At 37.5% G+C, this 117,994-nt stretch overlaps 8 protein-coding genes, 3 long non-coding RNA genes and 1 pseudogene across 33 annotated transcripts; 7 read left to right on the top strand and 5 right to left on the bottom strand.

Annotated features, from left to right (window-relative positions):
• Positions 1-330: 330 nt before the first annotated feature.
• Positions 331-9,974, top strand: LOC133741234 (uncharacterized). Its single transcript, XR_009861735.1, has 5 exons — positions 331-675; positions 2,099-2,298; positions 2,376-2,489; positions 2,624-2,693; positions 9,916-9,974. It is a non-coding gene; the product is annotated as an uncharacterized LOC133741234 (long non-coding RNA).
• Positions 9,975-12,519: 2,545 nt separating this feature from the next.
• LOC133741227 (uncharacterized) lies at positions 12,520-18,268 on the top strand. 2 transcript variants are annotated; one of them, XM_062169161.1, is made up of 14 exons: positions 12,520-12,794; positions 12,888-12,969; positions 13,119-13,410; positions 13,702-13,804; positions 13,893-14,029; positions 14,270-14,428; positions 15,108-15,307; positions 15,425-15,568; positions 15,659-15,747; positions 16,029-16,176; positions 16,536-16,567; positions 17,061-17,116; positions 17,213-17,376; positions 17,844-18,268. In XM_062169161.1, exons 1-14 carry the CDS (start codon positions 12,623-12,625, stop codon positions 18,091-18,093), a joined length of 2,028 nt encoding a protein of 675 aa, XP_062025145.1. In that variant the 5' UTR covers positions 12,520-12,622; the 3' UTR covers positions 18,094-18,268. The 2 variants fall into 2 exon arrangements, with proteins under 2 accessions (XP_062025145.1, XP_062025146.1); XM_062169162.1 differs by having other exon boundaries at positions 17,853-18,267.
• An 803-nt stretch (positions 18,269-19,071) lies between these two features.
• On the bottom strand, positions 19,072-23,878 carry LOC133725469 (adenylosuccinate synthetase 2, chloroplastic-like). 2 transcript variants are annotated; one of them, XM_062152748.1, is made up of 5 exons: positions 23,735-23,878; positions 20,915-21,229; positions 20,149-20,841; positions 19,626-19,937; positions 19,072-19,451 (listed from the first exon to the last, which is right to left on the bottom strand). In XM_062152748.1, the coding sequence occupies exons 2-5, from the start codon at positions 21,218-21,220 to the stop codon at positions 19,281-19,283; spliced, it is 1,482 nt and encodes a 493-aa protein (XP_062008732.1). In that variant the 5' UTR covers positions 21,221-21,229; positions 23,735-23,878; the 3' UTR covers positions 19,072-19,280. The 2 variants fall into 2 exon arrangements, with proteins under 2 accessions (XP_062008732.1, XP_062008731.1); XM_062152747.1 differs by lacking the exon at positions 23,735-23,878 and adding an exon at positions 21,972-22,130.
• Positions 23,879-24,000: 122 nt separating this feature from the next.
• LOC133725470 (uncharacterized) lies at positions 24,001-26,982 on the top strand. 3 transcript variants are annotated; one of them, XR_009854470.1, is made up of 3 exons: positions 24,001-24,139; positions 24,452-26,353; positions 26,614-26,982. XR_009854470.1 is itself a non-coding variant. In XM_062152749.1 (2 exons), the coding sequence occupies exon 2, from the start codon at positions 25,289-25,291 to the stop codon at positions 26,294-26,296; it is 1,008 nt and encodes a 335-aa protein (XP_062008733.1). In that variant the 5' UTR covers positions 24,001-24,139; positions 24,452-25,288; the 3' UTR covers positions 26,297-26,574. The 3 variants fall into 3 exon arrangements, 2 of the variants coding, with proteins under 2 accessions (XP_062008733.1, XP_062008734.1); XM_062152749.1 differs by lacking the exon at positions 26,614-26,982 and having other exon boundaries at positions 24,452-26,574; XM_062152750.1 differs by lacking the exon at positions 26,614-26,982 and having other exon boundaries at positions 24,006-24,139; positions 24,442-26,574.
• Positions 26,983-27,553: 571 nt separating this feature from the next.
• LOC133725472 (uncharacterized) lies at positions 27,554-29,309 on the bottom strand. Its single transcript, XR_009854471.1, has 3 exons — positions 29,147-29,309; positions 28,482-28,530; positions 27,554-27,718 (listed from the first exon to the last, which is right to left on the bottom strand). It is a non-coding gene; the product is annotated as an uncharacterized LOC133725472 (long non-coding RNA).
• A 1,039-nt stretch (positions 29,310-30,348) lies between these two features.
• LOC133730595 (LL-diaminopimelate aminotransferase, chloroplastic-like) lies at positions 30,349-39,065 on the bottom strand. The gene is made up of 15 exons (XM_062158156.1): positions 38,967-39,065; positions 38,731-38,836; positions 38,555-38,622; positions 38,316-38,432; positions 36,357-36,419; positions 35,780-35,884; positions 35,608-35,658; positions 35,018-35,338; positions 34,580-34,786; positions 33,896-34,477; positions 33,730-33,785; positions 32,739-33,612; positions 32,401-32,489; positions 31,813-32,306; positions 30,349-30,424 (listed from the first exon to the last, which is right to left on the bottom strand). The coding sequence occupies exons 1-10, from the start codon at positions 39,063-39,065 to the stop codon at positions 34,205-34,207; spliced, it is 1,410 nt and encodes a 469-aa protein (XP_062014140.1). The 3' UTR covers positions 30,349-30,424; positions 31,813-32,306; positions 32,401-32,489; positions 32,739-33,612; positions 33,730-33,785; positions 33,896-34,204.
• Positions 38,996-41,853, top strand: LOC133725471 (uncharacterized). The gene is made up of 4 exons (XM_062152751.1): positions 38,996-39,280; positions 40,170-40,359; positions 40,674-40,947; positions 41,075-41,853. The coding sequence occupies exons 2-4, from the start codon at positions 40,191-40,193 to the stop codon at positions 41,367-41,369; spliced, it is 738 nt and encodes a 245-aa protein (XP_062008735.1). The 5' UTR covers positions 38,996-39,280; positions 40,170-40,190; the 3' UTR covers positions 41,370-41,853.
• Positions 41,854-45,777: 3,924 nt separating this feature from the next.
• On the bottom strand, positions 45,778-51,141 carry LOC133725468 (uncharacterized). Of its 19 annotated transcripts, none has more exons than XR_009854459.1 (8): positions 50,721-51,141; positions 50,193-50,307; positions 49,789-49,976; positions 49,201-49,269; positions 48,832-48,975; positions 48,667-48,754; positions 46,918-48,442; positions 45,778-46,167 (listed from the first exon to the last, which is right to left on the bottom strand). It is a non-coding gene; the product is annotated as an uncharacterized LOC133725468 (long non-coding RNA). The 19 variants fall into 19 exon arrangements; XR_009854464.1 differs by having other exon boundaries at positions 46,918-48,381; XR_009854465.1 differs by having other exon boundaries at positions 46,918-48,374.
• A 12,572-nt stretch (positions 51,142-63,713) lies between these two features.
• LOC133741217 (GDSL esterase/lipase 1-like) lies at positions 63,714-65,772 on the top strand (annotated as a pseudogene).
• Positions 65,773-77,389: 11,617 nt separating this feature from the next.
• On the top strand, positions 77,390-77,893 carry LOC133730581 (RING-H2 finger protein ATL2-like). Its single transcript, XM_062158145.1, has one exon. The coding sequence runs from the start codon at positions 77,390-77,392 to the stop codon at positions 77,891-77,893; it is 504 nt and encodes a 167-aa protein (XP_062014129.1).
• A 9,665-nt stretch (positions 77,894-87,558) lies between these two features.
• On the top strand, positions 87,559-95,780 carry LOC133725467 (GDSL esterase/lipase 1-like). Its single transcript, XM_062152746.1, has 5 exons — positions 87,559-87,897; positions 94,489-94,613; positions 94,703-94,927; positions 95,014-95,266; positions 95,412-95,780. The coding sequence occupies exons 1-5, from the start codon at positions 87,594-87,596 to the stop codon at positions 95,633-95,635; spliced, it is 1,131 nt and encodes a 376-aa protein (XP_062008730.1). The 5' UTR covers positions 87,559-87,593; the 3' UTR covers positions 95,636-95,780.
• Positions 95,781-107,344: 11,564 nt separating this feature from the next.
• On the bottom strand, positions 107,345-109,066 carry LOC133741207 (protein BIG GRAIN 1-like A). The gene has a single exon (XM_062169147.1). The coding sequence runs from the start codon at positions 108,643-108,645 to the stop codon at positions 107,467-107,469; it is 1,179 nt and encodes a 392-aa protein (XP_062025131.1). The 5' UTR covers positions 108,646-109,066; the 3' UTR covers positions 107,345-107,466.
• Positions 109,067-117,994: the final 8,928 nt, after the last annotated feature.

Here is a 117,994-nt window from a genome sequence, read left to right as displayed (position 1 = left end):
GTGACAATAGAATCCAAGTTCAAATCTTTCCTAACTAAAAACTTTATAATGATGGTTTTGTGTTCTAAAAAGGATTGGGTTTCTATTGGAATTGACACCTTTAAATCGTCCACAAGTGACTTAGTGACCTCATTTTCGTACTGTAGCTCATCCCACATAATCCAACGGTCCAACCCCTGTTTTAAAGAAAATTGGTTAAATAAACAAAGGGTAGGCGCGGTCATATTTTAATCCCGACGACAAGAAGAAACCCCACACGGTCACACACTCACACCTCCCATAGTCCCATATATATATAATTCAAGCTCCATAGCTTGCTTACCATAACTACAAGTCCTTTACATCTTCCAACTGAAAACTGAAATCACAAACAACAGCAGACCCAGAAAACTACATTCTCATTGTTCAGTCTTCATCAACTTTGTTTAAGATGGTTTCTTACGAGTATGTTCTTGGTGGGTTGTTCGCTTCATTGCTGGGCTCTGTTTTCTTCATGATCATATCAGTACCACACTCGGTGGAAACAAAAAGGTCAAGGCTTTAAGTGGGGGAGTCAAGAGTAATGCGTTTGGAGACGGTGCGTTTCTGCCGGAAATGGAGGAGGAGAAAAGTACCGACGTCGTTATTGTCGGTGCCGGAGTTGCTGGTGCAGCTCTTGCTTACACTCTTGCCAAGGTCAGATTCTTTTCATCTCTTTTAGAATTTGATTGGAAATCTGTTTACTGAGCAAGTAAAATATATGATTTCATTGTTTGATCATTGGAGGAATATAGTCAGTGTTGTTGTGTTTACTTTATCAACCCCGAACTCAAGCCGGCTTATTCCGACTCTTATTGTCTTTTGATTTTTTATTATTAACTTGGATCAACATTTTTTTGGGTACAAATGAGTCTTGTTTCGATGATCGATTGGATGAAAGTTACATTCTTTTTTCTCTTTTGATTTGTATCTGTTGGGTAATAATATGAGTAATGTAGTTCAAAATGTACTTGAAGTTTAATACTTTACAATCAGTAAGAAAAGAACCAGAGTAGTTTAGCTTTTGCTAAGATTGGTACCTGATTATATGTTGGTACAAGTTTTTTTGTCATATTGGCATTCCCATACAAAATGATATGTTGTTTTACAAATGTTGTTGAGGGAAAATATCTTGGTTCAATGCTTATTTATTTAGAAAAGATATTCCCTTGGTTGTTAACGTGGTGTATTGTAATCGTAATTAAGTCTTCTAGGATTTGATATTTTATTTGGTCAATGTTTAATCACCAAGATACTTTCCTAATAGAAGTCTATTAGAGTTGGCGTTGCTTCTTCACATATATATAGGATGCAAACTACACACGCAGCCAAGGAAGTGACGCAAGGATAATTGAGAGTCTTGCTTGAGATAGTGTAGGCCTAAACACTTGTTCCTTGTTTAAGTGTGATAGGTCAGTTGTTCATGTGCATGGAGCCGCTTGTGATCTGAAGAGTTGCTGTGTAGCAAGAAAAGGAAAAATCGAAGAACAATCAAGTGAAGAAGGAGTTCGAGATTGAAGACAAACTGCATTAGTTTTGTCTATTCATTGTAGCCGCGCTAGTGCTATTTGAAGTTGTAAAGAACATATCCTTCATCATAATTCAATTGTTCTTATTTTGGGTTCTCAAGAGTAAGAGCCCCGCAGTGTTTTTAATCTCATATTTGAGATTTTCACTGCGTAACCAAAATCCGGTGTTTTGTTTATTATTTTTGGTTTCTGCTGCACAGTAAGGATTGATCAGTGCACTGCAATCCCCATTTTCCAGAAAATCATATTCTGTCCTTGTATTTTCATTATAAGTGATATTTGAGAAGGCTTACGGAGAACAGTACATAGGCATGGCCTAAAGTTAGGGGTGGGCTCGCGAAACCGAAAACCGAAAAAAAACCGAGCCGAAAAGGGCCGAACCGAAAGAAAACCGAACCGGTTCCGGTTCGGTTTTCGGGTGTCAAAAAACCGAACCGAATTTCCTTAAACGACGTCGTTTTGGGTGTTTTAAGTCAGAAACCCTAGCGTTGCGATATAAATAGTCTCACTTCTGCGCCTCACGACATTTCATTTCGACCCTTTGCTTTCAGCGCCTCTCTTAGCCTCTTCTCCACCGCTCCGGTCATCAAGGCTCTGAAGAAGCCGGATCGCGACTGCAAGAAGGTTAAGAACATGAAGACCAGATCGATGGCCAAGAACTGAGCGGGATCGTGAAGCTGTGAAAGAGAATCTGTCGATTGGGTGCACGAGATTACCGATAGCGATGTTGAGGTGCTGGTATGAACCCAAGGTATTTCAGTTTCAATTATCTCTGCTTTTGATGATTTGGGTTCAATATTGTTCTGAGTTTGTCTTGATTTTGTGCAGGTATGAATTTAATGGCAGAGAATGGATGAGCTTGTTCCTGATCTGGTAGAGAAGGCTTAACATAGGAAGGATCAGATGATCATGATGTTTCCCGACACCAGCACCCTCGCCTTGGTAAATTTTATTTCTAGATCCACCTACTTTTTAGTTCAAATCTGGTTAAATGAAGAAGCTAGAGGAAGTATGTGTGAATTTCGAACCGATTTCTGAATTTTCAATGTAATTGTAATATTGGGTTCTGGAAATAGGCAGGTGGCTCGTGCTTCTGCATTCTCTCTTGGGCTCGTTTATGGAAGCATTAAGCTCAGGGTCCTCAAGGTACCCACTTTTGCCTTCTTGTATTTTGGGGTTTTTTTTAACTTCATTGATAGACATTGGTGTTGCTTTAAGATGTATTAAGGACACAGATTTCATATGAAAGTGAACTGAAAATCCCTAGTAAAAAGGTCTAAACTACTTCATGTTATTGACTGTTCTGTTGTGGTTAATGGGGTCAAAGGTCACATGAGTTTATGAAGAATTTAGTAGTACCAGACTATAACATAATAGAAATCTAACTTCAGAGTAACAATAATCAATAAATAGTTTTCTGTTAGATCAGCAAAGCTTTGTTATCTCTTGTCAATCAATATTTTTTCTTTATCACTCTACTGGTGTTACATGATGGTGTACCTATTTTGCCTTGTGCTATTTTAGTTATGGTTCATTTCCTTGTGTTATCATCTGACTTGGATACACATTTACGCAAGCGTACGTATCATTGTCAAGATAGGGAAATATTATGCCCAATGTTTATCGTACCACGGGGATTAGTGGCTAACCCACAATCCTTGCGTAATCGGAAATAAAGACACTTAGCAAACAAAGAAAAGAAAAAGAAAAGAAATAAAAATGTTAATCTAAGGCACCAAGCCCTAGCAATGCTCGGCTTTGGTTCTCACCAAAGCCTAATCAAAACTAAGAGCCTAGTGGTGGATATTTACAAATGAGTGGAAGAGTTCAATATTTTGAGAGAGGATTTTAGATTAACAAAATGTAATGAAATGTAAAGAAATAAAAATAAAAATGAAATGTAAACAATGGAAATGAGAATGTCGGGTGCTAGGGAAGTTCCTTCACCCAAATTCTATGTGTCGGAAGCTAATCTAATGTAGATGCAAATTCCTACTTTGGCGGTAGTCGTATCCAAGGCGGTTCAAGGCTCAAGGACCGAAATTCCCTTTCATGGTATTCCTACTCCGGTTCAAGGGCCGTAGGAACTCACTTGGCATGAATTAGAGCCGGTTCAAGGGTCACTAATTCACATCAAGAGGCGTAGAGATCGAGGAATTAGACTACTAAGCGACCCGCCCGCGCAATCACGCAACGGGTGTAAATCACCATGCTTATAACCCCTTGAATACGAAATTGAAGGTTTCTAGCTTAGGAATTAGAGGGGGTCAAGCCTCTAACTCCGTCCTAGACATCCTCAAAATACACACCCTAGAGTTAACTAGGCTCCTAGACATGCATTTTAACCCAACAAAAATAGATATAAGCATCCATCATATGAAAATTGCATCATTACATTAAATTAAACATCTTTTACACAAAATTTGGGTTAGGGATCTAACCCTAACCCCCAACAAGGGAATTACTCACAACTCATAATTATAGACATCAAGATTACAAAATTCAAAGAGTGAAGAGTATAGAAGTGTGGGAGAAAACATGGGTAGCCACAATTAGTTAGAAAGCTAGCATGACTTCCCTTGAATTACAACTCCCACAAATACCTAAAGCTTGAATCTTGTAGCTTTTGATGAATCCTTGAAGCTTGTGTGAGAAATTCTATGAATACCCAAAAGAAAACTAAAATTACTATGAAAAATGGAGGAGAAGAGGATGGGAGAAGAGAATGAGAGCAGCCCAAAGGGCTGCCCTGTTTTTGGGTGCGGCGCTGCTGTAGGTTATTCTTCTCCGTAGGGATATATTCATATGCTGTGCAGCTACTCAAAGAGAGGCTCATAATTAGTGGTGGCTTCCGTTTTGAAGAGAGAGGAGATTGAGAGGATAACGTCACGTGGGATGAGAAAGGGCAAGTAGGTTGTTGCCACGTGCTGGCATATAAGTGGTTGAAGTTAATTATACAAAGCTTTGATTAATGTTGCACGTGAATATGACCATGGCTGAACATGATTAATTAATCATGGTTTGATTAATTAATCAAACTCTCTCACTTCATTTTTTCTTCTTTTCCTTCCTTTTCTCTTCTCCATATTGTTTGGACTCAAAATGAGCATTTTGGCCTGACAAGGCACGTCTTGGAGAAATTGAGCCAATGTCAGTGGCTCAAGCTATATATTGTCGACAAGTTCGAAATATATATATATTTAGAGGCTAAATAAAGCCTACTATGGAAGCATGAAAAGTCAACTATAGCACATTTTCCTACTTCGGCTAGGAGAAACCGAGCTAAACAGAAGGAGCAGCCGCCTGACCAAACGAAATTCAAATGAGCTGAAACCTTCCAGATTAAATCTAGAAAGCCCAAGGATCATTTCTTATGAAGAGTGCCAGAGCTACAAGTGAGTGGAAAGCCTTCAAACAATCAGTCCAATTTCCTTGTCTAGAAAGGCTTGGAAACTGGACCTGTAAGAGGTCCAGCAGTGTTTTCGGCCCAACCACTATATGAAAAGCTCTGAAAATTGATCAGGGTGATCGATCTACACACATAGTGTAACATTTCTTATGAAGACGTCATGGTCAAAAACGGAGTGCTTGATGGAGATAAAATTGAAGGAATTTCCTTGTCTAGAAAGGCTTGGAAACTGGACCTGTAAGAGGTCCAGCAGCGTTTTCGGCCCAACCACTGTATGAAAAGCTCTGAATATTTATCAGGGTGATCTACACTCATAGTGGAACATTTCTTATGAAGAAGTCATGGTCAAAAACTGAGTGCTTGATGGAGATAAAAAGTGAAGGATAAGGGAGCAGAAAATGACTTAAACCTAACAAATTCCATTAAGTGTTTAAGTATTCAAACCTAACATTCCATTAAGTGTTTAAGTGCTCAAACCTAACCCATTATGATTTGTTTTTAAGGCCAAATAGTGTTGCTTGGTAGCCTATAAATAGAGGCTACAACATAGAACAATACACCAATTCATTCAACAAACATCTCTAAGATGATCTAAGTTCTCTCTAGAGCAACCTCTCTAAGAGCAACTCCTCTCCTTCTCTTTCTCTTACCGGTGATCACACTCCTAGTCCTAGTCTTCTCGGAAGCCGACTTTCAGTGCCACCAAACCCTCTGTCAAAGTGCTTCGGTCCTAGTCTCCTCAGGAGCCGACTGTAGTACCGCGACCACAACGGTTACGGAACCAGCCAAGCAAGGGTAACGCCCTCGCAAACCAGCTAAGCTAAAGTCACGCTTTAGCAAGATCTCAATGCTTCCCGGTGATTTTGCTCTGCTCAATCTGCAATATTGAGTATCGACTTGTGAACAAGAAGAAACTTCAGCAAAGTCCTCACCACGAGGCACAAAGAATCCCACGACGAGGTTGGTGCTCTCCTCGTCTACAATCGCTTGATAGAAGTCAGGTCAAGGGACACCCCCGACGACCGCACCCGAACGGTGCTGGCACGCCCGCGCAGAAAAGAGACTGTTGACCAGCTGCAGCAAAATTGGAGCCAAACATTTTGGCACGCCCAGTGGGACAACATCAGAAGAGTCTTTTCTCTTGAAGCACATTCAACCACCGGGCTTCAAAACAAACATTTTGGCACGCCCAGTGGGACAACACTAGAGTCTTTTTGTGTTCGCCATCATTGGGATGCCAGAGGAAAATCTTTACCAAAAGAAATTCCTAAAGTGACAAGATGGCCAATGTTGCCACCATTGGCAATATTGACATTGATGACGAGTTCGAACCACTCATCATTCCACCAGATGCTAGCCTGGATGAGAGGCTTCGCATCCTTACAGTGCATAGTGAAAATTATGGGAAGAATCTGGCAGCTTCGATCGCGAAAAGGGAACAACGAATTCGCGAGTTGGAGCAGCGAATGAATCAGAATGCTCAGAAAGCTAAAGAGCAGTCACAAAAGCTTTTCTCGAGCAGAGACAAACAGACTGCCCAACCTGCCGCGAACATCACATCTGAGTTCACGACCTTACGCGATGAAGGTTCTACCTTGGCTAATTCGCATCAAGGCGAATTCGAACGTCAAAAAACTGCACGCGAAGAGGTTGTTTCTGAGACTAACTTGCCTATAGGTGGCAATCAACCTAAGGGTCTCACTGGTGAGTCACAGCCTTACACAGAGGCTGTGCATGGAAAAGGTCATCAACAAGGTTGTTCTTCTGACAATACAATTGTCTTTGAACAAATATCTAATTTCTCCACTGATCAAGCCAAATACGTGGCTACTGATCAGATGCATGGGGGGCAAGATATGACCCATGATCATCCCTTTGATCAAGAGAAGATGGCGACAGTTGGCGACAAAGCCGATCTTGGGACACCGTCATCTCCCGAATTGCAAATGAAGATCATGCTTCGTCAACCAACAAAGATACTTGGGGGGCAAGATTACTCCTCCTACGAGCCAAATTGCTTCCAATTCTTCGACGCGAAGTATCTTTGTTCTTTTCCTACAAGCTCTCACAGGAGGGATTTTTACCCTACAAATTTTGATACATCGGAGCTTGGAGTGAAGCATAGATGGCCTCCCCCGTGGTCTTCTAGAAGTTAGCCAAACAAGGTGCTGCTAGCTCCTTTCTTTGTTTTTTAATTTCTTGTCAATTTTCAGTTTTTTACTTTTATTTTCGTCATTTATCAAAAAAAAAACAAAACAAAACAAAAAAAAAATAGAAAAAGAAAAATACAAAAAGAGTTTCAAATTTATGTGTCGCGGAGGATGCAAAAGTTGTGTTCTTGCCTAAACAGTGGCTTGAACTTTCTGATATACTTAGAGGGCATTGGTTTTGGCCTGGGCACATATACAAGAGGCATTTAATATGCCTAATATGGAATCAGTCAAGTAATTTCAGTCAAGCCAATAAAAGTGGCTTTTGGAGCAACAACATTATAAGAGCAGTGCTGATTCAAGACCTCTTCAGTCAAGACAGAGACCTTTGACTTCGAGGTCTGGGGGGTAATGTTTGGACCCAAAATGAGCATTTTGGCCTGACAAGGCACGTCTTGGAGAAATTGAGCCAATGTCAGTGGCTCAAGCTATATATTGTCGACAAGTTCGAAATATATATATATTTAGAGGCTAAATAAAGCCTACTATGGAAGCATGAAAAGTCAACTATAGCACATTTTCCTACTTCGGCTAGGAGAAACCGAGCTAAACAGAAGGAGCAGCCGCCTGACCAAACGAAATTCAAATGAGCTGAAACCTTCCAGATTAAATCTAGAAAGCCCAAGGATCATTTCTTATGAAGAGTGCCAGAGCTACAAGTAAGTGGAAGGCCTTCAAACAATCAGTCCAATTTCCTTGTCTAGAAAGGCTTGGAAACTGGACCTGTAAGAGGTCCAGCAGTGTTTTCGGCCCAACCACTATATGAAAAGCTCTGAAAATTGATCAGGGTGATCGATCTACACTCATAGTGGAACATTTCTTATGAAGACGTCATGGTCAAAAACGGAGTGCTTGATGGAGATAAAATTGAAGGAATTTCCTTGTCTAGAAAGGCTTGGAAACTGGACCTGTAAGAGGTCCAGCAGCGTTTTCGGCCCAACCACTATATGAAAAGATCTGAAAATTTATCAGGGTGATCTACACTCATAGTGGAACATTTCTTATGAAGAAGTTATGGTCAAAAACTGAGTGCTTGATGGAGATAAAAATTGAAGGATAAGGGAGCAGAAAATGACTTAAACCTAACAAATTCCATTAAGTGTTTAAGTATTCAAACCTAACATTCCATTAAGTGTTTAAGTGCTCAAACCTAACCCATTATGATTTGTTTTTAAGGCCAAATAGTGTTGCTTGGTAGCCTATAAATAGAGGCTACAACATAGAACAATTCACCAATTCATACATCAAAACATCTCTAAGATGATCTAAGTTCTCTCTAGAGCAAACCTCTCTAAGAGCAACTCCTCTCCTTCTCTTACTCTTATCGGTGATCACACTCCTAGTCCTAGTGTTGTAACATTTTAATATTTTATTTATTATTGAAATTAAATTTGGGTGAATTTATTTTGTGTTTAAATTCTGAATTTATTTGTGTGTTTAAATTCTGAATTTATTTTGAATTTTATTTTGTAACTCATGGTGTTTTATTTTGATTTATTTTGGGTTTTAATTTTTGTAACCTATGGCATTTGGTTACTACCCTATTAATTGTAGTAATTGTAGGGAGTGTCCTAAGAGCCTATAAATAACACCATTTGTTGCATGCTAAAAAAATCAAACTTTTACTCAACTATTCACCCATCAACTTTCTTTCCAAAATCCCCCAAAGAATCTTATGTATTTTTTTGGCCAGAGAAAGGTGTTCTTTTGGTGGAGCTTTGGGTTCCTCCAATTTGTGCAGATTGGTGTGAGCCATACAACTTGTTGTTGGGCTGTTGTATCCTGGAGGGGACATGTCAAGAGATTTCTGGTGCACCGGCATTGTTCCGCAGAGGGCTTGAATCGCCTTTTGTCAACGAGTTTCTCAAGAGAAATTATAATTTTTATTGTAATTTCACCAACACCTAGTCTTCTCAGAAGCCGACTTTCAGTGCCACCAAACCCTCTGTCAAAGTGCTTCGGTCCTAGTCTCCTCAGGAGCCGACTGTAGTACCGCGACCACAACGGTTACGGAACCAGCCAAGCAAGGGTAACGCCCTAGCAACCCAGCCAAGCTAAAGTCACGCTTTAGCAAGTTCTCTCTACTTCCCAGTGGTTCTCGCTCTGCTCGATCTACAACATCGAGTATCGATTGTGATTTTCAAGAAGCTCAGCAAAAGTCCTCGCCACGAGGCATAAAGAATCCCACGACGAGGTTGGTGCTCTCCTCGTCTACAATCGCTTGATAGAAGTCAGGTCAAGGGACACCCCCGACGACCGCACTCGAACGGTGCTGGCACGCCCGCGCATAAAAGAGACTGTTGACCAGCTGCAACAAAAACTGGAGCCAAACACATATACTTCCACTCATACTTTAAGGCACTTGGATTCCGCTTCCTTAATCGGCATTGATTACGGTTGACCCGCATTGATTATTTCGTCCTTTTGTTGAAAACTCCAATTAGCTCCAATTTCGCCTCATTTTCTCACGATTTCCGTAACTCCGCTTATTTTCTACAAAATAAATGAAAGTGGATTAATTACATAATAATTGACATGAGGATTAGCTTAATTCTAGTGTTTCAGATATAATTACATGCATAAAAATGCGTATAATCATCATCCCAGGCCCTCGAATTTGATAATATCAGCTTTCTAACATTAGTAATTGTATTTATGATTGCTATCATTTAGTGAGTATTCCTAGTTCCAGTACTTTTTCTTTTCTTAAACTCAGGCCATTTAGTATGTGTTTTTCGATCATGCACAGAAAAACTATTCGAGGAGCAGAACTGCAGAGAAGTTTTGATGCTGTGTTTGCTTTAGAGGTATGTTCTTGCATGTTCACACAATTAATAAAAAAATAAAACTGACCGTATGTTCTTGCTTTAGAAATTGAATGTAGGGCTAAATACTGGTTACTACCCTGTGGTTTGAGTTCAAAATCAATTCAGTCCTTGGACTTCCAATTTCATCAAAAACACCCTTGCACTATCATTTCTCGTCCAATAGGTCCTGCAATCCATCTTCCGTCAAATGGAACCGTTAAATTACTGACGTGACAAGCCAACTCAGCTCTGGTAGGCCCCACATGGAAAGTAAAATTACACAACTGTCCTTTCCTCTCTTCTAACCCAGATTTCAATATGATTCTCGATTATAAGACATTTCTCTCTAAACACATTGGTATTGTTAGTTTTCGGTTTAATCGAGTTTTGACCAAATTGGTGTTTTGGGTGAAGTCGGGCTTCGTCAGAGTTCATTGTTCTCGGCGACTTTTTTGCATCCTCCGACAATTCCGGTCATCGTTTGTGGTAAACAAGCTAAGCATCTTCGTCTGCTCAATAAGTCCTCTACGTTTCTGTGCTTAAACACGAATTTTAGTTGAGGATTAAAGATTTGAAATTCTGGGCAAATCCTGATTGCCACTGTTCATTTTTCTCAGTGACCATTTTTGGGATTTGGTTGGTCCTTGCTAACCTTGTTCATAGTCTATGAATGTAAACTGATGGCTGGTTTTGGTCAATAACAGAGGATTGCAGAATTGGAGAAATTCAAGGTTTGGTGACTGTGCTTAGGGAAAGAACTTCACCTCGTCTTCGTGTCAAAGTTGTCTGTTGTTAGAATGGTAACAGATTAGAAGCTTGTGAAGCTTGGGTCATAGAAGAGCTTTTTTGCAATTATTGTTCGTCTGATATGCCGGTTGCTCTAAGATGAGATTGTGGAGACTTGAATGAAGACAAGTTTTGACAAAGGCATAATTCTGAACCTTCGTTCTATAGTCCCCAATGCAAATCCTAACCCCAACAAACACTCATAATCAGATTAATCCAGAAACCATGATACAAAGAGTTTAATGAAGAGATATGGTGAAGTTTAGATACCATGTAGAAGACGACTTAGACTTGTTATATGGAGCAGAATCGGGTTGGGTCGAGGCCCAGACATCCTTCAATCACCTACCTTCTCTCTCCTCCGATCTCGTTCACATTCCCACCCCAGATACTCACTACAATAGTTCACTTTCTTCGCAAAATTGTATCAGCCTCTGTTTGGTAATCGTTGTTTGTAATTTGTTATATCCCAGTTTTACCCAATTCTGAAATTTTGAGGTTAGAGAGGGTTTGAGGAGAATCTTTAATCAGATTGAAATCTGTTGTGAGGAGTTGCAGAGTTGCCATCTTCCTTTGACTCTCTCTGTTCTCCATTTTCTCCAAAAATAAATCTGGGCCTGATAAGATTGGGCAATTGGAGGATAAGAGCTTTGGGGTGTCGGTGAATAGCTTCTATGAGTTAGAGTCAGGTTACGCTAATTATTTCAAGAACGAATTAGGGAAAAAGGCGTGAGGGATGGGCCAAGTTTTTCTATGCAACTGTGTTTATGGAGAAATGTGTTGTAATCGAGAATTAGATTGAAATCTGGGTTAGAAGAGAGGAAAGGACAATTGTGTAATTTTACTTTCCATGTGGGGCCTACAAGAGCTGAGTTGGCATGCCACGTCAGCAATTTAACGGTTCAATTTGACGGAAGATGGACGGAAGGACCTATTGGACGAGAAATGATAGTGCAGAGGTGTTTTTGATGAAATTGGAAGTTCAGGGACTGAATTGATTTTGAACCCAAACCACATGGTAGTAACCAGTATTTAGCCCTTGAATGTATTACTCACATTGTGACATTAAAGGGCTTGCACAATTGTTATACCTTCATTTGCAACGATTGGAGCCTTAAGGCACAACGTTTTTCCATCCAAAACTGTTGGATGCCTCTAACAAAAGGGCAATCATTCCATTCCACAAGCTGTTAATTAGGTAGTGAAATGAGAGAGTTCACCCCTCGTATCATATGGCTCAGAAGTAGATCTGCAGCATGTATCTACTACACACTTGTTGTGGTTAGATTTAACTGTCATTTTTTTTAGTAGAGGAGAAACAATAGCATTGTTTATTTTTTTATTTTTATTTTTTTGAGAGAAATGAATGAAGTTCATAGCCACTTAACCATCAATACAATCAAATTGAATAGCGTCTACCACACATGGAGGAGCTTCTGCTAAAAATAAAGACTGACTATCTATATTTCTAGCTAAATGTGCAAGTAGATGAGCCACCTGATTGACAGATCGTCTAACATGAACTAGAGAATTGATAATGTGGCAACCTCACAAAAGAACCTCTTATGTATCGACTCATCAAAATAAGTTTTCTACATATAACACTACACTTACACACAAGTCTAGCCGCTCATAAGAAAAATTAACAGAGCACATAAGCAAATTAAAATAAATCAATCCTAAAACTCGCTCAAACTTACCTGTATAGTTACTACAGTAAAACCTTTGAATCAACTTCCTCATCTGGTCTATCAAGTAGAATCTTCTTCAGGGTAGCACTCACAAGCAGAGCAACTATCACATTTGTAGCTGCCAATGGAGGAGATCCCCGAAAACTAAAGTAGAACCCACACACACTCAACTATGGTGGTTTTGAACTGGCTATTTCAGGACGGTTTTGTTTTCGAAGCTATTACCATGGCTCTGGTAAGAGTGATTTCGACGAAGGATGATCGGTTTGTTGTGCTTGGCTGGTGTACTTTTGTACGTGCTGTATTGGAGTATGAGAGCTCTATTACTCAATTTCCGATGAATGGTAACGAAACTTTTAAGTTTTTGAAGCAAAAAGAAGTTGATATTAGTGTGTTTTTAGTGATGGACTTTGATTTTTAGCTGCTTGAAATGACAGGGATAAAGGAGAGGTATCCTGATTTGTTGAAGATACTCGCTTCGTGCATTCCGCATCTCTCTGTTGTTCTGCACAAAGGAAGGTAATTGATCTCACTCGTTGCAATATTTGACTGTCCTGCAAACAAAATGAGGCACACAAGTGTTTTTTTTTTTTTTGCTATACTTGATGCATTGAGTGCTTATGTGTTGGTTTTAGTTGGTCTTATATTCGGCCCTTTCGTTTTGGTAGCACTTTGCAGGATGGATATGAACTGCCCTCTCGCCTTGCTGTGTGTGCTGCTGATTGTTTTCTGGCTCTCTCGGAAGCGTTGATCAGAAAAGCTAAAGTTCGAAGTAACAAGGCAAAGTTATCAGATTCAAAGGCACAAAAGCGGCTGGTTACTTTGGTGGCCCTTGATGATGGTGATAAAAAAGCAAAACCAGCTCCTGAATCTTTAGACGTTTCAAACATGGAATTGGACTATATACTTATTTGGGATCATTTAGAGGAAGTTCTTGGTCTAGTACAGAAACTCCTTGCTGTAAGTTTTATACTTTTACATTTTTTTTTTCACCTATCTTCTGCATTTTGAGTTTAGTAGCCGTTTTGGTTTAGTTACATTCATATATCTCAGCTCTCAAATTTTCGATTTGATGATGATGCTATTATGTTTAACTATATAATTTTAAATTTTGGAAAGAATACTTCCATAGTAACGGTTCATCTCGTTTTCACTAATTCTTTGGTGCAAGATCTTCAAACCAGAAACTTAGTACTTCTTGTGTGACCTACTTGAAATTTATAGCATGTTAATGTTTCTAAATCACTGCAGTGGAGCAGAAAAGGCCGACCCTTACATGCCAAAGGATTGGAGCAAGTGCTTAAGTGGTTGCACGAGATTAAAGGACATTATCGTAACGTGAAAGCTGAGGCAGGTCCTTTACCCATCTTTATATATATTACATATCTTATGGTGTCTAATTTGTGTGGGTTATGATGACTTGTTTGTAACATGAAAGACAGGCTCGAAGGTTATCAAAACTGGAATATTGCTACTGTCTTCTTGTTGGAAGCATTATGGCATGCTAATGCATTTGGAAGATCAGAAATTTTCCCAGCATTACAAAGAATTGTTGGATCAATACTTAGCAGGCATACAGGTTAGATATACTATATACTATAAGTTTTATTATGTTATGTAATCTAGGATTTTATGATTGTATTTTGGTTAGTTAAGATTGCAAGGTCTTTAGAATTCCCTGTTCTTAAGTTATATCTCTAAGTTTCTCATCTGGTCTTGATTTCTTCCACTTTCTGGGTGTATCAACAGTTTATTTGCATGACTTCGATTTAGTTTCACTTGATGGAATCACCAGCTTTCTGATTATATATATATGCAGTTTTATGCAGGTCACACTGAGAATAAGGATGGGAGTTCTGAGACCATAAAGGTTTTCCTGAATTGTTTATGCCTTCTACTGGGGCGATTTGATAGCAAGAAATTTGAGAGCGTAGTCTCAGAATACGGGATGAGGATATCTCAGGTTCTTGTACCACAGGTAATATTTGAGGTTTTGAAGAAAATTTCTATGGTTTATAGTCTAATTGGTTTGCATGTTCTTTTGCCTTGCTGCATTCTGCTAGGTGGTTTGCATGTTGTTATATACGCTCCCTTGATATGCTTTTAGACGTGAATTCCCAGAGTCTTAGCAAATTTTTGTGATTGGGAGCAACTTACCTGGAACTTTGATTGCATGTGAGCTTGTTAGTATGCTTGTCAACTATAGATCACTCGGTGCACATCAAATTTCAAAAGTTATTGGATTGTGGACAGTAATTTGAGCTCTGTTTCCCATGACTGATGTATTAGGGCAAGGAAATATATGAAGCTAGTATTTCCAAGTTTGATCATGATTCTACTTTCTTACTAACAACGTCTGCCTTATAATTGAGATCTAGGTTATGTAATTGGTCCTGGGAGGTTGCCTTGGTCTAGTTGGGACCTTTAATTACATTGGGTTGGTCATCTGTTGTGATAAAATAGTGTACCGTAATAGTTTAATGGATAGTTGACATAGATTCTATGAATGAATCCAATCTTTGCATCCTTTACCATTACGTGATCAGTTATCTTTTCATACTGTTCAAATTAACTATTTCTAGCACTTAGTATTAGAGTTACCTCTTAAAGGCTATTGTTTTCTGGTCTTCCTGCTGACATTTAATTTCATCTTGAAGCTTCATTCTGCTGCTGATGATGTTATAGACGGGGTTGTGTGCATATTCAAAGCATTAATATTTAAGCAAAAATCACCTGGAAGCAGTCTCACCGACACCGGAGAGGTGGATGCTGTGCTTCCATTGCTGATTCACCTTCTAGATGAACGGGATGGCACAGCTAGAGCTGTGGTTCTGCTTATAGCAGAATACTGCTTGATGTAGTTTTCTTTTTCTATTCTTTCTATACTTGTTGTACTTGGAATTATAAATCAAGTTGTGATCTCTCCTTCATTTCCTTGTAATTGATTGGCAATTTGGCATAAATGGTCCACCAGGAGCAGAGACAGTCAGTGCCTTAAAGAAGTTATTGAGCGCCTTGCTTCTGAAAATGTCCAACAGAGGAGGAATGCAGTTGATGTTATATCAGAAGTCATACATATGTCGTCAGATTCAAAATACGTACATACCCAGCTATCATGGTACAAAGAATGTTCTGTTATTGTTTTGTAATAGCATGATGCTTTTCATCATTCTGTCTTTCTTTACTTTTTTCTCTCTGATAATTGCAGGCACGATATAGCAAAGAACTTGATTGTGCTACTTGAAGATGAAGAAACTGCAATTCGGGAACAAGCATCCAGTTTGCTTCCATTAATTGGTTAGTTTAATATTTAAACTATGATTCATACCAAGTGTTATTTTACATTTTAAATGTACTTGCTTTCTGTGTATAGTTTGGTTTGTTTCACAATAAAATATAAAATTAAAAATTCTTAGGACCAGAATAGTATAAATATCTTTTATACTTGAACCATGTTCTATTTTGGGGGTAAAAGTGATGTTGTTTGAAACTTCTTTTAGCAGTACCATTATCAGTAAAGATACACATTTAGTTTCAGAACTTGTAGTGGATAATTAATCATACCTCTTTTCTTGCAGACCCTTCATTAGTTTTACCTGCTTTAGTTAATCTGATTTACTCCGGGGATGAAAGATTGCAATCAACTGCCAGTGATGCCTGTGTTGTGGTGCTCAAATATCATAGCGAGAATGCTGAAGTTATATGTATGCTGCTTGACTGTCTTGGGTATTTTGCCATTTCATTTCATAGTTGTTTTCTGCATTTCTCAAAGCTTAATATCTCCGTCTTGTTTATGAAATTTTTTTGAGACTATATATATTGGGTTTATGTTAAAAAATGTCTGTAGAGTCATAGCTGCTAAAGTTAATATTAGAGAATCTTGGTTTGCCCCGCTATGGTCTCAGGTTTGGGGTCAAACCCCCTTATGAGTTTCCTGCCTTCTAAAGATTGTAGGGTTCAGGGGGAGGCCATAGTTTCAAGATTGAGTTTGCAAAATGGGCTTGGGGGATTTCTGGATATAAAAATAAAAAAGGATGTATCTGACAGTGATCAACTTACCCATTTTTATTTGTTCTTCCTTGCAGCAACCTCAGCCAAAATGTAAATCAAGACACAGGTATGTAACTGTTTTAATTTAATGTTACCACATGCCATTGTGTTTTAAAGGGAGAAATATGTAAACTTGTTTTTAATATTCTTATCCATTTCTTTGGAGAACAACCAAACTGAACATTTAAGTACTGAAATTTGTATGTAACTTGAGGTGTCTAAATTCTGCAGCTTTAGAATATGCTATGTTTCTAGTTTCTACATCAAGCACTGTCCGTGTGTGTTTTTTTTTTTATATATTTTATATGGAAAGTCTTTTGTCTGTTTCTAGTGTTGTATATTCTTCCGTCAACAGATTACCTTTTTTCTTTTTTATATTATTTTGTCTTTAAATGGATCGGAAGTTTGGGAGAATATAATAGTAGGTATCAGTCTACAGGCAAATGTTAGTCCCCTTTTTTTTTTTTTTTACTTTTTTTTTTTTCGCTTCCAATACTCTGATTATTGCTTCTATAGTGTTAAGTACTATTCCGATATGGGCTCCTGTTTGAAACTTGCAGGATCAAAATTGGAGAGCGATCGAGTGCTTAGGCTAATCCCAGAGTGGTCTAAAAGTGTAAGATGATGGAAACTCAAATTTTGCGCAATTCCTTTTTACTTTTAAGAACATGTTACAGCTTGATGATCTTTGTTTCCTAATGATTTATCACAGGTCCAAAGCTGGAACTTCTTGATTGAACCGTTGATTGACAAGATGTTTGCAGAGCCATCCAACGCAAACATTGTGAGGTTTTTGAGTCATATAAGTGAGCACTTGGCAGAAGCTGCTGATGTGGTGCTCTCTTGTGTTCTAATGCATGCTAAACGATGTAAAGTGTAAGTACATAATGCTACATAACGTGCTAGTTTCTGAAATTGAATGTGTCAATAGAGGTCTAGAAGTTGGCACATCCTATGCCTGTGTGGCCATTTTGGGTCCATGTACTTGCTGTGCTGATGTTCTGCAAAGATGGGAAAATAAAAAAATTCAAAATGAAAAACTTGAGCTTGTGAAAACTACGTGCCTTATGTGGTGTTCTCTAAATATGAAAATTGCTACGATTCCTATAAAATTACTATAGTCTTGCTTCCCAATACAATTCTTATCCACATAAAATTACTCTTGGTGTTCAGTGTTTTCTGTTTAGCTTTTGCACATGGAGGAGCTTTCACCCTAAAGTAATGTGGTTGACAGAGTATAGAATAATCTGCTTGTGTACCTTCTTTTTGTTTTGCAGCTTTTCTAAGAATTCTGATCTTCTTTCTACTCTTATGTTTTTCTTGTTTAATGTATTTTTTCCTAGTCCTTGCAGGATGGATGACAGCAGCTTCTCTAGATTGGAGTGTCAGACTGATAAAAGTGAGGACTCCGAGAAAATGCAACAGACCCTTTTTGAACACCTTTGCCCATTGCTTGTAATTAAGATGCTTCCGCTGAGAGTATTTAATAATCTGGATTCAACTATCATGTATGGTCAACTTTCCAATCAAGGCATTGTTCATGGTATACACTCCTCTCTCCTCTTCTTCTGCCCGATGATATTAAAGCACTGATGGAGTTGTTATAATTCCTAATGTTTCTATTAGCTTCTTTTGTGAAGTTTTAACCTTGTATCTGCCTGCATAGATGTTCTGAGAGTGTTTCTCTTGTAACGCATGTTAGGACTTGCATGATCTGAAATGAGGAAATTTTTTTAAATATCAATTTCATACGTTTTTGTGTGGCTTTCAGTAGATTCAGCTAAAAGTAGTTTTGCTCCCACTCTTCACTTCTGTGTATTTAGTTGGGTTGCTTTTGTACATTACTGAACAATACTCTATTTGAATTCATGAACAATACTCTATTTAGTTTAGCTCGCTTAAAGCCCAACCACAAGAGACCGACTCAAAACCCTGACAACGAGCAAACATCAACGCCATTGCCGCACCACTGAAAGCCATAGAAGTCGCCGCTGGAATAGAAACCTGGTGACCACTTCACCAACAGACCACTGCCACCATCTCAGCCGTAACAGACTATGAGAACCTCGACCAGCTGCCATATCCAGTTCTCGCAGCCACTCTACCTGCATTAAGCCACATCATCATCTAGACCTAAACGTCACGATGGATTAGATAACTTTGCAATTTGTCCACAGTTCAGCCTTCTACGTAAAATACAAGGTTAACACCAACATGAGCTGCTCGCCTAGGCGATAATTTTTCAGGGACAAAATCAAGATTAAGGGTAGAGAAAGCCATTCACAAAGATTTTCAAGCCTTTTCCACTTATCCTCAAAATCATCGCATTCAGCAAATTAGTTAGAATCCAGCCATTGAATGGGCTTTTCAAGCAGATCTACAACTTTCTTCCCATCCGCTCTAATGACCTTGGAGAGACTAGAAACTGTATTCCTCATGTTGTTTGCCTTTGATCTGACAATGTTACATAATATAGCACTATGAGATGTAATTGTAATTCATGGGGTTTCTGCTAAATTTAATTTGTTGTCTGCTTTAGCACCCACTAATTTTGTTTAGCTGATAATATCATTCAAAGCAATCAGAAGTTTTTCAAAATAGAGAAATTCCCTCAAGCTCCAATTGTTGCAGATATTCCTACCTAGCAATTCATGCATTACAACAAGCAATGGTACTGAAACAAAATTTACCCAAGACCTAAAAAGAACAGAGTCAATGCTTGGGTGTGGTACATCAAAGTCATAGCCATGCGAAACATCTCCCAACATTTAATGTGATGACTATTTGTAAATGAGGGCATCACGTCCAGGCCCGACACCAATGTAATGGATAGGTACACCAACAAGTTCTTCTATTCTTTCCACGTACTGACGTGCAGCCTTTGGAAGTTCAGAGTAGCTTCTTACATTAGAGATGTCAGTATTCCATCCGGGCAATACTTCATATTCCACCTAAGCACAGAAAAACAACATCACTAATAGCTAACAATAAAATTTCATTGTTTAACATATAAAACCAGTGACCATATTGCTCAAGAGAAAAACTAGTACTAGTAATTATCTAACTGAAATTGAGTAACAAGAGAAACAATAAATCCCAAAAATAAGGGAGAGAAGAAAACTTGCCTTCACTTGCTCAAGAAGGCGAAGATCTCCAGGGAATGATTTGATTGGTGTGCCGTCACTAGTTTTGTAGGCAACACCCAACTGAATTGCGGGAAAATCAGACAAAACATCTAGTTTGGTGAGATTGACAGAAGAAAAGCCATTAATCTGGCAGCAGTATTTCAGTGCTACTATATCAAGCCAACCACAGCGACGAGGGCGACCAGTAGTTGTGCCAAACTCCTGACCTTGCAACCTAAGAAGGTCACCCTCTTTACCTAAGTTTTCTGTGGGGAAAGGACCAGAACCAACTCTTGTAGTGTATGCTTTCACCTGCAAAGACAAAGATCAAGTTAGCAACAGGACCTCTATACCAACACCTAAAAACAAAATTATAGAAGATGCAAATTTCTTAAGTTGTTGCTCGTATAAGTCTAAAACTGTAACAACAATGAAGAATTGGAGCAAGGATGCAATGATGATATCAAACAATTGAAAAACCAAATCCAAAATAAAAAAAAATAAAAAAAAACCACCTACTTACCACTCCAACGAGATCACCTAAAACTCTGGGAGCAATGCCAAGACCGGTACAAATCCCACCAGCTGAAGGACTTGAGGAAGTGACAAAGGGGTACGTTCCAAAGTCAATATCCAACATTGTTGCCTGACCCCCTTCAACTAAAATCTTTTTCTTCTCAGAGATGGCTTCATTCACAACAAGTACAGTATCAGCAATGAAGGGTTCCAATCTCTCAGCAAATCTCTTGTACTTTTCTACTTCTTCTCTAAGCATCTGGGGGCCATACTCAAAACCTTTGAATCTTGATGCAGCATCTGACAACAGAAGATCTAGCTTCTGAGGTAAAGTATCCATGTGCCTCAAGTCACCAACTCGAATGCCATTCCGGATAACCTTGCTAGAGTAACAAGGTCCAATGCCTCTCTTGGTAGTACCAATGAAAGATTTAGCAAGCTCGGATTCTCGAAGCCCATCCACTGCTTGGTGGAAATCAAATAAGAGGTGAGCACGATCAGAGACCAATATCCTTCCCTTGCAAGACACTCCATTAGATTCGAGGCCATCAATCTCTTTAAAGAGGCCCGGAAGATGCACCACAACACCATTCCCTATAACACAGAGAGTATCCTCATTGAGAATACCTGAGGGAACAAGGTGAAGTGCAAACTTCTTTCCTTCTGCATTGTAAATGGTGTGTCCAGCATTAGCTCCTCCCTGAAAGGAAACAAAAGAAAATCAAGAAACCAAAATAATCTGGCAATGCTATTAGAGTGTTTCTTTGTCTTACCTGACAACGAGCAACAATGTCAAAGTGCTCGGCCAAGATGTCAACGAGTTTGCCTTTACCTTCATCACCCCACTGGCACCCCAAAACTCCTGAGACCTGGGTTAGAGACTCAATTCGATTAGGCCCACTGTTGGGGGACCCAGCCACACTTAGCAATGAGGGGGAGGCAACTGAGGGCTTCACTGAGCATACAACAACATTTCTGGGGCGCTGGAGGAGATTAAACCTGTTGTGGTGGGTGCCCAAATAGCATGTTTTGGAGAGTGGGTTGGCATCAAGGGCTGCAAAGGCTGAGAGGTTGTTCATGGTGAAGCACTGAGTGAGAAAAACAGTGTCAAGTCAAAATTTTACGACCCAAAAAGACGGGGTTTCTGAGAAATTGAGCATAACCACAATTTTTCATGAAGACTACATCAAAAGTTTCTATTATCACTGATATTTCAATTACAATCGAGTTTAGAAAAGTAATGCACGACTGTAGTTCGAGTACACCCTAAAATAATACGCCTACATATAGAAGCACTACTTTATTAAAGATTTAAACCAAGACATTCTCTTCAGGCATCTACTGATATCCATAGAATTTCCCCATCTTCAAGCCCTATTACATTCCCCACACTACAATAAACTAATGGTTCACAAAACCAGACCCAAAACAGGACCAACAACAACACAAAAACTACGAACACTAACAAACTAGCAAAACTCAAATCAAAATATTCCTCCTTTTCGGGAGGTTACGAAGCACAAGAAGTTTGATAATCTACAAAACCATCTACACATAAAAAACAGGGTAAACGAAACAAGAAATCTGATCAGCCATAGCAGCCAGACTGCTCAATACTAACATTAATCAAAAACCCAAAAAAGCAGAAGCAAAAACTCATGCCAAAGATTACAAAAACTACACAAACAATAAGCAACCAATAATCAATAACCAAATTTATATTCAAAAATAAATAAATAAAATAAAAAACCATTATCAATTCACAACAAAACAGAGATGAAACCCTAAACATGCAAAGCGATTAAAACCCTAAAAGAGTAAAGACAGTACCTTTTGGGCAGCAATGACAAAACCCAGAACCAAAGAGAGGAGGAGAAGAAGAAGCAAAGAAGAAAAAGGAGGCGGAAGGCTGCTGAGACGACTGTGACAGAGCCACTCACTCTTGTCTTCCCCAAAACGCCCTTATATATTTTAATTCACAAAATCTGGTTTTCCTTTTAAAGACGATTTACTTTTAGAAAATACATAATCATCATTCCTTAAAGGCTTAAAATATTGTCCCTTGGGAAATTTGTCTTCAGTGAGGAAAAGGAATGTTTTACAAACCAAACATAGTTTCTAAAATTCAGAAAATAATATTTTAATTAGAGAACAAGCCAGTTTCTAACTTTTAGTAAGACTCATAATACAATTCAACATATAAAACGAATTCAATTCCAAAACACACAAATATCAAAAGAACTAAATATGACTATCTTCCTCAATGTCGAGTTGTCGACTATATAAAACATCTACCACTTTATTTTTTGAATTGAAAATGTCAGTCATGTATCGAAATTTAAGTAAGTAATACAAAATCAACACACCTTTAGAGGCGGTTAGAAATAGCTGATTTACAGAGTACAACCAAAAAGCTTATTCTAAAAAAAAATAAACACCCAACATACTCCCATTTTATTATAAGCACACCATATAATAGTCAAAAATTTTGATAGTAACACAAAAAAAAAAACCAATTCGGTGCAAGCCAAATGTGTTGCTACTCTCATAAACTAATGCAAATTTGGTAGAATTTCTTCTTTCGATTTTACAAGTCAAAAACTAAACAACTCATGAAATATTACTTTTTTTATTAAAATTTTAACCGTTTAATCCGAAATATGTAAGGGCAAAATAGGGAAGTTAGAAATTCCTATAAAATTCGTAGTCATCATCCATCAGTACTTTTCAAAGTTGTGGTTTTCTGATTTCCCATTTGTCATCAAAAGCTTTTTTTTTTTTTTTTTGTTATTAGAGCAGGAAAAAATTCCTAATGACGAAAATGCCCTCCTCAGGTGACTGACAATCCCAGACTGGCAACGTGCGGGTATAGTGCTGGTACGGTGCAGGTTCTTAACGGGCCGGGTTTTTAACGGACCGACTCGGTAAAAACCCGTTAACAAATTTTTTTTTTATATGCAGATACATCCTCCAACTATTAATTACAAGGATATTCATAAACATCAAAAGGCTTCCTTTGACTCTAGCAGAAAGAACGTAAATTATCAAAAAAGTAAAAATAAAAATACTTTTTTATCGAATAAAAGCTATATGCCCAGTAAAAGATATGACTGATTGAGCGAACATGTTTTTGTTAAATTTTTCCAAGTTCATGAGGATCAAAGCAATGGACTAAAAGAAAGTTGCAGACTTTGATGTACTCTGTTACCCTCAATCATTGAATTGGATTGTCCAGTACCCTTCCATAACACCATGTCTTTCTCGTCAATTTCCACACAAATCAGCCCATTGCAAGAACCCACAAAAACAACCATATAAACTTCATGCTACAACCATATTCAAATTCCATCTCTTTGTCAACTGGCATGGGTGTTCAATTAACTAAACCCAGAACACACTCAGATTTCAGAACAAAAACCCAGAAATCTATGACGTTAAACCCAGAACAAAAACCCAGAAATCTATCACAACAAAAACTCCATCATTCAAACCCAGAACACACTCAGATTTCAGATTATAAAATGCAATACCCAGATACAAAAACTGCAAGGAATCGAAGAAAACCCAAAGCAAAAGACAGATCCATGCAATACCTTGAGAAATTGGGCGCGCAGAGAGAGATGAGAGATATAGAGAGAGAGAGAGAGAGAGAGAGAGTTGGGAGGTTGCTGTGCTCAGATTGGGTTGCGTTCCAGGTTCCAGAGAGAGAGAGTAGCGTTTTTTGTGGTTGCTGAACGACGGAAACTCGGAAAGGGTCGAAGTGGGTTTGTTTGGAAGTAAACGGGTTCCGGTGGGTTTAGCACGCAAGGCCCGTTAATTTGCGTGCGGGCTTTTACCGTGCGGGTTTGCGGGTCACGGGCTCAAATGCCAGGTTCCCAGTGACCCAATCAACCCTAATCTTTTGTCAGAATACCCAAACTGTTCTCTCTCACTGCCTCGATTTCTCTCTCTCAGGCTCTGATCGCCATCATCGCCTGCTTCTTCTTCTTCTTCTACAGGTCAGTTATACCTACTTCTCAAGATTTATATAAGACCTTACTGTGTATTGCTCTCTTCTTGATTCAAATCTCAAGCTGTAGATCCTTAGATTCACACCCAAAGTTTGCTTCTTTATGTATAAATTGTTGTTATTATCTCAGTTTTAGGTTAATTACCAGCTCTAAATGCTTCAAATTTTCACTTATTTATCACACAGTGGTAAAAGCTGTCAGCTTTAAATTGTGTTAGAGTGCAATATGAAGATTGAATCATATCAGGTCACATTTGTATGAGCTTTAAATGGCATTACTTTGATTTTTAGTTTTTTACAGACTTTGTCATGAGAATGTTGATCATTACTTTCGAGATTGAACACGAAGAAGAAGAAGGGTGGTTGTGATTGTTTTGGTTTGGTTTGGTTTTTTCGGGTTTGTCACATGGAGGAGGAGACATTTTTTGTTGGTCAAGAGTTCCCTGATGTAAAAGCGTTTAGGAATGCGATTAAAGAAGCTGCAATTGCCCAACACTTTGAGCTTCGTATAATAAAAGGTGACCTTATCCGGTACTTTGCAAAGTGTGCAGCGGAGGCTTGTCCTTGACGTATTCGTGCTGTTAAGCTTCCTAATGCGCCGACATTTGCGATAAGAAGCCTTGAAGGGAAGCACACTTGCGGTAGAAATGCGCACAACGGGCACGATCAGGCGTCTATTGATTGGATTGTTAGTTTTATAGAACAACGCCTGCGGGATAACATTAATTACAAGCCGAAGGATATATTGCATGATATCCATCAGCAGTACGGGATTACCGTACCTTATAAGCAGGCTTGGCGTGCAAAGGAACGGGGACTTGCTGCGATATATGGATCTTCCGAGGAAGGGTATTGCCTTCTTCCTTCATACTGTGAAGAAATAAAGAAGACCAACCCTGGAAGCATTGCTGAGGTGTTTACTACTGGTCCAGATCACCGGTTCCAGCGGTTATTTGTTTCCTTTTATTCATCCATTTATGGTTTTCTAAATGGTTGCTTGCCTGTTATTGGGCTTGGTGGAATCCATCTTAAGAGCAAATATCTCGGCACCTTACTCTCTGCAACTTCTTTTGATGCTGAAGGGGGTTTATTTCCACTTGCATTTGGTGTTGTTGATGAAGAAAATGATGAGAGCTGGATGTGGTTCTTGTCAGAGTTGCACAAGGCACTAGAGATGAACACCCAAAATATGCCACAGCTCACATTTATATCTGATACACAGAAGGACATTGCAGACGCTGTGAGAAGGAAATTCCCAAATTCTGTACATGATATTTGCATTCGCCACTTGAGTGAAAGCATTGGAAAAGAATTCAAGAACCCAAGGCTTGTTCATCTGTTATGGAAAGCTGCACAAGCCACTACTACGAGTGGTTTCAAAGAAAAAATGGCTGAAATAGAGGAGGTTTCTTTAGATGCTGCAAAATGGCTGCAACAATTTCATCCTTCCCGCTGGGCATTTGTGTATTTTGAAGGAACACATTATGGTCATTTCTCATCAAATATTGAGGAGTTCAATAAATGGATTCTGGAAGCTCGTGAATTGCCCATAATCCAGGTGATTGAAAGGATTCATGGTAAATTGATGACGGAGTTTGAAGAACGGCGTAAGCAAAGTAATTCTTGGTTTTCCTTACTTGCTCCATCTGCTGAGAACTATATTTTAGAAGCCATCAGCCGTGCATCCACATATCAGGTCCTTAGATCTGATCAAGTTGAATTTGAGGTCCTCTCAGCTGATCGATCAGACATAGTGAATATTGGAACCCATTGTTGTTCCTGCCGCGAATGGCAGCTATATGGTTTACCATGTTCCCATGCTGTTGCTGCCCTCATCTCATGTCAGAAAGATGTATATGCCTTTACAGAGAAATGTTTTACTGCAGCAAGTTACCGTGAGACGTATGCTGGAGAGATATATCCCATTGAAGCAAAACCCCGATGGGTTAAGACAGAAGAGGCTGCAATGACTGATGATGATGATAATCGAGTTTTTGTGCGACCTCCTAAGATTCGTAGGCTGCCAGGGCGCCCCGAAAAGAAACGGGTTTGTGTAGAAGGCATTAATCCTGGCAAACATACTGTATGTTGCAGTCTCTGTAATCAGACCGGACATTATAAGACAACCTGCAAAGAGAGATTCTGAAGAGAATCAAACATTTCTAGGTGTCTTAACTTTAAATTCTAGAGATCATCTCAGCAGGTACTGTTACTTTAGTGTAGATATTGTTCCTGTGATTATGCCAAAACTAGTTATTCAGGTCATGTAAAATAGGAATTGCACCATTAGGTACTTTGTTGATTGCTAAACAGTAAGCTGTTTAGAAGCATCATATTCTCATTTGATTACTGTGATTCTGAAACTTCTCTTTTGTATTTATCGAGAGGCATTAGAAGCTACTCTCCTGATAGTATCTTCTCTCATGGAACTGAATGGGTTCACTACTTGATCACTTGATCCAGGGGTGTGCGATTCACGTCTGCAACATTTCCATTAGCAATCTTACAAAGTTCATTCTTTGTGCTGAGGAGAAATTCAAATGAAACTAGTGAAGTGAAACTGATGGAACAAGCTTTTGCCTTTCTGGTTGCCAAATTAACTGAAGACGGCACAATTGCTTTGTCAAACTTTTAAACCCACCATTTCGCAGCAAGAAAGATTTCACGGATAGCAGTGGCATATTGACCTATTTTTAACCTTTAGATTGGTCTATGCGCCCTGACGGCCCTGTGGAGTGTGCTTTACAATGATAGATGGGTCTGCAATATGTGTAAAACTGATGGAAATTCTGATATAGCATTGGCCTCGATGGGAAATAGCACAATATTTTGTGAAAAGACCAGCATTATTGAACAGGAATCAAATTCACAAGTCACAAGTCACAACTGATGTGCAGGCCAACCAAGATCAACCACTTTATTTAGGTGAATTCTACTATTCTAGCCAACAAAATCAAGCTTCTGGTCCTTGCAAACGTTACAGCAATAAAGCGTAACATCATAAAACAAGGCTGATCAAATCAATTTTACACTAGCTAAAATCTCTACAATTCAAAAACTGAAGTTGACAAACTAATTACGAAATTGGAACTTGCTCAAGTTTACAAACTAATTACGAAATTGGATCTTGCTCAAGTTTTTAGCATAGAACACAAATGGAGGCAAATGTTAACACCGTTGGTTCAACTAGTAGGCAGCAGATACCGGTCTGCAAAGTCAGATCCGCTGTCCTCACTTGTATAATTGCTTGAATCTCTTGCATGCTTCTAATACACTAGAAAATATGCCCGCGCTTTGCTGCAGAATTTATTGTTACGAATGTGGAAGAGAGTAATTGCTTGAATGGATGGTAATGTTGTTAATATTATAGAATTAGATACCAGAAATTTTTATGTAAGGCACGCAGGGAAAAATTCCAGAGGAATTGTTTTTATTGAAATTATGTTCGGAAGTGAGGTACATTTTGGCCAAAATTTTGTATTACAATGCACAAATTGAATTGAAGTATGCTCCTGAAATAGCTGTTGATGGAGTTTTGTCTTGAATGGATGGAGTTGTGTGTACAGTCCTGCAAAATATTTGAAGAATTAGTAAGAATAGCATTATTATATTTGAGGTTAACGTTTCTTATTCATAGAAGTAAAATAGTTTAGAGAAGAAGGTAAGGGGAACATGAATGGAATGACACGATTATATGTGGATTGAAAAGCAAATGCAGATAAACAACTAAAGTTCAATTAACCACAGTTCTGCAGAAGCTTCTGTATCAAGGAAAAGTAATTTGATTGAAAAAAGAAAAGGATCAGAGTTTATAGTCAGAAAAGCACCACATCCTTGGACATTTGTGCGATTGGTAATTAGAAACAGTGCAATGATAAAACACAACAGAACATTAGTTACTGGCAAATGAGGGGAGTATACTACTTTGCTGCAATTGAACACTATGCCTCTATTTTTACATTAGTTAGACGTTGAAGCACAATAATTAACAGTTTAATGGTAAGAAAGTAGCTGATCATTAAGGAAGAATCACGGGGACTTTTAATTTTAATTAAACTGAAGATGCATTCATACATGTATAGAGCTTTTAATTAGCCTAGGGATGCTTATGAATATTGTATATTAGACAGAAGATGGATTAGAGACGGTAGGTGTTCATCTTAAAGCACCGTTTATATAGAAACTGGTTCCGGATATCAAATTTGTGTGGAATCCAACGTGCAATCTACTGTCAACATGGTCTGTTTCAAGTTAATTGGCTTTAAATCCCAGACATATATTATATGGACAAAGAAAGCTGAAGCTGAAGTATAAGATATTTAGTCACTCACAGTGAGGTTTCCGGTTTCCGGTCAAAATCTAGCTAATTCATCTGTTCGTCTGCCACCAAACAATAACGGTAGTTTCATCAGTACACCACAAAATTGAGCATGACTAAGTCACTAAGGTGATCTGGCCAAAAAACCTCCACTTAATGCAAGTAGTATCATAAAGCATTGATATAATAACTAATCTTTTGATCACAAAAACCCAAATTTTACGTCAAATAAATACAGCAACAATGATACAGAAGCTTAATATCCCACCATATACAACTTTCCAGTCTAAACTACATAAAAACAATAAATTACATTTTTAATACCTAAAAACAAATAAAGAAAGAAAAAACGGTAAAAGCAATAATCTCCACTTCCATTTGCAAAGTCTAATCCTTGAGGACCAAATATGATCAATAAACTGTGTACTTTCTTTGTAGCTATCTTATTTCTCAAAACCCAACATACCAAAAATATGACATTATAAGAACGAAAGGTGATTCAACAGAGCAAAAACACCCAAATATTCCAATGAACAATATTTAGAACTGCGGAAGACAACCAAACAACAGATCAAACCAAAAACCCATAATAACACAATATTGAGATCCAAGTACAATTGACCGTGACAATCGCGCGACAAAATTATCAAATCAAAGCTTCAAATTCTGGAATCTTACCGATTTCAATCCTTATTCTTCTTTCCTAGATATTTAAGTGAACAATATTTAGAACTGCGAAAGACAACCAAACAACAAATCAAACCCAAAACCCAATTCCAGCAAAAAACAACAAAAACGCAACCCCCAAAATCTAACCAAATGAAAGCTTCAAACTTTAGAACCTTACCGATTTCAATCCCTCTTCTTCTCCTTTCTACTACAGCTTCAAACTTTCGAACCTTACTGATTTCAATCAAACTTTAGAACCTTACCGATTTCAATCCCTGTTCTTCTCTTTTCTACCACAGCTTCAAAAGAGGAAAAAAATTGTCATCACCAAAAGAGGTTAGACTTTCAGACCAAAAAAAAAAAAAAAAAGGAAAAAAAAGGAGGTTAAACTGAACAGAAAATGTGCAAGTGCTTTCATATGAGGATAAACTGACAATGCAGCATGTCATTTCGAACCAAGATATTGAGTCCTCTGTAAACAATCTATACATTTCTTCCATATTTCTTAGGCCAGAAAAATCAACAGTGTTTTAAATACTAACAACTAAATACAGACTTTAAATGGCAATCAATTAGAAGAAATTATAAAACAAAGACACAAATCAAACCTTGGAAGAACAAAAACTCGACTCATCCCAAAACCTTGGAAGAAAGTATCCCTAAATTGCCTAAATAACAGAGAACAATCCCAGATTTCCTACCATATTATAATCCAAAAAAAGAAAGAAAAAGAAAGGAGATTACCATATTACAAAACTTCCTTTCAATCACCATTTTTGGATTTATTTCCACAATCATATTAACAAATTTCATTTCCAACCAAGTGAATCCTGGATTACGTCTATATCAGTGGCATCAAACAAAGTTGTCTGTTAAACCAAGGATTTATCATTTTATAAACATGTACAACAATGATGATCATAATAAACATGATAAATATACCATCGATTTGAATACCAAATTTGACTTTTACCGAAACAAACAGTATCTTCCTTTACTTTGAGTATTGAGACCATCTATAGACATAAGCAGACTATTTATGTGTTGTTGAATTTAGGCAGCAAGGGCTTTAAAGTGTAAAAGCAAAGGAGGGACCCAAAACACGAAGAGGAATTTTAGATTCACTTCAAATCATAATAAACACTGCAATCTAAGTACATTAAGACTGTTATGAGGAATTTTCATCCAAACCTCTCAAATAAACAACTCACCTTCCAGACGGAGAAAGACAAAGGCAGGCAGGCACTACACTTCCAACACAGAAAAGAAGAAGAGAAAAACCTCTATCTGCAATCAATCAAAATACAAATTCCTCAGAAAAACCAAACTTTCGAATCAAATAGTGGACACCCAAAACCTAATCGAACCAATCAACCCCCACTCTGTGTCAAAATCAACCTTATTATTTTAAAACATATTGAAAGAGAAAAAGATTAATTACTAATCATAAAACTAAAATCTTTTCAGGAGAAACTGAAAATCCATAACACATGATAATAAGAAAGCAAAGACATATATATTCATAGCTCCAATTTTCACTAATCAAACAGAGAAGTTGAACCTTCGTAGCTCCAATTTTCAGAAGATTATAAATAGTTAAGAGTTAAGACTCAGAAAATCATTCGTACCCACCACCCAAACTCGTTCCCTTCCTCCCCATATCAGAACAACAATCAATCTTTATTAATATTAACAGTGAATATCTATACAACAATACCAACTTTATATCAATTCCAACCAAATTCAATAAAATGAACATACCTGAAGAAGAATACAATATAAATTCCTCATAACAGTCTAAATGTACTTAGATTGCAGGAACACAGAAAAAAAGAAAAAGAAATGCAAATTGATTCTGATGAAAACTGTTCTTTGCAATTGCGACGTCACCATTGGGAATGCAATGTGGGTTAACTGCAATTTCTATATTTCCTAGGCCAGAAAAAATCAACTGTGTCTTAAACACTAACAACTGAATACAAACTTTAAATGGCAATCAATCAGAAGAAAGCATAAAACAAAACACAAATCTAATCTCAGAAGAACAAAAACTGAATCCAGCCCAAAACCCTGGAAGAAAGTATGTGTAAATTGCCTAAATAAATATACCATTGAATCAAATACCAAATTTGACTTTTCGCAAAAGAAACAGTAGCTTCCTTTACTGTGAGTATTGAGACCATTTGCAGATTAAAGCAGACTATTTATGTGTTGTTGCATTTAGGCAGAAAAGGGTTTAAAGTGTAAAAACAAAACGACGAACTCAAAACATGAATAGCAATTAATCAAACAGAAAACAGGATAAGAGTTGATTCAACTGAGACCGGGAGGAAGGAAAGATCATAAACATTTCCTTCACTTTCAAGAAGGAAAAAATAAAAGATAAAAAAAAAAAACACCCTGGATCACACTGCTGCTACAATGCTACATTATATAATTTCATTAATAATAATAAAAAAAAAAACAAAGCCAGCCTTCAGTTTCTATGATCCGAATCCAGAAAACATGATCACAATACAAAAAACATACAAAGCAGTAACTATAAATGCATAACAACTCAGGTAAGATGGAATCTTGACAACAACAATCAATATTTATTAATATTAACAGTGAATATCTATACAACAATACCAACTTTATATCAATTCCAACCAAATTCAATAAAATGAACATACCTGAAGAAGAATACAATACTGAAATAATCCCAAACAATACGCAAAGGAACAGCGGCAGGAGAATCACGTGCACACCCTTGTGCATAAAATCTAACTTGAAGACAAACTGAATCTAATCAGAAACAAAAGCCAAAGAAGAAAGAGAAGTCAAAAAATAAAAAATAAAAATGTTTAGGAATATGAAAAGAACAGGACATAAAATTAAATCCCATTATAAAGTAGTCCTAACTGCCACGTAACTGCTACAACTACTTTAATACATGGATGCAGGCATTAAAATATATCTCCCTAAGTTCGGAAACAAATCTAAATCCCATTAAACAAATAAAGAGAAGAAAAAGTGAAGCCGTGAATCGCAATGTGTAAAAAGGAGAATGAGTGAGCTTCTACTTTCTGCAAGTCTCTTCCTTCTCGCTCTCTCTCTCTCTACCCCGCAATGTTTCTCTCTCAAATTGAGAAGTAAGAAGCTGATCGAAATGGGTGTGCTAGACTATCTATCAGACAATTTCACAATAAGCTCCAAATCCAAAAAAAAAAAAACACAAAGCAATACCGGTATCATCCAAACCTCTCAAATAAACAACTCACCTTCCAACACAAAAAAGAAGAGTAAAACCTCTATCTGCAATCAATCAGATACCCTTGCGCATAAAATCTAACTTGAAGACAAACTGAATCTAATCAGAAACAAAAGCCAAAGGAGAAAGAAAAGTCAAAAAATAAAAAACAAAAATGTCTAGGAACATGAAAAGAACAGGAAATAAAATGAATAAAGTAATAGTAACTGCCACATGACTCTGCTAGCACTACTTTAATACATGAATACAGGCATTAAAATATATCTAAATCTCATTAAGCAAATAAAGAGAACACAAAGTCAAGCCGTGAATCGCAAAGTATAAAAAGAAAAATGAGTGAAACTCTACTTTCTGCAAGTCTCTTCTTTTAAGCACTACTTGCTGTTCCAATCACTTTCCAACCCGGATTAAAGGAGATGGGAGCTCAATCCTGCTTGAAAGTTCTTATGCAAATCCTTTCACAGCTACCTAATTAGTGAATAGTGATGGCTGAGATCTGCTCTGTGCTCTAGCAAACTTTAAAATCCATTTCTTCAAATTCCCATCAATTCCCTCAATTTACATAAGAAAAGAATCAATCTTTATTCTTTCACAAACCCAAATCAAATTTCTCAAGCTATATTAAACCAAGCTAACCAAACAACGAAGTGGAGAAGCAAAAACAACCAAAACGTAGCAAGGAATTCATTACCTCACGCAGCTGCTGCTGTTCGGTTTAGGAGGCAGAGGGGGGAAGAGAGAGGAAAAAACTCGGTCTGGGAGGCAGAAGGGAGGAAGAGAGAAGAAAAAAGAGGCAGTGGCAGAGCCGTAAAAAAATGTCAAATGAGGCAAAATCGTCTTTTTCCCCATGAATGAACAGTAACTCGAATGGATCACAACAAATATAGGGCAAAATTACAACAGTAACTCAGACTGCACGAAAAAAACTCAGCTTCTAACCAAACCTCCGACAATCACAACAACGATAAAACACAAAATCCAATAGCTCAATATAACTGAAATACAGTGGCAGAGAATAAAAAACAAAGCTGAATTTCATCATAGCTTCAAATAGAGAGATATTGTTACAAAAGAGCACCACAATCCTATAAAGTTATTGTCCAGTTCTGGAAGAAGAGAAGGAAAAAAAAAAATCACACCCAATTAGATAAGTATAGTTGCTACCTGATCAAAACCTAGACCCAAATGTTACTCTTCCCGTGACTCCAATTCTGCTCCAATTCTGCATGGGCAGAAAGCAAAAAAAAAATTACTCATGACGGATTCATAGATACAGATCTATATATATGAAATATGAAATTCGGTGATCCTTTAACAAAAGAAAGAACGAAGAACACACCTACTTAAAAGCCTCCACCCACACCAAAAATCAGAGTTTTGCAATTCCGATACAATCTGAGAAACAAAGCTCATGCTGATGAAATTTTACACAAAACCCTTAATCGAATAATCCCAAAAAACCGTACCCAACAAAATTGACCCAAAAATTAACATCAAGCAGTCACCTTTTATGCCTCCAAGCTGGAAACAAACGAAAATTGAGACCTGTCTATGCCGATCAACAACCTCCCTCACTATCAATCTAAGCGAGACGAAGAACCACAGCAGAACTCTCTCTCTCTCTCTCTCTCTCTCTCTCACTCTCTTTCAGTCGGTGATTCTTTTTTTTGTTTTTGCGAAGGTTCCGGAATCCACTACCAAATCAGGGCGTTTTCTTTATTCACGGTTTATAGAAGACCAGCTTGATATTCTCCACGAACAGTAAGGGCAAAATCGCCTTTTCCACCCTTTGATGAACAGTAGTAACAGTAAACTCACCTTTCAATATATGTATAATTTTCCCTGTGACCAAAGGCACCAATCCTGATGAAACCTTCACCACCAGGTCCAAAGCCACTTCCAGGTGTGGTAACCACATGAGTCTTCTCAAGAATCTCAGCAAACACATCCCATGAGCTTTGTCCGGGGAAGTGGACCCACACGTATGGAGCATTCGTCCCTCCATATACATTGAAGCCAAGGGAGTTAAATGTCTCCATTATGATATTAGTATTTTCTTTGTAGAAATTTATCACCCCGTGCATAGCCTACAAAGAGTTGAAACAAATAATGTAACCAAAGCTTGTAACACACAACTGTGGATTTCAGATTCAAAACTGTTGGAAAACAATCAAGAGTCAGTAACAGACCTTAAGACCCTCTGGTTCAAGACAAGCCAGACCACCAGCTTGGGCAATAGTGGATGCACCATTGAAGCAAGTACAAACAATGCGGTTGAAGTCCTTGGCGACTTGAAAACCATCCGAATAGTGCAACTGCTTTGGAACCACAGTCCACCCCAAACGAACTCCAGTGAATCCAGCATACTTGCTAAATGATGATGTCTCAATTGCAACCTTGAATGTCCATACAGAAACATAAATATTAGATCTTGGATAGTCAAAAAGATGACATTGGAAAAGAAATTTCAAAAAAGGAGATATGACAGGCCAAAGCACATCCAAATGTACGACTCTCAATAAAACACCATTCTTTAACTAATTTATTATCAAGAAGGGTAAAGATGAAGTTCATAGAAAAGATGATCAAAGAGCCTTGCAGTAACAAATTATTGATTGCAGACTTACATCTTTAGCTCCAGGGATTTCAAAGATGGAGCGTGGATTATCATCCGACATATACATGGCATATGCAGAATCATAGACTATGATTGAGCCATTATCCTTGGCAAACTTTACAAGTTGTGTCAGTTGCTCCCTTGTTGCAGCAGAACCAGTAGGATTGTTTGGTGAACAGAAAAATATGATATCTGTTCGATTAGTAGAGGACAGATCAGGAAAAAATCCATTATCGGGAGTACACCTCATGTACTCAATGTTTGCGAACTTCTCAACAGATTTCTGGTACTGTCCTGTCTGGCCCATAATAACACTCGAGTCTACATAAGCCTGCATACACAAAAGGGAAATTTCTCTCAAAATTTTAACATACTTAAACAGTTGGCACACTTTTACTCAACGAGATATGTACTCGGTCTTTGTTTATTATCAATTTCTTCACAAACTTTCAATGAGAAAGTACTCCCGAGTCTTTCCAAATATTTTCATTTAGCAAAAAGAATACTAGTGTGTGTATCTGTGAGAGAGAGATAAAGAGTAGAGTAGAGATGGAGATGAGAGATAATATACAGATAATGAAGCACAAAAACAAAAGTTACCGGATATGATGGATCTTGCACTGCTATTGTTTTATCCTCCCCAAAAAGAACCTGCCACAAAATGAGGAAACAGCAAAGCCCACAAATTTTTATTTGTTCTTTATCAATCAATCCAATTAACAGAACAAAACGAAGCAAAACAAAAAACAAATTTTATAAAAGGTAAGCAAACCTGAAGGCGGGATATGTCACATTTTGCACCATCAGAAACAAATATATCATCTTCCTCTATGCCAAGGTTATCATAAAACGTTCTAGCAATTGCAGTTCTCAGTGGCTGCACATATTAATGACATGCGTTCAGTCTTGATTATCACAGAAGTTACTTAATCATGATCATTGTAGAATCTCTGCTCAAGGAAATGAGTGACAGATGCTAAAAAAGAAATATAAAAGAACAAAAAATCTGACAATTTAGTTTGGACTGAGAAAACAAGATTTATCTGAGTGGGTTAGAGGATGAATTGGGAATGACTGGTTATTTGAATTCTAACTTAATTAAAAATAGATCCATTTACATGTCGAAATTAGTAGCAGAAAGTAAATTTCTAAAGTCCCCATAAACAAATTTACTCTAAAAATTTAAATCCAAATCTCACATTCATTTTACCCCCAAGTGAAACCTCAAATCCCGATTTTCAAAAAAGATGAATGGTGGTACAGATAGAAGGACATATTTTGCACAGATGACTTAGAAAGCATCAATTAAAACATTGTGAATGGCAATTAAAGATAAGAAAGCCAAGTACCTTTTCACCTTGTTCAGGTCCATAACCACTGTAACCCTCTAGGGTGGACATGGCAAGTGCTCTCTGCCAATACAACAATATGTTAGTATAGGAACTTGTATGTTGGCATTCCCTTTATACAAAACTAGAGAGTTCTAGCTTAAGAGTGTGTTTGAGAAGAATGATCTTAACAATTGGAATTGAGGTTCATGGCTTGAAACACAAGACAAGATCCTGCTGACTCGTATGGAAGGTCTGGTAAGATTCATTCATTGCATTTTGCATATATAACTAAGTATTGGGATTGACAGCTGTGCGTCAATCCCTTAGTAGTCTGTATTGAGTCCATGCATGGTACGTTGTCTGTGTGTTCTGTTTTCCAAAGGAAGTTTTTTTTTAAGTGGTTATGTCAGTCATTAAGTCCTTGATGCGTTATTTATGCATATATCTTTTATCTTTATGATACAATATTCTTTGTTTATCATGCTATCTTTTTGAAAAGGTTGTTTCCTAATTGGTGTCAAACTGTTTAATACAATTGATGATACCCTAATTGTTTTAGGGGGAGTCTACTCTTGACGCATATATATGTCCTGCATAAGGGTTCTTTTGGGGAAGCTTTGCACGATAGAAAAGTTCTTTTGTTTCATAAGGCAAAGCTGTGTCTTGATCATTAATTCATTTGTTCCATGTCTAAGTGAGTTAGTAAGTCAAGAGTTCATTCATACATCATCCATATCATTCTCATGCTTGAAAGATCTACGAGTTCAGTTAGGAGTCAAGCATATTCAAGAATTGAAGATTGACGAGTCGATACGTGTGAAGTGCATCTAGAGGAAGGAAGCAAATTTGTGTGAAGTAGTTCAACCGGCTTGAATGAGTTTAGCTAGAGGTAACCGCGTTCAGAGTTATCCGAGAGGTTGTAAGTCTACTTTGTAATTTGATTACTATCTTATAGTGTGTGCTTGAGCACTTGGCCTTCAAGAGTTAAGGCCACGCAGTTGTTTACCTCACCTTGAGGATTTTTACTGCGCAAACATCTTCTGTGTTTCCTGGATTCTTATATGTGTGTTTGCTTGTTACGTTGATCTCTGCTTGTTCTATTTCTCATTGTCTTGGGATAGCAATCTTATTACAATCCTTAAGATCAGTTTCGATTTTGTGTGTACATTCCAGAGTGTTGCCTATTCACCCCCCCCCCCTCTAGGCCATTCTAGTACTTTCACAATACAAATCTTAAACAGCTAGATCAACAACAATGTGATACATATTCTCTTAACAAAAGGTAACATTCATGATCAGGTGGAATAGCGAATCTAAAATTTTTGGAGAATGTAAATTCATATAACAAAACATTTTTCAGGATAGAGAAGTTGTCAATCACAAGATTGGTTTCCTTTGAAAAAAGGGTGCCTATTTTCTTGTCTGCCTCAATAATTCCAATTCAACCAAAAGAGAAGAGACATTCCTAGAATCATATATAAAAACTGAAATTGGCTAGCAGAACCAAAATTAAGGAATCATGAAATATTAAGAGGTGAAGAATCTGCCAAGAAAAAGGGTGCCAAGTGCCAACTACTGTATAGGCAACCCATGTTTTCTCTGATTTTGTGATTTCCACATTACTGTTCAACTTGGGGTTCATGTTAGAAACACATCAATAAGCATGCAAGTGTTGCAGAAAAATACGAAAATAGGAATAGAAGTGTGGGAAACATAGTAAAATCAACGACCATTAAAGAGGAACTTTCTAATTCGGGGTTATATTGTTGCTTCATTCCTTGAACAGCCAAATCATATTTTATAATGTCACAAATAATTCCAGACAAGTAAAGTTTCACTCCTGTAAATGCAATTAACACAAAACAACTGGTTTTGCCTGTAAATATAGTTGCTTACGTTAATTTAAGGCCGCCATACGAAAATCGAAACAAACCGCATTCATGCTGGGCAGTAACAGAGCACATTAACCATGAGAGCCGTTGCCATTGCAGAGGTTTTATATTCTGGAATGGGCTCGGTAGTGTCACCAATTCCAAGGGGAATTATTTTCGCATCAGGGTACTTCTCCAAGTGCGCATTCCTCCTCCTAGCAATCTAAAACCCCCCACCAAAACAAACAAAAAAACGAAATCTTACATCAAAAATCAATCTAGTAAATTCAATGACAGTCTCTTTTTCTATAGTAAATGTTGTGCTAGTGAAACAAAATTACAGACCTCTGGAAAAAGATAACCAGCTTGAAGCTTCCCCATGTTCGCATTGCCACTCACCTGAGTCTTGAACTCTTCACATTACAAACACATATAATAATCACACTTCGTTTCTACCAAAAGAAAGAAAGATACAAAATCCACCGGAATAAAGAATAAAGACTGAAAAAGGCGGCACCGACCTGTCTTTTCAGGAGTGGCGACGCATTTAAAGACGCCGCCGATGGTTTTGGCGGGAACGGCGACGCTCTGACCTCTGTAAAACAGTGATAAATAAATGTTCAGCACCTCAAAAAACAGAGGAAAAAGGAAAAGAGAGAGTGGGAATGTACTACTCAAAACGGTGCGTTTCGTTAGGGGTTTCTGTGGGTGTATTTTGGTCGGAACATAATTTGGCTCGCATGACGTGGGGGGCTACCCCTTTTTGTTTTAGAAAAGGACTTGCTGTTTCGGTTGTGTATGAAATTTTGTAATTTTTGAAACATTTCTGAGGGAATTTGGTGGCGTGGTTGGGCATGATTTAGATGCTTGTGTGTTTTGATGTGTTCATTCATATGTGCTTGCATCTATTAAGATTTGGATTAAGATGCTGCTCTGTAGTTTTTAATTTTATTGATTAGTAGTGTTATATTGCTCTGTTGCACTAATGGAAGACTTTTGGAATCAGGTTGAGGACTAGGAAAGAAAGCTTGCGAAGCGAGTAGAGTATAGTAACTACTGGGATTATATAAGGTAATTTCTTTTGTTCTATGTCTTAAGTTTGGATCATAGAGATTACTTTTCGAAATATGACTAGTCTAGCGTGGTAGATTTTGATACATAGTTCCAGATCAATGCTTTATTTAGCTTCTTTAATAGCCTCTGCCAAGCTTCTCCTTATTCTGCCAAAAGTGCCTGATTTGCCTTCAGAAAATAAGAGTTTATAGCTTAGAATACAAAACATTGGAATCACTAATACCGTGGGATTTATGTAATAGCGTAGTTACCATAAAAAGGCTACAAAGTTTATGATGCCATGCCCTCCTGTAAGTAGAGTAGTTTCACATTACACTCTCACTTTTGCTGGTGTTTCTGAACAACTGAAATTACAAATGAGATTTGATATCCTTTAACATGGAGTGTTTGCTGTTACTGCTCTTGGTAATATTAGCAGTTTGGGTAACCTTGTTGATCAAGTATTTATTGTTTCATTTACCTGGTTATCGTCCTAAGGTGATGTTTCTATACTTCTTTTCAGTCTGTCCCAACTCCCCATCTATAAAGGGCACTGAAGTTTGCTCTGTTTCTAGGTTTTAGATATAAAGTCTGATGCAAATTCTGAAAAATTTATTGTTACCCAAAATGCTTTGGTATTAGCTATATAGTGAAAGGCTTGTTAAATTGACTGTGATGTTGTTGTCTGAGCTGGTTAGTGTGATATCTCAGTATCTTCTCTTGTGTCTTCTCTTTTTTTCCCTTCTCTTTTTCCCCATCCAATTCTTCTTTAAATGGTTCTGTTCATTTAGAAGGTCCTGACTCCTGAAGTTCAATAACATTTGTTATAGAGAAAAAATATAGGAAAAATACTCCTGTTAACTATTTGATCGCTTCTTCATTTTTATTTTTATTTTTATTTTGACAGGAGGTCAGTTACCTGGTTCAGATGGATCTTGAGACAGAGAATAGAATAGCTGCAATTCTTATGAGAGAAGCAGCAGAATTGCGGCGCCAAGCTGAGAAGGAAGGTGTGCATGCTTATCTTCAACAACCTAAAGCAAGATTTAGGCCAAATTCACGGTTCCTCAGTGCTACTGTTTGTGGTGTTGAACAAGGTCAGTTCTTAGTGCCTTATCAATACTTTCATTGTCCTCCATGTCCAATACCAGTGCCTCGAGACATGAAGCCTGTTGGGACCTGCACTATTGCCCTTTCCTTGATAGCATTTAATTGAATTAAGTCATGCTTTTGTGATTAAAGATACATAATGAGCACATAGTGATTACATTAATATATACAAGGTTCTATAGTTTTACAGTATAGTACAGTTGAAGTTGTTGTAGACAACACAAAAAATTTTTGTGTGTATTGTTCAGATCAAGTTGAGGCATCTTTTCAGATCAATTTTAATTCCCTTTTGTTTGTTTAGCAAATAAAGCTGTGGAAGTGAATGAAATGTGGCGAATCCGGCAGAAAGAGCTCGAATTGGATGAAAGGCTTAAGGGCAAGATGAAGGATTGGAGCAGAAATGACAGGAATCCTGGAGATGGCAACACTCTGAGAAGCACTAGCAAGAGGCATGCTTCCATGGAGGATAATGTTAGTGCTACTTGTTCATCAAGCCAAAGAGTATATGAGAGGTGCCATTCAAGGGAGGAGAATGGATTAAGAGATGAAGAACTTGAAGAATTTTTACATTCAAGGTAACAATTTAAAAGACTCGTTGTGTTGCGTTGTGTGCATGCTTGTCGGTATCTGATTATGTCTGCTGTTGCAGTCCTACAGAGTACATAATGGATACTAGTTGACGTGAACCTTTTTCTATGGCAGGGTCAAGCGTGGCAGAGGAGCTGTTGGATCAAGGATGGATGAAACAGGTCCATATCTTCCACGTTCAGACTCCGAGGAACAGATAGCTGGTCCCAGTGTACAAGACAGTCGTGTTTATGGACCAGAGAAGCCTTCACAGAAGTTATGTGATTCTTCTGAAGAGGAGCTTCCCAACAGGAAGAGATCAAAAAAGGTTTCTTCTGGAAGCTCAAAGAAGCACAAATCCAAGGATAAGTCTAAAGAGCGGAAAAAGAAGAAGAGGAAGGAAGAGAAAAGAAGTAAATATTATGATTAAGAAGTGCTCTGCGTGTTTTAGGAGGGTCACTACATAATGTTTGTCAAAGGTTCATCCTAGTTTGTACAGAGGTGATTACTGGGTTGCTTTCAGCTCCAGGATGTGATACACAGCGGAAGATTTCTAGACGAATCAATGATTTTCCTGCTCAACTTTAACCTATCTGTTGCCCAAGGTAATGTCAGTCAGCTGAAGAAAGATGAATCTTCACGGAATTGATGCAAGATTACGGCTACGGGATTGCATTCCAATTATATCTCATCTGGTTTATTTTTGACCTTCAAGTTGGAAAATGGTATTCCTTGTCAATGTTCTGTGACTATCTTTCATCCCCATTCTAATGGATATTCTATTCCGCAGTGATGAGTAGGAAAACTATGCTCCTCATGAGTCATGAGACTGATTTCAGTGTTAAAATTACTTACATTTGTGGAATCAAACTCTTATGTTTAGATCGGGCATATAGAAGATTCTTGATGCACAATCCAGTACAAATTTTCTAACAGAAGTTGTCTTCTTTTTTTGGGTCTGAAGAAACAATAGTATTACACGTTATTACCTGATTTCTAAAGTAATTAGGCAAAAAATATTCAATTAGAGAAATATTATTTAAAAATTTAGCTATGTTTGAATAATTCAAAGTTCTTATCTTTTCTTTTTATTAGTTAATATTGAAGTTACATGTTTTTCATAGGTAATTCTTAGTTATATGTATCTTATAAAATTGATTTTGTACTATTGAATTTTTTATAATTGATTTTGATTCTCAATTTTGCCAAAAAGAACTTTTTAACTACAATACATTTATCTATTATGGTATTGAATCTATGTCGCTGCAATAAAATTAAAAATTTCAACTGTTTCTTTCTCAACTCAAGAAACCCTAAGGCCCTAAACAGTTTCAACTCTTTCTCGTCCGGCGACGCCCGACTGTAGGTACGGGCCTCCGGCCTCGCCTGCCGTCAAGGGGTTTGCTACCGGATGGGAGATCTACATGCCTATAGGGCTTGGTCGGAGGAATTTGCACGGGTTTGGTCAGAAGGTGCGGCTGGGTGGGCAGCAAAGGAGGTGTTTGTGTTGTACGGTCCGGCGGTCGATCTCTGCTGCTGGGTTTTTTGGAACGGTGGTGCCTGTTTCGATGGTAGTGGGGTTTTGAAGCCTAGTTCAGGGATTGGTTTTCTGTGTTGATCTATGTCACTGTGGTGTGGCTCGGAGCAGTTTGGATCGATCGCCGATGGTGTGGTTGGGCGGTTCGTGGCGATGCTGGTCTAGTGATGTGGGTCGGCCAGAACTTGGCCGGACGGTGATGCACGACAGGTCGTTGGTAGGAGAAGGTGGACTTGGACCGTACCAGAATGATGGGCTTGATGTTAATTCCTTGGTGGACTACCCTATTGGGCCACAAAATGTTGGGCTGGGGTTCTGCCCTAGTCCATTGTTATTTTGGGCTAGGGTTTAGGCCCTTGGCTCAACCCTATGTTTTTAGCTTTTGTCTAATTACAATAATGTTTCTTGTATTAGGAACCTAGATCTCTAGCTCCTCCGACGTAGTACCAATAGAGGATCCCCGCTACCTCTACGTATTTGATTGTCTAATGAGTAGATCTATTTCTATGTACCACTATCTTCTTGTCTGCCTATGTCCTTAAATGGCAGCGGAAGGGTATGTAACGGCATATTCTGGCTTGTGATGAATGATATTATTGCCCCTCGGGCCGATTAAAAAAAAAAAAAAAATTATGGTATTGAATCTTTAATTTGGATATATTTTAGAGAAAAAAAATTACACCTGGTAGCTAAAAAATAATTATTACTGAAAAGTCTCGACCACCTTAAAAGAATAATTCAAATTGAGCTCCCAAATTCTCAAAATCTGCCCTGACAATGAGCAATTGGTGAAGATGACTAATGCAATCAGTGAGTGAAATTAAGTCAACTTCAAACCGGTTTTGATCATGCTTATATAACTGTATCAGGGTAGAGGAATATGTAAAATTCATATTCATATGAATCACAACATGCTTATGAATATGTACAATTGTTATGAGCAGTTGTAAAGTTTAATTGTTGCCTTACGACTATGGCACCAATTATATGCTTATATGTTCACGAGCTTTTTAAAGTTTAAAATGCTATAAATCTGTGGTTCCGTGAGAATGAATGAAAAAAATCAATCGTAATTACAAGTATATAACCAGTCGCAATTATAAGTATAATGTTTCTATGGTATTCATATATTTTATTGTTATATATTGTTAAGATATTGGTAGAAACTAAACAAATTTAAGAAAAATGGTTCTTTTTTGTTACAAAGTATATAGAGCATGTTAGTATAAAAAAATATGAGAATAGTGATATGATGTAGGACGAGATTTTAGCTAATTTCAACAAAAAATCTCGATAAGAAAGAAGCGTTTTCACGTTAAGAAAAATAATTTAAATATTGTAAATTGGTATTCAAATAGGCTTCTTAATGATGAAATTAATCATAAATTCTCTTTTGGATATATCAGGATTTTTGAGCAAAATCTTGATTGAGATTCCAATAGTAATATTATTTAGTATCTAGAATTCTATTTCCGATTTTTATTTAATCAGATTTAATTAGGTTTCCCCGACTTTTGGTTCTGGTGTTATTGTGAATGATTATTTTAGATTGAATTGTTCATTAGGTCAACAAGGAACTTTACTTGTTGAAAATAACAATAACACATCAAGCACAAACACCATTACTAGTGTAAAAAGAACCCTGCACAATGAAAAATCTGTATACTTGTGGCACAGGAGACTTGGCCACATATCAAAAGATAGATTGAAAGTACTTGTGAAAAATAAAACACTTCCAGAATTAGACTTTGATGATCTTGAAAATTGTATTGAATGTTATAAGGGAAAAATGACAAACTTAAGAAAGAAAAATGCCAACAGAAGCAAGAAACTGTTGAAATTAATCCATATAGATATATGTGGACCATTTAGACATAAGACAATATGTGGAAATATTTACTGCATTACCTTTATAGACGATTTTTCCAGGTATAGCTACATCTACTTACTGTCAGAAAAATCACAATCACTTGAGACTTTTAAAATTTTCAAAACTGAGGTTGAACATCAACTGGACTTGAAAATTAAGGTTGTGAGGTCTAATAGGGGGGGGGAGAGTTTTATGGCAAGTATACTGAGCAAGGACAACAAAAGGGTCCTTTTGCATTATATCTGCAAAGTGTAGGCATAAAGGCTCAGTATACAACACCATATAATCCCCAACAAAATGGGGTAGTTGAAAGGAAAAATAGAACTCTATTAAACATGGTAAGAAGTATGATTTGTACTTCTGGATTGCCAAAGATGCTTTGGGGAGAAGCCTTAAGAACTGCAAATTACCTTTGCACTATGCCAAAAAATGCTTCAGACGACAGACCATATCTGTCGTCTGATGAAGTAAAAATCTGTTGTCTAAGTGGCTGCCGTCTCTAAGCCATTCAGACGACAGATATTCTCCGTCGTTTATAAGCTACTCAGACAACAGATTTAGTTTAAGTTCTGTCGTCTGAAGTACCTAATATTGAAGAATCGGAGTCTATCTGTCGTCTGAAACACCATACCACTACATATTAATGTTGTTGGAAATTCACTTCATCAACGGATTCAAAAAATAACTGTCGATGTAGTTAATGTAAGATGACGGAGTTTTTGTTGTTTCTGTCGTTTGATTGAACCAATATTAAGCTTAGTTAATGCTTCTGTCGTCTGATTTGAAGAACAATGACAGTTATATGTTGACTGATTTCGTATGCAATAACATTTATACCATGAGTTATGTTGTTTGAGATTTGTTTGGACTACAGATAATTTTGATTCTTGTGGTTAGATTTGGTTTCCAACCACAGTTTTAGTTTTTTTATGTTGTTTGAATGTCACTTAGAGTATAGTCTTACTCAAATTTCTGTTGTCTGAAGTAGTATTCAATCTCATTTTTCTGTTGTTTGTTTGCACTTTCAACCATTGTTTTAGTTATGTTCTGTTGTTTGAAGTTGGTAGAAACAACATATCAACACCTACTTCTGTTGTCTGAGAGCTATTTGAACTCTACTTTTCTGTTGTTTGAACGTGATAGAAACAACATATCAACACCTACTTCTGTTGTCTGAGAGCTATTTGAACTCTACTTTTCTGTTCTTTGAACGTGATAGAAACAACATATCAATCACCTACTTCTGTTGTCTGAGAGCTCTTTGAACTCTACTTTTCTGTTGTTTGAACTTGATAGAAACAACAGATGATCATTTGTTTCTGTTGTTTCTATTTTTTTGATACAACATAAACCTGCATATATCTGTTGCCTTTCAACCATTTCAACATCAGTCATTTACAATCATCAAAACCATAAAATTGGACTAAAATCTGCATTGAAAATGATGGCTACGTTTCATTAATTGCATCAACATCATCCAAAATACAATCCATAGTTCCAACTCTAAACCTAGCCAACAGTTACATAATGATCAAGAGAACCAAAAAACCATCTCATCGATCTCGATCATTTACCTAATATTGCACTAAGTCAAAAAACTATAAGGTAAAGAAAGAGTAGCTAGGCAAAGCAACTGCATGCATAATTTAGGTTCATCAACACTTTCCATCAGTTATATATAAATGCACAAAAGCAGTTCCTAGTGCTACTCATCTACCTTAAACAGAACCAAAGTTAGAACTTCATAACATGATTTGCCCATTCAGCTCGAACCACATCAATATCCTTCTGTGTGTAAGCAAGATTTGATTTCCTTTCCCACTGAAACAAGCAAATGCAGCAAGTTATTATGATGCAAATGCAGCAAGTCCATTATAACTTGGTAGCAAACCTGAAATATGCCTATAATATGAACCTTATCATGTTGCATTTGCTTCTCAAAGTTACTTGCAGCAAGTCCAGTAAATCAACCTTATTATGCCTATACTGGACTTGCTGCATTTGCTTCTCAAATTTACTGGACATAATAAGGTTCAGTAACTTTCAGTAACTGAAATATGCCTATATGCAACTGATGACAAAGTGGAAACACCTGAAGAAACTCAAGCTGCTACTTAGCATGTCTTTTTAGTTTTTAATACTCATGAAGCTAAAATTGATGGGTAGAAGTACATATATTACAATAGTTTCAGAAAAGCAACGATATGACTAAAGCAGAAAATTCAGTCTTCAATCACAAGAACTATACCAGAAAATCAACCATATTGTTGTAGATAGTTGTCCAATCTTGTCAAAATTGCATAATATCAATTAACAGAGATGAAATACATGTTTTACCACTCAATTTGACTAAGAAGAGAACTTATATTACTGCATTTTCTTTAGGGGGTAGACGAAATCAAATTCCCACATGTATATAAATGAATTTGAATCACACACAGTTGGAGACAGTAAGCACCTATAACATAATTATTAGTGAAAGAATGTACAAGATCAGTTTGGAAACACAAGCATTTGGAAAAACACAAGTATATCTGTATCAAATAGTGGAAAAACAACAATTTTGGATACCTCTACAGATCTTCCCATCTTTGCAGCAGACACAAGTATATATGTAGCAGACATCCAAAAGAAACTCCCAGAGTTGGAATCACCTGAAAACGAATTTTCTACAATTAGTTATGAATTTTTAAAGTTCAATTATAGTTCCAGGTTTTTCTGCAAAACTGCTGCTGTGTACTTATTTCTTATTCTTTAATGCAACTTTCTAAAGCTCTAATTTGTGCAAAACTTCTAGGTACTGAAAATAGACATTCTAATGTTTTAAAGAAAAGAAACCACACCTTAATCAAAGCTTTAAAGAATGAGTTAAGGCTCTGTAAATTTAACTTTAAAAACTGCATATTTTTCCTGCTTGATACTCGACTCTTCTTAAGTTCTGAACATCAAAATTGAAAGTATGCAAGTATACTCAGCAAGGTCTTCATCACCCAAGCTGCAATATTGCTGTGAGCTTCATCACTTCCACCATAGAAAAAAGAAGAAGAAGAGGGTAAAAGGCATTAGCTGTTTATAATCTTACCTTTATTTGTACCAGAATAGTCAGTGCAGTTGACAATCTGCCTTCTGGAAATGTCTTCACTTCATATACTTTTGTGTGTTTGATATTCAGGGATTGGACCTGCTAGCCTCTGTGAGACTCTGAATTTTCAATTGCTTTGCTTTTCTAAGCAGGACTTGATGAATGTGTAGCTATTTAAGGTGAAAAGTGTAAAGCTTTCTGTTTTGGTAGCTAAGAAACTGAGAGATAGTTTGAGGTTGAACGTTGAGATTATGAATTGGCAACGGGACTTTGTATGTATAGTAGTAAGAAGGTGGCTAATGAGTATAGAGCGTCATATTCGAATGAGTATAGATAATGGGACGAAATGTTAAGCCTTTGAATTGGTAGTAGGACTGGATGAATGTGTAGTGTAGCAGGTGTGAATATTTGCAGCAAAACGTTTTATGCTTCCTGTTTTGGTTGCTAACAAATTGAGGTGATTTGAGGTTAATGTTATGGCAAACTGCTGTTGTTTTCTTTTGGTTGATGAGAATCGGCATACCATTACAAATTGGTTGGCTTTGATATGGTTTTGTGCATTCATTTTGGGGCAAACTAATTAGTATCGGCTATTGATATATTGTTTCAAAGCAAATTACTGAAGCAAACATGGACAATATGAAATAATCATGATAAATAAAATAGAAATTTAACTCACACGTGAGCACCGCACTTCCGCACTCGCGTTAGCGCGTGCAGTAAGGCTAGTCAAAATAAAACTAAGCACCTAAAATAAAACCATAGACAAGCAAAAACTGCAACAAATAAACCTATATGTAATGTACAATTACATGATGATATAGTTAATTACACTAACCTGGTGACACAATGTGAAGCTTTAATCCTGATGTCAGGATTACTATTTTCTTTGTCAATTTTCATCATTGTCGCCTGGCCGTGGTAGTTTATCCTGTAACCATATGGTCTGCACACTAATTCATGCATCAGTCAGCATTTGGAACATGTGTTGCAGCTTCGATTCAGAAACCTAAGCTAATATATGAACATGAAAACATAGTTAAGGTAAATCTAGCATTCCAGATCCTCGAACCCAAATTAAGGGATCACGAACTCCAGAAATATCATCAATTTGATACAACTTAAGTAACAATAAAAATCACTTTGAGTTTTAGCAGCATCTTATAACTTAATTCTGATGTATAACAGTAAGTTTTCTTTGATTTTGTAGACTAAGGTTCATTAGAATCATTACGTACCAACAGTTCCCCTCGTTGGTCCTTGTTTTAAATGTTGACTCTTCAGCAACTTTAGCATCGACTGATCCTTGGTATGAAATTAAGAGAACTAGAATATGGGGGAAATATTCTGATATTACAAAATGCAATTATTCAGAGAGAAGTTATACACATAATGATGCTCACATTTAACCCAGAGCTTCATACTCCATGATTAAAGGACTCTGAACATTATAAATAAGGTATATCAGCCAAGAAACTCCTTGAGCCTGCTTCAATGGCTCAATGATGCTTACATTAATGACCTCTAAACAGGAATGCCATTCTTTCCTACAGTCAATGATATGAAATTCATAAAGCTAGATAATTTGTACTCTATTAGAAATGAACTGTCTAGTTCAAGAGAAATATTCAAAGAAAGTTGGATACAAGCACTAACATCAGTAAATGCAAAAAATTTATTATCAAAATTAGTGGTTGCACTGAGCTTATAAAAAACACTAGAGTTAAGTAACAAACAATTTATAAATATATGTAAGAGACAGATGTAACTACCTTGATTCCAAATTACATTGCATGAGAGAACCCTTATCACAGCATTGGTCTTCATATGCTGAGATCATCCTAAACAGAAATATTAAAAGAAAATGATTGAGAAAAGTTAAATCTGCAGGACGGTATGCAAGCAGCACTACTTGTGCAATTGTTATTATCACCATGTTTGCTAGCAATTGCAGCAATACCAGTGAAACCTAATGATAAACTTTATTATCAAAACAAAACCAAACGGAATGGAAGTGCACCCAATGATAAAGTTTGTATAATATATATATATATATATATATACTTGTACTTGGAGATTACAGCATCAAGAATTTTCTCAAGCTGCAGCTCCATTTGTTCTAGCTAAAACCTACTTGGTTCTGCACTTGAAACTTGTCTTTGCCTATTATCTATGAGGGAACCGAAAAGAAAACAGCTTAGTAGATATAGATTTCTCAATTCATTCACATCACCAGCCATGAACTTTTTCTCAACTCAAAACTTTAATCCCCTATTCAATATCTGCAAACTCAACTAAAATGATATCTAATATTTCTGAAACACCAAAAACTTAATAATAAAAAACACAGAAAAACTTACCCTGCAAACCAGATCTCTTTTTGCAGTTCCAACTCACTATGGATGATGTCCACGGAATAAAATTCGCATTGATGCACTTGGAGCTGCAGGTAGAGCTGCTGATGATATACCAAGTAAAGCCTTCACTGAAACTTCGACCGAGCTAGGGAAGGAACGGTACTTGGGGATCCAATGAACTATATGTATCACTACATACATGCAAAATTAAAAACAACCAGGTCAGCAAGAAAATGACGATGATATGCACAGAGATGAAAGTCGTGAATTCAATCAAAAGATGTTCAACTAATTATGCCAATACAATTATAATTCACATATATGTAACACCTAAAATTACAATTATGAGAATAATGCCGATACAATTATCAAAATAGCAAAATTTAAATATTTAATGAAGTATTTACCTTTTTTTTTTTTTTTCATCGTTTCTCAATGAAGTTGTGGGCTTGTGGCCTCTGCTTCTGAGAGCTTCTCCTCACTAACCTCAGTGAGACAGTGACCGAGTTACAAACTGCAAGTCTGCAATTCAAAAAGAAGTTATCTTAATTAAATCATTAAAATGGAAATCAACTAATCAAGTTATCAAACAGTCAGTGTCAAACACTCTCAAACCCATTTGTAATCCACCCCTGAGTCAAAACTCAAAAGGAAATTGAAGTATCGAACCCATTTCAAGTTTTCAACCATTTCAATTTTCAACAAATTGACCATACGGTCCATCCGTCCATACCATTACCTTAGTTCAAAACCAACAAGAATACAATATCAAATCGAAAGCCACAAATGACAAATCGAACACAATTTACATATCACGAAACCAATCAGAATCAGAAGCTCAGATTAATAAGAAGTCAAGAAGAAGAGAATAAGAGGAGCTGAGGAGGAGTGGACTGTCCAGGAGGAGAAGAAGACGGAGAGGGAGAGAGAGATACCTGGAGGCTGGAGGGCTGGAGGCGGAGATCGGAGACCGGAGACGGGTTTGCTAGTTGCAGAGTTGAAAGGAGAGAAGCTGGATAGGGAGTCTGGAGGGCTGGAGGTGGAGATCGGAGACCGGAGGCCGGGAGACGGGTTTGCTAGTTGCAGGTTGCTGGGCAAGGAGCTCGGCGGTGGGGGCTGGGTGGGGCTTGAAAGACTGGAGAGGCAGAGATGCCTCACACCGAGACGGGTTGGAAGTTCCAAGGAGAGAGAGAAGCTGGATCGGGAGTGTGGAGTTCCGCGGAGCTCCAGCGTCAGAGCCGGAGAAGGAGGATGGGAGCGGAGGCGGAGGATGAGGGTGATGAAGAGGAGGTCGGCTGTCGTGTGGCTAGGGTTGAGAAATAAACTTTATGTTTTTTTGACCAAGTGTTGAGAAAACTCGGGTATAGGCTAGGCATCTGCTGTTTTTTTTTTTTTTTTTTTGCAAATAGTTCACATTAAGTTTTAGTACGTTCAACCAAAAAAAAAATTTGTCCCGATAAACTTTTCCCTTAACTCAGATAACAGAATCTGTTGTCTGAATTCTCTAAATTATAACAAACTTGAAAAAGTTGAATTGGTGTTGATTTTGATACCATTTAGACGACATAAATAGTTAAATCTGTTGTCTGAAGACGTTCAAAAAAATCAGACAACAGAAAAAACGTCTTCTGTCGTCTGAGGGGTATGGTATGAAGCATTTTTTGACATAGTGTTGCAACAGATCCCCAAGCAAAGTTGTAGATAAAACACCATTTGAATTATGGTGTGGTAGGCAACCAAGTTTACACCATTGTCATGTTTGGGGATGTAAAGCAGAAGCAAGGATTTATAATCCAAATTTAGGAAAGCTTGATCCAAAATCTGTAACTTGTCATTTTATTGGCTATTGTGAAAAGTCTAAAGGCTATAAACTTTAATCACCTCATCATTCACCTCGAGTTTTTGAAACTCATCAAGTTATCTGCAATACAAATTTTGAGGACTTGTCTTCAGATTTTGAAGAAATTGTAGAAAATGTGGATAATATAGCAGTAATGCCAAGCATTCAAAAGTAATGCCAAGCATTCAAAATAATTTGTTAAATTCAGGATTGGCTCAAAGTCAAAATCTAGTTGAAGGTCAAAATGCTGTAGATGAAAATTTAGAGGCTAATGATCATGTTTCTGAAATGGCTGAACTAGACTTAGGGCAGGAGCAACCGCAAGAAACCTCAAATGAACCTCAACCTGAACCTCAACCGTAACCCGAGCCACAACAAAATCAAGTTGTGGTACCTAGAAGATCACAGAGAGTAAGGAAACCAAGGTTTGGAGGGGAGGATGATATTTATGAAGTTTATTTAAATGAAGTTGAATCTGCATTGGCTGATGACAATGATCCCACTAGTTTTAAACAAGCAACTGACAGTAAAGATTCTGATGCTTGGACTCAAGCTATGATTGCAAAGCTTGAATCAATGTATAGAAATGGTGTATGGGAGCTTGTGAAGCCAAAAGAAAATCACAAGCCTGTTGGCTGTAAGTGGGTTTTTAAAACCAAAAGAGATGTCAGTGGAAACATAGAAAGATATAAAGCTAGACTAGTTGCTAAGGGCTTCACACAGAAGGAAGGGATAAACTTTACAGAAACTTTCTCACCTGTTTCAACTAAAGATTCATTCAGAATCATAATGGCTTTAGTGGCTCATTATGACATGGAATTACATCAAATGGATGTGAAAACAGCCTTCCTGAATGGAGAGCTTGAGGAAGAAATCTTCATGATACAACCTGAAGGTTTTATTGAAGCAGGAAAAGAAAATATGGTCTGTAGACATAAGAAATCCATTTATAGACTCAAACAAGCTAGTAGGCAGTGGTATAAGAAATTTGACTCAGTGGTTTCTTCTTTTGGATTTTCTGAAAATCTTGTTGATGAGTGTGTTTATCTTAAAGTAGTTGGAAATAATTTTATCTTTCTTATCATGTATGTAGATGACATTCTTCTTGCTAGCAGTAATGTAAAATTACTGAAAGATACTAAAGCTTTATTGTCAAGTAATTTTGACATGAAGGATCTGGGAGAAGCATCATATGTACTAGGAATTGAGATTAAGATAGATAGGAAGCCGGGATTGTTGGGATTGTCTCAACAAAATTATATTTCAAAAATTCTGAAAAGATTTGGAATGGAAACCTGTGCTAATGGTGAAGTACCAATGTCTAAGGGAGATAAACTAACCAAAAATCAGTGTCCTAAAACTGATATTGAGAAAACTGAAATGGAGTCAATACCATATGCTAGGCTAGTAGGGAGTTTGATGTATGCACAAGTCTGTACAAGGCCAGACTTGTCCTTTGCAGTTGGAATGCTATCCAAGTTTCAGTCAAATCCTGGACTTGAGCATTGGACAGCTGGTAAGAAGGTTCTAAGGTACCTGCAAAGGACCAAAGACCATATGCTTGTGTATAAACTTGTGAAAAAGCTTAAGTTAGTTGGCTTTACAGATTATCCTATATCTATGAAGTCAACCTGTGGCTATGTTTATATGGTAGCAGGTGGTGCAGTAGCTTGGAAAACAATGAAGCAGTTATTAATAGCTACTTCCACCATGCAAGCAGAGGTGATAGCCATATATGAAGGAGTTTGTGAAGGTTTATGGATTAGAAATTTTATTTTAGAAACCAAAGTGTTGAGTAATCTTGTTACTGGAAGTTTGAAAGTGTTTTGTGATAATGAGGCTGCTGTGTTCTTCAGTAAGAATAGCAAAAGGTCAAACAACTCTAAGCACATAGATTTGAAATTCTATAGCATCAGGAAGAGAGTTAAAGATGGTGAAGTTGAGATTTCTGGAATCAAGACAGGTAACCAGCTTGCTGATCCATTTACAAAGGCATTGTCAGTAGCAGCTTTTAAGGAGCTTCCAGGAATATGGGAATTCTGTCGAGTTTTCAAGATGCTTAAGTTCAGTGGGAGCAAAATGTTTTGAGAAAATTGTTTTCCACTTTAGTTTTATTTAGACTCAGTTTTTGATTTTCTGTTTTGAGTTATGTAACAGAAATGCTTGTACTTCATGCTTTGATTTAATAAAATGAGGTATTTTCAGTTAATGTTTTGACAGCTTTATTTATTTTGATAAATTTATGGTTGCTGTACAATTTATCAGTTCGTTTATTTTATCAAGTGGATTGCTATATATGCATATATTCAGTAAGAAGCAAACATTGATCCACTGTGTGTAAAGAAAATTGTGTTTCCATTGTGATTTTGATATTCAAAATGCTTAGGTTGGACTGTTGTCAAATAATAACTGCAGCTTGATATATAATGTTATTTGATTGCATCACATTAAGTTTGAATTCATGTAAAGTGCAGAAACTATTGCTTTGTGGTCTAGAACGAGTATGCTCAATTGAACATGGTTATTTCTTGATCCTGCAATGGTTATGCATTTTGACATAATTGAATGGATTTAAGGTACACTTACATCTCAGTGCACACTTCAGCTATTTCTGGAAATCGTTTTGATTCAGTTTGTATAGACAATGATGGTCCAAGTGGGAAAATGTTAGAATAAAAGTGGACCTATCATCATCTATTATTTAGTTTACAAATTGGATTGGAACTTTGGTCATTAATAGGAGATGTATGTCAAGTACAATACCTAGATTATATCAGCTCATAGGTTAGGAATCCATTAGTTCGATTGCAATTGTGATCCGAATTAGTATTGCATTAGGCTTCTTATTATCGGTGACTTGTTTTCTAAGAAACACTTTTATGGGTGGATTCTTAGGATCATTAACCAATATATATATATGGTATTGGTCCTTGCTCTCTCTGTAAAAAAGCATTAAGTCCTGTCCCATAGAAAGGAGCTTGAATTCAGAGTTGAGGAGAAGATCAATCGTGCTTGTTGTCAAGGTCAATCCGTGCTGCTCAGATGGCTCCCAACACAAAAGAAGGTTAGCTTATAAATCTTGTATTTTGGTTCATGTGGCTTTGATTAATATTAAGTGTGTTTATGTTCTTGTGAATTGATCATGTGATTTGTTTTGCTCATTAAGTTTAACAAAATTTGTTGTACGGAAGCGGCAAATGAGTCCCACACACACGGCTCCAATAATGCCAATACTCCCCTCAATTTAGCCACCCGGTGCATAATGGGTATGGGGTTTTAATACAAAAGGCCTCGACAATAGTGTGTGTGGTACCATTCCTTATAACCTAAGGATGACTCTTCATCTTTCTGATGTGGGATTCCAAAGGGCTCTAATCTAAGCCACACTTTTCCAACAATCTCTACCTTGGCGTGATTCAAGCCACAACCAATTGTCTTACGATCCGAATTCTAATAGCTCCACCTCGACCACAAGCATCTAATTCCAAATCTTGTGATCCTAATCCAAACGGGAGCTCCTCCAATTGCAACTTGACTGTATGAGACACCAAGTCCCAAGTGTAACCTGGGCTCCGATACCAGTTTGTTGTGCGGAAGCGTCAAATGAGTCCCATACACACGGATCCAATAATGCCGATACTCCCCCCAATTTAGCCACCCGGTGCAGAACGGGTATGGGGTTTTAATACAAAAGGTCTCGGCAATAGTGTGTGCGGTACCATTCCTTATAACCCAAGGATGACTCTTCATCTTTCTGATGTGGGATTCCAAAGGGCTCTAATCCAAGGTTTGAAAAATCGCTAGGCGCTAGGCGGGTGACTAGTCGGCGCCTAGGCGGTTTTGTATTTTTTAATTTTATTTTTATTTCTATAGCATATATATGATATATAAAGACTTATTATATTTTACAAATAAGAATAATAAGAATATATCTCATTATATTTTATATTATAAATATAAGGAAAAATCACTATATGACCGATGGGTGCCTATTATAATATATTTTATCTCATTAGATATAATAAAATATTTTTTAAAGACTATTATATCTCACCATATGACCGATGAGTCACGATTCAACCCAAACCGAGAAGCCTACAGGACACCAGCAAACTAAAAATCAGAGAAGGGAGGCTATGAGGCTATGACCCAACTTGGAATGACCCATTCCTCCTTAAGATCTCATTCCAGTTCCTCTCCAGAGAGACTTCAGCTATCACGATCTAGATCTACGCTGTTGGTTGCATCCATTGACGAGCTCGTCGGGTTCACCGCAGCTCTAGATTCGCCGGCCATCGGAGTGGCCAAGGAGGTCACTTATGTCCGATTCTCTTGTCTTCTCGCTTCGATCGATCATCGTGCACAAACATCAAGCTTCAACCCTCTCTTTCTCTTCCCTTTTCACACTTTTGGTCAAGCTTGAAGCTATCTCCATCGCGATCTCACTTTCACGATCAAACTTGGTTTGATTGGTGAATTTGGATTTCTCAGGTTTTACTATCAGCTAAATTTGTGTAATTCTTAGGTTTACGTTAGGAAATTGGATCCTTGAGTGACTGAAATGGATCTTGAAGGTGATTTTCAGATGCTTCGCAACCCGCCTAGACAACGTTGCTCAACCGCCCAGGCGGCCGCCCAAACCCAGCCCGCCTAATCCCAACGATTTGGCATTCCTCGAGTCGGAAAGCCGCCGCCCAGTGCCTAGGCGGCCTGGGCGGCCGAGTTTTAGAACACTGCTCTATTAATCTAAGCCACACTTTTCCAACAATGTGTGGAGGGAATCCAACATCTTGGCAGATCATTTAGCTTCTTTAGCCACTCATCTGCTGCGTTTTATATTTGGTCTAATCAGCTCCCTCTCTCCTCGAGCCTTGCCTTATAGTTTGATCATTTGGGGGTGCTTGTGCTCATGGCTTCTGTTCGTAACTTTCTTTAGTAATTGAAAAATAAAGAAAAACAATAATGGAAAACTAAGTACATAAAAACATAAAACACAATTAGGAGTTGGAATAATGCTAAATGAAGGGAGAATGTTGGAAAGACTAATAAACTTAGAACTATGGTGAGGTAGTTAGTGTCTATTCAATAATATAATAAAATAGGGGATATGGTACACACATGTATGTCATGCATACACTTATTTACAGATAAAAAATTTGGTGTCATCGTGATAACATTAGTCCTATTTTGTATAATCTTAGTCCTATTAGTGGTAATTACTCCATGTACAATCTTATTACAAGTTTGTGGACAATTTTTTTTTTTCATTGTTGTAACTTAATTGGTTGAATTATATGTAAATTGTATAATACGAATGTGGTAAATTTGTTGTCAATGTAGTAAATTTTGTTTAATTAAATTGTAATTTTAGTTCATCAATTAGATATAAAGTGAGTGTATGATAAATATCCTAGTACCACAAACAACCCCCCATGCATATACCATAGGTTATAGCGGTTAGAAAGTTTAGATCAGTGTAACGATCTAGTTTTTTACCTCTATTGTAATTAGAATAGTGATGGTATTGTACGTCATAGTAATGGTATATCAAGGTTATCTAAGTAGTATAGTGGTGTTAGACTGTTAGGAGAAAATTAATTAGAAAATTACACAGTAGCACCTGACCAAAGATATAAACACAAAAAACTCACATTCAAATAGTTTTATACAAATAAGGACACAAGCCCAAGCCCAAAACCAAATAAAGCAAGCCTGGCTTCCTATTTTGATGAAAAATGACTAAAATGCACAGTTTTTATCACAATTTACGCGCATGCCATTGACATAATCCCAAAACGCAAAAACTGAAATCCCAAAACCCAATTTGCAGTTCTCCGAAGCAGTAGCACGACCAGCTCCATAACGCCTCAAATCATTCCGAACCCGACGCGCCTCCGAGCCCGGCCCGCTCCACGACGAAGGCTCCGATCAGTACTCCCTCGCCGACGCCGAGTCGATTCTCAGCCTTATCATTAGCGCCGCCGCATCGGGAGTGGTGAAGATCACCGATCCCGCCGTCGATTGCATCCAAAAGCTAATCGCGCATGGCTACCTGTGCGGCGAAGCAAAGTTGCTGACGAAATTAATCAAGTCAGTTTGTAAATGCCACGATTTGGAGGACGATCAGATGGAGCTGCTGGTGCTGAAGACGTTGCTGTCAGCAGTGGCATCGATTTCGCTGCGGATTCACGGCGATTGCTTGCTTCAGATAGTGAGGACTTGCTATAATATCTATTTGGGGAGTAAGTATATATTGAATCAGACGACGGGCGAGCGGTCAGTCCTCTCTCTCTTCCGATTTCACCTGCATTGCCCCGTCGTTTACTTGCTTAGTGCTTCTTGACCTGGTTTTTTATTTTGATTATTGCTTTTTGAGAGGTTGTGTTAGTGTTTTGTGCTATGGGCTTGGCTATGTTGGATGTTAATTTTGATGAGGAGGTGTATTTGAATGTGCTTGCATTTTGCATCTGGTGACTGAGGAACTGTAGAATTAAGGGAAAGATAGATTCTTTTGGTTGAAATGTTGTTTGTGTATCTTTGTAGCTTTGGTGATTTCGATTGGATGATGCTTTGGTGAAGTAGTTGCAGTTATATGATTATCGGTTTGTTAGTGTCTTTGACTGATGCAAATCAAGTTCTTTAGAGATAGAGTGAAGGAATGTTGTTTTCATTGCATTGATTTCGTGCAAGGAGTATTTTGGTTTATGGGGTTGCATTATTGTCTTTAGTAACAGATTATTGATCTTTTAATTAGTTGATGAGAAGTTATACACATAGAGTGCTTCAGGGAAATCAGCTGTTGAATATTCAAAAACTTGACCCTTCAATGCCAATGTGTCTGTCATTGCATTTCGTGAAAAGTATGATGGATAACCACACCAATTTGCTGCACTAATTTCTGTCGGTGTATTTTTATTTTTATTTTTTATGATTGTCAGTGTATTTATTGAAATTGTTTTAATATGTACATTGTAGATGCAAGACAAAACACGAGTACGAGGGTAGTAGCAGAACATGAGTACGAGGGCAGTAGCAGAACTAGACGAATATGACTGCAGCGAGTGCAGTAGCAGGATTAGGCGATGACGAGTGTAATAGCAAAACATGAGTACAAGTGAAGTAGCAGATCTGGACAAGTATGAGTGCAGTAGCAGGATTGGACGAGTGCAGTAGCAGGATTAGGCGATGACGAGTGCAGTAGCAAAACACGAGTACAAGTACAGTAGCAGAACTAGACGAATATGACTGCAGCGAGTGCAGTAGCAGGATTGGACGAGTGCAGTAGCAGGATTAGACGATGACGAGTGTAATAGCAAAACATGAGTACAAGTGAAGTAGCAGAACTGGACAAGTATGAGTGCAGTAGCCGGATTGGACGAGTACAGTAGCAGGATTAGGCGATGACGAGTGCAGTAGCAAAACACGAGTACAAGTACAGTAGCAGAACTAGACGAATATGACTGCAGCGAGTGCAGTAGCAGGATTGGACGAGTGCAGTAGCAAGATTAGGCGATGACAAGTGTAATAGCAAAACATGAGTACAAGTGAAGTAGCAGAACTGGACAAGTATGAGTGCAGTAGCCGGATTGGACAAGTACAGTAGCAGGATTAGGCGATGACGAATGCAGTAGCAAAACACGAGTACAAGTACAGTAGCAGAACTGAACGAATATGAGTGCAACGAGTGCAGTGCAGGATTGGACGATGACTAGTGCAGTAGCAGAACATGAGTAGCAGAACTGGACGAGTATGAGTGCAGCGAGTGCCGTAGCAAGATTAGGCGATGACGAGTACAGTAGCAGGATTAGGCAATGACGAGTACAGTAGCAGAAAACGAGTACAAGTGCAGTAGCAGAATTGGACCAGTATGAGTGTAGTAGCAGGATTAGGCGATGAGATAAGAGTAGTAGGAGAGTGAGGTTTTGTGAAGTAACATAAAGGGATTATTCTCAAGGAAATAAAAAATAACATAAATGGAATCCACACAAAAAAAGTAACATAAACGGATTATTCTCAAGAAAAAAAAGTAACATAAAAGGGATTATTCTAAAATAATAATAATAATAATAACATAAAGCGATTATTCTTAGAAAAAAAAAGTAGTATAAGGGGATTTTTGAAGTCAAAAGAAGTAGCTAAGGGTAAAAAAGTAAATTAACTGATGACATATGACAAGTGGAGAGCAGATTGTCCTTGTTTGTAAAATTTAATCTTTATAAAGGGATTAGAAGTCAAAAGAAATAGTTAAGGGTAAAAAAGTAAATTAACCTATGACATGTGACAAGTGGAGAGGATATTGTCCTTATTTGTAAGATGTAGTCCTTATATGTTTAATTCAATCTTTAAATGATGTATTTGTTAAGTAATCTTTTGTCAATAACTTATATGTAATTTGTTAAAAATTAATTGTAGTGGAATTGAAGAATTTCTCACTCTATTAAGGCATTTTGATAGTTTCCACATAATTTTGATTAGGAGGTCTTTTCATGTATTGTATTCGACTTGCACGTCTCCAACAAATGTTTATACAGTTTCTACTTTCTCTTCATCAATAGTATGTCATGTTTGTTAACGTTTAAACGCTTCCCGCTGCCGAGATATAAAATTGATGAGGAGCCTTAAATGTAACTGAGATACATGAAACAAACGGTAAATGATCTTGGTTTGCCTCAAGGAAAACTAGAATGAGGGAAGCTAGCTGGTAGATCAGAAACACGCTCGAAAGTCGAAGCACAGTCAACCAGGTGGCGTTGAAGTTCGGATTAACTAATAGTCATATATACATATTGCACCTGGAAAAGGTTTCTTATAGTCGTCTGCTCTCATATTAGAGTGCGGCTAGAGAGAGAAAAGGGTTTCTCATAGTCGTCTTTTTTTTTTTTTTTTTGGGTTAAATACTTTTTATTTCTTATATTTATAGGGTTTCATCGTTTCAGTCCCTGACCTTTGAATTTCACCTAAAAAGTCCTTGAATTCCCAATTTCCTCCCAATTGGTCCCTGCCGTCAAGCATCCATCAAAAACTCCGTTATCTTCCCCTAAAAAGTCTATTATACCCTCAATTACTTAAAAAATATATATATTTCTCTTCCTCTTTTTTTATTTTTTATTTTTTTTTCTTTTCTTTTTACCTCTTCTTCTTCCGGCTCTCTCGCCTCCTACTTTTCATCTCCTCATCAAGATGGTTCCAATCCATAGACCTTTAAGAGGTGAAATGAAAAAAAAGAAATAAAAGAGAGAGAAAAAAAAAAAAAAAAAAAAAAAAGTAAGTGAGGACATAATAGATATTTTCAGCAACTTTAACTGAAAATTTTGACGGCAGGGACCAATTGGGAGGAAATTGAGAGTTCAAGGACTTTTTAGGTGAAATTCGAAGGTCAGTGACTGAAACAATGAAACCCTATAAATATATGAAGTAAACAGTATTTAATCATTTTTTTTTAATTTCACAACAGTATTATATTTCTTTCTAAATAAGTGGAGTCAATTTCTCATATAATACTTAGAAAGGGTTGTCTATTGTATTATGAGGTATATCATACATTCATTTATATCTAATTAAACTAAAAATTATAATTTAATTGAACCGAAATTATATATAACAGTGACAACAAAATTATCTCATTCGTTTTATAATATTTACTTATAATTAAACCCAAGTTCCAACATTGATAGCAAATTTGTTCAGAAATTTGTAATAAGGTTGTGGGTGGAGTAATTAGCTCCAATAGAACTAAAATTACACTAAAGAGGAATCACATCAACACAATGACAACAATTGTTGAAGGCCATATCGGGGATCAAATTATGGCGGAGATAATGGAACAGAACCATATATATGAATTATGTAGTAACCCCTGGAAAATATGGTAGTGTTTGTTTCATAGGACTATGATGCCCAACCTTAATTTCTATAGGAGTCCAGGACTACCATAACTTGGCTTAAGCTAGATTAGTACTAACTCACGTTTGGTGCTGCGTGGGACCAAGGTCCAAGGAGCAGACCAGCATGGTGTCCCAAAATAATGGCCTCCAAGTAGCTGCCGTGTTCTCTCTCTCTCTCTCTCTCAAATGACTTTTACATTGCCAGAAATAGAATTCCACAGAAATCAAACAACTTGAGCAATAGAATTCCCAACACATTTCTCACTGCTCCTCCCTAGCTTCTGCTGATCTTAGTAGAAACAACTTGGTTGGGAAAATTCCGAAGCAATCGGAGGCAATTTCTGGTGTATAGCGACAAACACCCAACCGGAGGTCAATTTCTGGTGTTTAGCCACAAACACCCAACCTGAAAACACCTCAAATCAAACAAGGTAACAGGGAAGAAGCCATCCAATTTCTCTCTCAAATTGGGTCCTTTTGATCTAGATTTTAAGGACATCTTTGTTGGGTTTTAGGCATCTGGTAATCACCTCTAAGTTAAAGTTGGAATCTTTATTGGGATTACAGTAGCTTTGTTTAGGATTTTGAATTGAAATGGCTTTTGTGATGCAAGAGATTGGCTTTTGTGAGGACCAATCTTCTGGTTTTGATCTCATCTGCTCCTATGATTACCCAAGGTTGCAAGTCTGCTTCTTTTTCTACTCTAGAGAGTTTCCACAGAGAAATAAGGAATCCATGAGAAGAAGAGAAGAAATTGAAAACCCAAACTATCCAGACGGGGCTGATGAATTGCATGTAAGGAGCTGAAAATGACGACGCGAGGCTGAAGCGAAGAATAGGCTTCCACAGTCCGATGCGTTTTGGTGTCACTCTGGAAGAAGGGGTTGAGTGTGTTTTTGGGACTCCAGAGTCTCATTTAATAGAGTCCCGAGTTATGCCAAACACGGAATAAGTCTTGTTATATGAGATAAGCCTGTCCTATCCCATCCAGTCCGGTGTAACAAACATACCCTATATGTGGTTTGCCTGATGAGCATACGAGTGAAAGGCAAACATCCAATTATATAGCAAAGTTGATAAGGAGTGAAACACCAAATATCTGGAGCCTTACAATGTTAAACAATTTTTTCAACAAGCTTCAGCTGTTCAACTGACCATTTAGCGTTGATTATTTGAGTATAGCACTACATTTGAGTAATAAATAAGACACAAGATATAAACTACTAGACCATGTATTGTATGAAACAACAATTTATTGAATATTCCAATGAACGTTGCAACATGGTTTATTCGTTTTACAAAATTTACCCATTGCTAGCTGTAGATCATTTATATGTAATGGTCCTTGTGAGCTACTCTGGTCCTAGAAATTAAATACGTGTCTTCTAACAGTGGCAGAGGGAAGAAGGGGGCCAGCTGGGTTCCGTGCCCCAAGAATGATTAATCTTCGTCGGTGTCGGTGTCGGTGTCGTTGTCTTTTTCTTTTTTTTGGGATTCTTCAATTGAATGGCTGTTGAGAGTTGAAACAGATGGTGATAGATGATTTTAAATTTTTAACCACTTCCGGTGATTGCAAAGTCTTCCACGTGTCGTACAGGTGTACTTAGTCTCGGAAACCAGATTTTCCAAAAAAAGAAAGAAAAAAAAAAGGTTTGAGACTTGATTTTTGCCAAAATGGGATGTACAGGTACAACCTTAATGATGCATGTATTGATTTAGTTTCAACTTGAGCTAGTTTCTCGTAATCGAAAAAGTCGAGGTAGTTTCCCTACAAACTGAAATGTGCTCGTACCAGAACACTTTTTTCTGGGGCTGGAGAGGAGGGGTAAGCAAGTCCTCTCCACCCTTATTCTGGAGCTGGGGCTGAAGTTGGCTAGTCAAGACTATTCACTGCTTTTTACCTTTCATTTTCACCATTTTTCTTGACTGGTCAGATACTGTTCACAAAATGTCAGTTGGCAGGTCAAGAAATTGACCCAGAGTGACTTTTTGTGAACAGTATCTGATTGGTCAAGAAAAAATGTGGAAATGAAAGGTAAAAAGCAGTGAATAGTCTTAACCAGCCAACCTCAACGGGTGGACTTGCTCAGGGAGTATAAACACACTTAAAAGTCAAAGCACAGTCAACTTGGTGGCGTTGAACTTCGGATTAATAATAGTGTATATATATAGAAGCACATGAGTTCCATTGGTCGTCGAAGAGTATGGCAAGTCTTAGCTACATTGTTTATGTGTTGGCAAGCCTACTCAACCCAGTTAGCTTCCTTCTTTATGGTCATCATAGTCGGTATACTGGTAGTAGTAATAGTAGTATAGAACATGATGATCAATATAAGGTGGCATTGTTTGTGTTCGGAGACTCGCTATTTGAGCGAGGCTGGCAACAATGGGTACCTTCCTAATGTTACCACAGAGCTAGACGCAGCAATAGCCTGGCCATATGGAGAAACCTTCTTCCACTATCCCACCGGAAGATTCTCCGACGGACGCATAGTCCCCGATTTCATCGGTAAAATAGTATTCTTTCATTCCTTTGATCCATCTCTTTAAAATCGTTTATTTGGTAAGCTTTTTAATTTCAGTTCCCATAATTAAGGGCTAAAACTGCACTTTGCATCATTTAACTATAATTGTCAATTTGGATGAACCCATAGGTTGGTAAATTGACACTTGACATCAAAACATGGGTGCATTTGCTCTTATAAACTCATAGGCAATGTCCCAATTTTTTCACGTGGGATTTATAATATCAACATGAACAATTAATATATGTATTTTTATAAGAATTCGCTTCAATTGTGCATGGCAGCTAAGTACGCAAAGCTGCCCATGCTTCCACCTTACCTGCAACCAGGTCCACATGATTTTACCGATGGATGCAACTTTGCTTCGTCTGGAGCCGGGGTTCTTGTTGAAACTAATCCAGGAAAATCGGTGAGTTGTGTGTTATCTCTCCAGAATGAATATCAACATGCAATGTTATTAGTTATTTTTTATTTTTTATTAGTTAATGTAAGTTTATTTTTACTTTTGGCTCACTCAGATAAGTCTTCCAGCACAGTTGGGCTTCTTCAAAGATGTCAGAAAGTCGCTACAACAGAAACTGGGTGGTCTAAAAACCAAACGCGTGCTCAGGGAAGCTGTTTACTTGATTGGCATCGGAGGGGATGATTATTTTCACTTCTACAGCGACTTTCCAAATGCCACCGAGTCCCTTCAACTCGAAGCCGTAGCAGTTGTGATTGGCAACTTGAGCATCATACTCCAAGTACGTAGGTTCATTATTTTTAATATCATCATCTTTGTTTGAAATTAAGAGTTTATTTATAGAGTAGCAGGAGCAAAAGCTCGCGCTTGGATTCAAATTTTTCTGCTGAACTCTTAACAGAAAAGCTCAAGTTAATTAATTAGATAGAAAGATTATTTACTGACCCCTTCGAGCTCCTGTTTGGGTATGTCAAACTTGGTTCTTAATTAGGATGTTCGTACCGATCCTCTGTTGTATTAGCATTGATTGAACACTTTTTCATGTAAAAATATTTCCTTTTCATTAGTGGATAACTATTTCGACCTATGTTTTATTTCTCATTTGTAGGAAATATATGATTTAGGAGGAAGGAAGTTTGCATTTCAAAATGCAGGACCGCTTGGATGCATACCTTATAGGAGACAAATTTACAATAGTAAGGAAGGATGCGTTGAAGGACTCAATAGTCTGGCTAGTCTACATAACACAGCTCTAATTTCTGTCCTTAAAGAGTTCGAGAGCGAACTATTAGGATTCAAATATTCAATATTTGACTACTATAATTCACTTGATGATCGACTCCGTAACCCTGCCAAATATGGTACGTAAGTATACGTAGCTTGCCTACGATCGACTCTATAATTTAATATAACAAACTCTTGATTCGACTCTTGCTAATATTTTTGGCTGGGTTATAACTATGATTAGGGTTCACAAATGCGACAGATGCATGTTGTGGTACAGGGCTGTTCAGAGCAGCTTATTGTGGTGGAGATAATGGAACAAAACCATATGAACTATGCAATGACGTTGGAGATTATTTGTGGTTTGATGGTAGCCATACGACTGAAATTGCAAACATCCCAATGGCAGAGCTGATATGGAGTGGAACACCCAATGTCACAGGGCCTTACAATGTCAAGCAACTTTTCCAACAAGTTTCAGCTTATTAATTTAAGAATAATGTGGCAGCTGATGTGTCACCAACACGTCATTTAATAAAATTATGTTATAGGTTGGACTTTCTGCTACATCAACTGCCACATAAGGTAGGATGTAAGTGATACCCAAAAAGGTGGTTCACCTACCATTACTCTTAATTTACCCTCCATGCCTAATGTGAAAACTAGCTAGTTTCATGATAATCAATGTAGTAAACTGAAAAAAGCATGCAATAAAAACAACTCTTCTTACTGAAGGTATGAGATGGATTAATTGTTGTTAATGGAAATCATATTAAGTTTTCACTTTTTAATTGGACCTATCCTTTCCCTTTAATTAATTGGAGAACAAAAAAAAAAAAAAAAACCAGTACTCTACAGTCTACATAATTGATAATCTGGACTACACATCGAAAACCAATTGACAATGAATAGAATTCATAAAGGTTTTTATAAAGTCATAAACAAGGTTATATTTTCCTAATATGAGAGTTATGTTTTGTTTTGACATTCTCAACGATAAGACCCACAATTAGTATTGGTAGTTCACATTCTGAAACTATAACACAATAGTATCTCATGTTTTCAACTGACCTATCATTAATTCTCCGGTCCATGACACCGTTCAGGGGCGGAACTATTTGAGGGTTTGAAGGGGTCCAGACTCCCCCTATGATTCCAACACATACCCATATTAGTTAGATAGCTAACTAGTACGAAATAAACAAAGAAACTGGTAATGAATCCCCTTAAACATTTATGAGCTCACTTACTGGTTACTATGAAGGAAACCTACAATTAACCACATGAGTAAACTTAATAAATAACAATAACAGCAAACTTAATAAATAATAAACTCTTGGTTGGTTATTTTTCACTTATTTTTTTCAAATTATAGTGTACCTACTCAATCAATATATAGTTTTTATGTGTGGACGAATAATTTGTCTATAATACTATATATAGTTCTCAAGATTTTTCAAAATAATAATAGTATAAAAAATTACTGGCATATGCTCAAACTTAGCTTATATCCCGACCCCCCCAAGTTATAAATCCTAGTTCCGCCACTGACACCGTTAACTCTTCCCATGTTCCTCTTCCCTAAAGCCTCCTCATCCATGGCTTCAAGCTGCGTGCTGAAACAAAAACCATAGCCTAACTTTGTTACCGGTGTCTTCATTACCAGCCCTTTGCATAACTTCATCAAAGCCATAATCCCATAACAGCTCAAAATAAAACAATTACATGAAACAACAAAAAACCAAACTCAAGCTTTGCGTTGTGATTGAAGCATAAAAAAGATTGATAGAGGAGAGAAAATCACAATGCTCAAAATCCAAAGAGGAGGGACTATGCTCCTCCTATATGCAAGATTTTGGTCCGAGGAAAATATGGCTTTGTGTGGGAAAGATCTCATCTTTCTGATGGGATATCTATAAAAATTGCACCCTCTCAATTTCAGAAAAGATGTCATCATTCCCTCAATTTTGTTATCATATATTAATCTCATCTCCATCTATCAGATTCCAATTGCAGGTATCATGCTCCTTTATAGTTTTTTTTGTTGGTTCAATAACTAAATTTTAGACTTTGTTTTTAATACAATTGATTTTGGTATATGGGTAAGATTTTTTTCAGTCTGAAAAAATTTGAACCTCCCATACCTCTGCCGCATGACAAACCATAAACACCTGTTTCAACTTCATAAAAAAATTCAGTCACATGGATATTGAAGCTGAGCTCGGCGGTGTTTATTTCTGTATGTAGGGAAGGGGAGAGGATCCCCAAAGTCCCTATCCCCATTCTATCCTACCAGTAATATCTCGCCATGTGTTTTTCCGTTAATAAAAATTTAACACTGTTAACTTGTATTACTTTTTATTAAAAAAATACAAAAATAATTAAAACCAATAACTTGTGGGTTTCCTCGTCCTCCCAGCTTCAAAAGAAATTCAGGCTTCAGTTATGGTTCCAATGTATCCAACCAAGATTTCTCCCTATTTTCCCTTTTATCAACCCATCTCATAGAAACTTGCTTTCCCTAGTAATTGACCTTCCTGCATGTACTAGCTCCCAATCAATCCATTCCAGTTTTTACCCATGCATGAACTCAGTGAAGAAGTTCCATGAAAATGAACAACGTTCAGTTGCAAGGAGAGATAAACGACGATGAGTGGCAACCGACCCTCTCCATTTAAGATCAAAAGAGATTCTCAGCTAATTCATAAACAACAGCCTTCTGCGTTTGCTTAGAAGTGCCATTTGAATGCTTGCCAGGAGAAATAAAGAGAGCCCAAGATCAAAATCACATTTTTTTCGATCAATTTTGTTTGGAGATGAATACTTACCGTTGCTAATTAGAAGCACCATTTGCGACCAGATTGAGAAGCAGGAGATTTGGAAGACCCATTTGACCCCGACCCGACCCGGTTCGACGATAGAGATTAGAGACGGCAACACCTCCGACGAAGACGACCTGGAATTTTGCCGTCTTTTCATCCTTTTTGGTGAATCTGGAGATGGGTATTCTTCTTTCATTTTTGGTTGTTGCTAGTTGCTACATCGCATGTGAGAGATATTTCTCAATTTTTCTAAATTAACAAAAAAAAAACACATAAGTTAAATCTAAAAAAGAAAAGTTAACGGAGTTGTTGCTGATAAGTTAATGGGACAAGTGTCAGTATTTCAAGCAAAGAGACAGGCTTGGGACAAAAAAAAAATGGGGAAATGATCGTTTACCCATTTTTAGCTTAACAATTGCCCACTTGCACAACAAAGAGTTTAAAAACCCCATTTACCCAAAACACTCTAAGGGATTATTTCCCCTTTACCCAATTAATTCTTTTTTAATTCTTTTTATTTATTTTTGGGATTTTTTTGCCCTCTCCTTCTTTCACACTTAGAGAGAGAAGTCATCCTCCACCTTGCTAAGCTCCGGTGACCAGTGGCAGCCGCCGACTCCGGTGACTAGTGGCCGGCCTCGGACTCCGGTGACGGGAATCCGGCGACCGGTCCCTACTAATACCAGTAACCATATTATTGCCCCCCAGTAATCATATTATTGCCCCCCAAAAATCATATTATTGCCTCCCAATAATCATGTTATTGTCGTCCAGTGAATTGTATGAACTCCCAAAACCAAAATGAATACACTATAGGTACAATTGATCAATTTATAATCATATTATTGGTTCTCAATAATCATATTAGTACCTCCCAATAATCATATTATTGCCCCCAATACAAAGTCCAATGTCTCTACTGCCTCCCAATAGACCACCAAAAATGCACCATTTTGTAGGATTCACTGATAATTTGACCTTAATACACAGAAAACAACAGGTAACTTATCAAAACACCACACTATAGTGATCCATGTCCCTCGTATCAAAGTCTACTGGGGGCCAATAATGTGTCTACTGCCCCCCAGTAGACCATCAAACAAACCCCACAGTTACATTGCAATCTTAGGATACCGGAAAAAAAAAAAAAAAAAAAGTGCTCTGGGCACCCAGAAATTGCTCTGGGCACCCATCAACGTGTGAGGCCGGCTGGTTTTTTCGCCGGTCGACGTCGTTTCACGCACCACCTCTATAATCATACCAGCTCGCTCCAACACTGTGTCGAATATAAAGTTCCAAACCGAACCACCACCATGTTTAACAGTGGCTACGATTCTGTCGAGCTCATCTCCGACTGCCCTACCGAGATTAAGCCATCGAATCCTACGGCCCTAAGCTCCTCCTCTGTTGCTCTGATGGTTCCCTCTGAATCTACGCTCCAGATTCCTCCGGCTCCCGCTCCCGGCGATCCCACGCCCAAATAATCGGATTCTTCGACCTCGTCGCCGGAACCGGAATCGGCCACACATCTCTCTCTCCCCGGAATCGAAACCCGAAGCATCCGGTGAAAGGTGCTTGTGCTGGACGTCGAAGTCCTTGTGCCAGTGGCTCCATTTTCACTCTCTGGCTATCGGAGGCGATGCCAACCAAAACTGGAATCGGATTTTGGAAAAGAGATAGAGAGAGAGAGGGGGTGAGGGGGGGATCAGGTTGGTGGTGGTGGCGCCGGAGGAGATGTCGACGGGGGTGGTGCCCAGAATGGAAGGGTAGGCTGTGGTGGCGTGGGAGAGGGTGGCCTGAAGGGAGAAGAGGAGAAGGAGAAGGATTGGATTCATGCTGAGAGTGCTGAGGGGAGTCGAGAGAGATAAAAGAGAGAGTATAGGGGCAAAACTGTCATCAAATATTAGATTGGGTAAATGGGGTTAAAAAACTCTTAGTGGAGCAAGTGGGCAATTGTTAAACTAAAATTGGGTAAGTGGTCACGGCCCCAAAAAAAATTAGGGACTCTCCCGGGGGAGAGAGAGACAAAGAGAGAGAGAGTATATTTATACATAATTAAATATAATTATAGAGCTTTCTTGCAGCTTAAGGACTTGACCTCTTTAATTCCTAATTAATTGTTGACCTACTTCATTAGAACCTTTTACACTTGTCCCTTTATTACCAACAGGCTTCAGTCTTTGTTGACTTAGGGTGTGTTTGGTACGGTTATTTTTTAGAACAAGCGGCTGAAACACAAAGCAGCTAAGTGTTTGGTAAACTGAACTTTTAAAAGTGTTGTGAGTGTTAAAAGCTGTGGCAAAGTGTTTGATAAACTTAAAACTAGTTTGTAGAATGACCAATTTGGACATATTACCAAATTACATAAATATGTGTAATATCTTTTTTTTATTTTTTTTTATAAAGGGTTGGTGCAGCTGCCCTCAAGCCTTGATTAATGAAACTGTCGAATATAAGGGGGGGACATTGAACCTAAACCCCTAATTATAATAAGCATCTAGAGTATTTCCCAAAATAATATCAAGAATCTCTATAGAAGACATGTATTTCTAACAAGCATCAACTAGCAAAGAGTGCCCTACTGGCTACTCTATTTACTTTGACATAATGGAAAGATAACTCAAGATGTAACCCAATTACAACGTAGCATAATTACTATAATCCCAGCTTTCCTACTATGTTGCCGCTAGAGAATAAATCCAACGACACTTAGCTTCACTCTGCCACTATGTGGTAGCGACCATTTGATGAAGCAAGAAGCTCGCCGCTTTCCTAGAGCAGACAAGGCACTTTGAGTGCATACACAAGCATATAGCCCGACTAGCCCTACACAACTACTGTAGGGACTTATTGCTCGCATAAAGCACAAACATACTAAATAACATAAATAATAAACAACATTACAAAAATAAATAAACCTTAATGGGCCCAGGGTGAAGCCCCATGCCCAAAAACCACTAGACCTAGGACAGGCCCACAATCGAATTAGGGCAAAGAGGGCCCAAGTATTGGATCCAGCCCAAAACAGTTGCTGCTGCACCATCGCTACCTTCCCATCTCCCAGATCGTCGCTCCGCCATCGCTCTCGGACCCCGGCCACCATTGAACAAACACTGTTGATAGAGAACCAGCAGCTGCCAACCTCCACCAACGCAGCCCCAAAACTCGAGTGCCCAAATCCTTGATAACGAGAAACACCAGAAATTGGACACCCACTGTTGTCCATTCGAAACCCACTCGTCCTCCCTAATCCCTGCTGCAAGATCCGAATGCTTGATCGACGCCACACAGCCGGACACCCCCTGCTCCTCGTGCAGTCACCACCAAATACTGAGATCCAACAAGCTTGGACCAACTCTGCCTCATTCTTCGATCACCAGACCAAATCCCTGATCCCAAATCCCGTCCGACCACGCCTGACGCACGCTGGCGAGGCCAGAGGCCTGCGCCAACGCTGCAGCGCAGCCAGACGAGAACAAGAGAAGATGGCGACAAGCTTTCCTCTTACCTTAGCGCGTGGAGCGCGTTCTCTAAGAACACCAATCACGTATTCATTTTTCTTTTTGTAGCCAAGTAATCACCAAATGACCATCTACAAGGAAAATGAGTTAAGATCCCAGATTATAAACCACAATAGTGAGAATCACCAAACCTGGACAAACCCACAATGTTGTTGCCATTATTTCTTCAAAACCCAAAACCTTAGTCACAAACTATCCCACTAGTACATATATTGCATATATCGATCCCAGAACAAGTACGCATAATTTCCACAGCAGCAAGATGCTCAGACGTTTGTGGCTGGGGACAGCTTTCATTTGCAGCAATCAGAAGCAATGCCCCATCCATATTGGCAGCCCTATTAAGCATAGTAGCCATGAGAATATCGTGGCCCTATATAAAAAAAAATGTATATATATATATATATATATATATATATATATATATATATATAAACAACTACAGTTAAAAGAAAAACAAATTGATCTATTGTATGCAGCAACCACACTCATATTTTGATGGTTACCCAAACCAAATTCTTCTAAACAAACCAAACAACAAACATGACATAGAATCAGAAACATTAAGATGCTGACATACAACAATAAAAACCTATTGGCAAACAGCTATGAGATCGAAAAAGCTAATTTTACTGAACTTGGATTCACTATGATCGATCTTTAATATCTTTCAAGGAGATAACAAATGAAAACAAGATCTGCTGTAAGTGACAAATTACAAATGTTCTTAAATGAAGTCCAAAGTTTCAGCACTTCTTATGCCACTAGGATGACCAGGAATAAGCTACACTCCAGTGCAGTAAATATAACATGCATCTAAAAACCTTACCGGGCAATCTACACTGAGATTTGCATCTGGTTTACATAAATGTTTTCAGCATTGAGCTTCCCGGCCAGTTCCACAACATGCAGCTTCCACTAGTGTAAAATCTAAAAAATCAAAAGTAGAGTTTGAAGGTATTAGTACATTATGCCTTCTTCGGCATACATTACAAAAGTAGAGTTAAGTCAAGGAAACTGCCGTAGCAGGAAAACATGCCTCTAGAACTCTAAAAGCTTTCTTTAGAAGACCTCACCATTGCAGAATATGTGATCAAAGAGGACACAATCGAGCGACAAGCCCTAAAGTGATTGGACTAAAGTCTAGTATTGATGTAAAGAAAGGGTTTCAATCTGAAGAAAGTCCTCACAATTCCTAGATAGGCTAATTTCATAGTTGATGCAGTGACGACCCTCGACCATGCTTTTGAAAACCCAATCATTTGGAAAAACAGGCTTCATCTTTCAGACATTTCAGCTTACAACCTAGATCAGTTTAGTTTTGGTGTTTCTAAGGGGATTTTAGTTGTAATTAGTCTGGATCATCGATCAATAGCATATTGGCAGGCCAGTCTTGCCCAAGTGCTATTTATACAGGGCCCTTCTAGTAAGGAATCTATTTTTTTGGCCAATTTAAGGGATAGCTTATTAAACTAACTTTTCGGTCACATATATATTGAGATCTTGACCGTTCAGTTTTTACATTTTAGGTCCCTATGAGTAGATCAATTATACAAATTTTCAGCCAAATTGATTATCATTTGGATATTCATAATAGTGATTTACTAATTATGAGCACGAACGGTTCAGGTTGGACATATTTGATTCGTTCATTGATTCAATCTAGTTCGATACCTTAACGGTCACCAATTTGGCTAAAAATTTGCAGAAATGATCTACTCATGTAGACATAAAAATTGAATGGTAGAGATGTTGATATGTGATTAAAAAGTTGGTCTAATAATCGATCTCTCAAATTTGCCAAAAAAATGGATCCCTTAGTGGAAGGGCCCTCACACACACACACACACACATATATATAAGGCCCACTAAGGGATCTCTTTTTTTGGCCATTTTAAGAGATCTCTTGCGGGACCCACTTTTTTATCTCATTTCGGCATCTCGACCGTTCAGTTTTCATGTCCTAATGTATAAATCGTTTTTGCAAATTTTCATCCAAATTGATGATCGTTAAGGTATCAAACTAGATTAAATCAATTGACGAACCAAATCTGTCTAACCTGAACCGTTCGTGTTCATAATTGTAAATCACAGTTTCGAATGGCTTAACGATTATCAATTTGGCTGAAAATTTATAATAATGATATACTCATATAGACCTAAAAACTGAACGGTTAAGATGTGAATATGTGATCGAAAGGTGGGTCTAATAAGCAGGGTAAGGCTATGGTATGTTAATATTTCTCATACATCAACTATTTTTACCACTTTGAGGACTCATTTTACCACTTGAGGACTTATGTGGTAACTAACAAAAGTTACCACTTTTTTTTTTTTTGAATAAAGAAAAGTTACTACTTTAAGGACTCATATTACCACTTTGAGGACTAATATTACTATTTTGAAGACTCATTGTACCACTTTAAGGCAATTGTATGCATATCATATGTTAACACATAGTAAAATTTCCCCTAATAAGCAATCCCTTAAAATAGCCACACAAAAAAAAAATCCCTCACTAAAAGGGCCCTGTGTGTGTGTGTGTTTTATAATTTGTAATAATAGGCCGCAGAATGTTAACAAAATAAATATTTTATTTCAGAATTCTAGACGCACTAGCTGCGTGTTTCTTCTTCTTTTTCGACTCTTCAAGTCATTAAGAACTGCAAAAGGTCAAGCACCATTATAGTTTCTCACTCTCTCCAAAACATTGAAATCAAACAAATTTCTCTTTAAATTTGGGGTTTCAATGGTTATTCAATCCACCCTAAATTCATTTTCATCATCTGTCCCTCAAATCTTTCTCCTATCTGTTTTTCATCTCCCAATTTTTGTACTCTCTATTTTTCTGTTCTTCTACGGTGATTAGACATATTTTTGGACATTCCATGATGCAAGTTGAGGTATATATCAAAATAGTTATTAGGTCTTCTTTAATTTTGAAATTATGAATATTAGAACTTATGTTGCTTGTTTTTTGTGGTCCTGTTGATTATTCTAAAAACTTGTTAATTCATAACTTTTCAGAGCCAAATTATTCTGATAATCGTTATCAAAAAAATCTCCGAACCGGCCCTGAGCACCAAAAAAAAATTTCACCCTGGGCATTAAGAACCTCAGAACCGGCCCTGCATATTGGTTATTTTGTTAAAACTTAAGGGAAAAGTACCTACTCGAAATCATGACAAGAACAGCATACGGCGACCATCGAATGGTTAATGCGAAAAATTTATATCTGCAACTTGATGAAAAGCCACGTTATTCTATAATTAATTTCATAGACAACCCTGTTTATATAAAGGCCGAATGTTTCATCAAGATAATATTGGTTTTTAATTATAGGCATCATCGATCTCTCCTTCAGTTCTGTCAATCTGTCCTATATAGTTGACCTCCTCATGCACTGTGGCTTAGTAATGGCATTAAAAACGTTCATTTTCTGTCTCAATATATAACAGGTTACTCAGAAAAAAACCAAAATTGGCGATGGCTGATTCCGATGAAATGGAGAGAAACCTTGTAAGAGATCGAAAAGGAACAGATTTAGCAACAGTTGTAAAGAGACATAAACTTGTTGTTTATAGTCGGATTGCTCATTGGATTATAATATGCGTTTAGGCAAGGCTTAGCTGTCGTCCTGGGTGACTTAAGAAGCAATTACTTTGCATTTTTTTTTTTTTTGAGGGAAATGGAATCAGGTTCCAGATATATTACGACGTCACTGCGTCAAGCTAGAGGGTTTCACGAAACCACTCATAATACAAGTTCAAGCACAATACAGACTGCACAAAGCAGCCAAAATCTCTTAACCAAATACTAAAAACCTAAAGGAACTGCAAGGAAAAATAAAACTCCCCAATCCTACACCATCCAAGAATGAAGCATTCAAGAGACAGATATAGGACTAGGAAATGAAATGCAAAAACAAAAACAAGAGAAAGACAAAAGAAAGATAAAAATGCAAACCTACACAACCCGAAACAAAGCAACTATAATGAAGCATTAACGCCTAAAGACCCAATGGTGTACGTCTCTACAAACATCATAGCCAAAGCTTCGTCGGGTCAATGTAGGTCTGCAACCCTAGCCCTCTTGAGGTAGGGCATTCAGCTCCTCCGAAGATGACCCCCCAACATCCACCCCTGAGATGGGTGTAGACTTGGGCTTGTTCCGACGACCGCGTGATCGACCCTTCTTCTTTGGAAGTTTCCCATCAGTGACTGGGACCTCAACTAAGCCTTCAGAAAACTTCATACGCTTCCCATCCGCAAGCCACTCCTCCTCACGAAGCCGTCTCACACCCAAAACCCTAGATGAGTGTCCAAGGGGACCATCAGCAAAAGGCCCAGAGCCTTCAAGTCCAACTGACCCATTACCCGGCCCAAAAACACTCAAATTGGTCAACCCAGACCCAGCGGTCAACCCTAATTTGAAATTAGGGTTTCCCGCCGGAAAACTCGGGGCAGCCACTAGCGATTTCAACTCCATCCCCGCCGCTTCCTGCCTTAGCTCCGTCACATGCACGGCCTCAGAGCCCAACGTTGGCACCAAATCCACCGGGCCGGAAGGCAACGCCTCCACGAGAGCAAGAGACGACGGCGGGATTTCCACCGTAACCATGGATGACAACACCGCCTCCTTCACCAACATTTGGTCGCATTCCCCTCCACCGTGAGTGAAGAAACCACAACCCTTACATATTCCCCGGCACTTTTCATAGCGGAATTCCAGGTCCACCGAAACCTCCGGCGAGAAACATATCGTCCGCCGAGCCCAGACTCGTTGGCGCACGTCATGAACCAACCGGATCCTTTGGGTACTCTCCTTACGTTGCACCGCCATATGATCAGCCTTCACAAAAGTACCCAGCAAGTTGCCAATCCGGGTGAGAGCCTGCACATTGCGCATAACCACTCTCAATCCCGTCACCGCCACCCACACCTCCAGAAAATGCAGAGGAGCCTCAGCCAGAGCCCCAACACCATCATAATCAGCCAGCAATAACATTGAGTTGCTGTAATACCATGGGCCACCGTGAAGAACACGGTGTTTCACCTCCTGCTCCTTAAATTGGAACACGAAGATCCCTCCCTCCTCTTCACGGATCAGCACCCTCTCTTTCAGCCGCCACACTCCGGTCATCACCGCCGAGAACGATGGGATAACCACCGGTTTCTTGGTCAGCAAACGCCCACACAGGTAAAAAAAACGGATCGGAGATCACATCCCCGCCTCCCACCAGGTTCACTACGACCTCCTCCGATAAGGCAAGAGACACCGCCGCACCCTCCGCCGCCATCGCTGCGCCAAACTCGATCAATCTGTTGGAGCAAAGTCGACTATTTACGTATGATGAGGTCAAATTTTACTTTGCACTTTGGTTGCACCATCCGATTAAATTAACTATCATGAAAAGAAAAATGAGTAAATTACATATCTAACCCTATATGCATAGAGATGTATTTGACATTAGGAAGCAACGAGGATTCAATTCAAATTCCATGCAGTTTGGAGATGCTTTTGTAACTAAATTTATCTAACAACCCACAAAAAGAGTATCATAGTAAACCTCAACAATAATGAATCTCGGAGAGGCTGATTCCTTGATATTTAATTAACAAGAGAAACCAACTTTTATGTCGTCGTTTTCTCCCTAGGGGCTTGATTCAAAAAATAAACTTTTATGTCGTTTTGCTAATTTGATCAATTATCCGAAACCTCAACTACCACTCTTTAGATTAGCTACTATATATATAAGTCCTCTTTGAAGCCCTAAAGATCGATCAAACAATATTAATTAGTATTGTCAGCAAGAGAGTTAAAGCCATGTCAATATCATTGCTTTTTTCTGGCATTACGATCTTAGGGGTGATACTCATTTGCTTTGTAATTTACATTGTATTTACAGTAGCATGGTACTTATATGGTAGGCAAATACTATCTGCTCCAACATTAAGCCAGCAGGAGGACCCAGCGAAGGAGAAGTGCTTTAGTTCCCAGAAACTGAAGCCGGATGTGATCACATTCAACTACAAGAAAGAATTGAGTGATTATCCAAATCACGAAAAAGAGAATTCTGATCAAAATGAATGCGTGGTGTGCTTGAGAGGTTTACAGAATGAGGAATTTGTAAGGCAACTTCCAAAATGCAAGCACACATTCCACGCGCCTTGTATAGACATGTGGCTCTACTCTCATTCTGATTGCCCCATCTGTCGGACAGTGATTGATCAGTTGCCGGATGAAGGTGCATTTACACCAGGCCGGAAGTCGGAGGTCTCTGTAGATATCAGCCCATCATTGACCTTAACAAGCATCTCAATAATCTAGCTGTTAAAATCCTCTTTTCTTTTCTTTGTTAATTTCTCATTTGGTTTATCAAATGCTAAAGGTTCTAGGTCTCCCTCCATTATATAGTTTCGATTACATGTTTCTGCAGTAACAAATAACTCTTCCATGTTAAGATCACTATGATTTTATAAAAATACCCCTTATAATTTCTGTAATTCTCGCCAAGTCTCTCGTCTTTCTCAGCTTCTTCCGGAGCAAAGATAAACCAGGGGCGTATCTACTCCAGTGGCTGGTTGGGCTCCAGATTTCAATAAATTTTATGCAATACAGGTGCTGCCTCCTAAAGAAACCATTCTTGGTTCAATTGGCAAAGCGTTAAGCTTATTTGGCTCTTGACCATGGTTTAATTCCCTGTTCTCCCATGTTCATCTTCATTTTTATTCTTTTGTTCCTGTTTTTTTTTTCCTCTTCCCCCATTTTCTCCTCCCTTTCTTTTTTTTTTTCTTTTATTACAATATTCTATTGGTATTTCTTAAAAATTTCTTCCTTAAAAGCAAATATTGTATTTTTTTTCTCTTTTCCCATTTTCTTCTACCTTTTTTGTCTTTAGTTACAAGATTTTTATTAATACTTCTTTAAAATTTCTTATAAAACCTTTTTTTTTTTTAACTAACGAGGATTAGGCGATACTAGCTCTTCTGCAATAGTCTGAAATGGGTGCCTAAGCACCCACACAACCTCGAAGGGGACCACTACAACCGGGGGCCCACCGCCCTTCCCTCGCTAGAAATCTTATTAATAAAAGGTAGCCGGAAGGCCAAAGTACATGAGGGGGGGGACTAGGCCAAAACCACCTCAAAAAAGAAAAGCTACAAATATTAAGGTACTGCACTAGGGGACTCGCTAGCTTGAACAAGAAAATAACAAACCGGTAATCTGTTCTAGCAGTGAAATCATGACCAAAAGAACTAATTAAAAATTGGGGAATTATGCTCCTCCAATGTGTACCAATATTCATGGCACCATAATTTGCAATCTTATCAGCAACACGATTTCCTTCCCTATATGTATGAGAACTATGAACCTGCTGTTGGGCAAAAGAGTTCATGCAATTCTTCCAACGGGTGCGGAGACGCCATGGGACCATGCTAGGATGACTGAAATAATGCAAAACCAACATGGAATCTGTCTCAATCCACAAAGGAAACTAGTTCCTCTCACGAGCCACCTTAATTACCTCAATAACTGCCAGTATCTCAACATCAATAGCCCAAGAGACAGCTGCTTTACAAGAGAAGGCACCCAAGAATGTTGCATCGCTGTTTCTAAAAACTCCACCATATCCAGCATGGTCGGTATCATGAAAGGAACCATCTGAGTTCGCTTAAAATTCTTGAAAGTATTATCGAAAACAAAAAAAAAAATTCTTTTTAAATTTTTTTTGGATTAAATACTTGTTACTCCTCAAACTTTGCCCTGAAAAACAGTTTAGTCCCTCGCCTTTTAAATTAAACTGGATAGTCCTTATTCTTTGCAAATCTCACACAATAGGTCCTCAACAGACCTAAATTGACTATTATGCCCTCATTCATCTTTTTTTTCAATTTTTTTTTTAATTTCTCTCTCTCTCTCTCTCTCTCTCTCTCTGTGAGTTGGTGTAGGCATACTCCGCCGTTAGTGCAGACCATCATCCCAAACTCAATTCCCCTGTCGCCCAATCTACTACGTCCAAAGCCCCTTCCGCGACTCCCACAACGGCGAGAAGACCACTATGTCTTTTCAGTCCAACCCCATCCTTTGCCCCGTCGACTCCCCTCACCACTCCCAATCCCTTGTCGGCCGCCACTCCCGTGACTCCTCCGCCATCATATGATTCAAAAAACAAAATATCCCAATTTTAATTGCTATACCAACATCAATCCATCACATTATCACCTCTACAGAAAGCTAGACAACAAACACTAACCTAAAGCCAAAGATCCCGACTTGGTGCCCGATCCAGAACCCAGCCCACAACTGTACCCATAACCTTGACTCTCCGACAACTCCCTCTCCAGTTCCTTGTGAGTTTGACTCGTCACACCACTCTGCCCAACTCAACCAAACCTCAGAGACCAATTCCACCATCTCTACCCAGCTTCGATCCCATTTTACCAAAAAAGAGAAAAGAAGAAGAAAGAAAATAATTGCTTTGGGCACCCAGAGAAAAGCTCTGGGCACCCGGTTTATCATTCTCCTCTACCACTGGCCTGAGTCGAGCGCCGGAGAGCTGGGTAAAGCACCGAAGGTCGAGCGCCGGAGGTCCTGGGTCGAGCACCAGAGGTCTGTTGCCGGAGGTCCTGGGTCGAGCGATGTGGATCCTCTTCCTCTGTTGCCGGTCACCAAAATAGTCTTCGGGTCCGGAATTGAGGCTGGGCCTTGTCGATCAGAATTGGAGGCGTCGGGTTGAGAAGGATGATAGAGAGAGAGAGAGATGGTGTTTGGAGAGAGTCGGGTTGCAGAAGAACGTTGATGTCGCCGGCGTGGAGTCTCGATCTCGTTTTGGGTGGAGTGGGGTCCGATGCCGAGGTTGGAGAGAAGTGCGGCGTTGTTTTGGGTGGAGTGGCCCATCGGAGAATGGGGCGGGGCCATCGCTGTGGAAGAGAAGAGGAAGAAGAGGCGGGTCACCGTTGGTGAGCGAGAGAGAGAAAGAGAGAGTAAAAAAAAAAAAAGAGAGAAAATAATATAGAAAAAGGAAGTGTTGAGGACCTGTTGAAAAAAAGAGAGAAACATTAAAAAAAATTGAAAAAAAAAAGATGAATGAGGGCATAATAGTCAATTTAGGTATGTTGAGGACCTGTTGTGTGAGATTTGCAAAGAATAAGGACTATCCAGTTTAATTTAAAAGGCGAGGGACTAAACTGTTTTTCAGGGCAAAGTTTGAGGAGTAACAAGTATTTAATCCTTTTTTTTCTTAAAGCATAGACCATCCCAAATTTGCATCTTGGATCCGCCACTAAGATAAACTAAAGCCAAAAGCAATTGAACAAGATGTGTGTAATCGGCCTATCCATGCTTTTACATCAAAAATCATAATCGAACAAAAAAAAACATAAGAAATTTGAAATGGGTTTTTCTGGGTTTCAGCTAAGGCTACCAAGATTGGCTATGCGAGAGGAAGTGAAGCTCATGAGTGCGAGAAAGAAGGAGACTAGCTCATGAGTGCAGTTTATTCTTCCCTGCAAAATTTCATTCATTTATACTTGAATTTTCTCTCTTCAAGCACTCTTGGGATCAATCATACCCATTAAATTGGTCATGTTATTTTATTTTCAGAAAATCAAATTTAATGAAAACAACTTGATTAGCAGGTGTTGTATGTATTGGGGAATTGGGGCTGAGTGAAGAAGTAAAAGAAGAATAGGGGAGGGAGGGAGAGAGAGTAGTAGCACTTCGGCAGGCTTGGAAGTTGGAAGGAAGAGAAGAATAAGATAAAGAATAGAAAAAGACAAAACTAGCTTTTCTGAAGACTATTGGATCTGATAATTGGCACATTTTGATCTCTGCGAAAGCTTAGGTAGGTTAGGAGAGAAATATGCTCAGGAGATGATCCTCTCCCAATGTCTATGGCCCCCCAAATTAAAGGGGTGTGTGATCAGACTCATCGACCAAACAACCGGTCATCATTTCATCAATGTCCTTACTAATTTTCTTTATCATCATTTTTATCTTAAAGAGTAGGAATCTAAATTTGGAACCTCATCTATATATATAATCTGATTAAAAATTTGGTTCTATACAGAATTTTCCCTATGATTTCGGATTCAGGCCATATTTATCAACCCAATTATACACTTTAGACAGTTTTACTGTTCTAGCAATTAAAATAAAAGCCAATTACATATAGGGTTATTTTTTAATGTTATATTAGTCAAAGGGCCACCAACTCTTTTTTTCCATCATAAGGCCACTACAATAAAAATAATGTAAAATTTTAGATATCAAAAATTATTAGAGTAAAAAGTCACCAATCATTCTCTCTCTCCTGTCCAGTGAGGTCTCCGGCAACCTTCGGTGACTTCTGGCAAGGTTTCCGGAAACTTTTGGTGAGATTTCCGATTGCCTCCGACAAGGTTACAAAAACTACAGTCACCAACAGCTATTTAGGTGTGATTTCCGGTGAGGTCACAAAAGCTACTTGACTTGATGCACATTTACGAAAGCGTACGTATCATTGCCAAGATAGGGAAATATTATGCCCAAAATTATCGTACCACGAGAATTAGTGGCTAACTCACAATCCTTGGATAGTCGGATTAGAGTCACAAAGCAAACAAAAGAAAAAGAAAATTAAATAAACATGTTAATCAAAGGCACCAAGCCTTAGCAATGCTCAGCTTTGGCTCACACCAAGCCTATTCAAAGCCACTATCTTGTAGCCTCAAGGTGGACATGCACAAATAAGTAGATGAGTTCACTTTTTTAGAGTTGATTTTAAATTAACAAAAAGTAATGAAATGTAAAGCAACTAATAAAAATGCAAAGAAACTAATAAAAGTGTAAACAAAATAAATGAGAATGTTGGTACTAGGGAGGCTCCTTCACCCAAATCTTATGTGTCGGAAGCTAATTTAATGTAGATGCAAATTTCCTACTTTGGCGATAGTCGTATCCAAGACGGTTCAAGGCTCAAAGACCATATATTCTCATTTTGATACTAATGCGCCAGTTCAAGGGTCACACTAACTCAATTAGAGAGAGGTAGTGTAATGAACTCGATTTTCGTTATTAATTTCTTCTGATTTTCTGGAAATTAATAAAGTCTCAGTTGGTACAAATTCTTGTTCTTATGAGGATGACTACGTGTGTGTGTGTGTCTATATATATATATACACACACACACACACATGAAATTTGTATCTTGATGGTGTAGTATTCTGCTGAGTACAATAATTGTTATTTTATTCATGTTATTGTTTTGAGAATTTACTCTTTTCGGGAAAGCAAATATTATGTGATTGTGGATTTATAGTCTTGAAAGAGTACTTTGAGTTGTGGTGTAACATTTTTGGGTCTTGAGTGACCTCTTTAAATGTTTTGGTCTGTGGAGGCCGAGGGTCATAGTGGAGACCGAGGGTCATATTAGTGACAGAGGGCAGGTTTATCGGGAACCATGCCTTTGGTCGGGTTATGGCTATGATTCTGTTAGAGCTCTAGTCTGTCTGTCATTGTATGTCATGGGGGTAACAAGGATGTTACTTACGACTCATGAATACACGTTTTATATAAAAGAGAGTCTCAAGTGTATTCTTTCTTTTAATTGTCCAAGGAATGACTTGATTTCATATTTGAATTGTGAGTTACAATGATATGATTTTGTCACTTTAGTGACGTATGTTATCCATAAGAGGTAAGGATGTCGAGTTTTAAAAACGAATCGTTATTGTGTGATCGTTTTACTTGAAAGGGTGATTTTGTGGAGTTAAAAGTTGTTGCTTTAATTTATTCATAAGTTGAGAAAATTATAAGCATGTGTTGATTTGAGTCATTTCAGCTGAGTTTTACTCATACGAGCTTAAAAAGCTTACCGGGTTTGTTGTTGCAACCCGATGCAGTATTCCATGGTGTAGGGGTTATTCCTGCAACTCAGGGCAACAAGGGTTGAGACCGCGGCTTGTTGTTGCAGCAGTGTTAGGTTCAGAACCTATTTTGTTATCGTACTGTTGTTTGTGCTCCTAGTGAGCGTTTACATTTTACTCTGATGCTTTTGAATTTATGTAAACATTTGGTGATGTAATATTTGACTCTAGAGAACAATTTGGTATTGACATTTATGACTCGATTTGTTTTGTGGCTTAGATTAAATGAAAAAAAAATTCTACGCATTTTTGTGCGATTTGTTGAGTTATCGTGTTTCTGATTTGAATTTCTTTATTTGAAATTCAGGGCGTGACAGTTTGGTATTAGAGTGTAAGGTACATACTTGGTGATAATCAATATTACTCGAGTGATGGCTCGTCTGCAGCGGATTCCCATCAGATACTCTTTAGTATTGATATAGTCATTGGGTATGTGGGAGTGTTAAATTTTGTGTTGAACGTTAAGTCGTCAGAGCATAGGTCGGCTCTGTAGGTTAAGCGTAGGAGCTTTGTATAGCTTCTTTTGAGTTATAGTCTTTTGAAGAATGGGAACCTCTGGATTGAATTCTTGTTTGACATAGAGGATATTGTTTGCAAATGTGTACCCTCTTTGTTTTAGTGTCTGGATTGATGTGGTCATTGTATTTGACTTATACTTATGTTTAAGTTTTATGCAAGTATTAACCAAGTGTTGCTATGGTCCTTAGGTGATAGATTCTCCGAGAGACAGGGTTAGGGACTGAGGCAGACCCCTAGGAGGGGGGTAGAGCTAGAGGTAGAGGCAAGGTTCCTCCTGTGAAGGAGTTCTATCAGAATGAGGAGGAAGTGGTGGAGGTACCACATGTTGTGTAGCCTATTCAGCATGTGGTTGGGGTGGTTGATGCCACTAACCTATCTAGGTTGGCTAGAGAGATTACTAGAGTGGGAGCAGTCACTTTTCAGGGAGGTACAGATTACATGTTGGCTGATCAGTAGATCGAGAACATAGAGACCTACTTTGAAATGATTATCTATACTGAGATTGAGAATAGGAAGATAGTTATGTTTCTTCTTTAGGATGAGGCACAAATGTGGTGGACAGGCACACAAAGAGCTAGAGATGTGTCTACCTTGACTTGGGAGGGTTTTGTGGAACTATTTCGATATTTAATTGAAATTTTTTTTAGAATATATGAATAATTATTGAGTATGACCTTATTCCTATATTTGAAAGTGGATAATTCTTAAGTTCACCCCCTAAGTGAACATGCTCATTCACCCTTCTTTCAACAGCCACTTAAATGCTAACACCAGTATTATTATCTATAAAAAAAAATTTACCTACTTTGGTGTTAATTCACTCCGTTATGGCATCATATTTATTCGCACTCTCCCTAACTCCACGCTCAACAAACAGATATGGTCTATCACCTTTGTTTTATGATTGAAATTGTGATTGGTTGGGATGATGCTTTTAGTATCTAAACGTTTGGTCTAAAAGCATTTTGTTTGGTCAGCTGAAATGTGGAATCCCATAGCTGGAAGCTTAGAGTTTCTTGAATTTCTCTCTTCTTGTTTTTATCAGTCAATGTTTTGTTCTCAATGATTACAATGAAATAAAGAATTTGAGGTTTTGATGGCGGAGATGTAGAACGTTAGACTCTGCTTGGGATTCTCTCGACTATTATCATTTCATGAATTTGAGAATCTGAGATTTTTTTTTTTTTTTTTTTTTTTGACTTTGTTAAGGGGAACCTAAAGGCTTCCTAGGCCCAAGATAAACCCCTTCGGCGCATGTGAAATGCTCCAACTGTGCATTGATTTTGAGAATCTGAGATTTTGGTTGGACTGGTAGAAGGTTGGAATTGTTTGATCAATTATTGCTATTGATTTCAAGGAATTAGCGAATTTGGTGTTGGGCATACTGTCATTTATTAATTGATGTTAGTGGCTGGGATTGTGAATGGTCATTTCATTTTATGTTTTAGGTATTGAGAGTGCGATAGAAGTATGAATTTGGGTTTGAGAAATCAGAGGATATTGGGGAAACGCTATAATTAACAGCAATATAGTTAAAGTTGAGTTTATATTATTATTTTTTAATCAAAACACATGTGTCAAGACTTAATTGGTTGGTTGGAAGAGAGGTGAATGAGCATGTTCACCCAGGGAGAAGTTGCAATTGATGATAGAGATAGAATAGTCGAATACTTCTCTACTAGGGTTTTCCGAAAAAACTCTCTTGCCTCCGTCCGGCGGCGCGTCAATGGACGCTGTCGTCGGACGGGCCTTGTTGCTGGGTGATCGTGGTTCCTTGTATCGAGGTGGCTTTGCTCTTGATCGTTGGGATCGATGGCTGGTGGTAGGGGAGATCTGAGTTGCTGGGGGTGGTGGTTCAGTACTTGCAGGTGGAAGTTGTGGGTTGGTTGGGCGGCATGTCTGGGGATGAAGAGGGCGGAGGAGATGGAATTTGTGGCAGGTCAAATCCTGGATGGTCAAAGATGGTGGTGGATTGTCGATCCATTCTGGGTCCTGTTTGGTGGTTCTGATTTCTCTGCTAATTGGGCTGGATGTGGGGTTTGGGCTCAATTTTTGGGCCCTATCCTGGTTGTTTTTTGTTTTTAATGTTTGTTTTTTTTTAAGTTGTTTTTTGGTAATAAGTCACTGCCAAGGTTTGGTTGGTGGTATTAGCTATTTGTTTCAGTTGTGTTAGGTTTTAGCTTTAGGGTCGTGTGCACTACAGGTTGTGGCAGAGTCAATTTCTCTCTGGCCTTCTAGTTGTTCGTTCCTATCTGCTTTTGGGTCAGCAAAAAAGTCAGGTTGTGCCATTGACGAGCATTATTGGCCTTCTAGTGGGTCGTTCCTGTCTGGTTTTGGGTCGGAGGTGATGGCGATTTGGAGCAGGTGTGGATTGACGGTGTTGACAATAGGGTGGTGATGGTGTTGGGTTTCTTTAGTCCCACGTCTGAATATCCAGCAATCCTTTTGGTCTGGTTTAGGTCACAACGAGTGTTGGCTCAGTCGATCAAAAGCTGGTCAGGAGGACTCTGGTTGGTAAGTTAATGTTGACACAAGTGAGTTGTCTAGTTTCAGACTGATTGGCTGGACGAGAGGTGAGATGTCAAGGATTCACTGCTCTTGCGTTTGTTGTATTTGCCATACAGTTGTAGTGCAAGTTTGGAGTCAGTCATTATAGAGTTATAGAGTTTCAGTGTGAAGTCTAGTGGTCATTTCTTTGTAAGAGATGTTGCCTAAAACTCGTTGTAAGCAGTTTATTATTAATGAAGTTCTTATTTGATCAAAAAAAAAAAGTTCACCCAGGGAGTGAACCTAATAATTGTTCTTTGAAAGTCAAATTCTTTAATATCTTATGATGTTTTAATTGTAATTTTATATTTTTAAAATAAAAAACATTATGGCATTTGAACTATTCAAGTGAGATGGTAATACATGTTAACTGGAATTCAGAGCGGGTGTGGGAACTGAAACCCCAACAGGTACGGAAACAAGGAATTTTTAGAATGGAGAATAAATTTAATAACGGGGTGGCACCATATATATATATATATATTATCAAGTGGAATTCATTCATACGGAATAAATGTTACAAGTATAATGAACAATATAAACAAGAGACACTAATGGGCCTACCCATAATATAACGCTATATCATCAGGTCTAAACCTATCTTCCTATGTCTGAAAGGACAATATCTCTCCAACGGAGCATGACCTCCAATAGGCCCAAGCCCAAACGTAATGCTACTATCTGTTCGCTCACTCGAGTGACCCGACCAAGGCCAAACCCAGCTGCCTTCAAGCCAACCCCCAACCACCAGCGATCACCGTATTTTAATTTTTAACCCCCACCCTGTCTACCACTGCAGCAACCATTAATTTGCAGATCCTTGAATCAATCATGTCGTAGTCTTCGGCCATATCAAGAGGAGAACCACATAAACTGCCTACTTACTATCAAAGTCGGTGCGTACAAAAATTTCGAGGAAATTGTTAACCAACTTCCAACTTTGATCGTCAAAGCGAACACAGAAAGTTGAGTCGCGTTGAAATTCAGATATTATATACAAAGGTACACTATATAAGCATAAATTGTTTTTAGAAAAGCAAACTGTCGTTGATCCAATGGCAAGTCTTAGCTACATTGTTTACGTGTTGGCCAGCCTATTCAACCCAATTACCTTCCTTCTATACGGTCATCGTGATCATGGCGATCAGTACTACAGTAGTACTAGTATAGAACACAATCAAAGTAAGGTGGCGTTGTTTGTGTTTGGGGACTCACCATTTGAGGCTGGAAACGACCAATACCTAATTCCTAATGTTACGGTAGAAGATGATGCAGCAATAGCCTGGCCATATGGAATGACTTTCTTCCACCATCCTACTGGAAGATTCAGTGATGGGCGTATTGTCCCCGATTTTATTGGTACGTACATACGTAAACTTTCACTTTGATAAAGTTTAATCACATAATCCAACGAAACTTGATTGAGTTATGATGAATCGCATAAATAAATGATTGATTCTACAAACAGCTCATGACGAATTACTTAGTACAGTTGAATAAACGATTTTGATAATAGATCCAATATTGGCTCTTGTTTCTTCAAAGTTGTACTATCAGATTATCTAATGTAATGAAAAAGCTTGAAATCCTAAAGAGAGTTTCTATTGAGACCTCTAAATCTGCTCACTTGACCTCACTCTGTTATGAATTATTAAATGACATATATAACCTACTATAAAATGACTATTAAGGACAATAATTATACAAAAAAAATATTATATTTATTTTATGTAGACTTTCCAATTCAATAATATTAGATTGTATTCCTTATTATTTTCCTTATCTATTTTCATTTTCCAATTTCACTACATACTCATTAAAGCATTCATATATTTAATTATGATTAAGATCATGTGACATAAAAATATATGATATATCTATTGAACGCATATTGGTAAGGGAAAATAAAATAAATCCTCTTATGATTTATGACTTAAATATAAGTCAATCCATTATATTTGAAATAATAATAATAATAATAATAATAATACAAAATAATAAAAATAAAACTATTTAAATAATTAATCATGTGGTACAAAAAATACAGAAAAAAAAAATTAAAAAACGAATGATTTTTTTTTGAAAGAATAAAAAAACATGATTTCTTCATTTTTTTTTGCACAGCTAAAATAGAAAAAAAAAATTTTAAAAAAAAAACATAATAGTTCATGGCATTTTCTTATTGATTAGACATTAATTTTTGAAACTCAAGTTTGATTAAGAAATGTATATGTAGTTAAGATTTATAGAATGATTAAATCATTGAAATGACTAAATTTTTTATTTTAAAGATAATAATTTGTTTGCAAATTATATGAGAGGTTATTTGAGGAAGTTTAGTAAGGTTTAGTGAGTAAATTTAGTAATTGAAAATTTGATAAGAGGTGTAAAAAGCATAGAGGTCAAGTGAGTAAATTTAGAGATCCCAATAGAAAAACTCAATCCTAAAAGTCTATCCAAATATGGACCCAAAATAAGTTATTCTGAATGTATTACTTTTATGAGGGAGTAATCATCAGTAATTAAGCAAATAATGCTTAAGGTTAAATTTTTAAAATACCAAATAATGCCTTAGTTGATTAAAATTTTAAAGATTTTTGTCCATTTACCTCATTTTTAGGGATTTTTTTTCCATTTATCCCATTAAGTTTTTTTAATTCCCCCTCACCCAAAACACTCTAAGGAAGTCCTTCCCTAATACCCCATTAAGTTTTTTTTTTTGTTTTTTGTTTTTTGTTTAATACTATTTTACCCTCACCCTTTTGTTACTTAGAGAAAGAGAAAAAATGGAATAGAGAGAAACCATAAGAGACTTCGCCGGATTCCGGCCAACTTTCACCGGATTCTGGTCGCTGCCCACCGGAATTTTCTGAAAATCTCGCCGAATGTCTCCAGAAAGGTTTATTGCCTCCAATAGACGTCTATTGCCCCTCAATAAATGTCTATTGCCCCCACTAGTCTATTGCCCCCCAATAAACCTTTTAGTCGCCTGAATTGTAACTAATCTCTCTAGATTTAGACAAATAAAACTTTGATTACAGAAAAAAAAACGACAATATTACATCAATTCAAAACGTCTATTGCCCCCCAATAGATGTTTATTGACCCAATATAACTTCTTTTTTTTTTCATTTTCCTTTCCTTTTGCCCCTTTTTTACCAAAAAAAAAATTTGATTTGGGTACCGGCCCACATCTTTTTCTCCTCCCATCTTCGACTTCGACGGTTGCAGACCTCCCTTCTCCGACTTCGATGGGTGCAGCCCGGGACCCGTAGCAGAAGCAGTGGAGAGGATTGCGAAGGAGCAGCAGAAGCAGAGGAGTGGTCTACACCAACCTGTTACCAGCCTCGCCGCCAACGATCGCCTCTCCGACGCTCTGCATCGAGACTGAGTTAAACTCCGGTAGCTCCGACTGGAGCTTCAGGCGTGATGCCGAAGTTCGACGTTGCACCGGAGGTTGAGATAGTGCTTCAGGCGTGATCCAGAGTTTGACGTCGCACCGGAGGTGGACAGAGAGAGCTTCAGGCGTGATTCGGAGTTCGATGCCGCACCGGAGGTGGGGATAGAGAGAGAGAGAGAGAGAGAGCAGTAGAGATCGAGGGGGAGAGAGAGTCAGAGTGGCATGAAATGTAATTAATTAATTAGTTTTAGGTTAAAATTGTCATTTTGCTTTAAAGTGGGTTAATGGGAATAAAAATTTGTTGTTGGGGTAAGTGAGATCATTTTAGCTGATTTTGGTGCTTTGGGTCAAGGACCCAAATTTTAAATATAAGAAAAGATATGAAATGTTATCTAGACTTGGAGACAGAGAGCAATATTAAAAAAAAAAAAAAAGACAACTGCAATTGTCATTTTTTTTCTTTCTTGAATTGTATATTTTTTTTTAAGAGAATTGTGAAATTTAGTTTTCAAATATTTTATTTAACAAAAATTATTAAAATAAAAACAAATAAAACTTATTCTTTCACGTAAGAGAGTTTCTATTGGGACCTCCAAATCTGCTCACTTGACCTCACTCTATTATGAATTATTAAATGACATATATAACCTACTATAAAATGACTATTAAGGACAATAATTATACTAAAAAAATATTATATTTATTTTATATAGACTTTCCAATTCAATAATATTATATTGTATTTCTTATTATTTTCCTTATCTATTTTGATTTTTCAATATCACTACATACTCATTAAAGCATTCATATATATTTAATAAGAATTAAAAATATGATTAAGATCATGTGACATAAAAATGTATGATATATATGTTGAACGCATATTGGTGAGGGAAAACAAAATAAATCCTCTTATGATTTATGACCTAAATCTAAGTCAATCCATTATATTTGAAAAAAAAAAAACTAGCATTTAAAAAAATATATATTTAAATAATTAATCATGTGGTACAAAAAATACAGAAAAAAAAATTAACATTAAAAAACAAGTGATTTTTTTTTTAGAATAAAAACAAATGATTTTTTTTTTTTCGCACAGCTAGAATAGAAAAGAAAAAACAGAATAGTTCATGGCATTTTCTTATTGATTAGATATTAAGTTTTAAAACTCAAGTTTGATTAAGAAATGTATATTTAGTTAAGATTTATAGAGTGATTAAATTATTGAAATGACTAAATTTTTTATTTTAAAGATAATAATTTGTTTGCAAATTATATGAGTGAGGTTATTTGAGGAAGTTTAGTGAGTAAATTTAGTATTTGAAAATTTGATAAGAGGTGTAAAAAGCATAGAGGTCAAGTGAGCAAATTTGGAGGTTCCAATAGAAAAACTCTTCACGTAAAGAAACTAAGGGAAATGTCAATTGACACACGCACGCGTGAGCGTGTGTTAAGAGGCTAGTTCTTAATTAACTCAATATATATAAAGATGAAAATATATTCATCCCTAAATTTCAGACTTTCAAAATAGAAATTTAAACTTTAAACTTTAAACCATTAACCTCTATTAATTGCACCACCGTACCTCTCCATTAATCTAGGCTTTAAACCACTAACTTGCATAAGTGATCTACTCAAAGAGAACCAAAAATCTAACGGTCAATGTATTTGCCGATATAATCGAAAAGTAAGTCTCACAAATGATCCCTTAAAATGGCCAAAAACAGGGATTACTTAATAAGTATCAATTTGGCCAAAAATTTGCATATGTAATCTATTCATGAAGACCAAAAACTAAACTGTCAAGATGCTGATATGTGATCAAAAAGTAACTTCCACAAGCGATCCCATAAAATGGCTAAAAAAAAAACTCCCTCACTAGAAGGACTCTATATATTAAGGCTAATTTTTTTTACTGAGAGAACCGAAACCAGCCAAAATTGGTCGAACCAAACCAGTCCAAATTGAAAATGAAGCTAAACTGGAGTTTCAATTCCACACAACTTAACCAAGTGACTTAATTATGCACGGTTTCGGTTTAAGCAAACTAGAGAACCTGTTTAGACCGAATCGACAAAGACAGGTTTACTTAATTCAAAATGAATTAGATCTCTCATCTTTTTCAAATTGTAGGGCTCAAACTCTCGACTCCACAAATGCAAATATAGCTTTGTCCACTAGGCTACAACATTGCTTGTTGTATTTCACAAGCATCCACGAGGACCACAATCCTCCTTTTGCCTCATCGATCTCTTTCTTCTTCTTCTTCTTCTTTTTCTTTCTTCCTCCTCATTCTGTAGTTCTCACCATCTTCACTTGGCTCACAGATCTGAGGGTTATGACCTCAGATCTATAGATATAAGGCTCATCAACCTTTAGATGCATATTTCATCACCAGATTATCGCCGAATTTCTTCTCGTAATCTTCTAAATTTCGATGATCGAATTGAGTTCCTTGATACTGATCATTTACTCGGTAAACTGAACTTTCGGTAACCAAAACTTCCAGTACTGTTACCGTTACAAATCTGGGCATATTGAAAGCTTTCGGTTCGGTTTCGGCCAACGCGAAAAAAGTCGGTAACCAAGCCGAAGTCAGCCCTACTGTATATAGAGAGAGGTTCTAGAGAGGACCTCCTTAAACTTAAAATTTGAGGATGTTTATATTTTTAGCATGTAGTTTAATAATCTAAACCACTCATTCTCTAATCACACACACACACATATTATTATTTATATAACTGATCTTGTGTCGATGAGCTGTGACCAAGGTTCTAAAAAAACGGCCTAGGCGGCTCCATGCCGTTCCGATTATGGCCTAGTCGATCGAGCTGGGCGCGGGGTTGAAAATCGGTCGCCTAGGCGGGCTGGGCGGATCTGACTAGGCGGTGGGCGGTCGGCGATTAGGCGTTCTGGTTTTTTTTTTTTTTTTTGACTCGTCCTAAAAGGATCAAACCCAATCAGAATTCAGAAACCCAACCACAAACTAACCTCGCCTCTCTCCTCTCTCTGTCTCTCTCTGGCACGGACGCCTTCTCTCTTCAACGGTGATGTCGTGACGGACGACCCGTCTTCAATCTTCCAGAAACACCGAGATAACAATCAAAACTTTGGTGAATTGTGAAACAGAGAAAAGAAGAAATATGAATTAAGATTTGATTTTGGTTTCTGGGTGTTTGAAATTTCAAATAGAGCACTGCAAAGATTGTAAGTTTATGATGAGGGAAAGAGAATATGGATTGGGTTTTGTTTCTGGGTAGGCTATTGGGATGGCGTTGGGGATTGGAAATTGAAAGATGGCACCGCGTTTGAGCTTTCCAGGAAGAACATGAGAGAGAGAGAGAGAGAGAGAGAGGTGGTGTGTTGACTTTTGCTTAAAACAGGGCATAATGGGAGATAGGAAGTTCTGATCATTTGGTGGGCCAAGGGAGTTGATGCCTAATTATAGTCTAATAGATGAGCTAGAGGTCCGGTTTAATTAGATGGAGGAGTTATTTTTTGTTTACTTTGACTATTTTTAATTAATTGTTGGACTTTAAATATATTTATTTATATAATTATATATCATAAAAATAATTAAAAATTAAAAAATTAAAAACCGCCTAGGCTCCCGCCTAGGTCCCTAGGCGCTAGTCCCTGGGTCACCGCCCACTAGCGCCTAGCGTTTTTTAAAACCTTGGCTGTGACTTATTGGTAAGTTATAATACCAATATTGTAAAGGTCATAAGTTCGATTCTCACTTACATAAGTTCGATTCTCACTAACATATGTAAGGGTGAGGTGGGTTAAGGATTTTTTTTTCTTGTTTTTAAAATAAAAAAGATAACTGATCTTGTCAACCATAATTTTTTTTTTTTTATACCCTAAAACATTAAATAACTTTATATATATATTTATTGTCAGGGGATAAAAAAAAAATCAAAATTAGAAAAATTTATTAATTTCAAAAACTAACTGAAAACTTCTAGATGGATAACCACCCACTTCCCCACCCACATAGGGTGTGAGCAGTTTCTAATATCTATACTATATTTAAAAAGAAGACATTTTGTCAAATAAAACCAAAATATCCTTTAAATATTAAAGGAATTTACAAAACAATTAATGGTTAAGGTATAATTAATGTAAAATTAAAATTATTAGAAAAGTCAATGCTATATATTTTTTTTTAATTACATCAACAAACTCAAATACAACAACTAGTCTTTCGTGAGTCAAACTCACTTTTCCTAATGCCACTAGATCAAATAATAGTATGGTACTGGCCTGGCATCTATGCTATACTTAAGAGAATATATTTTGTCAACCAAAATAGAATATGTTTACTGAAATACCCTTTAAACATTAAAAAACTTTACAAAACAGTTAACATTTAGGGTTAATGATGTAAAATTAAAATTATTAAAATATATATAAATTTATAACCCCACAAATTGATTAGACAGTTAGTGTTTACTACTCATGTATATTTCAACCAATTGTCTACACCCATGGGGTGTGTTTTGTTTCTAGTATATCACACACAGTCACATAAATAGACGCTTCAACAGCTAAGTTTGCAAAGCTGCCGATGCTTCCACCATACTTGCAACCCGGTCCACATGATTTTACCGATGGATCCAACTTCGCTTCGGGTGGAGCCGGGGCCCTTGCAACAACCAACACAGGAACTGTGGTCAGTTTTAATTATTGACCGACTCTTTGGATTTTGCCTTAAATCAATTGATCTTTGATTATGTGCTCTATATATAATATTTTGGCCAGGCAAGTTTTCCAATGCAGTTGAGTTATTTTAGGAATGTGACAAAGTTGCTACAACAGAAACTGGGTCATTTAGAAGCCAAACGTATTCTGAGAAACGCTGTGTACTTGATTAGCATCGGAGGCTGTGATTATTTCAGCTTCTATGCTACATACCCAAATGCGACCGAGCCCCAGCAAGAGGAATATGTAGCAATCGTGATTGGTAACTTGACCACTGTGCTTCAAGTACGTACTATACATTAGGGTTTGTTAATTGGGCTCTGCCAATTTTAGTCATTCTATATGTATTTAACGTATAACTGTTTTTGTAGGGGATATATAACTTAGGAGGAAGGAAAATTGCATTTCAGAATGTGGGATCTCTTGGGTGCCTACCTGCAATGAGACAAATATTCGGTGTTACTGAAGGGTGCGTTGAAGGACTTCTGAGTTTGGCGAACCTACACAATACAGCTCTAGCTAATGTCCTCAAAGAGTTAGAGAGCCAACTATCAGGATTCAAATATTCAATATTTAACTACTATGATGCGACTGAGGATCGATACCTTAACCCTGCAACATATGGTACGTACGTCGCATTTCTTTAACCTACTTTGGCTAACTGATGACAATGTTAGAGAAATCTCTTACGTACGTATATTTTAAAGTTTAGCTTGTCTAACTCTTTAACTGTTGTTAATATATCGGGTTATGCTGCAATTGGAATCAGGGTTCAAAAATGGGTCGGATGGATGCTGTGGTACAGGACCGTACAGGGGAGTTGATTGTGCAATAGAACCGTTTGAATTATGCGAAGACCCTGGTGAGTATGTGTGGTTTGATGGTGGCCATTCGACTGAAAGGGCAAACTTCCAATATGCAAAGCTAATATGGAGTGGAACCCCGAATACCACAGGGCCTTACAATGTCCAACAGCTTTTTCAGCAAGTTTGAGATCATTAATCCCTCACTTGAAAGTTATTTATGATTTTATGTAATAAAAGCTAAACTTATTCCTACAAGTTAATTGTAATGCTTTAGTTTGAACGGGGAGAGTTTCTCTTAATTAGTTCTCAATAATTTAATAGTTTCTGCAGTACGTAAATGCGTGTCTTCCATGTTAACATCCTTAAAACTAACTCAATGCATGGTTATGTTGAAAAAATTGGCTTGGCATGGTCTAGGCACAAAGCCATCTGTATATATAGTCTCATATTCGACATGATGTATAACAAGATCTAGACTACACACACTAATGTGATGTGTTTGGAGCATATATGCATGAGAGTATGAGACAGGAACAAGTATTTTGTCGGACTCATCAACCATTTTATGGTGAAGAATAGAGATCTCATAGTAGAAAAGTAATAGAAGAAAATATAACTTGTAAGTTGGTTACTTTTAATCCGACACCTAGCTAATAAGTGATTGATCAGTGCTATAACGAGTCATACGGACTATGTTCGTCGTTGTTTAACACTTCCGCTCAACAGGCCTGTTATCAAAGTCTCCAGTCATGGCTTTTAAGTAATAACAAATACACCGAACTGCATAAAGAGTCCTTTTTATTTCTCCTAATGATTGTCCAAGTTTTTTTTTTTTTTCTACTAATGTTAACTGTCATGACTCTTGAGTAAGTAACAGATACACCATACCTCCATAAAGAGTTACCCCTTTTCTTTCCCCTTATGATTGTCTAATTTATTTATTTTTTTCTCTGCTAATGTTTTGATTAAATTTCTGGGTGCGAATAGAATTTCCATTATGATTCTGTAAGGCCATGCATATTCCTACTACCAAAACATACGACAGGCCCATCGCAGATGTGTCTTTATGTCAAAGCCTAATAACAAAAGAATACCATTCTCAAAAAAAATAAAATAATAACAAATGAATATCAACACTCAATGAACAATTAAGTTGTTCTTTCCTCTGTTTCTGCTTCTGCGTCAAGCCAAATACTAGCTGTCACATCCTACTGATCCAAAACCTCTAAGAGTTTGGAAAATTTGAGGGTTAAGCAGTCAAGTCTTTGAATCCATGATTCCCATGCGCTTCATTTTCATACTGGATTTGAAAAGTTTGACCAAGGAAAATAACTGAATCTACGCAACCAAGACTCATGCCTAAACCCTTACATCATAGATAGGAACATGATTTTGATGCCACTGATTGGTAATTAGTAATACACGAAGCAGATGGATACTTGTACTGCAAATGGATGCCCAAGTTCTAGTCTCAATCAAAATGACTTATGTAGTGATGTTTATTCACATCAATTGCTTTCATTTCCGCCAAATATACTATTCATATTCAACTTCAAATTTAGGTGCGAGTCAACACCATACTTTCGATCACTTGCATATCTCTATGTCAATTTGAATGGCTTTGCATAGCTACTATATGGTTTAGTCAGGACTGCAACTGACCGACCGGTAACTGATGTACGACTCATCATTTCTTTGTTTGATGGTGTTGCTTGAGGTGTCCAGATTCCTAATTCTCTCCTTTCCTACACACATGATCAGTAGTAAAACGAATATTCTGTACGTAAAAAATAAATTGATTGGAAGTTCAATCAATTTAACAGCAAAAAGAAGGGCAATGGGATAGAAATAAGTTCCCCGGGTTTATTGCTCTGAATATTCAGAGCACCTACTATGCTTTATACACTAATATGGGAACTGAAAATGACTTCACAAAGTATATATGTGATCTGTGCATGCAGGATGACCAAGAAAATGGTGTCTATAGTGGGGTGGGCACATTGGCAGTTTCATATATACTTCATTAGCCACCACACATGATTTTCTCGTGTCAACTTTGCTAATTCTGGGTGCATGCATGGCCCTAGTTTTTCTTGGTGGGAGGATGGCTAGCTTTTTCTCAGAACAAAACAACCAACTTCGGGAGTATTGTTGCTTAATTTGAGCCTTTAATTCATCCACACTAGTCTTTTTGTCTTTTCATTTTTTACTTTGTTAAGGGGAACCCAAAGGCTTCTTAGGCCTAAGATAAACCATTTCGGCGCATGTGAAATGCTCCAACTGTGCATTGCAGCACAGTGCCTAGCTACTTTGACAGCTTCGGGGTTCGAACCTAGATTGGGGAGCACACCCAACTAGACAAGAACCACTAGACCACTTGCAGTGGTTCACTAGTCTTTTAGTTTTTACTGAAAATTAGAGCCCATCTGAACAAAGCAATATTTGTCATTAGCCTATCACTTTCATTGTAATTGTTCCTTATTTGGTTTTCAGAACTACAAACTTTGTCATGATCATTAATTACATGATTAAAGGCTAACATCAGCATTACAATTAGGACAAGTTTTGTTAATTGCATGAAAATGAAGATTTTCCTTCCTCAGAGAGAGAGAGAGAGAGAGAGTGAGAGAGGTGTTTGCTAGTTAGCAGTTAGCACACCACAGTCATGAGTGACAAATCAATGTTTAGGATACCAATTTTGATCCACGGGACCAATTATTCTTTCGGAATACGTTAGTATGGCATCTACATATTTTCTTAATAATATCGTATAAAATAATTCAAATATTAAAAAACGTCTAATCAAAATCAGAATTACAATCTATAATATAATTATTTTGTTGATTTAACTTTTAATGTGAAGTCGTATTTTCATTATTTATTTTCTTACCTCATAACTTGTAATTGATTAGTATAAGCTCCGCTATAGATTCGAAATCACTCGGTAATGATCATTAAACTCGCTCGCAGGGTCTGTGTTCAAACTCTTCTCTTAATCTCTCTGATCCCTTCCTCGAGAAAAAGGAAGGAGAAAAGCAAAAGGTGCAACGGACAACTCCTCTGAGTCCCCCTCTGTGCAATTCCATCACTACGAGCAATCTCCTTGGGATCACCTAAAAATTCTCCACCACTTTCTCTTTTTTACACACACACAATGACACATAGACACAAACCACCATTACCACCACCACTTTTCTTTTCCTAAAGCTGCCTTGTCACCCCCTCCTCCCAAAACTACCCATCGAAAGACCGCGCCTCCATACAATTTCCGAGGTCAGTTTCGTACTCTCACCCGCCAAAGCTGCCGCAGGTGTCAGAGCACGAGTGGTGGTGATGTCGTTGCTAGGCCGTAGAGGGGCAGGTGATGAGTTGGCGGTGGCGACAGCGGATATTTATTGGGATCTGTGACACCTTGCGCACACGTGTGAATGCGCGACAGCTGCTGGGCCACGGTGGCCCTTCCCGTCACGTGCGGTGGCAAAAGAAAGCCTTTAACTAAATAAAGTGACTTGCTGCCAAATCCTCAATCCAAAATCCAAAATCCAAAATCCAGTTTTGTGGCCTGGTGTGTATCTGCAGCACGCTTGGGTTCCAGTGTTGTTGTGGGAGTGTCCAACCCTACTGAGCTCACATTCGTTTCTGCCTTTTTTCCTGTTGCTTTTTCTTTTGGGCTAATTATCTTCCTTTTTATTTATATTTTATGCTCCTTTAATGATAACAGTATGTCATGATATGAGTGTTGAACGCATTTTAAGTGTTACGAATAATTTTAATGAATGCATGCTCGACACGGGAGATGATATGAGTGTTAAATGTATCTTCTACTCTTTATTTACTTTTGATTAAATTTTTATCTTCAAAATGTAAAGTGTTTATCACATGTTGAACAATACGGTATAAAGATCACAATCAGTGTCGAAAGCTCAATTGAAGTATTGAGCATCTCTACAAGTACAATATCTATTATTTGGGAATTTACTATCCTTACTTGTACTTTTGCATGGATCAACCATAGAGAAATTCAAAGCATATAGGCCATGCTCTTGAATTTTTGTTTTTGAACTTCTAATTTTATTCCCCATGCCACTCACCACCGCCCGTTGACATGAGCTAGCTCTCGGGAAAGATTAACCTGTTATCCCTAGAGTAACTTTTATTCATTGAACCACGGCCCTTCCATTCGGCACAGTCTACTCCGAATCTCAATCAGCATCACTCAACCTACGACATAAATTGTGTTTGGGCATGCAATACAATCTATCAAATGAACTCTTGAATCATTTTAATTAAAAGCTTAAACTAAGACAATCGTAATATCAAAAAAAAAAAAAAGTACGTGCACTTACCTTTTGCTTGTCAATTGTAAGAGGAGTGGAGATCGAATGAGATAAATTTTATGATAAACGGAGAAAGATGCGGTGGATGAGAAGATAGAACTATATATGCGTGAGGGAATGCCCCTCTGCTAAGAAGAAGCAATAACCTTTGGAAACAATTTAATTAACAAAGATGATTTTGTATATCCTATGCTCAACTTAATTATCCACCAGCACCATCTTATGCACATCCATTAGAGTTCTTAATTTGATCATTAAGGTGTGTGATAGGGTTTCACTACATATTTTCTGCATTACATAAGCACCACTCAATTATTTTCTTGCAGGCCACAAAGCCTAAGAAATGTAATGGACAGAAATGATCGTAAGTGAGATTATACAATTAGAAATATTCATTCAGAAACTAACAAACTTGTAGACCACCAACAAGTTCTATGAGCTATCCATTTGTTTGTTTCCCCTCTGAAAGGATAGTACCATCCAAATTAGAGCCTGTAATGTCGAAGCATTATAACAAATCACTTATATAGTGATATATATGATCTCTTGGGACACACTGTTTCATACAGCACAGATTAGTCCAATTTACGTGACCCATCGTGCACCCTTGAACATCGACATGCCCACAAGCCAGTGATCAAGTCGTTTGTGGTTTTTCCTTCGAACCGTAAACCCAGAATCTGTAAGAGCCACATATGAACTTACCGATCTCAGTCTTGGTCATTAATATTAATTTGTATTGTCAATTATGCATGGATGGCAGTGACTTGTGCATGGTTGGTAGGTTGCATGTGCCTGCGTAGCCCTAGCCTAGCGCTTCATGATGGCAACAAGTCGTTTTTATTAGAGGATCGATGGGTCATGGGTGCTGCCAATAATAGTCAAATTCCATTGTATGGTACAGTTTTAGTGTTTAGTTGGAAAAACGACAATAATAGTTGATTTAGTATGTAGATCCATAAATGCACAATTGAGAACTAACCGAGTGATTGGCTGGTGGAGTTGCATTCGAGATCGTCTTTCCCTTCATAGTACGTTCTTATAAGATATTTGAAGATATTATGGAGTGATAGTTAAGAAAATAACAAAGAACATTAATTACTCAATCCTGAAGTTAAAGATGGACATAATCAAACGATTTACACATAAATACATCACTAAGCATGAAATGTGACTAAAATGAAACTTGAACGATCTAAATACAATAAAGATTGAGCACCGAGATAAGACAACCGGTTGAGCACCAAGCTGTAGAGGGTGGGTTGAGGGTTTAGGGTTTAGGGTTTACTAGGGTTCTCTCCTGCGAGTTACTAATTAAGTTTTCACAAAATTAGAGTTTTATTGTCGTTCAAATTAGTCAGTTTTATCTTTTTTGTCGTTAATATTTCTTACATGTTTCTCTTTCTACGATTTCTAAGATGAATATATATTTTTATTGAATAGAAGAAATTTAAAAAAAATTATAAAAACAAACTACTCAACTGATTCCAAAGTTATCAAAATTGAATAATAACATCATCTTCAATAGTACGTCAAACAATGAATACAAATTGTCTCTGAACTTTCAGCTCGATCGAAATCAAGAAAACTATCCACCACAAAATGTTCTCTTTGAACATGATCGAATTGAATGGGTAGAAAAGGAGAAACTAGTCGTTGGTGTAAATTAGATGGCAAATATGGGAATCTCAAATGCAACGTTTACTTGGTATGATAATCCTCCTAGTGAGCTCCACAGGTTTCTACAAGCTGATTATTTGGGTTTTCCGAATTATCATTTTTTATAGTGGAAGGGTTGCCCTATTTTTATGGATGGAAAAAACAGAAAAGATAATAAGAAGTGTCTCTTTCTTTTGTCTTTTAGTATTATGTTTGTTTTGGAAGCGATCTTGGCCTAGTCCCCTGCTTCTCAATGATTTTTTTTATCTTCTGTACTTTGCAATTTTGTTTTCTCTCTTGGCAAGGTTTGGTCTAGCCTCCCTTGCTATGTAACTTTTTTTTACTTGATTTGTAATAAATTTGGGTAAGAGCGTTGAGTTAGCTCTTACACCGCTTCCTGAAAGAAAGAAAGAAAAAAAAAAAAAAAAAGTAAGTTAGGTAAGGGAGTAAATCAATGATAATTAGGGTTCATGTTCATCATATACAACCTTGGTCAACGGATGCATGGATGGTTTATTAGGTGGTCTCATCACCCACCATCATTTCTAAAGGCATCATTGTTGTTCGTCCACATTTATACATCTATACTAATCAACTGATATGACACACAAAACCTAGCTAACAAAACCAACTAAGTGATCGATCACATTCCCAATAATAAGTAATATTTTCAATGTAGCCAATTGAGCCTATAACACTTTTGGCCATAGGGTAGCCTTTTCTTTTCCTATAGTCCAAGCTAAGCTAGCCAGCTTTTAAATCATGTCCTTAAACTCATTTTATTGAAGAATAATCTAGCTTATGATAGTTTAATTAGCAGATCAAACTGTTATGATTTAGTGGTCCTCTCGAGTCTCTTAGATGGACTTGTTTCTTAGACAACTTTAGAAACATAAAAGGTTAATATCTTAATTGTTGTTTATGTCTTTCCAAAAATTCTCAGCACCCAAAATTCTCACGTCTTCCAAAAGTTTTCCCATGTGAATTTGGATATTGAATTTCAAATAAGATTGTGCCTCCCTATAAAGTTGTGTCCCTTGCTCTCTGAACTTTTTTCTCAAACCTCCTTATGTTCCGAGTCATGAAGTAGCAGGAGATATTTTTCTCAGGAGGAGGCTGGAATGCGCAGGCTGTAGGTTACAGCCACTGACAAGGGAATAGGTGGTGCAAGCATATCCACATATTTGGTATAAGTTGGGGTAATCGGTAATTGCCCACTGACGGACGTTATGAGCTAAAAATTACGGGCGTTGCAGTAAAAAAATCGATGGGTTTGTAGGCATTCACAGATCGAGGGGGACACTGATCCTCTCCTTATCTTTTAATTCCTCATATTGCCTCATGTTCTACTGTTCTAGTGTTCTGCTCATGTGATTCACTTTTTGTCTTCGTTCTTTTCTATACCAAATCCAGCGTTTTTGGTTCCCAGATCAGCTTCTCCTTTCTTCCCCTTCTCTAGTTCTCTTCTCTCAACTTTTCTTCTTCTTTGGCTTCTCTTTCTTCTCCTTGTATTAGGTCATTTCTATAACATCATTCGTCTGCATAACTAGTTTGGGTTTGGTTTTGATTTAGATGGCCGGAGGTTAAAGAAGAGATATAAATCCAACCCATCCCTGATAAAATTGCAGAGGATCCAAAACCAAAGAAACAATATCTCATGTCATTTCAATCTCCGACGTCATACAATTCAATTTGGATGTGATTATATCTTACACATCTCATATTTGATCCATCATTTTCACTATAATTGGAACAAACTAGTAGAAAGAAGATGGAGATGAGATTGAGTTAATTCATTTGTTGTTCTAAATTGATTCCAAGGTATCAGATTGATTTGATTCATATAAATTAGCAAAGGGCGAGAATGATTTACACCCACGATCAATTTGTCCTCATAATTCTGGTATAGAAATCACCTACCTATGGGTTCTCAGAATTAATCAAGCAATTAAGGTCGTTGCAGAGCTGTTCTGCAGGCTTATATATATCCAAGTTTTGTTATACCCAAATTCCATTTCAGCAAAATTGATGATTGTGTGAGCAAATCCAACACCCAAAGGTAGGTGACAGATTTCTTTACAACCTGTTATCTATGAGTAAATGGGATAAATTTCGTAACCATTTATACTTGCACACACTCCACTCATACAAACCTCGTTTCTGGGTTTGACTACCAAGGATCACTTCTACCTAGTAATCTCACATCTAATAAAACTTGAAATTGGGATGAGATAATTCGTCAGATTTCCGCAAAATCGCTATTCCAGCATAATTTTGTGAGATTTGAAAGTTTCCTCATCGCCTTCTTGATCTTCGACTACACCATCGTTCAAACTGATCTTCACGAACACCTTGTCGATACATATTTGATCGACCACTTTCCTTCACTCTCCCTGCTGTGTTGATCAACAGGGGCTTCATTTGATAGAAAATGAATGGAGGGACGTGGTGGGCTGGTGGTTTCTCAAATGCTATATTGTCGTCTTATGAGACATTTTTTACCTTAACGGCCACGATTTTAATCCCTAACGACCGTCGATTTCGAAATTACCAATTACCCCTACTTTGAGGAATTGTGTGCCTCCCCTCGCGCCACGTCAGCCCTTGTCAGCGGCTGTAACTTTCCAGACTTCTCCTTTTTCTCAAGTCTAAGAACGTTTCTAAACCACAAAACAACTGTTAAAGCAGCTTCTGTCTTTTTGACATTTTGCATTTTGATTTGAGGCACTTGCCGCAATTCTAAGCGCCAATCATGGAGACCAAGCCAATTACAAACTTGTATAAAACCGGCACATGCAACGAAACGAAGAACATTTCGAAGCCCTATGTATATACTTGTGTTTCTCATGACATATACTGCAAGCTTGTTTTAAAAGCGATCGGGCCATAATTTCATTCGATTAATTAATCTCTTATAACTATACATGTTTGGGAGGTACTGAAGTACGGAGCATATAAGCTAGTCTCTTTGATTAACTATATAAATTAGCTAGGTTTGCCTAAAAAAAAAAAAAAAAAGACACTAGCTAGGTAACCGTAGGTTTGCTGGTTAGAAAATATTAATGTTGCCGAGAGATTCTTAGGTAGGGCTTCCCTACCACAAAGTCAATTAGGATCTTACAGAGGGGGTGTTTTGGGTATATTGCTTCATTAAATGAAGGATAATTTTGGAATGTACAAAGTTTTTGATTGGCTTGCCCTAAAGCCACATGGTAGGGAAGCCCTTATCTAAGAATTTCTCTAATGTTGCCTCATCAATTGTACGTATTTCAAAAGATATTTTTCTACCCTCTAATGTGCGGAGTTTTAGTATTATGTTTCCCTATTATATATTCTTCATCACATATAATAAATGCTTGAATGCGTAATTAGTATGCTTTCAATTTTAAAGTGATAGTAAAGAATTTAGATTTTTCCTTTTGCTATAGAGAAATTTTAAATACACCCCCTCAATTACTTAATGCACATCCCTGATATTTTTTTGTCTCATGTTTTCATCAAACTTCAATCTATGCGCCTCCTCATTAAATAAATAAATGAGAAAAACTTTATAAAAAATAGGTCAACTATGTATCATAAATTTTTCTTTAATGCATTCTTTTTTGTTTTATTGTGGAATTAATTTTGGCACATATCAATATGGCAATTACTAATTACCCATCTTTCTCACATAAATTAGGTTGATATATCACTAGAAAATTGAATAACTTAACTTTCTTACCTTTGAAAAACTTGATGTCTCTAAGATTTTAAAATATTCAATATATGTTAATATCTTCGTGATCGATATAGTCATGGTCAATATTAAAGTCGCTAAAGAATGAGCCATGGTGGTTGTTTGCAAATAAAGTGATTGATCATGATGTATTCATGTATCTAAGGTATATTTGATGTTTTTATAACTTCTTTCAATATGTTTCAACTAATTTGGTTTTTTTTTTTTTTTGAGACATCCAACCAATTTGGTTACTTGCTAATTCTGCATGTTGACTACAATTATTATATCTGTCATTGACATTCACGTATGATCTTGAAGAGACGTCGATTGTATTATGAAGATGAGGAGAACATTTAACCTATAAGAAATTATTTAATTAATATTTTGATATATAAAGCATTTAATTCTTATTTATTTGTGTGGACTCTTTGTTTTTTTATATTTATTTATTAATGAGGAGGGGTATAGATGGAAGTTTGATGACAAAAAAATATAGGAGGTGTGCATTAAGTAATTGGGGATGTGTATATAAAACTTCTCTTTGCTATATATACTCTAGTAGTATATATGCATATATGTATATAATTTCTCTTGTATAACTCAATGTAGTAGTGTATATGCATATATATGTACATATTTTCTCTTGTATAACTCAAGGACGCATGAGAAAAATGTACATAGTAAGCCTGAATTTTAAAGGCCAAAGTTGTTCCAGCATATATAAGTCAAAAAAAAAATTAGTAGATCATCATTATTCAATTCTTACAAAATATACTGATTTTGTCGACACAGTTCAAAGAACCAAATTGTTGCTAACATAACTGATGTTTTTTGGCAGAGCTAATTCCTCAAAAAAAAAAAAAAAAAGGTAAAAGAAAAAAGAAAAACCTAGACGATTGACGCATCCTTTATTGAATAGTATCGAGTGGATGCAGGAGGAGAAGGATTGCACTTGTACTGTAGAGAAAGGAGTGGAAAAGCAAAAGCTGAAAGAATACCACCAAATAGATATGTACGAAGAATGAGATTGAATTAGCTATACGTATGTTAGTTTGAAAATGAAGCTTACGAGCGCGCAACACGCCTTTATATGAAGTGAAGATACTTGAATAATATCTGTGAAATGCTTTTTGAGCCATCTGAACCCTCATTAGCTTAGCAACCAACCAAATTTGACATCTCTATTCGAATCAAAGATCAGATCCTTTTGTCCACAGCTTTGGAGACCATGCATACATCTCCTGCTTTAGCTTTCCCCTAAGCTCATCATTGATCACCTCATTTTACCGCCTCTAAATCCCAGTCCGCCAATCAAAATCACACTCCGGTCGGTAACTTTAATCACAATTTTCACCAAAATTTAAGTTTAATTTCCATAAACAAATGTATAAGGATACATAAAGGGTTTGAAAGATCTAGCTTTTTGACTGTTAACGATCTTTGCATATATATATATGATTATACTGCATTAGGATTTTCAGTGTCATCTTCAAGCAAGGCAAAGGTCCCACATTCATATTGTGATGAGAGTATGAAGAAAATCTGCCCTTGCTTTTATTTTCTATTGATTTCTTTTCAAGTACCTCATCTTCTTCTCTTTATCTTTTCCTGTTTTGTGTGTGAATAGATCTTCCATATTTTGCCACTATTTCACTATACTCTGCATTCTATAAACTCCAATCATTCACCCTGAACAACTGTAAACAGTTGATTTTTCATGAAATTAAAATTTGTTATTAATCTTGTTATTGATCAAGAGAGAGATTATTCAAATATGAAACTCGAGTATAAATTAGGCAAATATTGTTAATTATTAAGAGCAACTCCAACAGTTATAGGATTTTTGTATTATAGAGAAGCAAAAGTCAAAGCTTTAATATCTTTTTCTTCTCCAACTCCAACAGATTCTCTATTTTACAACAATCTCTAAAATCGTCATGGAGATTTTAGAGATTGCTGTAAATTTAGGGAATTTGGTTTTCTCTTTCCTCACTATCCCTAAAATGGGGATAGTTATAGGGAATCTGTTGAAGCAAAAGAGACTCATTTTTCCCTAAAATAGAGTAAAATCAAAATATAGGGAAGTTGTTGGAGTTGCTCTAAAAATAACTGGTTAATCTTCTTAGTTACTCAAAGAAATGAATGAAGCAAGAGAAAGTTAAAGATCAAGAATAGAGAATAATTAGCACTACAAGAAAGAGAAACTAATATTATTAATTTTCTGATGTAAACCCCCAAAGCACATTTACTTCAAAAAGCTAATAAAATTTTCACCGACTTCCCTCTGTTTTTTTTCTTCTGAAATTACAAAATCAAACCATTAGCAATGGCTCGATTTCTGTCGAGATACGTAGTTTCATACACCGGTAATTCTTCACGGTACCTTTCTTCAACTCCAACAGTGTCCAACTCGAACAGATCAGAACTCGCATAGCTCGCTGCATCATCGTCCTCATCCTCATCCATTTCCTCATCATGAGTCTTCTTCTGGTAGTTCTTCATCAAGTAGCTTCTGGCTACTTCCTCAACTTGGCGACGATGATCATCTTCATCCATAACAAAACAGTCAAGTGCAGAACTCCTCTTCATCTCTTCAAGAGTTTTGTGCCCGCACGGCCGGCAATCCTCGTCCACGATCACACTCACCGGATAAAACCTCACTGACCTTTTCGCACTGTCACCACCGCCATTGCTGAGTTCACCTCTAGAAACAGAAGTTTTGCGCAAACAGGACCTTGAAAACGAAGAAGCAGAAGAACAGTTCGACCCGTTTGTCGATTTCGAGTTCCTGTCGGAACCCAAGTCGTCGATGTTAATCTTGTGCTTCTTTCCGTTTCCGCTGTTGAAAATGGAATTGAGAAAACTGGCGAGTTTTCCACCCGGTGAGATTGGCTGCTTCACTTTCTTCAAGTCGCCGTAAATCTTCAACGCCTTGGATTTCGTCTTCACGAACCCGTTTTCTTGCTTCGGCTTCTGATGGGTTTCAGGTCGGGTCGATGAGAGGCTGGTCCGGATGGGTTTGGGCCTCGGCATGCTGTAGCATGAAGATGAGGACCTCGATCTCGACCCGTACATGGAGTCTGACTCCGACGAAGAAAACCCACCTCCGCAACTCGAATCCGAAGAGCTGGAGCTCGAATTCAAGAACCTCCTGTCGAAATCCGCCATTGAATTTCTTCGAACCACGACTTTGTCAGCCACCGCAGCTTTCTTCTCCATCCATTTCTCTATCAAGCAGGCTCGCCGGAGACTCATGATCTCCTCCTCTGCTTTGACGCCATTAGAAGAAACAGTACCGCTCTGTTTCTTCCTCATGGATTCCTTGTAAAATATGAGCTCTCCTTCTCTCCGAGTTCCAATCTGTTCGCCTTCGTCGATTGAGCGGTAAATAGAGTCCAGCAGAGACGAAGAGAAAGAAGGGTTTTCTCTACGGTGTTTACTGTGTCGAGCTTCTCGTTGTGATTTGTGATCCCACCTCTCCATATCTATTTATAGAAACTGAAAGCAGAGCAAAGTACAGGAATGGGAAACAGAGTGTTGGGTTTAACAATGATGTTCAATTATGAAGCTCGCTCGGTTTTGTCTGCTAGAGATGGTAAAGACTAAAGAGAAGTGAAACAGAGACGTCAGAGACGACAGAGGAGGTTGATACTCAATAATGAAACACTCTCTGCTTTGAGCTCATCACTGTGTCTAGTAGTAGCTGTGAGAGGTTAAAAGAAGAAAGAAACAAAGCAGGCATGGGGGTTTGGATGGGTTCTTTGATGCCTTAAAAGAAAGAGAGAGAGAGAGAGAGAGAGAGAGTGAGTGAGTGAGCCTGTGTAATGAAAACCAGAGACCACGCCTGCTTAAGCAGAGAGGAAGACAGAGCAAAGCGGGATGATTGAGAGAGAATGTGTGAGTCTCTTTTTTCACACGCTCTTATAAGGGATGGGAGTTAGCGCGTGCATGCAATTTCCAAGCTGGAACGGGCTCCAGCTACAAAATAATGACGTGTCACGATTTTATTTTACAATTTTTGGTACCAGATTTTTATTTTATTTTATGAGGAAACAATAATAATGCAACTTGGAGCTGGAAATTCATTATAAAACGGAAGGAAAAAAAAATGTACCGGTAACTATACATGTACAGAAAGAATTCGTTAAGATCTACACTTAACATCTTCATAGAGCACTTTGTCAAAAATATTTAAGACTATTCGATTCACATCGCATAGTAAGGTGGTTACTGTGAGCTACTTTTTCTCTACATTGTTACTTACCAAAATCAGTATAGTAACCTAAGTGTTGAAAGTTCCTTGGCCAGTCACATCAACCCTTCTTATCATTAATTCCCTAATCTTGATCCACAGGTATCCAGCAAATTCAGCAATTAACTTATCTCACACATCATCAACTCTTTTTCGATTAGTATCATCATCTGTGTTATTAGTGGATTTTGCTCGTAGCCTATATATCTTAGAAGAAAAGACAAGTTCGTAGCCTATATATCTTAGAAGAAAAGACAAGTTATTATAAACTATTACATAGTCAAAAAAAAAAATTAGACTAATAAAGTGTTATAACAAGAAAGTCTTATGTGAGTGTTGTATCAAGTGACTTGCATGCCCGATTGACGTTATGTATAATTTAATAGATTCTCATTGTAAAAATGGAAACATTTTATATTATTCGTTATGTATAATTTAGTATTGCCCCCCCCCCCTCTCTCTCTCTCTCTCTCTCTCTCTCTCTAGCCGGACGGCTAGATGCCGATCGACAAGACCTTCTTCTCCGAGACCGGCGCCGGCAAGCACATCTCAGGCGCAATCTTCGTCGACCTCGAGCCCACCATCCCAGTCGCTGCTACTCGCGCTAGTATCGGCCAACAAACCCTCGTTCTGGAAGCTCCCGGAGACGTTGGTCCCGATGTGAGAATTCGGGTCGGATAGGAACCCGTCGAGCGAGTTTAGGGTTTAGGGTCGGATAGGAACCCGTCGAGCGCGTCCGAAATCACAATCGGAGACAACGACGTAGATGGTGTCGTAAATGGGAGCAAGGAGTCGTCTCGGTTTCAACCTCCGAGTGCCGCTGTCACCCAAACCACCGATCCAACGATCCAAGGCCCATTGCCACAACTCAGCCCCAACACCGATCTTACTCCGATCCCAGCCCGATTCGACTCCGCTCCCCTTACACAACCACGCCCCGACCACTCCTACACCGGCCTCACACTCCGGTGGGTGCCCAGAGCAATTTCTGGGTGCCCATAGCATTTTTTTTTTTGGTATACTGTGAGCTCCGATAATGGGGAAGGAAAAAAAAGAAAAAAAAAAGTGAATCAATTGTGTCTGTAGTGTAATCATTTTGGTTTTCGGTGTTTATGCAATTCACTTTAGGGCAATAATATGATTATTGGAAGGTAATAATATGATTATTGGGAGGCAATAATATGATTATTGGGTGGCAATAATATGATTATTGGGAGGCAATAATATGATTATTGGGGGGCAATAATATGGTTACTGGGTAGTATTAGGGGGCAATAAATTCAGACGCCGGAATCAGGTCACCAGTCCGGTAGCCGGATTTCGGTCATCGGTTGCCTGATTCAGGTGACCGGTCGCCGGAGTCCGCCACAGGAGTCCCCGACCAGCCACTGGTCACCGGAGTCCGGCAAGGTCTTCGATGACTTCTCTCACTAAGTGACAAAGAAGGAGAGTGCAAAATTGTCCCAAAAATAAATAAATAAATACTTAATTGGGTATTAGGGAAATAATCTCTTAAAGTGTTTGGGTAAGTGGGCAATCTCTTAGAGTGTTTGGGTAAGTGGACAATTTTTAAGCTAAAATTGGGTAAATGATCATTTCCCCTAAAATAAATTATCTCTTATAGCCTATTAATGTATGATCTTTTTATGTCACTAGAGCTATACAATTTTCAATCTCCAAGTATAGCATTACTTTTTCACATCTCTATATATTATTTGAAGTCTAAGCTTCTATCGAAATAGTGAAAATAACATTTTGCATTAGGACAGAATGCTTTGGCAGAAATACGCTTCATAAATTAAGCACTTTCATCCAAACGCTTTAACATATTTTACTACCACCGATGTGAGTATTATTGGTTATATTTTGAAGTTTTTGAATAATAGAGTGCAAAAATTTATCCTATACTATGGAGAGCACAATTAACTTTTTATTTAACTATTCAATGGATTCTCATAATTTTTGCCATTATTGATTGGGATTGGCTGCTTCTTAATCCTTCTTCTTCTGTGCCCTACGTACACACAGTTTGCTTAGATGCTCAATTAGACTTGAGGTGACCTAAGATCCTTACTTTTAATCCAAAAAGAAAACAAAGGGCACACATTAATCATAAATTAATGTCCAGTGTAGGACATAAATACAAGACGTTGATCCTAATAGTAGAGCCTTTTACTGATTAATTAGGTCTTTCTATCATTACCTTTTATTTACCAACTGATATAGGCTTTTTCATTTCTTATCTGTAGGGGGATCTTTAATTATTGTTTAGAATGACATTCTAACTGTTAAGGATCTGACTTTACCAAGCTAAGATCTCATTCATATCACTAAATGAATATTGTATATAAGCTCATAATTTAAGAAAAACTAAAGCTGGAACTTGTAATTTCTAACTTTGGAAGGTGGAATTTGGCGTGGAACAGTAGGTATGATTAAACAGTATTATTGCCCTAAGCCCGAGCTGCAGTAGGAGATCTCGGTTCTTCAGTCAACCAATGCGGCTAGCTCGATCGATCTGAGTATAAATTACATAAACTTCTGACTGGTTATGACTTCTATATCACACCAACCACATCAAAAGGACCAAAGTTGTTTAAATTGATTGCTGCCGTTGACAAATTTTCCACACTTTTTATAAGCCAAAAAATCACTATAGTTGCTTCTCATTTTGTCTCCTTTTATTGCAAACTGCCCATTGTGTTGATTTTTTTTTTCATTGATAATATATCATCGATATTAGGGAGGAAAATTCAAACAAGGGATCTAGGGGTGTATTCTTAATTAGGATTTAGGGTTTAGGACATGATTTTAAAGAGCATTGTTTCATTATTCTATGTTCGATTTTAACAGAAAATGGACTGAATATTCAATTGGCCGACAATGGAATTCTATATATCCCAATTTGAGAAAAATATTTGGTTGCAATGTTTGTCCCATTCATGATAGGGGCACACGTATAATTAGCAATGCAGGTTTAGTAATTACGCTTGCATGTACCATTAGGGGGATAACCATTTTATTATACAGACAAATACTAGGGCAATTTCAACCAGATAGGTTTTAGATCACGTTAAGCATTTCTTACCTTGGAAATAGTTTAAGGCAGTTGTGTCCTTAGGCCTCGTTTGGTTTGTGGAAAGAAAAGTAATTCCTTTATCTTTTCCATAGAAAGGGAAATAAAATTTCTCAATAACTTTCTATTCTGATGTTTGGTAATATAAGGAAAGTTATTCAGAAAGACGGAAAGTTGTTAAAAAGTTTGTAATTAATGTAATAAAATAATGTGTTGTGAATAATAAATGCAATGAAAGAATGGGGGAAATGATTCATATGAAAGGAACCAGTTTTCCCCTCTATTTTCCTTTGCTTCATAAAAGTATTTCATTTCCTTTTACACCCCAAATGCAAGAAAGGAACAACTTTCTTTTCCCGGTACTTAATTTATGCGAATCAAACGAGACATTAGAGTTGCTTGAGCGAAATTTTTTTTTTTTTAAATAAGAAAATGACTACAACAAACTATAGAGAAACACTTCTAGGATAATCAACACTTGCTTGAGCGAATTCTTTGTCCCTTTCAATAACTGGTTTTTTTGTTTTTTTGTTTTTTTTAGAGAGAGAGAGCACGTTCTTAGTTGGTAGTGCTTATTTGCACAATGATTGCACTCGTGGCTCCTAAACTTTTTGGGAGAAAGTTGTGAGCTAGAGATAGAGATCTAAGACCCCAAAACGAATAACAAGCTAGCGAGTTACATGTGATTTGATTAATCTATCAATGGATTAGGACACTAGAGAATGTGTATTATAAAGAGAAAAGTAAGATTATTTAAGATTAAGCTTCCCAAAAGCAAAGTTCGTGTGCCGTTGCTCTCCTTCCCTTCCCTTTCCTCACATGTGTTCTTAATTCTATGTATGATGTATAATTTTAATTAATTGATAAACCCTACTACTTTGCCCAAATTAAACATGCTAGCAATGTAGCCATGAAACTACATGCTACACGTGTTCCCTTTTGCAAGTATTCCATGCCAAAAGTTGAACTAAATTAATCAAATACTGTGGGCCGGGTTAGAACTCGAGTTTGAACATAAACATGAACAAAAAGAAAACAGAAGCTAGGTAGGTATAAATTGAATATCTTCCTCCATCTCAACTGGTGTTGAAACCCTAAACGTACGTACATTGGAATCAATCAGTATTTCATAACAACATATATATATATATATATATATATATATATATATAGGATTTTTCTCAGGTAAGGATGTCCTTAGTTTTTCTTATGGAACGGATTTACTGTTTTCACCCACTTTCCGATCACATTTTCACATCTTAACCGTTCAGTTTTTAGGTCCTAATGTATGGATCACCTCTGCAAAATTTTAGCCAATTTGGTGATCGTTAAGGCGTCCAAAACTGCAATTTACACGAACGAACCGAATCTGTCGAACCGGAACCGTTCGTTTACATTGTTGTAATTTGCAGTTTTGGATGCCTTAATGATCACCAATTTGGCTGAAATTTTGCAGAGGTGATCTATACATTAGGGCCTAAAAACTGAACGGTTAAGATGTGAAAATTTGATCGGAAAGTGGGTGAAAACCGGAAATTCGTACCTAAGAAAAACTAAGGACATCCTTAGTGTAGCTGGACTGTATATATATATATATATATATATATATAGAGAGAGAGAGAGAGAGAGAGAGAGAGGATTACCATTACAAATATTGTGTGAATATTTCATGCAAAACTGTCCTGTATGGAGAAGATTACCATGCCATCAACAAAGTATTGTGAATATTTCATGCAACTGATTTTGGAGAACTTCTCATGCTGAAGATATGCCTGGCATTTCTAAACCGCCAACATGCTAACATAACATATACACCTTTCCTTTTTTTGACTTTGTCAAGGGGAATCCAAAAGCTTCCTAAACTCAAGATAAACTCATTCGGCGCATGTGAAATGCTCAAATTATGCATTGCAGTACAGTGTCTGACCACTTTGACAACTTCGGGGTTCGAACCTAGGTTGGGGAGCACACTCAACTAGGCAATAACCACTAGGTTAGATGTTTGAAAATAATATTTAAACTTGATGTCTGAATTGCATTATAAGTAGTCAATAATAGCTTCAGATTGTAGTGTTTCAACCTGCTACTTGTAACGCCTTCTTCCGATAAATGATACTCACATTATGATTAGAGAGAGAGAGAGAGAGAAGCCTTAATCACTGACCAAGTGTTGACATTTCTTTTAAGTAATCCTCATCACATTCATCCTCATATACTAGTGAGATTCGAACCCTATGACATCCACAGTGATAGCCGACATCCACAGTGATAGCCAACAAACCTTGGCAACATGTATGCCATTCTAAGGAAATGTATATATTAGTTTCATGTCTATTTTAATTTTTCTTCTTGTACTTTTGTTTTGTTTTGTTTTTTTGTTTTTTTTTTATCAATATAATGGTGAATGGGTTTACTTGCGGTCCGTTCCCCTTCAGTCATGGTATGCAATTTGCGTAGATCACAGCCGAGGGAGCAATATTGCATATAATTTTCTATTGTTTATAAATTTCAATAAAAAAATTTTAAAAAGAAGAAGATGAAGATAGTGAGAAAATGCATGGGCAATAACACCAAAGCAAAAGCTGTTACTTGGTGCCTACCTAGCTAGATAAGTATAAGGTATAGTTCATAGTAGGCGCTTACTATGAAAAGGGTTGGAGAGATTCCTTTCAGATCACGGGCATGGGGCTAATGAGAGAAATGTAAACATACATGAAACAAGAAGATTCCATTCAGGTCATGTGTCGATCAATTCAGCTTATCTAGGGACCCAAAATACCAATTGGTCGATCGATCATCGAATGCAAACATTGACATGCCCTAACCAGGAGAACAAGGCTATCCGATAATATTCCCACTACCATATATCGATCATCCCACCTTAGAAATTGAAGAACGTATGAAAACAATGTTCTTGGTGGATGTAGACTCTAGTTTCCACCACAAACGTCCCCTTACATTGACTTATTAGACACATTATATATATATATATATATATATATATATATATATATATATATATATATACCTATCTAGAGCGATGCCTCGCTCTAAAATTAAAGTGCACTTTTAGAGTTTAAGGTCACTTTTTTGTCACATATCCACATCTCGGCCGTTCAATTTTTAAGTACTAATATATAGATCATTTCTACAAAATTTCAGTCAAATTGATGATCGTTAAGGCATTGATAACTGCCTTAAAGCTAGTACGGTTCAAGTTGGACAGATTCAGTTTGTCCATTGGTTTAAGTGAGTTGGATACCTTAAAGATCATCAATTTGACTGAAATTTTGCAGAGATGATCTATACATTAGTACCTAAAAACCGAACGGTCGAAATGTGGATATGAGACCGAAAAGTGACTCTAAACTCTAACCCAACACTTTAATTTCAGAAGCTCTGGATATATATATATATATACACAGATCTTATCCAGAGCGAAGTTCCACTTTGAAATTACGGAGTGAACTTCGAGTTTTGGGTCACTTTTAGGTCGTATATCCACATCTAGGCCGTTCAGTTTTTAGGTACTAGTGTATAGATCATCTCTGAAAATTTTCAGCCAAATTGATGATCGTTAAGGTATCTAACTCACTTAAACCAATGGACGAACTGAATCTGTCAACCTGAACCGTACTAGCTTTAAGGCAGTTATCAATGCCTTAACGATCATCAATTTGGCTGAAAATTTGCAGAGATGATCTATACACTAGTACCTAAAAACTGAACGGTCGAGATGTGGATATGCGACCTAAAAGTGACCCAAAACTCGAAGTTCACTCCGTAATTTCACAGCGGAACTCCGCTCTAGATAGGATATATATATATATATATATATATATATATATATATTGTGTGTGTGAATAATTTATGATCGAAGTTACTTATATTTTTAACTATAATTCAGAGCTTATATCTTCAAGAATTAAGGTACTTTTCCACATTCACAACAATTAATAAAAGTCTGATTCTTAATGTTTGAAGAAAAACATTCAAGAGCTTTCATCCTAATAACATCAACCTAACGTAGTTTTGGATTTGGGAAGCAGAAGGGTTCAATTTGTTTGATAGCATTTTACCATAATGCTCACAAATATGTATAGATTCATCAAAAGAAAATATGGGATAAAAAGGGTTTGTGTGTAAGCTAGCACATAAACTAATTTGTCCTGCATGCATAAAACTAGATATTGGAAAAACAAAATCTCCTTTAAGAATCATAAAGCATATTTCTTGATTTGATGGATCGTTGATCGATCTTGTACAATATTACATGCAACATGCACCGATTGGTCAAAACCATAGTGGTGTTTTTAATTAGTGCAGCGTCCATAATGGCACAATGGATGTGAAAATTCGATCACATCAGTCTATATCTCTTTTCAGTTTGTTTCTTTCTTCCTATTTATCAATAATAATAATAATAATAATAAATCTAAAATGATGGTTGATGATAACACCTCGATCAATATTGGTACGCCACCATTCTGCTTGCTTGGAAATTTCATTGGTTCATACTTCAAATTCCCATCATTTCTTCTCAAACTTCTTTTCAGCAGTGCATAGATGGGTCGCCCCAGCCCCAGCCCCAGCCATGATATATATATTTCTCTACCAGAAAAAAGAACAACCCTAATATATTGGCTCCTATTGCAACCAGAGATTGCTTTGCCCCCATCTCAATTATGCTACCGTAAAGCCAAGACTACCCAAAGAGCTGTGCATGGTTCCACCATTCACATATATACAATACAACTCAGAACTGCATAAACAACTTATACAACCTATATAAAGTACCTCGCCTGCACTACAAATGATCATGATGCAAATTAATCCATAACAACGCTTAGACTTTTCTTTTAAAATTTTGGATCCTCCAGTTATATATTCCGTGCCAATATTAAGCTTCCCAGAATCACGTCATTTTGGACCCTAATCTAACTATGTCGGTAGCTCCAATACAAACACGAAATCTTACAGAAGATCGAACCCAATAACGTATCTAGCAAAAACCATTAAGTACTCTTTCCGTTCTTGCACTTAATTCTCATTACTTAGCTAGACTGTTTTATAACTGTAAGCACATCAACAAGGAATAAATGTAAAGAGGTCTACTTTCGGATATTCAAACGGAAAACGGCTACCATGTAAGGCTCTGTACGGACTATGATATTGAGTTAGGCCAAAAAGAAAGAAAAAGAAAAGGTTGAGAGGGCATGCGTGAGAGAGAAGATGAGCACCACCAGCAATGACTGAGAACAATCTGTCAGGGGCCCCTGCACGTGCACCTTTGCTTCATTTCTTAGTTTCATGAGAGGATTTTTATAGTTGTGAATTGGAATGCAACTAACAACCTATAAAAGGCTATACAACTCATGTAGGGTTTGATATATACAAGAGAATCCAACCTAGAAAAGAAAATATCTTCCCAATTCTAATCATATTAAATCAGTCCAATAGCCTGATTTTAATCACAATTTGATTATATGAATCATTATTAGGAT

Source organism: Rosa rugosa, chromosome 1 (genome assembly GCF_958449725.1).
Source record: "Rosa rugosa chromosome 1, drRosRugo1.1, whole genome shotgun sequence".
Taxonomy (NCBI): domain Eukaryota; kingdom Viridiplantae; phylum Streptophyta; class Magnoliopsida; order Rosales; family Rosaceae; genus Rosa; species Rosa rugosa.
The sequence above is the reverse complement of the archived record's forward strand: the minus strand, read 5'-3'. Positions and strand labels throughout refer to the sequence as shown.

Coding starts and splice junctions, on each gene's coding strand:
- LOC133741207 (XM_062169147.1), bottom strand. CDS start 108,645: ATGGAGAGGTGGGATCACAAATCACAACGAGAAGCTCGACACAGTAAA.
- LOC133730581 (XM_062158145.1), top strand. CDS start 77,390: ATGTCAATATCATTGCTTTTTTCTGGCATTACGATCTTAGGGGTGATA.
- LOC133741227 (XM_062169161.1), top strand. CDS start 12,623: ATGGTGGTTTTGAACTGGCTATTTCAGGACGGTTTTGTTTTCGAAGCT. Junction 15,569..15,658: donor GTACATACCCAGCTATCATG/GTACAAAGAATG, acceptor TGATAATTGCAG/GCACGATATAGCAAAGAACT. Junction 16,177..16,535: donor ATGCTGCTTGACTGTCTTGG/GTATTTTGCCAT, acceptor TCTTCCTTGCAG/CAACCTCAGCCAAAATGTAA.
- LOC133725467 (XM_062152746.1), top strand. CDS start 87,594: ATGGCAAGTCTTAGCTACATTGTTTACGTGTTGGCCAGCCTATTCAAC. Junction 94,928..95,013: donor ACTTGACCACTGTGCTTCAA/GTACGTACTATA, acceptor CTGTTTTTGTAG/GGGATATATAACTTAGGAGG. Junction 95,267..95,411: donor CCTTAACCCTGCAACATATG/GTACGTACGTCG, acceptor AATTGGAATCAG/GGTTCAAAAATGGGTCGGAT.
- LOC133725469 (XM_062152748.1), bottom strand. CDS start 21,220: ATGAACAACCTCTCAGCCTTTGCAGCCCTTGATGCCAACCCACTCTCC. Junction 20,842..20,914: donor ACATTGTTGCTCGTTGTCAG/GTAAGACAAAGA, acceptor GTTTCCTTTCAG/GGAGGAGCTAATGCTGGACA. Junction 19,452..19,625: donor GCCTTCTTGAGCAAGTGAAG/GCAAGTTTTCTT, acceptor TTCTGTGCTTAG/GTGGAATATGAAGTATTGCC.
- LOC133730595 (XM_062158156.1), bottom strand. CDS start 39,065: ATGCCCAACCACGCCACCAAATTCCCTCAGAAATGTTTCAAAAATTAC. Junction 36,420..38,315: donor AAACCTCTGCAATGGCAACG/GCTCTCATGGTT, acceptor TTGTATTGGCAG/AGAGCACTTGCCATGTCCAC. Junction 35,339..35,607: donor TGCAAGATCCATCATATCCG/GTAACTTTTGTT, acceptor TTGTGTATGCAG/GCTTATGTAGACTCGAGTGT.
- LOC133725471 (XM_062152751.1), top strand. CDS start 40,191: ATGGATCTTGAGACAGAGAATAGAATAGCTGCAATTCTTATGAGAGAA. Junction 40,360..40,673: donor TGTTTGTGGTGTTGAACAAG/GTCAGTTCTTAG, acceptor TTGTTTGTTTAG/CAAATAAAGCTGTGGAAGTG. Junction 40,948..41,074: donor GAAGAATTTTTACATTCAAG/GTAACAATTTAA, acceptor TTTCTATGGCAG/GGTCAAGCGTGGCAGAGGAG.
- LOC133725470 (XM_062152749.1), top strand. CDS start 25,289: ATGTGGTTCTTGTCAGAGTTGCACAAGGCACTAGAGATGAACACCCAA.